The sequence below is a fragment of the Strigops habroptila genome, chromosome 7 (assembly GCF_004027225.2).
Source record: "Strigops habroptila isolate Jane chromosome 7, bStrHab1.2.pri, whole genome shotgun sequence".
Classification (NCBI taxonomy): Eukaryota; Metazoa; Chordata; class Aves; order Psittaciformes; family Psittacidae; genus Strigops; species Strigops habroptila.
Genome location: NC_044283.2, coordinates 26,616,799 through 26,760,977, shown reverse-complemented (window position 1 = coordinate 26,760,977; position 144,179 = coordinate 26,616,799). Strand labels below are relative to the sequence as shown.

At 37.4% G+C, this 144,179-nt stretch overlaps 2 protein-coding genes across 6 annotated transcripts in view; both read left to right on the top strand.

Moving 5' to 3' along the window:
• Positions 1–49,713, top strand: part of GABRA2 (gamma-aminobutyric acid type A receptor subunit alpha2) — a 65,456-nt gene extending 15,743 nt beyond the window's left edge. For all 3 annotated transcript variants that reach the window (XM_030492092.1, XM_030492091.1, XM_030492090.1), the window contains exons 4-10: positions 11,801–11,868; positions 22,800–23,020; positions 25,379–25,461; positions 28,306–28,449; positions 29,252–29,404; positions 38,424–38,626; positions 42,576–49,713. In XM_030492092.1, coding sequence (XP_030347952.1) covers positions 11,801–11,868; positions 22,800–23,020; positions 25,379–25,461; positions 28,306–28,449; positions 29,252–29,404; positions 38,424–38,626; positions 42,576–42,884 — 1,181 coding nt within the window. In that variant the 3' untranslated portion in view covers positions 42,885–49,713. The remainder of the gene's footprint in view (positions 1–11,800; positions 11,869–22,799; positions 23,021–25,378; positions 25,462–28,305; positions 28,450–29,251; positions 29,405–38,423; positions 38,627–42,575) is intronic.
• A 25,554-nt stretch (positions 49,714–75,267) lies between these two features.
• GABRG1 (gamma-aminobutyric acid type A receptor subunit gamma1) lies at positions 75,268–135,856 on the top strand. Of its 3 annotated transcripts, XM_030492087.1 has the most exons (10): positions 75,268–75,557; positions 91,735–91,883; positions 98,866–98,933; positions 114,573–114,793; positions 116,493–116,549; positions 117,409–117,491; positions 118,780–118,917; positions 119,039–119,191; positions 121,990–122,201; positions 127,180–135,856. In XM_030492087.1, exons 1-10 carry the CDS (start codon positions 75,466–75,468, stop codon positions 127,456–127,458), a joined length of 1,452 nt encoding a protein of 483 aa, XP_030347947.1. In that variant the 5' UTR covers positions 75,268–75,465; the 3' UTR covers positions 127,459–135,856. The 3 variants fall into 3 exon arrangements, with proteins under 3 accessions (XP_030347947.1, XP_030347949.1, XP_030347948.1); XM_030492089.1 differs by lacking the exons at positions 114,573–114,793; positions 116,493–116,549 and adding an exon at positions 116,933–116,988 and having other exon boundaries at positions 75,269–75,557; XM_030492088.1 differs by lacking the exon at positions 116,493–116,549 and having other exon boundaries at positions 75,270–75,557.
• Positions 135,857–144,179: the final 8,323 nt, after the last annotated feature.

Genomic DNA, 144,179 nt, shown 5'->3' with positions numbered 1-144,179 from the left:
TTCCCATGAACAGCCATAGGGGAATTCTCTTGTCACAGGCAACCATAAAAGACAAATTTGAGGCTGCTTAATCCAATCCCTAGGAGTATCCTGGGAGTATGTTTTAGAGGAAATTCTGGGAAACACTGCTATCTGTAAAGTAGCTTGGAGACATTCAAGTGACTCAGCTGTGGGACTTCTTGAGTGTTACAGTACACTTCTTGCAGGCACATTACACAGCCTTAATCTAAGACCTTTTTTTTTATTATTGACTAGATGACAGAAGAGTAACTGACAACTCTGGAACATGTAAAATGGGATTTAAAAAAAGATTGCCCCCTTACTGTCCATGTTACTATTTTTTGGCTCATTTGAGGGGTACTTGTTCGATTGAAGTATTAATATGATTCTCTGTTGGTTCAAGCCATGAACTTGTGGTTTGTCAGGGCTCCTGTTTAGCAAGAAACTTCTTATCCATGACCAGTCCATGGGTTGTCCCGCCAAACAAAAAGATGTAAAGAATAAAAAAAACCCAGGTAGCTTGGCAGCCAGTCTGATTTGTGCTATATCTGAAACCCTGTACCTCTATTCCTTCTTTCCCTGCATTTCAGCAACTGTGGGCATCAGGGAAGTGTAAAGAAAAAGTATGCTTAACTGTTCTTGTTCACCCTGGGTATTCGAGGTGTTAGCATACACACAACCTCCTGCTGATTTTAGTAAATCCATGCTAGCTTTTTTGGAGAATATTAGGGCAGTCTGGATAAACATTAGTTTCCTATACCTCATAGTTATTTCACCTGGTTTAAAATAAGAAATGGTGGCTGGTTGATAGAAGGATTAGAATGTTGTCTAGTTTTTTTGACAGTGTGTCACAATCTTCTGAATGCTATTACAGAATTTCATAAAGCATTACCTATTAAAAATATATTTGAGGCTCCTGCTGCAAAAAATGTATTAAGAGTACCCACTAATACACGCCTCTATTAAATAAAGGCACTACCTTTTTCTGCCATTGGTTCCTATAATGCTTGAATGCAAAGTACAAGGCTAGCAAAAGATAAAAGAACTGTAGCTCCATTTTTAATGACTCTACAATCCTGGACTGTAGTAACCAGGCACTATACATGGACAGTAAAATTAATCTGTCTGAAAGAATTATAATTTTTAACGCTTTCCTAAGTCTGTTGATCTCTAGAGGAACTCGATCAGCCTTTGGAACTTGGGAACATGTGAATTTCAGTATGCTCTGATAGCAGCAAGCCTTGGGAAGATGCTGACCTTTGGTGACAATGAATGTTTGCCACAGAACAAGCAAGACTGTTCTTCCCAGGACTTCATCCTGGTCTCTGTCAGCTCCAAGGTGCCAACACTCTTTGCCATGGCTGACCACAGAGACAGGTGTTCTCCAAAGACTTCCTCTGACGCTGACCATCACCAGGGGAAACCCTTTTCATTGACCTCAGTGGGTTCTGATGTGCTACCCAAATCTTCATTAAATAATTAGCAAGGGTAATAAGGACTGTGACAGTGCCTAATTTAGCTTAGAAAAAGTAGCGTTTAGCCAAAGGGTGAAATCCTGTATGTATTATGTATGTGTTACCACAGTTCCTTGATCATTCCAGTGTGAGCTCTGCAGCCGTTTCACATTTCCTTGGTGAAGAAGGACTTTGACTTCTGATGTTCTTCCAGGGAATGATGAGGATTTTTTTTTTTAATGTTTGGAGTATGGGAAGGTACGGGAGAAGAGTTGCCTTTCATAACCTGTACTTTCACCTGCAAGTTGACATGTTACCAGCCTAAGCCAAAGTGGTTCCTGAAATCTAACCTGAAGAAAACCTAGGCTCAGTGATCTTGGTTAAAAAACTCCTGGGCCTGTGTAAGAGGAGATGAACAAGCAAATAAGCTAGCAACTAAAATCGATTGAGTCAAGAGCCACTGTGCAATAATGGCCTATCTTAAGCAGCTCAGACTTGGCCATTTCATGACTGTAAAGAGAAACTAGAAGCTGCTGCTTTTTAAAAATGATACTGCTGTTATGGGGACACGTGTTTTGGAGTTCAGGAGGGGCTGGTAGAGTGAGTATATCAAATGGGATGATTTATAAATACTGTGACTTGGAGAGTAATGCAGCAGAATTTTACATAGTCTTGCATGAGTCTACATACCGAGGTCATAAAATTCAAACATTTTTTTACAAAAGAGAGAGAGACACTGAATAGAAGTTTCTAAAATCTGGAATATTTTGGGGAATTGTTCTGCCTTACCTGCATGTTATGGTTTCCTTTCTAATAGCACAAGTGTCTAAGCAGAGTAGATGGAAATACAGTTGCATGGGAATAATAACTTTGCCATCCCTACTTACGTGATGGCACTGAGCCAGGTTGGTCCAAATAATTACTGCTCCACTTGATCAAAGACTGCTCCCTTCCATTTCCAGACTTGAGTGCTCATTCTCTTTGTCTTCCTATCACATTCTTTAGACAATGCTGGGTCAGTCTGGTTCACTTTAGCTTTATCATGCTCATCCAGTTGATCTAAAGAATGCAGTAGTCCCATTTGTTACTTGGCCTAGTTATTATATACAATCTCTTTGCATCCTGTTGGAAGCTGTAATGTCTAGAGGGATAAGGTTTCGTGCTGATGTTTTCTTTTTCATTTGAATGCCATGCAGTTTTGGTTTGCTGCCAATGCGTTGTGTTAGCTAAGTTCATTTTACTTCAACCCTTTAAGTAATCCATTTCAGCAGGATCACTTCCAACCAAACTCAACTGTGTTTTCACTTTCATGTTTCTACTGAACATTTTGTGCAACTCCAACTGAAAATGACTCACATTTGTTGTTTATTTTAGAGCTGAATGCTTTTTAATTATTTTTCCTTTTTTTTTTTTTTTTTTCTCCTTGGTGTGGATCAGAAACAATGTCTCCCACTTTGCAACTCTGTTAACTAGACACAGGGCTTTTGATCATTCTGGTAGAGTGGTTTCTTCCACTGGAGATGTCTTACTTTATATGAAAGATCTACATATGTGTCAGAACATGAACTGAGACCTACTTTTTGTACTGCTGGACTCTAGAGCCATTCACAGTCTTTGGCCAGTCAGCCCCGTGCAGACTTAAGGCTTAGGTTTGGCAGTGCTTACATCTCCTGGAACCCACATATAGTGCAATTAATCGCTTCAAACAGTCAGGTGTCCTTTGTGAAACATGGAGAAAGCTAGTGATGTTGGCACACCTCAGAAATGGTATGGACAAAGCCTTAATGATCTGCAAAAGCAGTTCATAAAGTCAGTGAACTGAGTGTGAATTTGTCAAGCTAATTAAAAAGTGCTGTAGAGAGGCATGCAGCTGGAGCCTTTTCTTACCAACAGGAGTGAAACATCCAGGCTTGGGTGGGAAAACGTAACCAGCCTCCACTTCATCTGTTAACATGGTGTGCCTCCTCTAGAGCTCATGCCATTCCTCCTTTCCTGAAAAGAGCCAGGAGTGTAGCTGAGAGCCTGGAATGATGGAAACTTGTGAGAGAGCAACTCATGTTGAGTGCATGCTCTGATTTAAAGCAGAAATACGAACTTGTCCTGGGTTCAGCGCTCAAGTTACTGTGTGTCAGGGTCTTTCCTGGCCACAAAGGTGAATTTTCTAAGACACAGGGCATGCTTCATCAGTCTTTGGAAGGAATTGTTCTGCTTTGTGTAAATAATTAGATATTGAGCAGAGACTTCAATTTATGCCTACTACATCCCATGAGTACTGCTAGGCTGTGGAATCAGTCGCTTGCTTGTTGTCTTGCTTTCTCTCTCAAAGTCTTTCTGGCTCAGTAAATTTGTAATTATTTATAGTTTGAAGAACTCGTTGGGATTTGGTTGAGAGCCAGTTCTTTAAGCTGTTTGGCAGTATCAGAGTATTTTTCTCTAAAGGTAGAAATAGAAGTGGCCAGGGAATTTTAGGTACTGATAGTGTTAGGAATTTGGAAGTAAAGGGGGATTCAGACATATATAAGTGCAAAACGGAGCCATTATCATCTGGACCACAGCGACATTCAGATTAACTTTTATCGATTTAAGTGGAAACTTGGAGCTTAAATAACTTTTTGGAGCTTGTCCAGTATACTTAAGGAGATAATTGGGCACCAAAATCAGTCTGTAGCCCTACCCTTGAGTGACTGTCTCAAACCCATGGAGGAAGCCTATAATAAAGTTAAAACTGCACTTCAAATGTCACTTGTATCCAAAGCACTTAATTTATAGGACTCTTTGGAAATGTATTTGATTTTGTTACCTGAAGTAATAAGGTTTGCAAATCAAAGGTTTCTTGGTAGAGAGAGAAGAAGAAGTAGTAAAGATAGTGTTTGAGTGTGTGAGCTGCACTCTCCTTTTCTGAGTGAGAGTTAAACCCCAAGTCTGTCATATGGATGTGAAAATTATCTTAGTAACATGTAAATGTATCACTCGGCACAGAGAGAATGTTTTAATTTTCTGTTTGCTAGCTGGAAATAGTGCTTTTACAGGTTGCACCAATGTCTTTTAAATACACGACAAATCTCAGTACTCACCCTACTGTGGAGATATATCATGTTATCTGAGTTGCAGGTATGACTAAATTTCATTCTGTGCACATTTTGTGGGTAACCTACACCTAAAAAAGATGTTAGCTCAGCTAAAAACATATCTGACAATGTTTTAGCAAGTCATATTTTTTGCTACAGAAGAAAACTGTGTTGACAGTTAAGCTAAACATTTTTTCCAGGTTAATGTGTGTTTTTTTGATGGTCAAAAACTCTCTAAAGGTACACCTACTTTTAACTGAAATTTTGTATTACAGTAAATTCTTCCTCAAGTTTAGATTTTCCTGCTATTTCAGACTAGCTATATTAAATTCTGGAAAAATAAATATCACTTTTCTGAAATAAAAATTCCAATTCAAGAATGGGCTTATACTCAGAACCAGGTATTTAGTTAATCAAAATGACATAATGGTATTTGTTTCAGGAGTATGGTGTTGCTTTCCAGGGTTGCCCACCTCCTTGACTTCTGTGTAAGCCTTTGGGAGGGACTCTGATAGTCTTTGCATGGAGCTATTTAGTATATGGTGTAATGTCTGTTATTAGATATAAGATATTGATAGGGAAATCAGTTGGGGTCTGTTAGCCTACTGGCTTTCAATTCCTCTATCTTCCTTCAGAATATTTACTCCAGAATATATTCTTGTTTCAGTCAACACCATGAGAAGTCAAGTACAGCGCCTGATTCAGGTCACATTTACACCAAAATGACTCAAGAGAGCAACTGTTTGCAGTAACACTTACAGGTATTATTAGGTCTTACTGGTAAGCTTACTCTACATATGCTTCATTCATATGGAGATTTGAAAGGGAAGTCTACTTATGGTTCATATTAAGAAATTGTCTTGCTGATAGTTTGAGGGTAGAGTGAGGCTATTGGAAGTGAAGTGCTGATGTGAAGGAGGCAAGTGAATTTGTTTCTTCTCACAGCTGGCTTAAATTTACGAATTGGAAGTGTATTGTATAGGCACATATGGCTGGATAATGAATGAAGATGATGAGTAGTTGGACAGATAAAACTGTCACATGAAGCACCAAAACCAAGTATAAAGAAGGATTGGCAGAACACTGATTTGAAATATTTGCATTCCTATGGATTTTGCTGTTCTTGCAGCTTCACGTTACATGACATCCTCTGACCTCCATTCCCTGGCAGCCAGAGAGTGTCTTGAGCTGTCAACAGACACGCTAAGGAGCTTGTCACATAAGGGCAGCATGTTGAGTTGGAGCAGTATTTGATGGATTAAGACCCTCGCTATTTCACCTGTGCAATTTGTGACTTGTATTATGAATGACAATTTCAAAGCCTTTGGGCAATATTGCCAAGCATGCCCTTGGAGACCATATTACAGTGTCAGAACAATGTCAATTCCAGTTAAATAATTTTTTATAGCAAAATAATTAAAGTAACATCAAGCATTCCCACAAAGCCTCAGAAATCCTTAATTAAGGCTCCCACAGCACTGCGACTTCACCTTTTTTATTTTCTGTTGACATAATTAAAGAGCAGTAGTTTATTTTAAACTTTTTTTTTTCATGCTGTAGCAGCCCTTCAGTTACAGCCTTGCAGTGTTCTCCTGGGCAATAATTACTTCACATTTAAAATGATGTTTGTAAGATGTTGAACTCTGTATGTATTTTTTAAAAGCTCTGTCCCACCAAGAATACTTCTGGTGGTTTTGGATTACCTCAGACAGAATGTTTTTTTTGGTTTGGGTTTCTTTTTTTTTTTCTCTCCCTGCCTAAACCCTGCATTTACAGTTTTATGGACTGAAAATTCAAATGAAAAAAAGTCCAACCCAATCTGCTAGCCTGTTTTCTTGTGAAGATAACTTTGACACATTAATGGATAATATGGCTAGCTTCTTACAAATGAACATCTGGAACCTTGCTGATGGTCAACTCTGAAAACTCTGCAATGATCACCCTTCTTTCTTCTCTTCTTTTAAACATACCTGGAACAAGCCATTCATCTTTTGTCACTACTCTCTGCGAAGAAAGGATTGTCAATTATTTTGGCCAGAGGAGAGAAGGAATGAGCAAAACACAGGCCATTCTCAAATCTGAGAAATATTTGGAAAATTTATTTCAAGAAAGATAATCCTGCCTCAGAGTTCTTCAGGAAAGGGAGAGGTCTCAGGTGTCCCCAACCTTGCATGTTGAACCCAGGACAGGACCCCACATTGCAGACACTGAAACTGCTTCAGAGGTGCAGGTACCTGAGAAGGGACATTTGAAAGAAAGCAGGAGTTTTGAAAACTGCCTGGCAGACAGCAGTCCAAAGGAACTCATTCAAAATTTAATTGCCTCTATGGAAATTTCCAATTTTGACAAATTGGTAAATGCTGATGAGGAACCTTTTCATCCGACTTCTCTCACCACCTCCATCTTACTCAGTCTGTGATTGATTTAGACTTCAGCCACCTCAAATTCACTGCCAAGCAGCCTGCTTCAGCTGAGCCAGCTCTTTTACTGAGGAACAAGTCCTCAGGACTTCAGACCATCAGAATGGGTAGGCCAGCAGAAGAGTTGGCATAATGGAATGGGCAAAGGCACTGATACAAATTCTAATTAAGTTCTGAACTCCACTTCTGATTTTAGATGAGTCAATGACTTTGATGTTTTCCAGTTGGACAGCTGTAGCCAGATTTGGTAGACACCTCTACTCCATATTACTTACACTTCATTAAAGCCTTCTGCCTCAGCTTCCCAAGTATGGAAAAATGAAGATGATAAAATTATTATCTTCAGCAATAGGTTATTATAATTAATGTTTACAAAATCTTAAATGTCATTAAAGCACACAGTAAACCTTTCAGCTAAGGTAAGGATCTATAAATCTTCTAAAATTTGGGGTATTTATTGCTTTTTCTTACTTTTTGATTTTATTTCAATATTGATGTCATGACAGTTGAAGTAAGGAAAAGGAATCAGAAGAAACCAAATACTTGAGAACCACATGTAACATGATCTTAATTGTTACTGCTTTTACTACTTCCATAGGGTGTTTTTCTTCCTCTCTTTATTCCTAATTTTCTTGACATTTTTTGCGTCATTTTACCTTTGGCTTCCATCTTCTGAGAAATTGGCCTAAGCTAAGTCAGTTAAGGCTTCTCTTTTAACATTTATGACTAAGGCAAGTTAGAAATGGTGCTATAATAGCATTTCTTGAATTTCAGAGCATTTCATGTGATGATTGCATCTATATGCTATCTTCAAGATTTTTTTCCCCTAAAAGAAACATCAGAAATGGAAACTATATCCTTACCCTTTCCTGTTCGTATTTGTTCAACTTTCAAAGGCAGTGATTCAACATAACTTAAAAGCTCACAAATATAAATGAGTCAGCCTCCCTTTCTCCCAACAGAGGGTTCTTTAAAAACCAGACTTTTTCAAAAGCACTAGGCTTTCATTGATTTAAGCTGTTTTGAAAATCGGGCCTTTTAGATACATGTTTACATGTCAATTGAAAAAAAAGATTTTTAGAATTCAAGTGGAAAAAACTTGTCCTTAATTCTCCTCAAAAGAATAGACTCTAGATTGTTCATGAACACATGTTGCATTGAACATTTTTTAGCTGAGTACATTCCTTTGGCTTTTCCACAAGCACTGATTATCCAGAACTGCTTTAATCTCCAGTGGACTAAGTGTGATAACTTGTGTTGTTCTTGGCAGAACGTGAGTTATAAAAAGACTGTAACTGTGGTGCCTGCTGGGTGAATTCTGATTAGAGAGTCCATCTGAAACTGTTCTTTGTGCCTCTGAATTGTTTTCAGTGAGTTACTAGAGGGGCAAAGCAGTATGTTTTAATACAGGCTTTATTTGACAAGCATGTGTTCTTTCAATGCAGTAACTGCAATATTTGTTGTAAAAAAGGAGGATCGATTTTTTCTTTTTGTAGACACTGATTCTGAATCCTTCAAAATCTGTAATTCAGAGGAACCTTTGTTGTAACACTAAGTAAAGTAACAAAGAAGAAATGGGTACAAGGCTTAAGCTGCTAACACTAACAGATGGTAACAGGAATAATTCAAGATTTATTACATTTCAGCTTCTTTTCTCTTAAGGGCCAGTTTCTTTGTATGTAGGGTATGAATAGAAACTTATAAAATATGCAGCATTTTGAGAGAAAAGAGGAGGCAGAAATAAAAATCTACCAGTTCCTTCCTTACTTTCCTCTTAATTTTTTTTCCCTGTCTTAGAATCATAGAATCATAGAATAGTAAGGGTTGGAAAGGACCTTAAGATCATCTAGTTCCAACCCCCCTGCCATGGACAGGGACACCTTGCACTAAACCATGTGGTCCAAGGCTCTGTCCAACCTGGCCTTGAACACCACCAGGGATGGAGCATCCATCTTCTTTTGTTCTCTTTTCTTATCCTTCTTTTTCCCTCAGTCTTATAATTTCTTGTAGCTTTTCAGCTTCCCTCATCCCTTCATACCCTTTTTGAAGACATTCTGTCTGCTCCCTTCATTCTGCAGTGGTGTGGCTCTCTCCTGAGGATAAGCAGCTTGGTGGAGTGACAGCTGTCAAGATGAACCCTCAATCTGGGGGAGAGCAACTGGTTGCATTGAAAGTCACTGCTGTTACCATTGCCTGGAGCTACACTGGTTTAAGGCAGTTTTGGCAAAAAAAAGAAATGAAGGTGCATGAATACTTTGCATCCATTCCCATTCTTGAGGTTATCAGGGATGAATTTGCCCCAGGACTTTTTATATACATTGAAGAGCTTATCTTAATTATGTCATCCTGAAATCAAGCTCTTACAGCTGAGGATCTGTGGATAGCAAGTCTCCTCTTCTTCCCACCCATATCCTCTCCAATCCCCAAGTCGCGATCCTTCACTCCAAGGACTTGAAGTGATTTAATGCACACCACCAAGGGGAATCTACAGGCTGTTGTAATAGCATTCAATCATATATAGTGTTCAGTTTGTTTGTTCTCAGCTCTATCTTCTCTGCTCATCTCTGATGGGAGGATGGATCCTGAAACATGTAGAAGTAATAGGATAGAATATGGGATGATTTCTTAATTAAAACTTAAAATACAAATCAAGCCTGAAGATTCCATCTCCTGTAGTTTATTGTATGCAAATTGGTTATAGAAAATATGCAATATAGTAAATATGCAATTTACACGTGTCAACATGTCAGATGCGAACAACTGATAGCAATAGGGTGAGGTTACAAGAGGACCATGCTCCCAACCATTTGGGGTGTGTGTGTGCAGGTTCCGGTTTTCCAAGTGACTTTGCTGCCTATAGTAGGGTTCCATCAGATTATCATTATTATACCAGTACAATTGAAATTAGCCTTCGTTCTGTGCTGTGGGGATACTTGACTGTCAGTCATATTTTTGTAACAACAGTGTTTTTCATGGAATTGTAATTAAGATTTTGTGTTGTCTTCATAGCACAGGCCAAATTTCACAATTAGTCCCTGCAGCACTGTTTTACCCCCTGAAGAGTAGCTCTCTTGTCACTTTTCCATTTCATGTCAGCTGTGCCAGGTATCCATTTGGAGAGAATAACCTGTTTTTCTGGAAAGTCTCCCACAGGCAATATGCAGTCACTGGTATTCTGGACTGCACCTGTGGTTTCTGTATGATATTTCAGCCAGACCCATACTTATCCTTGTTGAATACTAAGAACAGTGCAGACTCAGCTCCTCTTGTTGTCCACTGTCTTAAAATTAATTTGTAAAAGATTTGGAATAGAAATCAACTCAGCTTGTGTATGGATGCTGCATATGGGATTGCAGAAGTCTCTATCACACAAATGAACATCTCTGTAGACATGTAGGGGAAGTATGATTATGAACTTTGAGTGGCACATAGTAAGAGTCAGCCTTTAGTTATTGGCTTAAAAGCAGAGATGACCCTGGAAAGAAGATTTTTTTTGATAGGAGATGCTTTACAACGTCCTTTGTTCTAATAAGCGCATCTAGTGTTCGGCTGGAGAAGGAAATTCAAGTTTCCTTAAAGTTGAGAGTGCAGGAATGTGCCTCCCCAATCTCAAGAAGATTTCTCAAAGTACTCTGTCACCCCATCTCTGCTTTGGGTGCAGCTACATCCCTTTCAAAATACACTGCTCTCCATGCAGCTGCTCATGGAACAGCCTTGCCTTTGGCTGGTGGCTGTTAGAGCATCTGCTGTCATGGGTGAGCACTTCTGATTTCTCCCAGTAGAGGGCAGTGATTAAACTGTTGGCCTCAATAAAATGAAAAGAAAAATCTGCCTGTGCCACATATTTGTGAACAGGTAGCTCTTGGGAATATAGAAATTATTAGCTATCCATATTAAATAATGATTAAATATGGAAATCATTATATAGCAGCAGGATCACTCATATAACAGGCAGCTGTATTTTTAGGAATGGGAAATTCTGGGGTGAATCAACTTGTATCTTGCAGCTACTTGTATTTGAATTTTTATTTTCCAGCCAGCAACTAGCTTTAAGGCAGAGAATTCCTCGTGTTGACTCTCTTGAACGCAGACAGTAGTTGGCAACTGCTGTAAGAAATTTCCTGTGTGTGCTATCCCTCTTAGTGAATATCATTCCATTTTGAGCCTAATTGAAAACTGAAGATAGAAAACTCAGCAATTATTTGTCCTTGCGGTACAATATATCATATTCTGATTTCATGGCTGTCTGACTACAATGATTAGGAAGAACATTTTCTTACAGTATTTACATATTTCTTACAGTACTACAGCAATTTATCAGGAGCATTGTGTATCAAGAGAAGGAACTATTATGTTAAAATATGTGCCACTTGAAAACATACTCAATTAAAAAGTAGGATGCTGTTGAATGTTACATTTGGTGTAGTCAATAATTGCTTTTTAAGCTTTTTCATGTCTTTGGCTTTGAAAAAGCTATTCAGGATGAAGAAAACAGCCTTGAACTAGGCTGCAACAACAGAGCGAACCTCTGCAACAAAGGCATTTCATGTTTAGAACTGTACTACTGTGTTAAGTCCAAAACAGTGTGGTTATTTTTTCTGGTGGAGAAATGGGAAATATGTGTGTAGTTGCTGATGGTTGTATAGTCCTTTAACTGAAACAAACTACTCAGTGGGACAAACTATCACCTGGTAACCTCTGTGTAAGTGGGGTAGAGACCCTCAGTACTTACAACAGTATACTGGTTAGGAGAAGTAAATAAGACAGAAAATTGTTCAAAATGTCCCTTAATTTTGCATAGAGAGCTTGAAGAAGTACTATAAATTTAATGTTTGCTTGTTTTTTCTTTTTATAACAGATAGTATTACTGAAGTCTTCACTAATATCTATGTGACCAGTTTTGGACCAGTTTCAGATACTGATATGGTGAGTTTCTGAATCTTTTTCACATATGTTAAATGATGTAAGATATATACTATTAACTTCCTTTAAACTTGTATTCTGCTTTTACTTACTTTCCACATATTGAGAATAATTTCGCTGAAGTCGGGAAGTGCCAAATCCCAGTAGTTCTGGAGATTGAATTTGGTCTTCGTGATAAGTACGCTTGTGTTAGCTGTTTATTTTGGACTTGTGAATCTTGTGGTTGACCCCACTGACTATACTTTTGCTTATATTCTGGAGCAATCGTGAGATGGGTGAACTGGATTCCTCTTGGATGAAACTGGAGTGGAGGGTACACTGTAGGAGCACACTTCATGCTGCCAGCAGACTGAGAGATATGACTGGAGTCACTCTAAACTAAACTTCTAGAAAGACATGGCTTGGGAGTTGGGTCACCAGCATGTTTGTGTTATTCTACAGACCTGTCCTTTATAATTTGCACAATTTAAAGGAAGTCAGTGGCATTAAAAAGACAGAAACTGTCAGAATACTGCTCTGGATTACAGTTTTTCATTAAAACAGAAATGGAAAAAACTCTTAGGGGTCTTTTGTAGGCTCACTGCAAATTGTACACAGATTAGGGAGAATGTGTCACACCAGGAAGAAAGATCTTCATGGATATAACATCTCTCAAATGAAAGAAGGGAAGGACAATCTGAGTTACTTTAGCTGCTCTTGCCATTTCTGCAAGAAATTATTTCCTGCTTGAAATTATTTTTTAGGTGTTTTCGATGTTCGTAATTAGATATGAGACATATGAAATGCTACTTATGTGTATCTGTAGGTATTAAAAATTGAGTGTTTTTAAAAATGGGCAAATATGGAAACTTTCAGGTTACACATCATACAAACCAGGAAGCATCTTGATGTTAACAGCTAGGTTTCAACAAAACTAAATATTTCATGGTACAGTGTACATTTTAGAAGTTATTTGCCCACTGACTAACAGGTAGTAATAGCTTTGGAGTATATATCCTGGGCTTTTATGTTTGGGTTTTGTGTGTGATAGTTTCAGTTTTCAAGCTTTGTTTTGATTCTGATGAATACAACACTAAGGCTTCATATGAAAAGTCGTTTCGTAGGATAAATAGACATTTATTTTCTTCTCATCACTGTATTTGTTACTGATTCTCTTGTGGTGTTTTTTCATAATAGAGTTAAGTTTCCAAAATTATTTTACTACTAATTATAAAAAATAAGTATCCACAAAGGTGGTATGAACATCTTGACCTTGTTAGTCTAGTATCTCATGACTTCACAGTGTTTACAGTATTTGCATGAAATGGGGAGATGATATTAATTCAGTTTTAAAGATGAGGTACTGAGGCACAAGTACTGAGACTTACCCAAGGTTGTGCAAGTCATCCGTTCTTCAATGGAAATTTAATGAAAAGCTCCGTAAGCATAATCCCTGGCTCCTGAAACACTTTTGGCATCAGTGCATAAATGTGTTGAGAACTCTGGGTGTCCATTTGCACAGACAGATACCGCCACACAGTAAGGGGTCAGGCTGGTTCATGCTACAGCTCTGGCAGCTCTGTGCAGGGGTGTTAATCGAAACAGAGTGCAGTTCATCAGAGTGGCAGCTGTTACTGTAATGAGTAGGTCTATTTAGAGATAAGTAGATAGGTAAGTAAGAGCAGTTTAATACTACAAGTTTCAGGGTTAATTTAGCTTGTTCAGTTGATAATTAAAAAATCATTTTGAAATGTATGAGCAGTCAATTAGAAAATTTCAACATGTGAGTTTGGAAATACTAGCTTTCAGACTATCATATATTCCCTCGAACATGAAGGTGACATTAGAGTTTTTACCATGAATACTTTCTTCTTTAGGTGTTGCATTACTGGCTTGATAATGTAAGCTACTATATAGAGGGTTAATTGGTATTTTCTTCTGTAAGTGTTGAAAGCACTGGAATATTCTCATTTTATAACCTTCCTTCTTAAAAGGCTTGGAAGAATAAGTTTGACTCTTGCCCATGACCTCCTAAATCTTCATAGGACCCTAAACTGAATCTCAGATCTTTTCAGGTCCCAGCCCTTCAGGTTCTCTGCATTCACGGTGTGAATGGGGAAGCCCTCAGTCACATCAGGTTTTTAGGCTGGACACTTCTGTTGCCCAAAACTGTCATAGTCATTGCTGCCAGTAGGATTCTTTCCCCTGACATTTTTCATATCAACAAGTCAGTAGATGGATGATTTTGTCCCTTTGCATTATCTGTTTGCCAGTTTGGGTTTTTTTCCCCCTTGGTTAGCATCTTGTGAAGAATAACAGTGCTTAGGGGAAAAACGTGTTGGAAATGGGAGGGGGCTCACTACCATTGGAGATGATTAATAGGTGTTTCTAGTGTTGAAGAAGGAGGTGGCACACTGAAAATCATGGGTGGATTGGAGCTAAGGACACAATTGTTGCATGGCAGTGTTGCTTCACAAAGTTAATAAAATGTCATTCTAAGCTTTGTTGTTGGATTGATAGCAATTTGCAGCATTTCTGTTTTCCTCACTAAATATAGTAGTTCCCATTAATGATAATACAGTATCATGTGCAATCTGTGACTCAGTATGATTGCTGGAATGTAGGTTTTTATTCATATTCCCTGTATTTTTCCAATATCACAATTTTGCCAAAAAAATAATTAAATCCAGGAAAATTTGGTCTTTGATTTTAGACTGGCTGAAGTTGTCATTGACAAATTTAGGAGGTAAAATCTGAGTGCTAAAGAGTCAAAAATTTGTTGTGGTTTAATATTTTGGCTAAGTTAAAAAGATGTTACTCTCTATTCTGCTTCAAAAGAGTCAGCTACCAAATCTGTTGACTCTTGGCCAGAATTCTGTTGCAAACTGCCCTTAAAATGAACTGCCATAACTAAAATATTGGTGTATCTATATTAGCTGTGTCATAAAAATGTTATTGTAGGTCACCCACCACATTTAATGTCAAAGGAAATGCCAGTACATAACAGGAATTTTCAACTTCATTTTGCAAACTAATGGGAATCAAGTAAGGCAAACCAAAACATAGGATTAAACAGATTTTGCTTTTACTTTTCTGTCTTTTTGAGTTGTTATTTCTCTGAAATGTTTAAGTTCAGTATGGTGATGCTATGCCTCATAGGCTTCCAACTAGATCAGTGATACAAATTTATTTTGACATTAGCCTTAGAGAAGAGCTGCATTGTTTAGAAAAACAAATAAACTGAAATTTGAACAGAACAATTGAAAAACAAAGCATATCTGAGTCTTCTAAAGAGTTAGAAGAGTAAATGATGATTAAAGAAGCTAATTAAAAATTTGTAATTAATTTTAAATATTTAATATTTGAAAATTCTGAGGTGAAGACTAATTTTGGTTGCATTATGATTTGTAGGATAACAAGTTGGAAATAATTTATTTAAACATTATAACTAATTATTGCTCTGTTGGGTTTAATTAATTATTTGAAGTCTGGTAGAATGATGTCTATTTATATATGCTGGTAACTCTGATGTTAGCACTGCAAACAAGCTACTTTACAGCTTTTCCTGATACTTGCTTTTGGGCTTCTAAAATTTCCTTCTAAAATGTAATACCCTTAAGTGCTGATGTCCTTGATAAAAAAAAAAAAAAAAAAAAAAAAAGAGAAACATATTTACTCCTCAAACAATATTGCATCATGCAAGACAGAACATAGACATTGAGAGCCTCTATGTGAGGTCTACTGTGAAGAAAACTTTGCCAAGATTTTGCCAAATTTTGCCTCAGAGCAGTCTTTCTATTTGTCACTGGGAACAGTCTTTCCTGCTTTCCTACAACACAAAGTTTCCTACAACAGGTGGAAGGACCTGAATCAGTTTTGATTGAATATTAAAACTAGCAACCTTTCTGAAAGTTTTGTGTTTCAACTTTCAACCCTAGCTTTTCATAATCTTTGGGGAGTTTTGTTTACTGTGGTTACATCTTCGTTTTTCCCTATATGTTTGTATACAGATTTTTTTCCTAGTTTCTTGATGATAGACCTCTATTTTTTTACTCTTGAGTCAAGAAATATGAACATTCTCTGTAGAGACAGTCATACCCAGCTGGTTCATCACTACACACACTTCTGTCTTCTTAGCTTTCAATTAACCTTTCAGTAAGTGTTTCTGATTTTTCAAATATAGCTAGAACTGAAATTCTTAATGAAGGCTGTAGGTCAAATACAGAAATGACCTAAAGGATTGTTACGACATGTCTCAGTAAAACCGAAGGTGGTTCTTTAGAGACAGTTGCTGAACTGGGAACTGCATTTCTTTTTTTGTGTCCTTTTTTCAGATTCCCTCATTCCCTTTTTTTCCCTACAAAACTTGTTTTTTAACTATTTCAAGGTCTAATTATTAGCTATGGTTCCTTAGCTGGAGAAGAGCTTTATAGGGGTTATATGATAGGTAAGTTGGGAAGAATAAGGGAATGCACCAAGGTCACTTTTTTCACCACAAAGATTAAAAGCATTGCAATAATCTTACTGTAGCTTTTATTTTAACAGAAGACTAAAGTGTAAGAGGCAAAAAGAAATTATAGATACACTTGGCTTTCTTGGGTGTTGGGGAGCATGTAGATCGTCCTTCCATCATTCAGATGTTTCTGAAAAGTCAATAAATTGGTTGCTCTATTCCCTTTTATTATAGGCTCAGGTCGTTGGCTTTGAAAGTTAAATGCATAGGCTGAAATTTTGATGAGGATATCTCATGTGATCTCTTGCAGAATTTCTGTCCTTTTATTCTGTTGGGATGGCTTGTTCCCCTGTGCAGCATCCTGCCAAGTGGGTCAGTATTGGAGCTTGATTTGTCAGAGGCTGTGTCCAAGCCCTTCACTGACAGTTGTCAATGTACCTCTTGTTTGGATTCCTGTCCCTGGCACCAGGCATCCGTTGTGTTTCAGGGTTGCTCTTTCTCCAAGTCTGAATAAAAAAGGGTAATGAAAAGTGTTTATATTTTCAGTGACAACACTGTGAATGATATCCTGCAGTCTCTTTTCTAAGTAATCCCTATTTGTATCTATCTTTTGTATTCCTCTCGTATCCCTCCTCAGTTCTTACTTTAGACTCAGAGTTCATTCTGCATCAGGTCTGTGGAAAGAAAGAGAAAGAAAATTGTTCAGAGAAGGTCCTTTTTCATAAATGAACATGAATAGGAAGACATTCTCTTCCCTAGACACTATCATTCAAACTGGTTAAACACATTTTTTGCAGATTTTTTAAAATACTTCATGTTTAGATTAAATGCTTAGACAAAAATGACTGAAGTTGGCAGATGAAGCAGAAAGGCTTGAAGTGAGTTCTTCAAATAGAGGAAAGTCATGCAACAATTCCCTAGGAATATACCAGACATTCTTATAGTATTAGAGGTTGTATACATCTGGAAGACATTACTTATGTATTAAAAAATGAATACATGTTCCTTTGAAGTGCAGTGGTGGTATGGCATTTAGGTTTTTAAGAGGGCTATTAAGGATTTTGGTAAAAAATAACCAACAGTGCAGTTTGAAACCACGACCCATCTTCTAAGGGAGTTTATTCAGAATATTTTCAAGAATTCTATTCACTGGTGTATAAGATTCATACCTCTCAAAGACCTAAAAGGAATTTCTGGCCATCTGCTATTTCCTTCTATGTTCTGTGTTTTATACACATCAGAAGGTGAGTTTTGGTAAAGAGCAAATAGACACAGTTTATACATCTGTGGTGTGAGATTTGATGTTAGATACGCTGCTAGTGAAGTACTTCTACACAGTTTGAGCAGTCAGTGTTTGTGACATTGAGGGGTTTTGGAGGAGAGGAGAATTGCATCCTGAACTCTTTCAGTTCTAATATTGTTAGACAATTCATTTTTTTTAGAGAAAAGTGAGATGGAAATGGCAGAAACGTTGTTTGTCCGATCTGGTAGACAGGCCTAGGTAAAGCCAAGCAGTGTACTTCAAGAACTATGGGGTTTTGCAGACTGTTGTAGTGTGTTAGCCCTTGCGTATGCCATTTACACCATGTATAAATCTATTCCACAGCGAATGAAATGACCAAGATAAGAAACCAATGATTTGATCCTCCCACTGGCGGGAGCTAATTTCATCATTCACTCAAAAGCTAGATCCAAATGCTTACTAAGGAAGTTTAGTAAATTAATTTGCAGAAGTTCAGTCACAAACTTGCACTCATCAAACCCACAGATATCAGATGATAACAAGAATGCATATACTTGGCATATTATTTTGCTTTGAATAACTGCATTTTTTTTGAGTCTCCTGTATAAAACTCATTCTTGGTTTTCTTGGAAGTGGTTTTGGTACTTACTTGCATACCAACCATGTTAGTATTCAGCAGTACTAGTTGTGTACTAATATTATTAATGTTTTTAAGCTAAACTGAAAGAAAAATTACACATTGCCTTAAGGTAGATATGACACCAAGAATGATCTTTTTAAGAACTAAAATTAAGGAATTATACTAATGTAAAAATAAATATTAATATGAAGCCCCTATATTATGTAGGTGAGATTTAGGTCCATGAATCTTATGTGTTTATCTTGTCAATGTATAAGCCACAGTATTTTCGACTGTCTTGGAAGAATCAATAAAAAGATATGTGTGCCATTTACCCTTTCCTTTTTTTTTTTTTAATTTTTTTCAATATTTGCCTTTTTAAAGTTTCATATTTTACAATACTTAAAATTTGCTTTCATTGTTATATATGTGTGTCAGTTAATGGCTTTAACAGTGGTTAAAGAAAAAGCCAAACTTTCTTTAGAGAATTGACTGAGTAAAATCTTTACAAGTAGGGAATGAGGAACCTTGGCCAGAGCCATTCACTAAACAAAATGCTGTGTTCCAGAGCATGCTTAATAAAGTGTTCAGTCTACTCCAAGACAGTACTGCTTGTTAATGGACACTAGCAATTTTTGAGGTGTTTGGAACGCTTTCATCTTTAGTCCGGATGGAAAAACTGTCAAAATCTGCCAACCATTAGGAGAGGGTGAGAGTACATTTTTTGTTGTTTGAACTTTTCCCATACAAATCTGGCCTTAGCAAAAAAGAAGACGGCCATGTAGTGAGAGGGATTGCTTATAATTGGGTCAGTTAAATCTTTTCCCAGAGATACTAGTATCTTCTTTTTACTGTTGTCATGGTTTAGACCTAGCCAATAACTCAGCACCATGCAGCCATTCACTCACCCACCTCTTTCCCCCCTTTCCCCAGGGCAGGATGGGGACGAGAATCAAAAGAATGTAAACCCTATAGGTTGACATAAGAACAGTCCAATAACTAAAATAAAGTAACATATAGTGATAACAGAAAGAATATCAATACTACCAATAAAAACAATAATAGGAAACAACAAAAGAAGAAATGAAAGCTCAGAAAACACAAGTGGTGCGCAATACAATTGTTCACCACCTACCAAATGATACCCAGTCCGACCTGAGCAGTGATCGGTCCCTTCAGTATATAAACTCCTCTCAGTTTATATACTGGACATGATGTGCTGTGGTATGGAATGTAAGCTGTTACAAAACATATTTGAAAGATTATATTTAATTGTACTGTATTCCGGTCCAGCTGTGAAAGCACCATTTGAGACACAAATCAGTAAGAAGCATTCACTTGTTTAGAAATGAGCACAGGAGTCCTTTGCAGCCCTGGAAGTATGCTTTGTGATTTTGCGGAGATACTGCACTATATACTGAGTGAGTGGTGGGTAATGTCCAAAGACAGCACAGATTTTTTCATATAGGAAAATATCTGCAGATTGTATGAAATGAGTATCGGGTATTAAATTTAGGGTTTTTTCCTAGAGTCCAGATTTGTTTCTAATACGATGTTAGTGTTGCTTGGAAAGTAAACATTACACAACATTTACCACAAAGTGGTACATATATGGAATAAGAAATAATTATGAAATCTTTATGTAGCATCTTTTGATAAATGCTGGCTTTTTATCGCATTGGTTTTATTTAAAATACTTTAATAGTTGCCTGTGTTTTAATTTGTTTTGTACGTTAATCATCATAGAGATATTCATGATCATAAGCAGAATAGATTTGGTTGTGGAGGGGACATAGGATCAATTAATATAGCACTGGGATGCAGAAGGCATGCATTGTATTTTACTTTTCATAATCACTCTGTAAATGGACTGGGACAAGTTAATTTCATCTCTGTGCCTTGGTTTCTCTTCATATAAAATTGAGATCCCAGTACTTTCTTTGAAAAATGCACTGAGGTCTATAGAAAGATAAATTATTTAAGAACTATGTGAGATTTTATTGCTATTATGGTAAATGGGAGGAGAAGGTGTTCATTGACACCAAACCTTGGTTTATTCCCTGCTTCCATCTTCTAAATGAGTTATTCAGCAAATAAAGATTTTCAGCATGGATTGGATGGAGAGATTAGAATTACCTGTGGATCAGTCAGAGATTTATCAGTGAGATCTTTCAGTTGCTGCAGTTCCAATTCTCTCCTGCTTATTCCACTTCCTAAGCAGTTGCCATGCATCAGATATGGTTTTCTGAAATGTTGCCGTTTTGATTTAGTGGCGTTACATGTCTGCTTTCTTTTTTTTTTTCCTATTTTATATGCCTTGTAATTCTTTTTATATATGGTGGAAGGCAGTGAAGAAGTTGGACCTTTGAAATTCTTTATTGATGGAAACATTACCAAAACTTCAGATTTATATCCTAATAATGTATGTGTAGGGGTATTTGTCAAAGGAACCTGTAGGACTTATCACTCACTTCTGTTGAATTTCAGTGGGATTTCAAAGTCTTACTCCCTCAGGCTCTTCTTTCCACTTCTTTATACCTCAAACATCAATCTTACCATATATAGCAATGATTTTTTGGTAAAGCTCCCCAGACAGAAACAACAAGGAGGCTTTCAGGGCAACTGTTTTCCTTGAATTACCTAGTATTTCTAGCCAGATTTCATATATTCCCCCTGCTTCAAGCACACTGTCCCTTCTGCTCCTTATCCTCTGGGATTTTATGCATTTTTTGATTTTGCATGGTTTACAACTGAATTGATAGATAACCTGGAGTTTGTAAATGTGATTTTTAAGTCACATGATGTTTAGCAAATAAACCAACATATAAATCAGCAAATAAAACAGAATACTTGAATGTGACCTATTGTAGAGAAATGGCAGAATATTTGTCACATGAGGCAGTGTCTCTGGCAGTGATGAGACACAGTAAAAGATCAGTATAATGTCAAAGAAATTCATGTTTTAGAAGTCATAACTTTGTATTTCACAGACATATTTGCTGAAATATTATTAGAAGTAATAGTAACTAGCATTAAAGAAATGAAAGCAAATTAATTTTCAGTCTACTGTAGTGTTGGTTTTATTTAGTATTTATTTGAGTAACTATAATTTTAATTATAAAAATGGAAAAATTGTAGTAATGTAAGACCACTTGATATAGCTAAAAGTTGTGCTTGTGGTTTTGTCAGATTAGTTTATAAGTATCCCATTACCTCATTCCAAAAAGATCTCCCCAAGCACCTGTCACAGTTCCTAATGACAACTGCTTTCTCTCCTGCCCCCGCCATGCTCCTTCAGGTATCAGAATTATCTTTTCTTTACTCCATACGCTCATCTTAGCCCCTGGCCCTGACCTGGAAAATGGAACTTACAGCTCCTTGGCTCACAGACCAAAGGAGCTGAAAAGGGCTGTCGCCTCTGTCTATTCAGCACTCCTTTTATACAGCCATATGATTTACTGAGAAAGAACTTAAGCCTTGTTAATCAGCACACAAGGGAGCCATCAGAAAGTGATGGGCACTGATAAGTTCCTTGAAATCACTTGAATGTTTTATATTGGTTGAATTTTATCAGGACTTTTCCATTCAAAGATAATTTACTCGAAAATGGTTTGTATAAACTGTAGCATTTTCAGAGTAATTGCAATACTACAGACTGTTGTAACATACTAATATTTTGAAACCATTTTGCACCTGTCCAACAAAACTGAAATTGCACCAAGGTTGCATTTGCCAATACACAGAATACAGTTTGCTTTCAATAAAGTTTTTAAGCTCTTCCAATTTGTATGCTGTGCTGACAGTGGCAAACTACTAAATGCATTTACAGGTCCAATTTGAAGTTAGTTGATGAATTTACATTATCAATGTTTAAACTATCTTTTTTTTTTTTTTTGCTTGTTTGTTTAGAAAAGCTACAAAATTCAGCAGATGGGATACCCGGCATCTGGTCTAGGTCATCAGTCTATTTTTGCTTGCATCCTTTTCTCCTGACTCTACTTCCTTCCCAATATTAGGCATCAGAGTAAAGTTCAGCAGACAGGGTCACCTGTTAATCATCAGCTATTGTTCCATACTTATGTACTCCTATTAATAAAATCCATACCACTACAGAGCCTTGCTTTCCTGTTTGGAAGAATCTTGCTTATATCAGTCTGCTTTGATATATTGTGCACTTTACGGGTAGCCTTGTTTCCTTCCTTCCTTCCTTCCAGTCTCAGCCATTCTCCTGTGCTCTTGAAATGCTGGGTTACTCTCCTTCAGGTGCATCTGCTGCAGGAACTATTTAATATTCTTCTATTTACTATTCTTTTGTGTATTTTTTTCTTACCTCTTAATGTAAAATAGCTGTGTTTTTTGAAATTACACTTGTCACACATACTATCTGCATCAGGTACATAAAGATAGGAATGGTGCAATATACAAACAAGAGCTAACAATCATGAAGAAGAATGTCATACCCTTAATAATTGTCTTCCTATTTATTATTCTCAGAATTATACAATTTTATGTGATGGACATTCTCCCTTGACAATTTTACCAAAGGATTTTTTGCAAGTAGAGCTTTTCTGCTTTGGCCTTCAAAAAGCAAATTAATGTTTCATTGCATCGAAACCAAGCATATCTTTATTCCATTACAGGAATACACAATAGATGTTTTCTTCCGTCAGAGATGGAAGGATGAGAGATTAAAGTTTAAGGGCCCAATGAATATTCTTCGATTGAACAACTTAATGGCCAGCAAAATCTGGACTCCAGATACATTTTTTCACAATGGGAAGAAGTCAGTGGCTCATAACATGACAATGCCAAACAAGCTTCTACGAATCCAAGATGATGGGACTCTCTTGTACACCATGAGGTAAGTCTTTTCATCTATTGTCTACTTAAGCTATTTCTTGTTGTGATTATTCAAGATAACCACTTGGTTCCACTAGTACTCTCCTTTGTTTAATTTCTCTCCCAGCAGAAGGAAAGCTGGGAAAACACGTTTTGTTTCCAGTTTTGTTACAAGTCTGTTGGCTTGATTATGAGTTGTCAGTTTTCCTACATGTTTCTCAGATTTCACATCTCTGTAATGTATTAGAAGATACTGACCACCTGCATAAAGCGCTTTGAGACCTTCAGATGGAAATCACGGTGTAAGAATTGTTAAGAATACTCAAAGTTTACCAACTCCATCTTAGAACAATTAAAATAGTGTATTTTAATTGCTTGCTACTGCACCTATTGTACCAAACACGAGCTCTTAAGCAAATTTATTATTAAGATCAGTGGCAATAAAAAATAAAGAAGAAGAAAGGGTTAAAAAGGCCTCGAATTCTTTCCAGCAAGAACTACAGGGAAAATATGTCTTACTCTGTAATAAATCTTTGTTTATATCTAATTACAATATTTTACATAGAGTTTTAATTTTTGCGTCCTGTGCATGATTAGCAGCTAAGGTAAACATTTAGATGGTAAAATGTGTTAAATTTGCTTATAAAATAATTTTTGAAAAATGATATCATGTTTGCATAAGCATAAGTAACAGTTTTGTAAGACTGATTTATTCTGTGATTACTCTTCTTGCAATGATGTTACCTATATGAGTTTTCTGGAAAATTTTTATCCAAACTTCCAGAAATGTTTGACTTAGTTTCTTTCTTTTTCTTTGAGAATATTTAATAAATTGAATTTGTTGTAAATGTAGGCTTAAAATTCCCAGGCTAAGGAAGATATAAAATGTGAGCTGTAAAGCAAGCATGAACTGTGCATTTTTTTCCATGCAGCAATAACATCATCTCTTAAGCCTGATTTACTACACAACACTCTTATAGTATTGAGTGTTGATGGGTAGACTGCTAATAATGTTGAATGATGTGGTGGTTGGAGACGTTCAGAAAGGTTTGCTGGAAATAAACAGAGACCCCCATTTATAGTATTTTTGCTTGGCTCAAATCAATATTTGCACTTGTATTTGTATAAATTGACTGAAATTCTCTTCCTCCAGAAGGCATTATAATCATATGCAATAAATAATAAGAAATACTGTTTGAAAACATTATGAAGATTTTTTTAGAAAACATAAGATGGGTCATGTCAGCTAGAATTAACTAAGCATTTTCCTGACTTTTAAGTATGTTGCTTCTGAGGTTATGAGATTAATGTGTAAACTGTTGTCATTGCCTAGATTTTTAACAGCCATTTTAATCTGTATATTTAAAATCATAGTGTGATTTATATCGGGGGCTCATGCAGTTCTTTCACCTTCAGCTGTTTGCTGACTCATCTCTCTCTCTGCCCCTTGACTTCACTCTTCTGTGAAGCGGGGGAATAGTAATATGTAATATTTTGGGGTGGAAGGGTGGGAAAACATAGTGGGGAATACAGTGACTGTGAACCACTGGGAGTACAGGAGGATGTAGCTGATTTTTGAGGCTGGATGAAGAGGAATGAAGACATCCAGAAAAAAAATCTCTAGCCAGAGAAGATTTACAAGATAGGAAGGAGAAACAGAGTTTTGTTACGTTTGTTTGTTTGTTTGAATTAAAAATAATAAGAAAGAAAAGTCTGTCAAAACCCTTCTTCAAACTTTTAATTTTTTTTTTTCTTAACCCTATATTTGATACTGGGATATTGGTGGGATTTTTTCACAAAATAAGCAAAAGTGAGTGGATTATTAACATACTGTCATGATTATATATACATAAAAATAATAATAGCAAGTAACATAGAGAATGAGTAATATTGGCAATCTTTTGAAAGAACACAAATGGGGTTTTGTCTATGTCTTCCACATCTTCAATTCAAACAAAAAAAAAAAAAAGCCCCAGGAAACTATAGAGCACAGTCCTTTGGCAAATTAACTGCATTTATGTGCTTTTGTGATGAGTCTTTGAGAGCCATATAATCACACATGTACCTCAGAATATTGTGAGAAGAAAATGACTGTTCTTGGCAACCTGCAGTTACGTGGTTACATAACTTATATTTTCATTTAAATGGCCTTTGCTCTTGGTTTTGAGGTCAGCTCTTTCAAGTTTTTGATGTGATAAGTCAATGCCTTCCAAAGGAACACATAAAAGGGAAGAAGCAAGAGCTGATTTAAATTTTAATTAGTTTAATGTAACATTTCAATTTCATCTCCTAAACCAGCATGAACTCTGTTCATTTCTGTTGAAGTGATTTTCTTGTGCTGTTAACTGACTTAAATGCATAGTGGTCTTTTGCCTTTTAGGCTTACAGTCCAAGCTGAATGTCCAATGCACTTGGAGGACTTCCCTATGGATGCTCACTCATGCCCATTGAAATTTGGCAGCTGTAAGTATATAATAAGTATAGCCCTTGGTTAATGAACATCTAACATTGCTTACCGTCACTTTGTTTCAGCAAGTTGTTATATGAGAGGTTTAAACACAAAATGGTACTTTTTAAAAGGTTTGTAACCTGATATATCAAAATCTCTTCATGTGGTGTCTTCTAATGTATTTTAAAGCTTTCTTGACTCCGGTTAACAATAACCTAGTTCAGCTCAGCACTGCAGTGATCTACTTTATTCCAGTGTTGAAACCATACCAATGAATGCAGACCTGCATGCATGTAGCCCATGTAGTATTAGTGAAGAGCAGATTAAAGACTTCAAATAATGGGTTGGGTTTGGTGGTTTTTTGGTTGGGTTTTTTTTTCATTTATTGAAACACTTACTTTCTCTATATTCTTGGTGATACTTGTTTTTACATTCTTCGTTAATGAAGACAACAACAACTGGCTTCTTGTGATAGAAAATTTCACTCATTAGCATATCTGCATGTTATAGATAGGTGAACTTTGATCTCAGTAGTATTACTTTAACAGCAGCCTAACTCCATTTACCTACACTACAGCCTTTCTTCTACTTCTTCATGAATTAGAATCACATTATATTTATTTCCTGGATTTTGTACACTGGAAGGTTTTCTTTTTTTCTTTGACTGCAGTCTACATTCTCTGCTGGGCCCAGGAAAGCGAATGTTTTTTTTAGGAAACCAGTTAATACCTTTAAATTCTGGCTCATTTTACATCACAGGTTACAAAACAGGTGGTAAACTGCCACTAAGGACATCATTAACCAGATGAACATTGTCAGAGCGCTATGCACACTCTCTCCATAATCCTGGCATACTTCTTTTCCTTGGAGTTTGGAGCAAATTAAACTAAGCCTGTGTTTCTGATGATGCTTCCACACTAGAGGGAAAGCTTAGCTATGGAGATAAAAGATCATTAGTACTACTAATATTTGTATCATGGAGTCTTACCCACCCCTAAATATTTTATGTATAATACATAATACAGCTTAACTAACTAATACCAGAGATGTTAGCTGAAATCATCTACTATCTAATACTATTTATATATATGTGCACAGCAAAGTATTTTTGATTTATAAGGTATGGTAAGAAAAAAGACTAATATGTAGCCTTATTTGGTTGGGTCTTTTTTGCTTACTAATTTGTTTTGTTCTGTGCCCATGGTTTCTGGTTTTCTAGTAAGAAGGAAAATTAAAACTGTGAGAAATGTGATTTTAGAAAATCTGTCTTTCATTTCCCTCATAGTCACTTGTGCTCCAGTCTGTTGGCACATTCAGGGGACTCATTTCTGTTCGTTTAGAATGGCTTCACACTCATTTCTTTACTGAGAACTCATTTCTAGACTACTATGCATTTTTCAGCTTTTATTCTGGGCTAGAATTTGACTGATGAATAGTGGTAAAAATAAGCAGGAATCCTGAGGATTTTGGTTTAGCTGTGACAAATTTGCCAGTGATGTATATTTGTCGCAGCTCTTCATATGCTGCTACTCTTACATTGCTAGGAGGATCACCAGCCTGTATGAATGCCTGCTTGGTTTTTGGGGTTTTTTTTAATACATAGGAGAAAAGCCAAACAAACTGAACATATTGGAGAAACTGTAGCTTAATAGATTGCCTTTCTTTATCCTTATCACAAAGTCTAGCTAACAGTGGGGAGAATGGGGACAAATCAGCAGTTGGCAATACTGCTGGTTTGCATTAAAGCAGAGGTCTTCTTGCAGGAAGCTGGAAAGATGGAATTGAAGTGTTAAAAATCTCTATACGCTACCCACCTGCTAGATTTTGTTAGTCATGCAATTTATGGCTACTTGCATGAAGAAGCTTCTTTCTGGGCCTCCAGAGATTTCTCAAGCGAAAATGTTTGCAGCCCAACAGAAATGAAATGTTGCCCTTCCCTTCCCTTCCTTTCCCTTTCTTTTTCCTTTCTTTTTATTTTCTTCTCCCCCCCCAATACAGTTATAGTATAAGACTTAAAATGTACTTGTGTCAGTCAATCAAGCTGAACACAAAGTTTCTTCCATCAGTGGTTTACCACTTTCCTTTCATTTTCCATTTGTTAGTAGGGTATTAGACTGGAAAAACTAGCAGCACATACTTAATTATTTTCTTTCTTACTTACGGGAGAGGCATTGATGCTATTTAAAATACAGTGTTGATTTACTTTCATTCTAGTTTATTTTGACAGACCACAGGCTAAATGCATGCACTGAGACAGTCTGCTGAATGTTAGTGTGTCCCACAAAAAGATGTCAAAGAGTAAAATTTAAGAGGGTACATAGGGCAAGGCACAGAGCAATTACAAGTTTGATAAGAGCGTTATTACTGAACCTGGCTTCCCATGTTTAGGTATGAATTTCAGCTGATAATAAAATGCTTGTGTTACACTCCCAAAGTGGAGAGTGGGGACAATAGAAAGTCAGAACAGTGTAGGAATGAATTTTCAGAAATGTGCATCCTAAATCTTGCACACGGATGCTTTTTTCATCTGGTTTACAGGAGTTTTAGGATACAGATAATATCTAATCTCTGACAAGTTTTTTAATAGTGTAGAAGATATGTTGTTTGTAATTTAATAGCAGTAAATTGTGGTTGATAAGATCACAAATGAGTGCCCTGTTTCCATGCTTCAATAGGCATTTACCCTACAGTAAAGCTATTTTAAATGACAAAACATATTTTTCCCATATAATTTTAAGTTTCTGGTGTTGGCTTTTTTTTTTTTTTTTTTTAGAGAAAAGCTCTTCTAATTCTATGAGTTTTTATGGAAACTGTTTAATTTAAATTTCTGACAAAATATTTTGTCTTATTTCTCACAGATGCATACACAACTTCAGAGGTGACGTACATTTGGACTTATAATGCTTCAGATTCAGTGCAGGTGGCACCAGATGGCTCAAGATTGAACCAGTATGATCTTTTAGGCCAAACAATTGGAAAAGAGACAGTTAAATCTAGTACAGGTTAGTAAGAGAGATTTTGAAGAAAAAAGCACTCAACTTGGCTGTGAAGAACATAGGCATTGCTGGTGGTGTTGGAAGGCTACTGAAAAAAACTTGCAAAATGTGCGATATTAGGCAAAGCCTACTAATGTGTGGTACAAGCAACATATAGCAGCACTTTACTGACTTTTTCAAGTTAATAAGTTAATGGTGATAGCAGAGGTGAACTTGTCTCCAGTAACTGTTTTTTAAGGCTGTATCTGGAGCTTAGCCTTGAATCCTAACTTTTTTAACTCAAGACTGGGATAATGATTTAATTTCATATGGTAAATGACACTTTTTGTCTATTAAATGGTGAAGCATGCAAATTTCAACCATTTTTCCCTTCCATGATGTTTTTGGCTTTAAACACTGGGTTGTGCTACCAGACTCTAGACTGTGTTCCTGCATGAGTCAGGCTGTGATGGACGCCCATGATTGCCTTCTGACTGAGATTAAGTTCTCAGGGTGCCTTTTTGTGAACACGGAATGTTGCTCATGTGCAGAAGCCTGGAAGACTGAATCTCTTGTCAGGGCATACAGAGTTCCTGTAAGTTCCTGAACACTAATATCCCCTAGAGCTCAGTGGGAATAAGATGTAGTTGTGCTCAAAATCTTTCTTATATTCTGTAGGACATTTCCTACTACAAAATATGTTCTGTGCAATTTGACCCTAGCACGTTTGGTTCACATAAATGTACCATACTCTTTTTACCAAAGAAATGGACTTCCTTAAGATGATAACCTTTTGTTTCATTGTATTTTGTTTGTTTGTGGCTCCTAGGTGAATATACAGTAATGACGGCTCATTTTCACTTGAAGAGAAAAATTGGTTATTTTGTCATTCAGACTTACTTGCCCTGTATCATGACTGTGATTCTCTCTCAAGTGTCATTCTGGCTGAACAGAGAATCTGTACCTGCCAGGACAGTTTTCGGTGAGTATACTGAGTAGCATTAGCTGTGTTTGCAACAGATGAAGCTGTTAGGAAGCATTTCAGAAGTATGCTTGGTAAAGGCCTTTTTCATTCAAGCTGGTGTGACTGTAGAGAGTGATACTCTTTCTAGTCCAAATAGGTTTCAACTACAGCTCACAGATCTCCTAAGAATCCCAAAGTTTTTCGAAATTAGTGCATATGAGAGAACTGCCCATATATCCGTGACTCTTTTGAGAGGAAAAAGTTTTCACAGAATAGAAAAAGACAATAACGTTTCTATTTAAAAAGTGAATTTAGATTATTTTCTGAAATGTCTTTCTTACCTTGATATTATCCAAATAATATTTTGGTTCTTGGTGGATAAGCACATTTCTAAATATATTTTTTAAATTAAGCAATTTAAGTTTGAATTTCTTGAATTATTTGAATGTGTTAAACTTCGCAAGCTGCAGTTGTTTAAAATTAACCCTATTCTGGGGGTCTGGGCAAAAACCTTCCCACTAATTCAAATTGGATTGTACTACAAGGCAATGAACAGCATCAGCAGTGCAAAATAATGTTGTTTCTTTTACAGTAAGGTTTTGCTTTCTTCTTTATTAAAGCAAAGTAGCAAATGTTTTTCTTATTTGCATAACCTAAAGTTATTTTAATTTGTTTGCTTTTAAGGAAAAAGAGAGAAAGCACAGTGAAAGAGAGAAAGCAATGTCTGTGTGAAATCTGCCATCAGAAATGCTGCATAAATCATATGATTTGTCATCAGTAAACACTATGTATTCTTCAAAAAATAGGTCAAACTCCCTGTCTCTCCTGGTAGAGAAAATGCCACACAAAGCATTGTGAAAATTGTAGGTTTGAATATGAGCCTTATTGAAGTCAAGTGAAATGGATCATTGGTTTTAATGGGACCAGAATTCTACCACATTTTCTGAGGCAGTTATCAGGCAGATTTTTTTTTTTCTTTCTTTTTTCAAAATCTTCTCTGAATGTGTCCATTTCTTCTTATCAAAATTCACATTCCTATTTTCCAGCCTTGCAAGTATACTGTCAAATCCTTCTTTATCTCTGACTTTGCCCCTTGTACTCCCTCCTGTACATTTAAGACAGTGTAACTGGTCTGTCCAAAAAAAGTCTCACATCTTCTTTTCCTAAAATGCACTTTCTGTTACTGTGTCATCAGTAACAAGGCACTACATCAGTAACAAGGCATTAGGATAGTTTATCTGGAATGTTGTGTCCCTTCCTGCACACCTTTCTTCCTGATTTTTTTTTTTTTAATTTATGGTGTTTTCTTTGGAAATAAGTAATATCTGCATGGCAGCCTGCTGCTTTACTCTCCTGGGGGTTTAGCATAATATGGATAATAAACTGTGTCCTGGTTCAGGATGTCTTGAGGGAACTGGGTAGGATGGCTGCAAGAAGAGAATGACACCACCCAGTGACATAAAATCTAAAATATGTATACTAAGCACAATGGGTATATTGAGGAGATAGTAATTTCTATGCTAGTATTTTATTTCTGCCACACAAACATGCCCCTCATGCACCAGTCAGGGTTCCATCCCATCCAGGCCAGCTTAGACTGGCACCCTGCACCTAGGGAGCAAGACGTCCAGGCTCTGTCTGATGGAGCAGACTAGCCCCTGCATGCAGCATTTCCACCTTGGGCTTAGCCTTTGGCATTTGGTTGGATGTCCCCTGAGGAGCTATTTCTTAATGTTCTTTTACATTCTAGATGAAATTGTCAGGCTAAGATGCTGGTGGCTTCTCTAATCACATAGCCCCAGGCGAATCTCCTAGTCTTTCTCCATACCTACTGGAAGCAATTGTCACTGCACCACTGCACTTCGACCAGCAGGTCGAAGGAGGTGATCCTTCCCCTCTACTCTGCTCTCGTGAGACCTTACAGGGAGTACTGTGTGCAGTTCTGGTGTCCTCAACATAAGAAGGACATGGAGCTGTTGGAGTGAGTCCAGAGGAGGGCCACAAGGATGGCGAGGGGACTGGAGCACCTCCTGTATGAAGACAGGCTGGGAAAGTTGGGGCTGTTCAGCCTGGAGAAGAGAAGGCTGCGTGGAGACCTCATAGCAGCCTTCCAGTATCTGAAGCGGGCCTACGAGGATGCTGGAGAGGGACTCTTCATCAGGGACTGTAGTGATAGGACACGGAGTAACGGGTTTAAACCAAAACAGGGGAAGTTCAGGTTAGATACAAGGAAGAAGTTCTTCACTGTGAGGGTGGCGAGGCACTGGAACAGGTTGCCCAAAGAAGTGGTGAATGCTCCATCCCTGGCAGTGTTCAAGGACAGGTTGGACAGAGCCTTGGGCAACATGGTCTAGTGTGAGGTGTCCCTGCCCATGGTAGGGGGGTTGGAACTAAATGATCTTAAGGTCCTTTCCAACCCAAACCATTCTATGATTCTATATTTTCTGATACTCTTCTGGTCTCCTGCCTAAATGTCTTAACAAAAGTGTGAAGTTAGCTACAGTTTCATAGCAAAGTTCATCTATTGCTTCTTACTGTTTTCTGCCTCTTACTGAATTAATCTTGGCAATTAAAGTTGGGCAGGTATACTCAAGATCTCATTTGGGTGGTACTTTCAGGTGTACTCCACCAGTGACACATGAAGCCCATACTACAGCTAAATTAATAAAATAAGCTACTTTCAGCAGGAAACATAAAACTTGCAGGAGATTTTACTTTACATTTTTATTGATCATACTTAATTTTTAGTTTTTATATGGAGTTGTTGCTAGATATTCATCTTTGCATTGTATAATAAATGTATAGATATAACAATAATATATTCTACATAATATATAAATATAATAATTTCCTGGGTATATGGATATAATAGTATAGCAATAATTAATGTATAAATATTAAATTATGATTAAGTGGAAAGTATTAGTTTTGATAAAGTGTTTTTCAGAATAAATGAGAAATTTATTTCAAGTATCTTCTTGAGCGCTACCAAGTCCTGGAAAGGACTAACTTCTGGAGTACTGTTCCTTTCAAAGAAACATAACTCCCAGATATTCAAAGCAGCACTTAGCATTTATTATTTAATGTTTGAAAGAAGTTATTTTTCTTTCCCCTTTCTATTCTCTTGCAATGTAGTTTCAAGTTCTAGGGTACCATTAAGGGCTTGGTAGAATGAGGCTATTTTTGTAATTGAGCTCCTTAATCCCTTTCCTTTATGGCATCTATTTAATATTGTTGACCTAAGCTATCCCAAATGAATTATGGACTGATGTTACATTGTTTCAACTTTGCTTTAAATTATTGGAAGAAAAAAGTTTTATCATCATTAATTAAGTCTTGAATGTGTTTTCTCTAGCAGATAAATTTGAAAAGCATTTGATTGCATTTTTAACGAAGAGGAATGAGCCTGGTTCATAATGCCTTCATTTGTTGCAAGATTACAATCTGTTTCATTTAGTAATGTGTTTATTGTTACGCATTTAGTGTCAGCAATATTAGCAAAACTAATCTTGTGCAGCTTATTGAATTCTCCATTTTTAATGGTCATAACATTTAAAAGCATCACATGTATTTGAATAGCAGCACTAAAGGCAGGTGACAGAAAAATCAGAAATTAGTTTTCTTAGTGCTATAATTATCTATGTGGTTTAACTCACGCAGAGTAGGAATGAGAATGTTAAAAGGAATGTAGTTAGAGATATATATGTATATATTCTTTGATACCCAAAGCAGGCAAGAACAAAAATTAGGAGTTGTATTATTTTCTAGTACATTATCCAAGATGCAGAATATTAAATTCACATAGCTATGTTCTTTTGTCAGAACTGTGTTCTCTGTGATCATTTTATTTTTATGCTGCATTCCTGTCTCCGTGTTTTGCTTGTTCTTGGTTTATCTTTTCTGAACCTGTATTAATTACTGTACATTTTGAAGCAAAAAGCCATTTAGACCTGAAATAGGCAGACTATGTACAAGTACAGTAAGCGGAACCTAAGAAAAGTACAGATTTGCTCTCTGGTTATTTTTACATGGTAATTGAATAACGTAGACCTTTCATTTTGAACAATTCTATATAGACAAATTATATTTTCCTGTTCTGTTGAAAAAAAATCTCAACTCTCCTTATTTGCTTCTCCTTTTACATGTTGCTGATGATCATTTGTGCCTTTAGAGTTATCCCAGCACTCAAAACTGTCAGTCTATAATTTCTTAATTGAGAATTTCTGCCAACTGTAGGTGTAATACTAGTGGTAGGCAGTGGGCAAGCATACCTGGAAAACTGTAGACCTTAGAGACTGAGGTGGCTGCAAACAAACTAATATGTCTTCTCACCTCAGTGGTGTGTCAAGACAGTAGCTCATGTTCCAGTAGTGGCATAATGATATGTAATTTTTACTGGAGTTAGAGTAAATAGCGCTTACTGTTCGGCTTTGGTTATTGTCTTGGTTTAAGCCCAGCTGGTAACTCAGAACCACGCAGCCAATCACTCACCCGCCCCCTTCTCCCCAGCAAGATGGGATGGGGAGGCGAATCGACAGAATGTAAACCCCATGGTTGAGATAAGAACAGTCCAGTAACTAAACTAGAATACAAAACTAATACTGCTACCACTAATAATGATAAGGGAAATAACAAGGGGAGAGAATACAGTTGCTCACCACCCACCAACCGATAGCAGCCTGACCCGAGCAGTGACCTGGGCCTTCCAGGTAACTCCCTCCAGTTTATATACCGGGCATGACGTGCAGTGGTATGGAATACCCCTTTGGCTAGTTTGGGTCAGGTGTTCTGCTTCTACTTCTTCCCGGCTTCCTGTGCCCCTCCTCACTGGCAGAGCGTGAGACTGATAAGTCCTTGATCGGGGTAAGCATTACTTAGCAACAACTAAAACACTGGTGCTTTATCGACATTGTTCTCAGACTAAAGACAAAACACAGCACTGCACCAGCTACTCGGAAGAAGAAAAAGAACTGTTACAGCTGAACCCAGGACAATTCAGACTTATTTGCCAGTGTCTAAGCAGAATCAATCAACTCCCTTTGTATTCTATTCTCAAGTAATACATATACATTACATAAATAAAAAAGAAACAGTATGGTGTGTAGCCACAGTTATAGTATAATACTTCGAAATTACACTGTCTCCAGAATTTTTAAGCTTTTGTTTAGACCTCCAGCTGTTTACTCTTGGTGTGATAAAATGAGGCAGCAATCTGTATCTTTCAAAAAGGTACAACGATCTTTTCTTTCTGCTATGTTATTTGTATTTATAAATCCATTCAGGGTTTGGACCAGGTTGAGTGATCTAATTACCTAACAAAATTTGCAATTACTGTTCAGAAAAAAGAAAGAGTGAAATAATAGAGCAATGGAATTACTCTCCTCATAGAAAAAGAGCAATTTATCAATCATTTTATATGTTCTTCAGCCACTATGTGTATCTTTGCAAAGTGTTCTGATGAAAAGATAAAATTGTGGGAAGAGTAGCATGATATTATAAGAAATGGAACACATTTTAGGCATTTTATACAAATTATTTGCGAAGCTGAAGTACCGCTTTTGTTACAGAAACGTCCTTTAGTAACTCATTATTTAGGCCTTTGGCTTTCATTTTCAAAGGAAGTGTCTGCATTCTAACATGAGAAGGCTAGGACATGATATAGTTAACTAAAATCTGTTCAAATTACAAAACTCCGTTGATACACAAGAGGTAAAATTACGGTCTAAAAGAACTTGTTCCTGTCAAGAAGTAGCCTGACTTTTTGCACGCAAATGTGGGCATAAACTAGTCATCATTACAAGATTTTAATATTTATGTGATAGCTCCTTCAATTTCCACTGAACGTTTTTAGTTAACAATTTCTAGTTTTTCGGTTTACCTCTTCTGCTGTTGTGTGGCAGTGCGCTAGACTGCTGAGTGACAGAAATTGTTTGCCCAAAGGTGGCTGTCTGACTTTAAACATATGTTGGATGGTATCCATCTGTCCTGGAATCAAAAATATGACAGAGCTGGTATTTTCCACATATATAAGTTTAGTGTCAGTTGAAAGTGTTGAATTTGGAGCCCTGGAGATGGATATCTTTTCTCCACTGAACAGATGCCACTTCAAAAGTGGCACCATAAAAAAATCCTAGGCAATCAAATAGCTCCAGAATGGATAAACCTGTAGTGATAGAAGATACTTAGCATTTATAAGCATGCACTGCTGAGAAAAAAAGTTGTATGATGTTGGGGTATATCTGTTGTCAAGTATAAAATGCTTGGTCCTCTTTGGAGAAAAGATATATCAACGGTTTATGTTTTGGATCCTTTCTAAAGACAAATTGATGGCTGGACGTGGTCTCTTACAAGGTGATACGTGGCCATGTCCTTCTGGCACATGTTAAGTGCCACATCTGCTACAGAAGATAGTTCTGGACATGATTATAAACTGGTCTTTCTACATCAGAGGGAGATATCATGCAGTCTTTAGATAGCCTGTTTAATTATTTAGGCTCTTCGGAGTAGTATATGATTTAGGGGAGAAGATTGTTTTTCTCTAATTGTTTGGCTACCTCATTGTAGGAGGTCAATCTACTCGCTGGGTTTTATACCGATTTTAGTTCACCAGTATTATGAATTAGATAGTGGAAAGAGGAATGTTTTTGATCTGGTCCGTGTATGGGGTTTAAGTTAAATCTTTGTGAAATAAATGTGTTTTGTTTTAAAAGTTGACCATATTCTTCCACATTAATAATTTTTCAGTCCTATTGGGTTTAGCAGTGACAAGGAGGCAGGTTATTCCATTCAGTCCATTTTTGTAAAGAAGACTTCATAATACTGATTTTTAAAATTAACTATACTGTGCAAAATCATCTGTCTTTTGACTGAAGAAAACCAGCAAGTATAAAAATACTAGAGATTCCTAAACTGACAGGTTTCACAAGTGAAATTTTCTGTCCAATTTTTTTCCCACTCTGATGTTCAAGGTGCCACAGGTTAAATCACTGTGGTAGATTGAACATGACTGAATTTATAGAGTGAAAGAGGAAATGAAAGTGCATTGGCAATTGTCTGACAATGGGCTGTTTGATTAACATTTGGTTTGCAAAGTGGTGTGGTTTGCTGAACTTTTTAGAGAAATTGTCAACTGGTAGCAAGATACAACATGTAAATTCATGATGTTTTAATTGAGACTAGAAAAGGCCAGCAGTTAGTCTTAAATTAGATTTCTGAAGAAGCCAATGGGGCTTCCAGAAGATTAGTTTATTCTAAAAGGTAGGACTTAAACAGAACATTACCTTAACAACCATATATATTTACATGTGGATAAGGTCACCTTATCTCAGAGAAACAATCACTTTACTGATACTTCTATGTAATTAAAATGATTTATTTGCAGCTCAGGACCAGTGTTAAAATTTGCATGTGATAATTTCAAATGTAAGATAGAGTGCCTTTCCCTGAGGTGCTGAAAATAATTAAGCCATATGTTGTGTAAGTGTTAGGAGAGAATAAGTTCTTTACAAAATATATTGTCTGCACATTTGCATACAATATAGTGTGATAGCTGCTTCCTTTTCATTGTATAGGGCAGTAGATCCTAACAGTGTCATGGCTGATTCCAGATTAAATCCACTTCTTTAATTTATGGAGGTTGAAAAATGGCAATTAGAGAATTATGTTTGCTAAGGTGTCTGGATACTGTGTGACTCAGCAGGTTGTTTCTGTGCCTTGTTTTCCCTGCTGCACAGGCCTTTGGAAGTGTTATCAAGGGAGAGTAATGCTGAGGCTGAGTCCACTTAGCTTTGTTCTGTCATCCTGTGTAGCACCTTCAGAGATAGAGATTCTGCACAGGAGGGAAGGAAATTGCAAAGCCTAAAGAGTTCTGAGTAGGCGTAATTGCTGCCTCTCTTCCCTCTCACACAGCAGTTTAAAAATGCTTCTCTTGAAGCAGAAGGAAAATCTGAGCTAGGTCAATCCTGCAGAACCCAGGTGACAGGTTACTGACAGTGAAGGATCTGGCTTAGGAAGAGTGGCTTTACTTTCTCTTGGGAATCTTTTTACAACAATTTTATGAGTGTATAGTTGTTGAAGCTGTGATGTGCTGTTACTAATATTTCTGCCATGGCATCTGCTTTTCCTGTCATAATGGAGTGTAGGTTTGTTGATCTGTGCTAAGTATATTGCTTCATGTTGCTTTTAATTCTGGAGATGTATTTAATGGCTTGACACAAAGGAAGTAGTTCAGCTTGTCTAAGTGCGATTCAGTCTGAGGTGGGAGAACTGATTTACTTAAGGAATGGAGACTGTGTTTGTGGCTGTGCGTTTCTGCTTGCTAAAACTTGATTCAGAAAAATGTTCTTCTCTTCCTTTCCTCCTGTCTATCTTTTTCTGATTTTTTTGAGTATAATTCCTGGCTTCCTACTGGGTCCTCATTATGTACAAAATACTGTGAAGTGCTTTTAATAACTGCCACAGTGAAAAACCAATCTTCCTGGATCATCAAGTCTTGTTTTCTGACACAATACACATTTATTATAATCTAGCATTTCAAAACAATATGCTGTTCTAGAAAAAAAAATCCATGTTACCTGAATGAAAACTTTAACTATTTTATGTCTTCAACTATGTCACTGGATGGTTAGTGAGACAGGGTGCCAGACCTGCAGTTACTGCAGTGAAGCCATCCACGAAACATTAACATATTAATCATTATTACTTTAATGCTGCAAAATATTATGATTCCATTAAGGAATTGCTAATTTTTTCCCTTACCTGTCCTGATAGCTAAAAAAAAATATATATTTTCTATATCTTCTATAAGTAAAATCTTAACCTGATTAAAAAAGGGAAGTTTAGACAACAAAATTGAACGAAAGTACATCAAAGGAAACCCAAGATGCAGCTTTTGATAAGGTTCTGGCATTGCCACCAACCTAGTTAAGAAAATTTTCCACTATGTTTCACTAACATGCCATAATAATTTTTTGTTTGTTTTTTTGTTGACATTAATCCAAGTAAAATTGTTGCTGTTCTGGTTTTCCCCCCCTTGCAGGAGTCACAACTGTGTTGACAATGACAACACTGAGCATCAGTGCTCGAAATTCACTCCCCAAAGTAGCATATGCAACAGCTATGGATTGGTTTATTGCTGTTTGTTACGCATTTGTATTCTCTGCATTAATTGAATTTGCAACTGTAAATTACTTCACAAAGCGAGGATGGGCCTGGGATGGAAAAAGTGTAGTGAATGATAAGGTAAGTCCTAAGGAAATTGCCCTATTTCCAGTCAATTGCACTAAAGCAGCTGTAATACACAGTTTTGATAAAATTGGCTATATAAAAACAAATAATACATGATGTTTTAAATCAAAAGAATGTAGATGCATTTTTGGTCCTGAACAAAAATATATCTGCCCTGATGTAGCTAATCTTACTTGGTCTCAGAATTCCAGATTTATATATCAAGCACATTGTTTTTTTACATTGGGAACTGACTTGTTTCTTGACTCCTTAGGTACAACTGTTTATCTGGTTATTCAGAAAATTTAATCTAGATTGTATTGGTTGATCACTTTTTTATTATTTAATCCATTTGAGTTGGAAATAAGAAAAATATTAGAGAGACATATAATGTATATTCATTTTCCTGGTAATTAAGGATCAGAAAAAGAACTGAATGCCCATATATGTAAAAACTATTAATAACAAAATCCAGAGATTTTGAACATTTTCAGTATTCTGAATCTTATCCTTAGTAATATATGGACATTGATTTTTAAACTATTTTAAATAGCAATTTTACAAAATTCTCAGTACTTCTTCATCTATGACGCATTGATGCTCTAAGTGCGCAGAAACACAGTCATGCCTTAATTTTCTGGTATTGATAGTAGTGTAGGTGTGATAGCATGAAAAAATTTTCACCTGATAGATTTTCTCATTTCATGAACAAAATGAACTGGCGATATGCTTAAATTTGTGACAAGCTTTACAGTTGTAATTTTAATAACACATAACAACTGTTAAAGCTGACTTCTTGTTTTGACTGACTTACTATAATTTTTCCTATCCCAGTCTCTGATTCTACCAATGGAAAAGGATTTCTTCTGATAAAGTATACTCTGATTTCTGTTCTCCTTAAATTAGGTAGAATATTATTTGCTTCCTAGATGATAATATTAGATGTAAAGCAATGTTTAACTGACTGGTGGCTTCTCAGCACTTTGAATGCATAATGCACAATGCATAAAGAAGCAAAATGTTCAATTAATGGTAAAGGAGAATTAGAGGGAAAAGTACATTGTTTATAATTTCCTGTGGCTTCCATTAAGACATGAACTGTCCATAGCTTCAGGGTCTGTTCTCTCATGCTAGAAGTAGGTACAGAATCACTACAAGTTTATCAGCATGTCACAAGTCAAGCTTTTCAGATAGGCATATTACCCTGGCATTGTAATAATGTAGGGAGCCCTTATAAAATCTCTGATCATACTTTGGCTGTTCCTTCAAATTGATATAACAGTGTTGTCTCCTGATCTTAGGTGTGGCAGCTGTTTAACAGCAAGATAGCATTCCTTCCCCAGGAATGGTAAAATTATCTATTCCATGTGAAGATTTACATACAATTCACACGTCCAGTTCTCTATTTTCTTCAAACTGTCTTAACAAAGAGCTGAACTTTTAACATATTCATAGTTTCTCATACAAAAATATGGTTCATCTTTATTATGTAGGTCTCATTAATGGTTTTACAGATACCTTTTAAAAACACACTAAGTGTGTCTGAAAGCAAGGAATTATAGATCAGTTAGAGTGTTCCTCTTGTAATTTGATTTGGTAATTATTTTTGCCGAATGCATCTGTGCATCTAAAGCCAGGCTTACTCTTCACCAAATGGAGTGAAATATGCTTCCTCAGTGACAGTCATCTGTGTTCACGTTATATAGAAATTCGCATCTAAGTACTGTCAACATGGAATTTGTCTCACAGGAAAGCAGGTGCAAGGACAAGCTACAAATTTGATCAGCCTTTTTTCACACTGCAGTCAATAAGGAACAATGCTGAATTCCCACCCGATCCCAGATTTTCTTTTTATGTGACACCATCTCCTGAGACATGGTATTAAGGGCACAACATCTAACCATGAAGATCTTCTAAAGATTTGTAGATGTCCCTAATAAACATCATATTAGAGCTAATTTAAAACCAAAATTGGAAATTGGGTAGATGCCTGCCAGTGGAAGTAAAAAATTGGAATGCACCTATAGGAGAAAAGTCACAAGGATTCCCTCACTTGTGCCACTTTAATTAGATCAAAAAATCAAACCAAACCAATACAACAGCCAGAAATTAACTATTTCTTCATCTGTTTAATTCTGTATTTTGTGGAAGAGATGGACTGAATCTAATATTTATTTACCTATTTCTAAATTCTATATGGAGAGCCTTGCTTCCCGATAAGCTTCCCTTCCATTCTTTCCTGTCAGTTATTGGAAATTCCTTAGTTTGGAATTGCTGTAAAATGGTGAATCAATTTATAGCATTACAGTCTTGTTGCAGAACTAGTCTGTGTACTATACGTATGTTTAAAAACTCAAGCCTATACTCTTTACCTTTACACCCCTGTATCTATCTATAGACAGTGTCTCCATTGGACTGGCATTGGCTGAACTTTAGCCATCTGAAAGCATACACAATCCCGTAAAAACACAGAATTGCTGATGTTGGAAAGGACCTCTGGATGTCATCGAATTTAATTATCCTACCCCAAGCAGGGACAGTTGCTTAGGGTCGTATTCAGACTTTTTTAGTATCTCCAAGGATGGAGACTCCACAACCTCTCTGGGTGACCTGTTCCAGTGCTCAGTCATGCTCACAGTAAAACAGGTATTTTTGTATGTTTAAGTAGAACATTCTGTATTTCAATTTGCGCCCATCGTCTCTTGTCCTTCCACTGGATATCACTGAGAAGAGTCTGATCTGGTCTTCTTTACTCTCTCCCACCAGATACTTATATACATTGATAAAACTCCCCCCTGAGCCTGCTCTTCTCCAGGCTGAACAGTCACAGCTTTCAGCCTTTCATATTTCAGATGGTTCAGGCCTTAAATGATCTTTGTAATCTATGGACTTGCTCTCTATGTCTCTCTTGAACCGGGTAGCCCAGAATTGGATCCATCACTCTGGATGTGTCTTATTAGGGCTGAGTTGATGGGAATGTTCACCTCTGTTGGCCTGCTGACAACACTCTGTAATGCAGTCAGGGCACATTTCTGGCTTGTGTTCAACTTGGTGTCCACCCTGGGCCTTTTCTGCATAGTTGCTTTTCAGTCCATTAGTCCCGACCTCTACCAGTGCATGGTGTTATTCCTCCCGAGGTGCAGGACTTTAACTTCCCTTCGCTAAACTTCATTAAATTCTTCTAATTCCATCCTAGTTTTCCTATATTCTGTTACTTTTAAGATTCTAATCCCCATATTCATCACTCTTACACATTTTTTAAACAATAATTTCTGAAGAACAGAAATAGTGCTTGGGCTAATTCTCAGCTTGCTTCTGCAACTACTAGGCTAGAGTCCTTTCTCTCAATTGCAATCTCTTTCTGACATCAGTGTGTGTGTCTATGTATATATACATGTAAACACACACATATTTCTCCAGCATCTCTTAAAAACATAGACTATTGCTGAAATTTCATTATTTATTAGTGGTATGTTATGAGAGGTTCAGTTAATAGTGATGCTAGACTTATATGGAAAAGATGGCCTAATTTTCCTTTTATTACAGTGCCAGGTAATCTTTTTTTTTTTCAGTCCACCCATTCGTTCCTTATCGTTCTTTTAACAGAGAACATTTTAAACATCTTGCAATTATGTTGTGAGGAGCCAGATACAAAGCAGCTAGAGAAAAACCAACTCTTTTCCAGTTATGCTTACAATTGCAGTAGTAGATCCTTCCTCATAGAACTTCAGTAGGGCATTTGATTATGCAAGACTCTATGTTTTTAGAGCATTCTTACGTTACCTGTACCTTCTTTTTGGATAGACTGGACATGTCTTTCTATATATTTGAATTTATCCGTGTTGTATTGCTGATATTTATTTTGACATACTCATTTGTTTCTTTTACATTTGAAATGATGTTTTATTAAGTCTATTCTGGCAAATACACATTAAATATTTAACTTCATGCTGTCTTCCAATAGAAAAAAGAAAAAGCGTCTGTCATTAAGAAAAACAATGCCTATGCAGTGGCTGTTGCCAACTATGCTCCAAATATTACCAAGGACTCAGTGCTACCAACTATCTCCAAGAGTGCTACAACTGCAGAACCCAACAAGGCAAAACCAGAAGTGAAACCCCAGGAAGCAAAGAAAACATTCAACAGTGTTAGCAAAATTGACAGAATGTCTAGGATAGTGTTTCCAGTCTTATTTGGTACTTTCAATTTAGTGTATTGGGCTACATATTTAAACAGAGAGCCTGTCTTACTTGGCTTTGCACCATCAACCTAAAAGCTGAATTACACTGAGGACTTAGAGTCATTCTAATCAGATAGGTTGTTTGCTATGTACAGTCCGACTAATAACTGCTAATCTGTGAACCATTATGTACAGAGTGTATATAGATGTCTTATCTGTGTATCTCCAAAGGAGGGACACACTGTTATTTCATGGGTCTGTAAACAGATAGCACCCATGGCAAATATAGCCAGCTGTTTAAAAGTTATACCCAGGGGAGTTCTATTAAACTAGGATTCAAATATACAGAATTATATTCTCTCCGTACAATGAAATGAAGATACGATCCTACATAATTATTTAGGAACAGTATTTTTTTAATTTAAAGTTAAAATATTTTTCTATAAAGTAATTCTACTTTAATGAAAGAAACTGTCATTTAAAAAAGTGATTTTTTTAAAAAGGTGTAATCGTTTCATACAATAGCAGTACCCATGTACATAACAAAGTATGGAGCTCATACAGTTCTACTGTTCACAAACATTCTGGATACTAGTTAGGCTGAAGAGGTAGTAAAGACTACTATGTGGCAAAACCCACAAGTTTCTTTCTTCTGTCCTGTTTGAAGTTGTTATTAAACACTTCTAATTGATTTCAGGGAAAAGCAAGTGTTAATCAAATTTCCAATTTCAACCAACTTCTGCTAGTGAAAATCTTATTCTTTTCACTGTTTTATTTATTTGATGTTGCTAAGCCAGGTTTGTCTGGTTCAGCAAAGTTGGATTTTTTTTTTTGTTTGTTTTTTGACTTTGTTCTTAATTAGATTATTATCAGGTTCATAAAAGCACTCAGAAATTTTTCAGGGTTAAGTATATCAGTAATATAACACACTCTTTTTTCTTGCTTAATGTTAACCTAAAACCTGCCATTAAAATATTTACCTGTATTTGTCCCAGAAAGAATTCTTTTCAAGGGAAACAAGAATCATGATTTAAGTTCAGGAAATTGTCCATATAATAAAATTTACTGCTGCTTTTGTAAATTGCAACTTTGCATTTCGCTGACATAACTTTACAACAACTTTGTATACTAGAAATGGTTTTGCTAAGATTTGAATGTTATTTTTTTAATAAAAGGTCATGCATCTTCAGTAGGTATCAACGGTATTTCATATACACAAATATAACAAAATTGGAGCTGCCACTTGCAATTTTATATGAACATTTAATACTGATCAGTAAAATTGTTTTTCATCGGAGCCTTTGCAAAGATTCTTTATGCCCCTAAAGGCCTGATAAATCATGGCATAAGTAATAATTGTGTACTGTATTTAGTTTTTAGTATACTTGGCCAATCAAAAATACTTTGATTCACACATACATTAGCAGTTATTAGTTGACCTTTACAAAAAGATACACCTTTATGATAATGTCTTCTAGTAGAGACATATGTAGTCGTATAGTGTCATTTATTGCAGTTCTGTACAGTACTTGAGTATAGTGCATAAAATAGATATGTTCAGAGTTTAACAAAGTTGTACAAATATTTCTAAAATCAAATAAAAGAGTATCTTAAGACATGGAAATGTGCTACAAACAACAAAGAGAAACACTGCTTTCATTTGCTGATTTATTTTCTTGCTTTTTCTTTGTTTTGTGATTCTGTTTTGTACTTTGTGTGACAGTATAGATGCCAAGGTCACAAATGCATATTATGAATAGAATTAATAGTTAAGACAGAGTTGACATCAGGAAAATGTAAGTTATAAATGAAATGGAGAAGCATGGACAAGGTGTGTTTCCCTTGAAGCCCCTCTAATTAAACTGTCAGATTAAACCTTTCTCATCAACAGTAGTTAAAAAATGAGCACTTTACTCAGAACATTAAAATTAAAATATCCTTATTTTCATATATATTTATATATAAATGTAGATTTTCCATGTAACATGGAGATGTGTGCAATAGTGAGAATATGAGCATAAGGCTGGAAGGCAAGCAATAAACAAAGGTTTATTTCATGGTATAATTATACATTTTTAAAATGTTTCATGTGTAAATTATAAATGATCCCTTTAATGTCACATTGTCCAAGTATGAATAAGTATATATATGTACATATGTACAAACAATTGTAAATATTAGAACTATAGAAAAATCCCTTCACTTTTAACTCTGTTTTTGGCAAAGGGCTCTAACTGTATAGTTTAATGGAGGCCCATGCTAAACTGCTCTTGAACTTGAGTAGCTCGATTATGTTTTTTTATGGCAGAGGTCTCCTTCCTGTGACCTAGTGAGAGTTCTTACCTTCTGTTTGCATCAGCAAGATGTAGGGATTCTCCGACCCTCGCTGAACTGGGGTATGAGAAACAGAGGTTTGTGTTTCACCCTTGGCCACTCCCAGGTACTCCAAACTCTTCAAAATATTTAAACAATGTTGGTATTGCTCCGTGCATGACACTGTATAGTCAGAACTCTCCCCATTACAAACATGAGTGTGCTTAGGAGGCATATTGGATTAGCTGATAAGGAAGGATTTTGCATCCTAATCCAAGAACGGGACCTCTCAAAGGTTTTTAACAGTACAGATCTTCTGCAACAAGACGACTTCTCTGAAAAATAACAGCTGTGTAATTCAGAGCTGCATGCAAAAAGCGTATCTTCGGTCTGCACAAGAAGCCTGATGCTGTCTCATGTTAGTCAGCGTTGCTGCTATTGCTTTTTTTTTGGGTAAAATTATGTTTTTGCTCACTGACCATTTTCTCCATGCTTGTGTTATGCTTAGGAGTCAGGCAGGCAAAAATCCAGGTGTTTATCACATGCTAAAGATACATTTATTGCACATTAATATAGAAGAATAAGTATAATATATAAATTCAGTCAGTGAATGAGAATACATTTTAAATACACACATACAGTTATTGTGGGCATCAGCAGGGCTTTTGAGTGTGTATGCGCCACAAAAACTTCACTTTTACATTTAGTTCAGCTGGTCTGGGTTAAAGCAAACACCTTCTGCGGGAGGAAGAAGTCTGCTTTATTGTTTCACTACTGAAGCATTTATAGTGAATAAAATGACTACACATAAGTTGCAAATTTGTAAGAAAGACTAACGATTGCGTAAGTAAATTTGAATGTAAAGATTTAAGTGAATGCAAGCATCATGCAAGCAACACTGGAATACAAGAGTTAGACCTTCCTTCCATTTAGTGGCATAGAATTTGTGTCTGGGATTTGAAAACTGGTGTCACAAATTTATAAGTCAAATACCTAGAAGTTTCATTTAATCTAAGTAAAACTTGCTGATCTTAAATACTTAAAAGTGGGGAGAGAGTGTAAGTGAGCAAATGCAAGTCATTTTGCTGTCAAAGACTTGCACATGGAATCTACCAGTGAAATTTTTGATTGACATGATAATATAATTTATTTTTCCCATTATTCTGGCATCAAGATGTTAATATTTTATGTGAGTTAATAAATGAACACAAAAAATACAGTGATATAACACTCTGATAAACTTGGATTGGAATTACCATAATTATGAACAAGGTTTCATTTGTGAAACAGGTTTCCAAGATAGTACTGGGGCACGCACTGCTGGATGCACATGGTCAGTACTTTAACAGTAATTTATAAGTCAGCATGAAGAATATACAGATCAGCAGGGTTTATCAGCCAGAGTTGTCTGCTGGAAACTTCTTAACAGTTTGCTTTTAAAAGAGTGGCTTCCAACTTTCTCAATTATGTTGTAGCCAATGAAATTGCCTTCACCTTCCGTATCTGGTTCATTCAACTTTTAACTGCTGCATTGTTGATCATCTTTTAAAAAAATATTATGGTAGATGTTCCGAGATACAAACTGTAGCTTGGGAAACTACTCATACAACTGAGCATTATGCTAGGTTAAGAAGCATGAAAGAGCTTCACCAGACGCCAAACAGGAGCCTTACTGAATTACTCTCCCTTCCCAGTGATTATAGATAACATATGATGTGGTGAGACTTTTCAGAAGTGAGGTGGCCATAAATTATCTGTATGAAAGCAACTAGAAGGAGATGGGAAGAGGTAGGGACGTATGGGAGAGGAAAGGAGGAAAGCAAAGGAGCAAATGTATTTGTTACTCTTAGTAGATTGTGAGATGATTGAGGAAGAAGCCCTTGAGGGAGGTAATGTGTATTTTTGTATCAGCTTCAGTTCTGAGCTTTCATTACCATGAGCTGTGGGAAAGTAACTTTTAGAACATAGGAGATTTAAATACTACTTGTATAATTCTGCTGAACTTGAGGGACATGAGTTGTGCCTTTGAAACTGAGAGGCTTCTGCTGACTGCATTCTGAAAACCATGCAGTGTTGTGTGCCTCCTGCCATAAGGGACATCTAGGGTGGAGAGGGGAAAGAAGCTTCAGTAATTAAATAGAACTTTGTTAATTCTACTTTTTTCTCAAGAGCTGTGACTTTCACTTAAGCACAGATAATCAGCATCTTCCCTCCACACCTCTCATTCTTATTCTGAAAGCTAAGTTGTGTGCAAGTTTTTGCCTTGGCCTTTCACAAAATAGAGGAAGCCTATGCTTCTGAACATTTCCATTCCCAACAAATATTCGCGGAAAATGATTTCAGTATGGATATGAAGCTATCATCAGTCTATGCCCAATTATGGGTAAACATATAATGCTAAAATTTAGAAAGCAATTTGATGGGTTTTAAGGAGATGAAGAAGACATTTTAAAATTAGCTCAGAAAGTTAAATAGCCTCATTTAAAAAACACAGAGCATGGTAAATGTACAAATGTCTAAACACATCTAAATAGAATCTCTGAGTGTGGTATAATTTTATGTCATATATAAAGTTTTTATCTTGAAGACTTTGAAGCATTAAAGTAGGTAAGTGATTTTATATGAAAGTTGGCTCACACTTCAGCCTCCAGTACAGGGAGTGGTTCTTTAGAAAGCAGAGTTTTAGGATTACTTCCACCTCTTCCCAGTGACAATGTACCTTCTGCTAGAATGTTGTCAGTTTGCAATATAACTCTAAGTTGTATCCCTTTAACATTATCTTCTCTTCGTTTTTAGATTTTTTTAGTCTAGGAGACCTCCTCCACCACATTTCTGTAGATAACCCAAAATCCCTAACAATCAGAACTTCTAATTCTGTTCTGAAATCAGCCACGTGAGACTCGGTGAAGGACTTTATCACTTTAGACCTTTAGTAGTAGCAGCTAAAGGCTCAAAAGTTTGTTTCAATGAATGGCAGATGTTAATCACATAAAAAGTTTTAAAATATTTTAAACCCATTTAATTTTCTAGATTCACATCTGTCCTGGTGAATCCTTGAACTCCTGTTTTGGAGTCTGTGATTACATCTGACTGGAAGAGGCTAAACATTGCGGGCTGGACTGAGATCAGGGCAAAATTTGCACTGAATTTAAACTAACAGTGATTAACATCCTGACAATATTTATCTACGTCACTGAAGTCAGTAAGGATTTTTCACAGAAGGGGAGTACACCTGAGACTATGCCAGGGTTCTCCTTTGGATAGAGGTGGTTTAGTTCTTTAACCTATGAAAATAAGCCCTTAAAAGAAGAGCCACCCATACTGAAATACAGGACTTAATGTCTGTTTCATTCCTAGTATATATTAATGCCTTTTAAGAATATTGCGAAAGTGCCATGAGTTAGGAGTAGGTGATAACACAAAAAGAAATTTAGAGGATGTTTTAAAATATGCAAGATGATGTATACTTTTCCTCTAGTGTTGGTGTCTACATAAATATATATGAATATATTTTTATTGTTGGGTGTTTTAGAAGTTATATTTTTCTTTCAAATTTTAATTCCTTACATAATGTTGTGAATACTTCACTTGATCAGGTGGCCTGGAGAGTGTCTTTATGCATTCAAGATTTTTAATGATTACACTGAGTGATTTCATTCATCTGATATTCAAAAAGATGAGCTTCAACAGGTTGAAGTGTTATATTTGTTTTCGAGTACTTCATCCATCTATCTATGTTCTTGAGGATGGATGGAAAAACAGAATGGAACAAGGTATTGCTTTGATCAACTGCTTTTGATATTCTTTATTAAATATTTATTTTGGCTGAATTTATCAGTTTATAGGCTACTGTAGCCTACAATTAGCACTGAATGCAATGTAGTACTTTACATCTATTAGCATACATATGCACCGTATCTATAAACTGTTAAACATCAGTTCCTATACAGCATCCAGTCACCCTCTCCCTTACAAATAGTCACTTTATTAGGAAACATTTGAAGGCACTTTAATTTTAATGGAAGTGATTACACTAAATATTGTTACATACTTGACTTAAAAACTAGTGAAAGTAACATGGAGTCTGATTCAGACATTGTTAGCAATTTCTCAGCTGGGCTGGAGTCAGAGAGCATTTATTAATTCTATGACAAATCTACTTTAGTGAGTCACTTAGGTGTGAAAATGTATAGGAGTTTGAAAATACATGCTTCTGGTATATTAACAAGAAATAAGCAAATGGGAAGAACGGAACCAATAATTTTAAAGGAAATTAAACACCAATCAAATATGCACAGTAAGAAACTGCATGATAAATGTAAGTATACTTAACCTTGAACATCAATGTCATATAAAATCTTCTGGGTGACAGTTCACTTATTTAGTAGGTTTCATAGTTATAAATAATTAAAGAGGATGATAATGTGCTGTAATTTGTGACCTTGTTTTAACTGGAAAAAAGTTATTACTTTTCTAAAATGTAAAAGAAATAACTGGATTTAAGTTTGAATGTGTCACTGCTTGCTGTTGAAGAATATTTATTAACCACATGCAAAATATTGCTTAACATTATCTTTTTGTACTTCTTATTAAAGTTAATTTAAATATAGCACATTTTGTATTTTTGTTTTTAATGCATTGACAGCACAAATGTTTAATTTCCCTCATGGCTTTTCTCTCAGGATTTGTGGGGGGGGGGGGGTTATTTGTTTGGTTTTGTTTGCTTGTTTTTAAGCAACCCATTACAGCATCTATGAAGGTGCTTTTTTATTAAGGGTAGAATTTCCCAAAGGAAGCAAGCAATATATTGGAAACAAAATACTGGTGAGAGTTTAACAGGGTTTTCCATTTATATAATGAGAATGTCCTCATGTATCCATATTACACGTGACAATATTTCAGGTTTCCAGAAGGTTCTAAAACATAGTGCTGCAGGGTATACACTATTCACCAGATAATGTGGAACACAAGAAACCTCCTACTAGACAGCTCAGTTCATCAAAGGAAGTAGATGGGGTAACAAACCTTACTCAGAAATTACATACTCTTCGTAAGATGTGGGGTTTGGGTTTTTTTTTTTTGTTTGTTTGTTTGTTTTAAAATGAGTGTTCTGAGTTTCAAGTCTTTCAGTGGAAAGGCTATAAATATTTCAGGCATGGCCCTTTCTTTTCCTGTATAGCTGCATCTTCTTATGACAAACACATAAATGTTCTTCATGGAAGATGGAAGTAATTTTGCTCATTGGAAGGGATTTGGGGCTCCTTGTATCTGGGCTGGGACTATGTAATGCCCTCCAGGAATACCTGGGAATGCCAGGACAGAGTGTGAGAAATCTATTTTGTGAATATATAAATATAGCAGAGTTGCTATAATTTACACTTGAAAGGATCTCTGCAGGTCATCTTGTCAAATCCCACACTCAAAGCACAGCCACATTATATGAAGTTACATGAAACCTTGTCCAGTCAAGTGTTGAGCCATCACCAAAAATGGAGATCGCACAACTTCCTTGGGCCCTTTTTCCTCTGTCACCACCCTCATGACATAAAACCACTTCTTTGTATTTATATATACACACTCCATCTGCAGATTGGTACAGGCTGAGTGAGGGCATTGCATCTCTCTTACTGGATTTGCTTTTTTCTGGATTGCTTTGTGATTGCTCAGAAGTGTTGGTTTTCTTTCTGTTTTGTTTGTTTGGGGTTTTTTTTGTAGCACAGCTTACACAATTAATCTAGTCTTGATCCCAAAGTCCTAGAGAGCCTGTTTTACTGTGTTAGAGACTGTCATTGAAGAACAACACTATCAGTGAACTCCAGTCCTACTACAACACTGTCACCAACACTGTTGTCAGGGAAAAGCCTATGAATAGCACATACACTGCACATTGGGAAATATACTGGGCAACATGTGGGCTTGATTCTTTTCACCACTTCATAGCTTGCCATTTCTTTAATAATGCTCCAAACAAATCACCCTCCCTGGAAATGGTGCTGAGTGTTTGGCCGACCTGTGAATCATGAGATTTACACTGAGATGCTGCTGGCAAGAGACTGGATGTGGTTGTGCAAACACACTGATAGATATGTACGTGTGTTACCTGGTCATTGCTCCCTGCTCTTCGTTAGAACTGCATATCAGTAGCTTTTGAATGTGTACCGACAGGGTCCTATCTCAGTTGTGTGACCAGTACATTTCTTATGTATCTGTTCAGGGTATTTGCTATTAAAAGTTTTGCTGATTTATTAGGAGACTGCAAATAACAACTCCTGGAGCCACTGAATGAATTTTACTTCCTTTTCATTTCTTCCCCTTCAGAGAGAATGTTGTAATATAAAGCAAAACAACATCCTAATGCCAAGATAAAAATCAGGATGAAGTTATTGGTGAAGAAGCAATTTGTTTTGCTTGTATCTTTATACCTTTCCTTCATGGATGTAAATATGTTTGCACATACATAAAATATGCTTGGGGGCAAAATATGCTTGTAATGCTCTCTTTTTAGCAATTGTTCAAACACAGCTATTGTTCCATTGGAAGGTGTGTTTCTTTAGTTAGATTTTTTTTCTGAATATTTCACCAGTATCAAAGAGTATTTTTATGCTTTTGTGGAATGCTGAGGGATTAATAGCAATGCAATAAATGGTCTGTAATATATTATATTTTTTCAGGAAACTTTTAATCCAATAATCAGATTGTAATGAATGAGTATTTCTTATCAACAGTATGCTTTATGTACAGATACAAAGTAAACAGGGGGCTGGAGTAATATTTGCAGAGTTGACAAATAATAGAATCATAAAATCATAGAATAGTTAGGGTTGGAAAGGAACTTAAGATCATCTAGTTCCAACCCCCCTGCCATGGGGGAGAAGAGAAGCATTTAACTAGATCCAGCATGGAAAACATTTTGAACAGTTGTCCTTTGCGTTCGTGGTGGATTGGAGCCACAGTGAAAGTGAAAGATGAAAATTCATATCATTTTAAACATTGAGAGTCAACTCTGCTTTCAATTTCTTTGCAGCTTTTTTAACACCCTAGTATAAATTATTAAAGAGTAAAGAATTTAATGTCTCTTCCTCTTTACGTAGACTGGCATCATTTTTGCTAATACTGGACATGAGTGGCAAGTGTAAAGAATGTGACTTAGTTTTATGAAGATTACTCTTTTACTGCAGAGCAACTTATTTAACTGCTGCACTCCTCTCCCCCGCAAGTCAATTGTTAATATTTTGAGATAGTCTGAACTGACAATGAAAATTCCCCTAAATTGTGGCTTGCCATATTGCTCTTAAACCTTTCTGATGGAACACGTTTTCCTTCAAACTCCTTTTCTGTTCTTCCTTTCTACCAGGGCCACCTGACACTAAACTCATTAGTGTTTGCAGAAATGACAGTGATGGGAGTTTAGAGTCAAACCATGCTTCAAGCTGCATTATAGGTAGAGTTTAACTGCTTTACTATAGGCTGTGCATGGTGGTCCATGTTTCTATTTAAAAAATAAAGAAGTCTGACAGCATTAATACACTAGAAAAAGACTTCTTGCTGGAGTGGACTGTGGGTCAACCTGATACCAGCAATAGCATTTGCTATAACACATGGCTGCAAATTAATGTGTTGTTCCCCTCTTCACTTTCAAATCCAAAATCTGTAGGTATAGCTGCCAGGTTTTCTTCAGATCCTACTACCAACATAGGCTACATAAAGAAAGTGTGAGTAAGTTAGAAGTCACAATGATAGCCCTTTAACTCTAGAAATAGATTGACTTGTATATAAATCTATTACAGAAGAAAGGAATACCTACCTTTTTTAAAAGGAGCCTATAGATACATTAAGAACTTAAATTATTTAAGTCCCAAGGACTTAACCTTACAATCGAGCCTGAGGCATTATATGACTGATCTTGCTTTCTGTTACCTCTTCCTAGCTAATGTGAAAAGTTCAGAATTTGGTTTTTCACGAATTACATGGTATGTTAACAACAGTCTTGATTTAAGAGGGAAAAAAAACCCCAAACGGCCCAAAACCAGAACACAAAACAAACAAGCCCAAGCAAACAACCGAAAAATCAAAGGTAGGAAGGCTTATGTGGGTATACATAAATGCAAGTATGCATGCATATATGTAAATCTTTCCATTCTAAAACACTGTAAGAAATGGTTGTGCACAACACAGGAAATACAGTCTGTTTCTGTATGGGAACAAACACAGATGATTATACTTCAGCCACTGATTTGCTTTCTCCTTTAGAAAATGAGGAGCCTTATAAGAGGGAAACATTGAGAGTGACTGGAGACAAAGGATTCAGTACAGCTGTAGTTAACACATGCACCTTGCTATTTTGCCAAACTTTACCAAATTGATAGTCTTCCATAGCCTTTGGTTAGTGCTTGCTTTCTGATCTCATGTCACACTACACTACAAACAAAGCATATGCAATGTAAATTGGCTCAGAAGACACACTGCTACAGCTGTAATTCAGTGTAGATCCATATTTGTTTCATTAGAACAGTTACACTTTAGAAATATGACACAGCCTGGATTTTGTAATGCAAATTTGTGCTTTTATGCAAGTCATAAGTAAGTCATGGTAAAATGTATTCTAACAAAAAACCTGAATCACACTGAACAGGGGATGTGAGTGATATTAATGAACCATAGATTATTAGAGAAATATCTGCATAAGATATGGGGCTAAGCCATGGCATTATGGCAATTATATTTGTGTTATAATTTGTGAATAACTAAAAGCTATTGCTTGCATCACTTTTTAAAACACCGAAATGAGAACAGCTAACGCCTCTTGAACCAAACTGTTTTATATCAATGAGGAAGATTCCTAATCTGGATAGATAAAATAATACAAAATATTGAAACACTACTACTGATAGTGGTGCTAAATGCTGACTTCTATTGATTGATTGATTGATTTTTTGCAAGATTATCTCCTTAATTTAACCAGTTGAGCTAAAACAGAGAACAAGTGCTAGCCAAAAGGAAGGAATGGGAATAAGCATCCAGAGGTGAGGGAAGGGCTTAGCGTATCTGTGAATCCACGTCTTTCAGTTTTGCCTGCTCTGTTGTACTTCAAATCCTTGGGTGAAATGCTGGCTTGATTTCTGCAAGTTGTGAAGCCCCTTTTGGCTCCAGGGATGGTCCTCCACCTTGTTACTAGCACATACTTTTTTTTTTTTTTTTTTTTTTTTTTTATTTAGCCTTTTGGTAAATGTCAAACTTGCATGATATTTTTCATAGGAGGCATCTTTCCTGTCTATCAGCAGCTTCTTTATCATCTGAGTTCGCTTTATGATCAGTATCATGCTCCCATAGCCTGCTTGGTTAGCCAGCCAGAAAAGCAGAGTTTGGCTGTCTAAACTCCATGGCACATATCCTGTTAAAGGGAGGAATAACTTCACCTATGCTAGCAGATCCACTGAACTCCAGGGACAATTTGTGTGTGTGTGACATTACACATCAAAACATGGCATCAAGAAGTGCATCTTTTGCAGCATTAGCTGTATGTAGTAGTTAAGAGTGTTAGGATTTTTTGCTAATTCTGCAAATATTTGTTTCCTACATTGAGGGAATTTAGGATGTCTTCTATGCCCACCACAGTAGGTAACCCATCACTATTGCCCTGTTTCTTCTCTTGTGTGCTGATGTCTCATTTTTCCTTACAAAAACAGCTTTTATTGCTTGCAGTTGCAAAGAAAGCCTCTGAGTTATATACTCAACATCAAAAGTTACAGCACACCCTGAATCTGCAAGGCAATCTGACAGATCTCAACAGATCTTTTCTGAGAAGTGTCATTTTAGTGTGTTGTGGACTAATCAGTTAATCATTTAATTCATACTCCAATTAAGATAATTTCAGTAATTTGAGCAAGGAAGAGGTTTGTTTCCTCTTCTAGGCTACAAATACATGTTTTTAACTGTCTATAGAGGTTAGGAGATGTGAAAGAGGAAATCACAAAAGAAGAGCAAATGGAGATTTATGCAGTGCTACACTATTATGAATGTAACAGAACTAAGTGTTGCAGGTTGTAAGATAGGGAAGAACTCCTTTAAAAGTACCTACAAAAGTTACTAGAAAGCTATAGATCCTACTAACAATACAAACACTCTCCCTCTAATGAGGACTATTTCCCATGGTGGAACACAGACTAGAATTGCATCTATGTCTCATTTTGGTGATGGTAGGGAGAATTCTTTTGGCCACCACAGAAAAGCCAGTGTGTGAGAAAGCTTTTCACATGTTTCATGCTGTCAGCAGTTCATTCTTCGTTGCATGACTAGATGTCTCATAACACTTTGATATCTAATGTTTATTAATCTAAAGATGCATGAAATTGTCCTTTTTATGTTAAGATCCTGAAACTGAAGCAATTTTTTTGTCTGCTATTCATTCTCCATTTTCACAAAGAAAATTTCTTAATTGTCCATTCACTCTTGCAGAGTACTAATGACAATCAGATTGTTTCAATTTATTCTGAGCTTACCACAATGTCATAAAGATCGGACTAGTTGAAACTGTTGCCTTTCTCACTACTCACACATTACACTTGTTGCTAAAGCGCAAGTATTTATGTCTGAAGTGTAGTTACTTTGTTGCCAAGTTATAATAATGGCAACACATTAACCTTCAAGGCCAGCAGGCATGATGCACATCTCAATAGTGTTTTAGTTATTTCACTGTTGATGAAATAGTGATCTTCGATGCTAAAGGAATAATCACAATTAAATGAGAATTGCAGTGAGTGATATTTTGTAAATATTAGCAGTGTATTTGCATTCTGACAAGAAGTATGTCTCAGCTATTACTTCCCCCACTAACTCGCATTGCAGATCTTGATCTTTGCTGTTCAGAGTTTCTACCTGTTTTTATTAACTGAGGGGTTTTTATGTTTGGAGAAACTATTCCCTTTCCACATACGAGAATTACTTCTGACATTTATTTTTTTATGGATGTTGGCATTTGATTTCTCATGGTAGTAATTATATCTGAATCTCTTACACCTGCTCAAGTGCCAACTGACTATTATATCCTTGCATCCAATTACATTTTCCAGTAACAATTTATTTTTTTTTCATTGTGGTATATGATGCACTCACAGATTGAATACTGCTGCTCAGAACATTTGTAAGTCTCCAAGAGAATTTTATTTTGATCAATGGTGAAGGAATCTTATAAGGTTTGAATCTCTAATTAATACATGATACATATATTATTCACATTGTTTAATGGTTTAATTTGCAAGTTCACTTTTTGATTGCAATTTCTGAAATGTAGACCGTATATAAAATGTGAAACAAAAGGCTTAATCCACCTACATATTTCTTCATTGGGGTAATGGGCCACTGCATATCAGAATTACATATCTGTATTAGAAGAAACTGTGATTCAGACAGCAAAGTCTGAATTTTCATATCTATTTTACAGATATGAAAGTTTCATATCTATTCCTTGAGAAAAACTACAACATTTGATTTTGGAATTAAGTACAGCATTATACGGCAAACATCCAAGAAGGCTGGAGTTACACAGGCAAGTAGACATTTTTGACCTGGTGAGCACTTGGCTTTATGATCTATGAGATGTTCTCATATGTAATTGTCTACATATTAAATTTAATTTAAGGAAAAGGTCAAATCAAACATTATTAAGTACTCGTCCTTCACCTTGTGCCTCACCAGCTCAGACTTCTGCTTGAATTGCAGAGCAAACCCTGCTAGGTCACATCTGAAGAAGGCTGGTGTTGGTTGCATTCCCACTTTGCTGAACTTCAAAGGCTTCCTGTCTTGCAGTCATTTGAGCCTCTGACATCAGTGACCAGAATATTATCCTGAGGAAGGTACAAGGTAGGCCTACATTTAAGGGAAACTCATAGTGACTCAAAGTGCAGGATTCTGTTGAGGCAAACCCCTTCAGTACTCATATCAGGCCTGATTTGCTCAAGCGGTGATGAATTTCCTCAAGTAATCCCATTTAAATTAATGGAGCTCCTCACAAAGTACTTTCCTGCCCAGGTGGGCTGCAAGAACAGCTCTGGACTGCGTGACTTTGGTTCCCTTCAAGACCTCAGAGAACCACTGTAGGAAAGCAGAGCTTAATGGCTCTCTGTCCTGGTGATCTGTGACAGTATACTTGGTTTGGTACACAGTAAGTGAGCCACTGAACTGGCTAAGGAAGATAAGCACCCTGCCAATCACCCTTTTATGGTGCAGGTGTACAGAAGGAAGGGAAGGTCCGCGGTTGTCTTTCTGCTATCTGACCTGCTCATTTGTAAGCTTAATTGCAGCCCCAAAGGAAGCAAGATGGCATGCAGTGAGGATGAGGCCATTGCTCTGTCCTCCCATTGCAGTCGTCCATAGTGCGGTCTTGTTGCAGGAAAAATGACAACTTTTTTCATAGGAGTTGTACTGAGAATCGTCTTCGACCTACCTAATCAAGGAGCGATGTTAACAGTTAAGCCTGAAGGCATCATCTAGACTTCAGCGACAATTAATTATTGTTCATATTTTGCCATTTTGCATAAAAACTTTTAAAATATGTAATGTTGAGGCTGTAAAATAACCTGGGTGTCTGTTTAGCATCCCACTGAAACGATATCTTAGTGAATTCCCTACAAAAAAAGGAAATGGTTTGAATGAAAGAGGAAAAAGCTATGGAAACCACATCTGTTGTATGGCACAGTACCATAGGGAATCAAAGAACAGGAAAATGTGCAGAGTGTCTAAGAAAAGAGTTACTTTAATTAGGAAATAATTTGAAGGGGGAAATAATCCAAGAAGAATACTTTGGAACATGACTCACACTATATTCATAGCAAGTTAGAAACTAGTTGCTTAGAAATTTGGTATATTATTTGTATATTTAAATATGTGGAATGGATTTTAAAGATAAAATCTTAGATAATGTTCTTTTTTCTAACCTAGACTGCTTCCCAGCCTGACCTATCTTTAAAGAATTAATGCTTTTCATTTTCTTTTGCACTTCAGAAATCTGACTACATAAAGGAACATGATTTATTTGTACATTTGTTTTAAAGTGTAATTCAATAAAAAGCACAACAGACATTTTTCTTGCCAAGCCAGAAATATGACCATTTCAGGAAAGTGTTAAATTAGGGTTAAAAATGGACAAACCACATTTTATAAACAAGCATGAAAACAAAGTTTCTTATTCACAGGAAGCACCTAAAAGCAAACTGAAAAAGTCTTCTATGAGAGAGATCACTGATGCTTTAAGGATTATTTGTAAAGTAATCATCATTGATGTTCAGGAAAAAAAAGTATAAGTTTTCCATTCTCCCTGCTCATGCAACTGTATAATACTCCTTAAAGCATAAAAATATCCAACAGCCACCTGAATTTCAGTAAATTTAATATGGGATGAGAGTTGTATTTTCATTTCATGGTGTATTTCCCTCATTTCATTGTGAATCAGCAACTCAGTCTAGGGAATTATCATTAGTTAGATAATTAGGGAGTAACTCAGAACCATCTCACACCCAATGCAGCAGAATATGAAGATCAGTACCTGTATTATTTGTGAATAATCTAAAATAAGTATTTAAGTGTTTAGGAAAATGTATTGCTAACTTCTATGGCAACTCACATCCTGTTGAAATCTCTGAATAGATGCACCCTTGATTTCATTTCTTCCCCCAGGCAGATGACGGGGCAGAGGTGTAGCTCTCACCTGGGCATGTTTCCCTCCAATATAGGCATGCATGAGGAAAGAGTAATGCGGATTCCTTAAAATTCATGCAAAAATATGCATCGGGTTTTGTGAGCTGCTTTTTCTTCAGTATCTTTTTCTTCCCCCAAGGATTAATCCTTAGATGTGCTTTCACAGAAGCCATGCCACTGAGGTTTTGGAAGAAGGGGCTGTGCTGAATTGGACTTTGTATTTAACGGGGAGCTCTTGTTGCAGTTGACTTTTAGAAAACCTTCCTCTACTTAAAGTGCCTCCCTTTTTGTTTTTGCAGCCTTCTATCAGGTTACAAGAGGCTATATAACAAAGGGGAGCTTATGTGATAATGTATCACTTCAACTAAAACATGTTTCATATTCATTCTTCAGTACTATATATCCCTTTCATAGTCATACTTGATAGACACCATAAATTAATTCAGGGTTAGATTGTACCTCTCAAGGTGACTTGTGCAGGATAAAGGCAGTTGTTCTTGTGCTTCAGCTCTTTGTAATGCATGTAGAAGGCAAGGAGAGTTTTATCAAGAGAAAAATATTTCAGTTTCATGCTTTTTTTTTTCATAGCAGAAAGTCAGACAAACAGAGAACTATTGAGCTTGCACTTTCTCAAAGAAAACTTGCCGAGCAATTGAAGGGGAATAGCTTTTTACAAAATCAGTTTGTTTAAATTCCATTTGGCTACCAGCTTTTTGTTTGATTTTGTTTTTTCCTAGTACATTTCACCCTAGTGAATTTTTCCTTAGATTACTGAAAAGAATTATTCCTTAGAGTCAGTTTTTTCCAGATCTTTTCTAATCTTTTACAGCTTCAAGCTTTTCCAAAATTTATTTATTTAAATTCCATTTGTTTGGGGGCTTAAGTGTTGGTGGGTTTTGGTTGTTTTCCTAATATGTTTCATTCTAGCGAATTCCTTCGTAGCTTAGCGAAATGAATTTTTCCTTGGCTTCAATACTTAACATCATATTTCATTCTATAAAAGGGTGAGAGCTCACAAGAGTATTTCTGACTCCTCTATCTCCCTACAAAGCCAAGGAAGATTAGATTCAATGCACCTCTTACTTCTGAGGCACAGAACTCTGAGAAGAAACACTTTTATTTTCAGAAACTTCTGCATACATTGGAGAGAAGTCAATAACAGGCAAACCTCAACTACATAACATCCTTTGCAGTTACTTTGGAGGTATGAAAGTGTAAGCATTTGCAATGTATGTAAAGCCATAATCCTTTCCTTAGCTTTTCTGAATTATCTGGGAAATTCTGGCTGGGTCAGCCACTGGTTCAGGGAGGAGATAAGGCAGTGGTTTTTGGGGGTGCAGATGGGTGCAAAAGGTGCAGTGAGCCCCCTGCTCCTGCAGGGCGGCAAGGGCAGGTGGGGCCAACAGTGCTTCTGCTGAACCTAAGCAGCCAAGCTATTTGCTGTCCCCTCTTCCTCCTTTCCAAACTGACTTCAGACTGTGCAGGGCAGGATGCAGGTTAGTGTGTCTCATCCTTCTGCAGCAGAAGAGAAGGCTCGAGTAAGATGAAACAGCAGTAATGGAAGTTATTCCAAAAGTCTGTGGTAGAGAATGACAGTGAGTTTCCCGAGAGAGTGGGAGAACTTACCAAGGCATAAAAGAGAACATGCATTTAAGTCAATTAGAGGATTCATATCATTAGATCATTTTTTTTTTCTACAGAAACCAAAATTCGCCCAGAAAAGACCTAGAGATGATTCAAACCCTTATTAATTCCTAGCAAATCCCATGTTAGTAGTCTATAATGAAAATGATGGAGTACGTTTGTTCTGATAGCAAGATAGTAGGTGCCTTAGAAGTTTCTTTGAGAATAAAAATCCCTCTACATGTATGAGATGTGAGCGATCATTTTATCTGATATATTTTGGCGATGTAGCTTGCTATATTTTTCCATTTAGAAGCAACTGTGATTGTTTAAATATTTGAATAATGTGGGAGACAATTAGAAATTCTAACAAGTATTAAATAGTCCTAAAGGAGCTTCTTGGCTCATAAGACTCACAATATTCTGATAAGGCATATTTAACTTAAATTTATTTAAGATATTTTCTACCTCCTCCAACTTGCCTGTTGTCTCAAATTATTTCTGAAATTTAGAGTGAGAGAGTATATTAATTCTTGCATTTGAATGCCTTGAACTGATCTTCAGGGTATTCTCTTGAAACAAAAGCTACCACATTGTAGCTTTTGATAAAATACACTCAGACTTCTACAATTTCTTTTTCTTCAACATTTTCATTCCAAATTCAGTTAGTCTGAATTACATGAAAAAAATATTTTTATTTTGCTTGTCCTTTAACTTGCCTCACAAGAATTCTTCACTTACTTCGCTTGCTTAAAGCACCCATCTGTACTTTCTTTTTCTGCCTGGGCATGAAGAGTGTAATCGTCCTGTCATTTCCTTCTCTAGAAATGATAACAAAGATGGTTTATCTTCAAAATCTCCTCCTCTCAGGTATCTCTTCTTAAGTTTGATTCTGATGTTTATGAGGTTTTTGCTAATCCGTGAGGCTCTTCCCTCCAACACTATAAAGCTCCTAGGAGTCTGCCTACAGGCAGTGCCTTGCTGCTTGCACTTCACCCCTGGAAAAGTAGTTGTTGGGGTAATGTGTGACAAAATGTCATTCCTCAGTTCTGTTATGGATTTCTATTACTAGTAAATTTACCTACACAACTTGCTTACATTTTACTTGGCACGAGTATTTTACGTTTATTGGCAAAAGAATGTTTGTAACTCATTGTCTGTGAGGAGACAGAGTTTTGTCAGGGTGTTAGAGCTGCTACGCAATATCCAGTCACAATGGCATCTTCCAGGGTCTATGTTTAAAGCTCATCTGGTAACTTTGCAATTAATTTTAAGTGGGAATGGTTTGTTTTCTATTACAGCAGCCTTTACACAGCAACAGGTACAGTTGGGACATGACTAAGCAGTATCCAAGTTCAGCACTGAATAGTGTAAATGATGAGGGAGAACAAGCAGCCTTTTCTTATCCCACATACTTCCATTTAGAGTGTATGAAAAATTACTTGAGACAGAAAATAACACCCAAGTAGCCATTGTGCTCTGCAAGAGATGTCTTTTAAAAAACTTGTTTGTGTACCATAGCATCCAACAGGTTGTTTTGTTTGGTTTTGGGGTTTTTTTTCCTAAAATGAGTTTTCCACACTTAGATGTCTTTTCAGTCTTGAAGAACTGGTACTTTAATCTGCTGAATGCTGGATGGTCCCTAAGGGATTTTAGGGCACCACTTGAAGTCAGCTTTTATAGTTCTTTTATGCTTTATGACTGAGACTGCTATTGTGAAGTGGAAAGAATGCCTACAAAGTAGATAGAGGGCAAAACAGATAAAATAATTATGTCTAGGCAATTCAGAATAGGAAAAGGAACAAACACATTAATAATTTGCTATATTTAATCACAAGTTACTATATTACTCTTTTAGAGGGAAATTTCCCCAAGATATTCTCCTTGAGGATTATTGACTTATGTTAGGATGACAGATTATTGAAGAACTTCTGTGAACTGAAGGAACCAGACATATCAGGGAGGTAAAAAGACACTGATTCCCTGGAAAGGACTTTGGGGGGTGGATGTGTGTGTATGTATTCAGGGGGCTGCTATATTTAAAGACACATTACAAAAAATGTGCTGTGATATACAAAGTGATTTGTTGTTCTTCAGTAACTGTGTCTTGGTCTGACTGGTTGTGATTTTTATCAAGGGCTCCGGCAGCTCATTTCATAAGTATTTACTACTATTTTATAAACATTCGTTTTCTTCAAATTGCCCCTACTAGTGAAAACCTGTAATTATCCCCTAATAAAGATCAAAGACATAAGGAACTTTTTGTCTGACTTTCTCACTTCTGTCTCAAAAAATTTATAATTTCAGATAGAAGTCTTTGCAGTCAGGCAGAAGTAGGGCTTTCTGTACAAAAGGAAGAGTTTGACCTCTTCAGCTGCTCTACGGGAGCATCAGAAGAGGAATTGTGCCTAGACAAGTCATAGATAAACAAACTCTCCAGCCAGCCTGCATCAAGATAGGATTACCTGGCTATCTGCATTTGCAGCCACAAGAGCATGCAGGCATTTCAGAGATGGCCAGGAGGTCAAATGGTGGCTGTATGGATGAAGTGAGGGTACAGTTAACTTGCTTGTGTATGACATGGAGCTCCTTATTTGTGTGATTTAGGAAGCACTGCTCAGTGACCGTAGCTAGCTAATGCTATGAAGGCTTGTGCTTTTAGCTCTTGTTATCCCCATTTGTTTCCAGAGCATCAGGGGCTAGGGGACAACCAGGACAGTCTTTTCACCAAATTGCCACTATTCTTATTTTTATTGGCATGGCATTAATATGATGAAACGCACCTACTTACTAGGCACTCATATTTGCACAGTACTCCATTAAAAGAAAAATTATCCTATTAATCTGTTTATGATTACATTGGAATTATGTGTTAAGAAGCAAAAGAATAAAAGAGACTGGAGATATGTTATATATCTTTAAGGAGCAATTTATCCAAATTATGATCATACCTCTTGGATGTGGTACCAGACCAAATGCCCTGTGCAGTGTATGCGGGGTAAGGAAACACACTTTATGCAAAGTCAGGAATTTACTGTTAGTCCAAGTATTAGAAATCTAATCAAAAACTTATTACTGATCTAGTTGCAATGATGCTAACACATACAGTTGAAATTTTCCAGTTACAGTTTTTTCATTGCATGTTATCATTGGATTTTAGTATATATATACTCTGTTTTTCATGTGTTGGCTACTCGTCTTTTGCTGTATTTGTTACCCCTAAATCCAGTACTACCCTGGTCTGCAGCCCTAAGGCTTCTGGTGTCATCCAGTTCTTGCACCTTCAAGGCCCATTCTGTCCTTTCATGCTTGAATTTTTGGAGGCCTCGGTTTTTCTTAAAAAGCTTGGGAGTTGTTTTTTCTCAGTAATGTAATTAATTAATACCCATTATTTATGGCAGTGTCACTATTATCAAAATTGTTTTACAAGAGATGGGATTTCAGTCACTAAAATTGGAGCAGCTATTTTAAAAAGTTTAGTGTGTTACTTTTGGTGACTGTCCTGATGCATGTTTATAACTTGTCAGTGTGAGTTAGTGGCTCCTAGAGCTCAGAGCAGACTTGAACAGTTGAACTCAAATCGTTATTGTACTTTGCACATTGTCAAAAGCTGTGTAGGATTAACGGCTGAGTAATTTTCTTTGAGTGCAACGCATATGCAAAATTCATTGAGTAGCACTGGGATGCAATTCCTAACTCATTGTTTCCAGCTCATTGTTATTACAAACATGATTTAATTCTGGTCACAAACTTAACAGTTGTTTAAAATCCATTTATGTTTTGCACAGATAATGACACCACCTTAAGCAGGTTAGTAACACAGAACAAGGCCAGTCTGATATGCTTATTACCAAATCCTCTCCCATTCAAGAACTTTAGTGTCCCTTCCAACTCAAACCATTCTATGTTTTTTCTAGTTGCTTACTAAACTGGCATTGTAGTTGTTCAATTCCCAAGTGTTTAACTGTTTATAGCTATAACGTTATAAATATATCTGATTTCATGGACACAAACATAGGAGAAATATTGGAATATTTTTATACTGGGTAGACCAAAGCAGAATTGCAAATCAGAGAACTGGACATAGGTATACAACACCAAGCTTTCTAAATGTGGTCATCTGCTTAATTGCTGGTAGAGTGAGGGTAACCAGAAGTTATTTTTGCTGGTTTGAGATGATAGTTTTTCAGTATGAAGAATGACTTTATGTTAGTTGATGTATTTATCAGCTTCAGAGACAGCATGAACGTCTAGACTAGAAGAGTGAGCTAGGTTTTCACTCTCTCCCATTCCACAGGTAGGAAGATAATATACAATAGGATTATATATGTTGCACCTATTTTGCAGGTAAATAGAAGTCCACAAGGCTGACAGTTCAGCTGTTATCATTATCTGTATGCCTGTACCAAATACGTTGGATCTATATCTACAGCACAATACTCACTGCTTCTTGCCTTTTCTTTCTTTCTTAAAACCTCTATGAAGGTAAAGAAAAATGCCACTAGCTTAACTAGTTAATCTGTATAAAAGAGCAGATATAAAATAACAGGAGGTTCAGCAGTATGATTTCTCTTATTCTGATAGGAAAATTGCTATTAAAAGCTACCATCACAATTTGCAATGTGAGAGTAGTGCTTGTGTGTACAATAGTTACTTTTATGTTTCTGACCTGTTCATCCCAGAAGCACTATAGCTTTGCAGTCACAATGCCATTCTTACAGCTGAGAGGAAAGGTCCTCTGCAATTACTCTACTCCTAAGGCATATGTGCTACTGAAGAAATGTGGTAGCTTAAACAGTTTAGGCTAATAAATCTGTTTGTTTAGTTTTAGCTTAGCACTTGGCTACTGACATAATTTTTCCTATTCTCAGGAGTGTCTTTCCATTTGTAGACACCGATATTAATGTTATCAAGTTGTGCCTTCGTGAAGTAAAGCTGTAACTTGGACATAATCACCTTGCTTTCCAAACACACACACTAGTAAACCATACAGATGACTTTTAAACACTTTAGGTTTTGTTTGGTTTCTTTTTTCCTCTGGGTAGATAAAAAAGTAAGATTGTTTCAGTATAGTGATTCTTTTTTCCTTAAATTACTTCTCCAAGGAACATTTGACGATATTTCAGGGACCATTCTTATCAGGGAGCATTCTTACAGGATAAAAGCTTATCCTGCTATCTTGAAATGGCTCTAAACAAGAACAAAAGGCAACCACCACAACATATATTAGGTAAGATTACATTAGGTACATATAGTAAGATGTCCAACCACTTTATATTATGTAAACCCTATGCTGCAATTTAGTATATGGATTTATTTTCAATACATTTTTAATCATCAAAGGCTTGAATAGGATTAATGAATTCATATGTTCTCAACAGATGCCGGGTGTAAAGTTACCAAGTTGTCACAAGTCTTGAAGACGCAGAGCTTGTGAATAGGCAGCTTACTCTGAGTCCAAACAAGAAATAGGTGCTCCTGGCTAGGACATTCACATAAGGCTCCAGCAAAAATACTTGCTGCTAGCAACAATCTCCGCCATCCCAAGAAGGCAAGCAGCTTTACTTTTTAAAGACAGGTTTTGGTGTTTACTCACCCTGACGAAAATATTCTGTGATATCTATTTGGCAGGGGAATACACCAACTACAGAATATTTCTGAATAGCAGTGGTGTATTCCTCCTGCTATAGAATCAGTCTGTGGAGCTACAACAAAGTCTGGGACTGGCTAAAAGCAAAGTATCTCTGATTCTTGTCATGATTCACCTAGTGAGTGCAGCTGGACTTCAGGTAATGCTCACAACCCAGGTTATAAATGGCAAAACCTGGAGGCAGGATTTTATGAGAAGATGACGTAGCAATTTACTGGAAGAAATCTGTAGAATGAGCAAAGGCAAGCAGGTTTCATGTCGAATGCAAGGCTCTGCAGAAAAACAACACTGAAAAGAGTGCCTGCTTTTATAACTTTCTTTCTTTACCTTTCCATAAGATTTTCCACTCAAACCCTACGCTTTTAACTGTGTGTGTGCAGCTACCACTAAAATCTAATGAGGGAATTTAAGAAATTATACAAAGTCATTGATATTACAGTAGATACTTTGAAGAAATTCTGGGGTGAGAAAGATACAATTTCGAAAAATGGAAGTAAGGGTATGGTCCTCTTAATCTTTTCTTAGCAGAGACAGTGTGATCCAGGAGAAGCTGCAAACTCCGTTGTAAACAAGACATTAGGTCCTGGTTTTGATCTGGAAGGAAGTGGGAACTATGACAAAGAGCTGTGGAAGATGGATGGTGGAAATTCCTTAGTTATGGGGGACAATGTAAAATTCGGCATGAATGGCAGCTTCTACTTGACATCTGTCATAAGCCTGGAACACACTGAGACTGGCAGCTGAAAGACAACATACTGTAGTCTTTGTGGTACTACCTGAAGAGGTAGGTTAGCCTCTGGGTGGACAACATTTTGCCAGGAGTTAATGAGTATTTAATGGGGGAAAGGATTAGTAGTTTAGAAGAAATATTTTAAAGTAAAGGAAGTATGGGAAAAAAAAAAAAGATTAGAAAATTGATTTTAAATTAAATTCTGTTTTATTAAATCAGATTTAATTATAATAATATTTTTCAGACTAGATAAAGAATATGTTTTACATAGTTAATACAGCATGGTGACTGAGGTGAAGCTTCACAAAAACATACAATGCTTGTAACAGCTATTAAGGAAATCAAAGACTAACATCCAGAGTATCGTTTGCAACACAGCTGAAGCAGAAGTTAATGAGTATCTCCAATCTTGTCAGTGGAATTATTTTAGGAGATACTTTCAAGAGAATGGTTGAATTACTCCAGGGAAGGCTCATACTCAAGAATAATAGCCTCATCAATGATACAAACTGAAGCAGCTGTTTCATTAGTACCCAATCAAAAGGGTGAATTGGTATTGATAATCGTAACTGATAATGACCTTCCTGAGAGCATAGGATAAACCATAAGATAATTCTTCCACCTTTAAAAATAGTTGATTTCTATGTCATTCACTAGAATTATCTCTGCACAGCAACAGTTTTTGACATGTTAGAAAGAAGAATTTCATCATATGCAGATGCTAGAATATGCAAGTCAGTGATTAAAGACAACTGCAGAAATGAATTTGTCTAGGAGCAAAAGATCTCACACTAAGGGTCTTCTACTTTATGGTACTGTTTGTGAGAGAAAAATACTCTTCTCTGGGACATGTTAAAAACCAAAATCAAAGCATTTTTTATACTGATGATGAATGGAGTAGTTTTGAAAACATACCATGAAATACATCATTAAAAGATTATCATTTTGACACAGTAGCATATCCACTTATTCTTTAAGCTCTGCACTATCTCAATGCTGCTTAATGTTGACACTTTTGATATCATCAGCAAATGATTAATGGTAATTAACAGTATTTTCTTTACACAATCTTACGAGGACCTGTCATGACACACTACTGGCGAAGGTTGGGGGTTTTTAATTTTTTCTCTAAATATTTAAGCTTGGAAGCAATGCTGGTTTTACATGACGTATTTTGAACTTTTCCTGCCACCGCAAACAAATCTATTGACTTGAGACTGAGTTTACACCAAGCTGTATTGTAGGACAGTTCTGTTTGGTACTCTATATTAATAAAAATAATCTGAAGCTCAGCCAGATCTCTGCTTATTTTCCTAGTAAGCACAGGAGATACTGATGATTGTGATGTACTCAAAATGGAAATTAAACTTTTGGTTTTAAAAGGTGTCCTGTAGTAACCACAGAAATATGAAAAAAAGAACCTTAAGAAGAAAAATGGAGATGCACAAATAAAGGTGAAAATTGGTGCAAATTCAGAGAATGTATATCCTTTAACAGACAGCAAAATACAATCTTACATACCAAAAACCAATCCTTAAGTATCTCAGGCTTTTGTTACAATTGAGAAGTCTAGAGGTCAGTTAATAATAAGTATGGAAGTTCAGTGAGTGACACGATAAATTGCAGAGAGTGTGTTACTGTTCTGGACAGCATTATATCACCATTTAGATTTGCTGTGGGATTCTGTTACCAAGAGTTTAAATCAGCATCCTGAAGAAAATGTTTTTCATTGATCAGACAGACCAGTTTTATGAAGAGACCTATTTTATGTCTTGGGCTTTGGAGATTAAAAAAATTTTATACTCTAAGGAGGGTTGGTCAGGATAGGGTATTCTCAAAAGCCACTTCAACTTTCAACAAAGGCAGAGCCAAGTACCAGCTGAATTTTTTTGAAACTGGAAAAAGTACAGACCACAGTCTTTTGCCTGCCCCATTATTTTTCATTTTCACATGTCTTTGTCCTCCTGATCTGGCTGGAACAGTAAGTGCTCACAGTAGTCAGGTGTAACAGCTGCCCTGTTAGCCTCTAACAAAATAAAATCAGACAAATAATCAAACATTTGTCTCCTGAGAGCATCCTATAAGCCATGAAACAATTCTTATTCTTACCATTTGCAGGGAATGTCCATTCTACCTGGAGTCAAGAGGAATCAGGAAAAAGAAAAGAGTTATTTGCTGTATGATTTCAAAGTATGGGAGCACTTCAACTGACAGCCTGATTTGCCATGATTCAGGCCAGGGTCCCATTCTTCTAAGAATTCACTGTGGCTGAGGCTACGTTGACAAATACATTGGGTGCTGAGAACCCAATACCCACAGTGTGTTTTGGGGATCGGGTTTCTTTAGGCTGGCACTAATCTAGTCCCATAGACTGAAGACCCATTAAAGCTGGAGCACAGTAGGTTCCTGGAAAGCAGCTCCAAAAAGACGCTGCAAGCATTTTCATGTGCTCTCTGTTATGCTGGCCCATCTCCAGTGCTTCTCTGTTATGCTAGGTAAAGCTCAGTGTAGAGATGGTTGGGAGGCTCACTTTGAACGCATGCTCCTCATTTGAACTGAAGTGCCAATGTGTATAATGGACCTCTGTGGTTCACGGAGTTGAACTATATCACTTCCTTGCTGAGGAAAATAGAGCATATTGTGCAGAAGAGTTTGAACCAGTCCCCACCTCCTGCCCGTGACACTGAGGTAGTCCCAGCTGGACTTAACTTCCTAAATGAATTAGAGTGCATCTAGGTGCCCCAGTGACCTGTAAGACTTCTGGCCTTATCTGCAGCATACTCATGCCTCACACTTGCAAGTATCCTTCTTCTCATTGGCCACACATTCCCTAGCAAAGTCTGCTGTCTTCAAAGATGTGCCTTGGCAGATGGGAAATCCAGGGCCCTAAGAAATCCAGGGTCCTGGCCTCTGTTTTCTGGGAGATTGTCTAAAAGGAGAGGGAAAGGCAAAGATAAAATAGTACTCAGGTAAAAGAAGAGGGAGGAATTGTGGATTTATGCCCTGTAAAACAGTAAGGATCAAAATGTATTTATTTACTGTTTTCTGATTTATGTTGAAAATACTTGGAGGTCTGATGAAAGGCAATGACAGTAGTCACAGACCAAGAGAATACTTGTGCTTTGAAGTTACCTTTCTGTGGCCAAGCACCTCAGCCTAGTCACCATAGATCTGCCCACACTTCAACTTGTTTTCATTTCATCATATCTTAAATGGAGATGAAGGGTAACATGCTAAATGTAAAAAATTACAATTTTACATGCTTTAATCCTCCTCCTTTCCCTTGGATGCAAAGATGTATGCAGTCTCCTCCTTTCCTACATCCGTTGTTCTCTACTTGAAAGTACTTCTCTCATTTAAATTTAAGTGCCGCTTCAGTTGTACTGTTAGTAATTATTTTAATGAACAACATAAGTGACTGAGCAGCTAAATCAATGTATCAGAGATGAAATCTTAATTAAAATAGTATTTAGCCATGGGAAGTGAGAGTTTTATAATTGATTTTCGATTAAGATGTTGACTGTCACTGAATGCAATTATTTTGTGGTTTTAATCACAATATGAAAGCCACACAAGAAGTTACATTTCTGCATCTTTCTGCTTTCCTCCCATGGATATCCACCATTCTCATATTTAAAGGCCCATTTTAAAAGGCTAGTGCCAAAATGCTTGCACTAATTTTCTTTGTTCTTGAGATGTTTTTTGTATCTGTTGCAGTGCAGGCTGCAACGTGCTGTTTAGGGTACGTTTCTTGAATTTTACTAAGGAGTAAACATTCAGGTAGGATTAAGGATGATTACGCATATTTAAAATCACTTTTTCTGAATTGCCCTAAGAAGAGTGGAACTGTTTTCATTTGGGCTGCAGACTTAAAAATCTGTGCTTGTGACTCTGCACTTAAATTTGTGCTTACTCAAATGCAAGCACATAAATCATGTACAATACTTTCTGAAGATGTCCCTGACCATTGCAGGGTGTGTGTGTATGTGTGTGTGAACTAGATAACCTTTAAAGGTCATTTCTAACCCCAACTATTCTATGATTATACGAATCTAGGGGGCAATGGCATCAGGAAATGGCTTTGTACATCCACGGTTAAGGTCTACATATGTAAACACACAAAAAGTGTTATGTAAATTTGAATTTATTCTTCTGAAGACATGGCTGTAATTGTCCCTGAGCTCTTGCTGTTGTACATGCTTTTTTTTGGTGGAGGACAGAACACCACAATAGTTTTCTTTTCCCTCTCCACCCACTGGATGATTTTTCTATCAGCAGAGTAAGTGCTTCTTACAGAATGACGTGAGTGAAGACCATTAACCTCCCTCAAGAACAGTGGATGAACATGAGCCACCCACTAGATTTTCAAAGCTCTTTATGCACTCAAACTGGTGTGCAGGCACACAAAGCTACCATCAAGTTTCCCATGTTCCTGTAAGGAAAGTAGTTAGCCCAAGAGAAATACAGCAGATGTGTGATGTCAGCTATGGAAAGTTACATATGAGTGTTTTTAAGTTCCTCTGTGGTCTTGACCAATTAAATTTTGAAGAATCAAAATGCTTTTCAATACTAGGTATGAAGTCTCACAGGTGAAAAATACAGTGGTTATTAGCTAGTTTCACTTTTTTATTTGTTTGTTTTTCCCTCCTTCTATTTGGACTATACCAGCTATTCTATTTTATTATATTCTATATAATTCTATTTCAGCTTTAAGCATGAAAATTCTTTCTCATGTCATTTTGGATGCATTACAGATTGTAGATAACTTGAAGTTGAACAGGTGGCTTCCAGACTGGAAATCACAAACTTGTTCTAAGTGCCTTCACTCCTCTTACAGTGCCTGAGGGTTAAGCGTATTTGTATAGAATCCAAATAAATTCCTACACTTCTGAGAAGTTAGAAACGAGGCGATCTACCCTGCCTGTGTTTTAGAGGACTTTTGCACTGGATTATCTTGTTATTTTGCACTCCTCAAAGCTGGAGAGTAGAGAAAGGTTTCAGATGAGCTTGGGCAGAATTTAGATGTTGAGCTGCTCAAACTTGTGCTCTTCTGGATGTTCATATGGGTGCTGCTTTAGAGACCTGGAGAAATGTCACACTTAAATATAAATGCTTTCTCTGGATCTTCCACTATTAGTTAGCAGCAGACCTGAGAGTTGAGATGTGATTTTTACATTTAGGTACTTAAAAGCCTTACCAAATTCAGCCCTTGAATAAGTTTTCTTTTTTCGTTTGCCAACATACCATCACTGCACATCTCATAATTAATTTTCTATAGTCTGATGAATTAATCGGTATTCTCAATTTTTTTCTATAAACTTAACCAAACTGAAACTTTCATCCGTAAAGTTTTCTATTTCTTGTCTTTAAAACCATTACTTTAGTAAGGAACTGATTAAATAAAATAATCTCAAGAGCAGATGTGTAAGAACTCATAATTCATCTTTTTAACATGGAAAGTTAACCACTCTGACAGTAGTCTCAAGCAGTTTCTGAAAGATGGCATTACTGTCCTACTCACCCCATAACTATGCAGCTCCTTTAACACATAACTGATAGGTTTAAAAAGGGTTTGAAAAACAGTGAATTATGTAGCCCTGTTCTTCTATTCACAGACTCATTAAATATGACTGAAGAAGTTAGAGGCAGTGGTTTTCTCTGCAGAAGCAGTTCTGGTTTGGGCCCCTTTAATAACAGCAGTTTAAATCCTACAGCTTTGCTTGTACATTAACATTGTTTAATACGCTCTTCCTGAGGTGATGCCTAGCAGGCCCAGAATGCCGCTGTTGACCCCTATCTTCACCTCTGACCTTTTTTTTTTTAAAGACACCCCTCCTACTCTCAGCAGGAGAAGATGATTTTAACTGATAATTTAAATATTGGTGTTAGGTCAGCTGCGTTAGTACCAAGTGGCTGATGAGTATCAGCAGGCCTTGGTAACTAATTGTCCTTTACTTTATTATCCTGGATCAGCATCTCCTTCTTTTGACACTCATTTAGGTAATTTCCTCAGTTTTTCTTCAATATCCTCTTTTCCATTTTGCAGTTTTCCTGTATTGCTTCTTTTGTTCCTTTGAAATGCAGACAATTTGAGATTATTTATTGTCCTTCAAGTTTTCTTCTGGTAGTTAAAGAATTTTTACTATTTTTGTTTCTTGTTTGCTTTTCAACACTTTAATTTTCATCAAGTATTTTACTACTAATGGAAAAAATCCTTCTCTAGTTTTGTAAGGGGTGGAATTCTATTGTTTACATTAAAGTAAAAGGAAAATTCAGATTTAGGACTATCTGAAACCAGCTTGTCCTGATATAATCTTGTGTCACTTGAGAAATCTCATAGATGCCAATTTTATTTTAAATTATTTTTAGTGGCACTTTAATGTGCCTTAGCATTCTAAACCCAGAAAATCAAACAAAAAAATGTATTTTCTCAGTATTCATGTTACGTGCTACTTTAGTTGTAATTCTCCAGTTCTTTCAGTGCTAGCAAGCTGCTGGACCTACACAGGGGTGAAATTAAGTGTTTATAAATGAATGCTCCAAACTGCTCATGTAGAAATAAGATGCCTTGTAATCCTGTAAGTACCCTTAAACTTCTTGCACCAAACTTTCTAAGTATTCACATTAATTACAGAATTTATTTTAGTGACAGGATGAATTTTTATAGACTAGTAAAGAGTTTTAATGGCTCCATAAACATCAGAATGCAAAGGCATATTAAGTGTTCATTTCACATTTTGCAAAATGCAGTCAATTTGACAGATCAATTCATAATAAACCTGAGGACCGTGGCTATTTTCAGGGCAGAAGGACTTCTGGAGAGGAAGGGACTTGGGGACAGGCTGTGCTTGTTTTCTTGCTGAGAGGGACAGCAGTCATATTCCTTGGAGCCAGGGTCACCGGCTGCAGCAGGGGAGCTGCTTCTGCGCTTACTCTGTAATAAATGTGTATTCTCTCCTCTGAGCTCATGTCTCTGCCATCATGCTAGGACGCTACCTGCAGTGTTAATCCACCAATAAAGAGACCTCAGGTCATACACTAATATGTGCCTTTACCTTCTGCCAGCACCCCCAGGACTGGCTATTAATTTTCAAGTCGTTGAACTTTCACTTAATGCACTGCAGCTCTGAGGTGTGGTGAGTTCCTTTAACCATTAAAGCAGCTATAAACTGTATATATAAAGTAATAACCAGATGATGATGTGTAAAGAAGCAGGAAAACCCAAACCAAATCACTGCCTTTCATCGGAATAACCACTGAATGGTGGATTATTTACATTTCTGTGCAGGTACATTGCGACTCAGAGGATGATGATGATGAGGATGACTATAAAACGTTTTGCTCCTTACGCTAAGAATCACTCAGCACAGGTTACTCTGGGAGTACCCCAATAGAGAGCTGCAGGCGGGACATCTCCGGCACCGGGGAATTGGGCTGGGGAGAGATTCAGGGGCCGTACGAGCATGAAGCCGTGCAAGGACATAGCCTCTATTTACTCTTTAGTCCCGCCAGGAGGTTACTGCCGGTCCCCACCGCCGCGGGAGACGGCTGCAAGCGCGGCACCTCGGCGCCTCTCCGCCACCGCGGATGCTTTTAGTGCCTCGGGTTTGGTTTTGGTGTAGGGTTTAGGGTGTGGGGGTTTTTTGGCTATTTTCCCCCGTCAGTCTCCAGAAACAGGCAGGAGGACGGAGCAGCAAAGAGGGAGATGAGAAGAGAAGAGAGGAAAGGGGGAAAAAAAAAAATAAAGGTGGGGGGAAGGGAAAAAAAAGAAAAAATCTCTTTTCATGTTGTAGCAAGCCCCGGCGCTCTTCGCTTCATAGCGCAGCACCTTGCACCGACCGCTTTCCTCCCCCTTCCCCCCCGGGGGCGCTCCGCGGCCGCGCAGAGCCGGCTGCAGCCTCCGGGTTTGCGCGACTTTCGTTTCTTGAGTGCGAGGAAATCCCGCGGTCGCACTTGCGCACCGAGCGTGCCGCCTGCTTTCAGCATGGCTTTGGGGACCGCAGCTGGAGGGGTGGGCCCCTTCTCCTGGGGACGGACGAGGGGCCCGAGGGTGCCCCCTTCCCCGCGGCTGGTGCCGCCGTCCTCAGAATCGCGGTCGTCCCGGACGCGGGGCCGCGCAGTCCCCGCGGGTGTCCGCGCACATCCCGCGGCGCTTCTCCTCCCGGCTGCGGGTCTCCGTTTTTCAGGGTCGAGGGGTTGCTTCTCAGACCGCAAGCCACCCTCTGAGTAGCTTTAAAAATAAATGGATGCAAATACATATATATGTAGATTTAAATACATATTTAATATTTTATATATATTTTTATATATATATACAAGATTTATCTCCCTCTTTGGAGAAAATAGCAAATCAATGCCATCCTTTCTCTCAAGCATGTTTCCCTTCTAGTAAAAGAGGCTCCACCTCTGCTAAGGATTGATTCGCCCAGCAGTTTTTAGGATAATTTATGGAGCAACCTGATGAGCCTATTGGGCGAGTTGCTCGGTCCTTGTAGAGTGGCTTCCTACCTGTTTGGGTGCTTGATTTTTTATTTAATTTTCCCCTTCCCCTCCCCTCCCTTTGCCTGCTGTGTGCCGGTGGGGGGGAAGAACGGTGGGATTGGCAGGGTCGCTATTCCCCAGCCTCTCCGGAGAAAACTCGGGGACGGGAGAGCGCCTTCCTGCTCATGGATGCGTGGGGGGGGGCCGCGCCCCTCTGGAGCCGCCGCCGCGGGGCCCGGCTGCTACTGCTGCTGCTGACTGTACGGCTGGGGAGCGGGTGAGTACGGCTGCGACCCCCGCAACGGCACCACCCGCACGCTCCCGCCAGGTCTCCGCTACCTGCGCATCGTGCCCCGGGCTGAGGAAAGGAGAAAGGGACGGGGACGTGCTACGCGGCAGCCAAACTTAAAAAACCCCTAACAAGGCGCCGGTGCTCCGACGCCGGCTCCCGCGGGCGGCCGCGGGGGAAGCCGGCACCGGCAAAGTAAAAGTTCAGCCGCACCCCACTTGTTCGCTGAGCGAGTTGGTGAGCCCGAGCTCTGCTCGGCGCGGGGCGGGGGAAGGCTGGAGCTTCGCTGGAGAGCGGCTGCGGCGCTGCTGGCTTCTCGGTAGGGCCTGGCACAGCAGCCGGTGGTGGCGGGGGGGGGGGGGACGGGACATTGCTGCCGGCGCGGGGCGTCCTGCATGGCACCGCCTTGAACCTCCGCAGCCCTCGGGAGGGGGACGGTGCCGGGCAGCTGAGGAAGTCCCAGAAGTTGGAAACGGCGTTTTAAGGGAGATTTGTAAAATTCATCCGGGGAGCTCTGAAGAAACAACAGTTTGGAACCGCTGTGTAAATGTGTTATCAGTACCCATAATAACTTAACGAAGAGCAATGTGATAATTCAACTCCACTAATAATTCAGAGCTAATGTGAACAATTCCACAGGTTATACTGTCATAAAAATCACAAAGCAGCACTGAAAGAGCATTTGACTGTTGCTCAGTGTGTCTTTTTAATGGTAGACTAAATCATCATTCTAAGAGGGCATACAAATATGTAGTAAAAAGGCTGGCAAAAAACTCCCCCATAAAATCCATTATAACATTTTTCTTTGAGTCCCTCGCACTCTAGACCCCTTCCCCATACTGAATGACGATTTATCAGTCTGTGTGTATGTGCTGATTTCACCTCATTTCTCATCTTCAGAAGGCTGCTGTGTTAACCTAGTCGGGAACACCACTGATTATACTTTTCTTAATCTGTCTTATAAAAGCTTGGTGTGTTATGGAAATATTTTTCAAAAGCACTGATGGAAACTATACCAGTGCAGCTGTGCATCTTCAGAATGCTTCTTAATGAACATATTGTACCTCAGGTATGAAAGAAATTATCAAGTGGGTTGAGAGAAAAGAATATAAATGCTAATTTGTCCACCCAAAGATTTAGTTACAAAGCAGGAGGACTAGCTAAAAAAAATAATTGTAATTTTTCTTTGTTGAAGTGTGGTTGTGATTACAGGACTGGGTGTAAGTTATTGTGTATACATCTCATTAACAGTAGCATTCATACATAAATTGATAAGTCTTCAGTAAAAAAGAGGTAACTTACTCGCATTATTTTATTGTGTATTCCAGAACAGCTCAGATAAAATGGAATCTTTGGTATAAACATTTGTGTATCTGAATCAACTGTTTTCAGGCTTGCCTTTCGTTCAGAGGCTACATGGGAAAATGGTGGTTGAGAGATTTTTCTCTTTTGCTGTTTTTTTCTTTTTAAGTGACCGCAAATGGGCATGTTTTTCAGATGCTGCTTCTCTGGTATATAGTGCATTCCAACTCAGGGGTGTTCACAGAGAGCTCAAGAGCTCTAGCGCCCTTTAGCAGCCGGCCACAAAGTAGGATAGAAATGCTATTTTTCTGCTTTTTGAATGCCTTTCTGTAGTTTCAGCCCAAACTTTTCCTTGATGTTCAAACTAAAACACAGAAGTAATGCTTTTCTCAAGAATAGACCATATTGCACCAATTCTATGGTTTTGGTTTTGTTTTTTCTCTGAAAACATCTTACAGGAGCCAACCCACTTTTTCAACACATACTTTTGAAAGGTTGCAAATTGCTAGTATGCGTTTATACACAAAGTACCTTGTGCAAAGTGTGAGTAAAGTTACTTCAGTTGTAACAAATGGAGCTAAAGCCTAAGCAAGGACATTGGAAGTTGAGTCCAACCAAGAGTTTATCTTTTTAATATACTGCCCCCAAACCTGTAGTGTGACATTAGACTGAACTTCCTTCACCAGAGGCATTCATTGCAGTTGAACTCTGTCCCATAAACCAGTTGTTTTCCCCAGTTGTGCACATGCAGCACAAACAGACCAGAACAGCCAATGCACTTGATGTCACTTTGTCAGTCAGTATTTTGAAGGACTGTTTTTTGGTTTTGTCCATAGTTGACATCTTTTCTGTAGCAGAAACTGGGCTGTGAGCCTTTCTATAAGGTATGTGCAGGAAAAGAGTAGTTCTTGAGCAGTCACTGCAGTCCTAAATGTTCAGCAAACCCATTATTCTTGTTTAACTTCAATAAATAGATAATTCATAGGGAGAGCATAAGAGCTGACAATATAATTAATATTATTTCCTTAATTCTAACCATACAGGTGCAGCATAACTATAGCATTTCTTCTAATTTATACTGCTTTAAATGGTATGTGCTGGTCAGCATCCCTAGTATATTGTAAGCTTAACTTAATTTTGGCCATATCTTCCCTTTAGTTTTGTAACCTGATGTTCTAAAAAGCAATTATAAATGCTCCATTGCAATGTAACTGTCAGCAGGTGCAAGTGTCAACTCATATTTTCTTTTTCATTTCAAAGTATCTCTTAGGTAAATACTTACATAATATGGCCTATGTTTTCTTCTCATATGAATTCCTGGATCAGAGTTAAGCCTGTCATAACAACATGGGTTTCTTCGTGCTTGATAATAGTGATTTACTGTTTCATTTGAACATCTGTGATGTTTATTCATTATTATCCTCTCTCTTATGTGCTTTGTTCATGATGTAACAGTGAATAACTTGTTATTTAGCAGTGCCAGTGGTTTAAAATACACTTTATTTTTTAAAGTTTATTAATATTTTCTTTTGTTACTATAAAGTTTAATGAGACATAAATATTGAGAAATACTTATATTCTTTGCACATAATAACTTTCAAGCCATGATAATCCATTAGAAAAAGGGCTCTTATAGCAAATTGAACTACATTTCAACTACTTTTAACTTTATGCTTGTTAAATATGCCTGATATTTAACAAGAGGTATTGGTATCAAGGGTGCTTGCTACCAATTCAAGCCTTTCTGAGCTAGATAGAAAAGGTTACAGGTGAGCACTTGTTGACTTTGGTCAGCTTTTTTCTGGATACATAAGTCTGGCCACAGTGTAAGTTACCAGGGGATTGGGGGATGTATGTTTTTTTTCAAAGCTGTACAGGAATTGTGATAATCTGGTTCAAATATAACACCTAGATTCTATGGCCGGTAGGTAGGACTATTTAAATGGATGTGTCATATGCACTTTTTGAAGGTGAGCTACCTTGGTTTTTACGTCAGATACATATATACACACTAAAAAAGTCATGAATGTTGAACTTGCAGAAGATCAAAGGTGAGCATCTCCCAAGATGGGCAAAGAGCCATTTTAGTAGTAACATTTATGAAAGAAGAGTACTAGAACTTTTTTAACTACCTGCGTAGCCCTTTCTTGCACTGCATACTAAATTGAGCGTGTACTTTGGTAAAATAACAATATCATAACTTATTTGGTAAAAAGCAGCAGAGAGAAGTGGTAATTATAAATGACAGTATAAATGTCAGCACACTGACAGGAACCTTTCAAAGGATGGTGGATGACAGTAACACTAACTTTTATTCCTTAACCATTTCTCTGAACGGTAATATTTTGTAAGGAGAAATTCAGATGCAATTGAATTAACCTGGAGATTACATGGAAGTCCCAAATTTGCATTTTTCACACATGCAAATGTTTTTAATAACACTGAAAATAGTGTGGTGAGTTCAATGGCCTACTGGCCTGTGTGAAAACTTGATCTACGTATCTAAACTTAGAATGGTAAATCATGCAACAATCCTGAGCTGTTGGAAGTAACTGGAGAGACTAGAAAGGTCATCTGGAGTTGACCAGAACAGAACTTGCTTCAAAGAAGAGGAAAATCTTAGTGTTATGACAAAGATGGAAAGAAATGGTTTCTAAAACATGCTTTCATGGGTGGATGTTCAAGTCAGTAAGATCTGTTGTGATCATCAGTCTATGACCAGAACAAACAAAATTGGAGAATTTACCCTGGCTTGTGCATCAGGTTTGTTGCTTCAGTATAACTGTTTTAAGTCCCTACATAGAAGTATTGTACAGTATTTCTAGTCTGAGGTTTCTTCGACTTCTAGCCGGTGGATCTCCTGCCTTCTGCTAGCTGAAAAAGCCTGATTTTTTTCCCCAGTACCACCTGCTACAGCTGGCTCAGCCTCTGGATCCCATGTCCATCTCTTCATTGGGAAATCCAAGTCTTGTTTTGTATCTCTGATTGTGTAGGGCAGTCTTAGGGTGCAGATCATGGCTGCTGCTGCTTTTCAGGAGTGGAGCGTGGTCTGTAGCCATCTGCTCTTTAGCAGGGCAGGTGTTATCAGAACTCTTCCTTGTCCTTATGTGCCTCATTCATCTCTGGTAAGGTGTGAATGGCTAATTCTGTGTTTCTAAGTTTATATGCAGTTATTTTTCTCATTTTCAGGAAGACAGACAGACTTAGTAAATAGGAAAGATGTAAGGTAACATGAGATACGTCCCTTTGGATTAAATTATTTGAGGTCTTAAACAGATTATTAGTTCTTTCATTTAATATGGTTTTCTTCTTATTTAAGGCAGTGTACCATGAGGGATTAAGTAGTAGTATTATTCTTATAATGTAATATTATGGTCCAGTTTATCTTTCAGAATAAAGTTTGGCTTGATGAAATTTACATTAGGAAAAAGTTGTAGTATTAAGTATTAATTTAGGTGGCTAACTCTGTCACTGTAAGTCATGGCAGGGGGGTTGGAACTAGATGATCTTCAGGTCCTTTCCAACACTAACTATTCTATGATTCTATGACAATTTTTTTTCTTCATTGTCTGATGCCATAGTTACATGGCAGAACAAGGTATATAGTTGCTTTAAAAATAAAGTAGCCTCAGTGTTTTCCCTAGGCAAGAAAGGTACTTGACCTCAACATCATGCAGCCGTTGAATACATACTGGATTGCATGGGACCTGCTGCAGATGAGCTGTGGATCTTCTTTGTCAATGAGGGCCATGCAGCTGATGGCCTGCAGATTGCATCCAGCAGGGAACAACTTTGACAGCCATAAATTTTAGTCATCATCTGACAAGAGGTAGAATACTCCTGTTGTAAAAGATATATATTATATTTAATACACAATAAATTACAGTGGAGAAGACAGATTTTGCTTGCAGACAGAGCGAGCAACCTTTTTGTTACGTGGTTCAGGTATTAGCCCTTACAGAGTATATTCACCTCTTTGTACAATTATTCATTAATTTCATTGACATTTAGATTAATCCATAATGGCTTAATGACAGCTAGACTAGAATTTCAGCAGAACCCATTCACGATACTTCGCTTGTTTTCATTGCCTTATTACTGTAGTTGAATGGGGTTTTTTTACGATTTTAAGCCAGATGCACCTGTATGTCACAATTATGGTGCACAGTTCAGTGCAGGACTCTGGTTACATTCCTACTTCAGTCTATACATCCTTCTTTACCTCCTGCTTACATGTGTACCAGAAGCTGGAAGTATTTCAAATAAGCTTGTTTTTATGAAGGGCTGTAGTAGATTCCTATTTACCTGAAGATTTTGCAGGAAATATGCAATGAATTGTGTTAGAACAAATGTTCACATGAATATGTTGAAATACCAGCAGCTTAAATAACCACAAATGTCTTATTAAGGAGAGCTCATTTTATATATTTCTTGAGATGCTGGTAGAAATCTAATAAAGTTGAAAGTTGACTTTGCAGTTTGATGAATATTATAGTGGCTGTGGGATGGCATTTAATTAGGGTAGCTGCTTTTTATTGAGGTTATGGTTCTCAGCATTCATTTATGTTAGATCTGTTTTAAGTCTAGTTCCACTATGGAGAGTGTTTCTTGGATCAAAGCACTTAACCCATCAACAATATTTCAGCTCATTCTGAACTTGATGACAATTAACCTTTCATCAGTCGAGTGTAGATAGAGATCTGCAGTCTCTGGAAAGGGGTGCTGACGTGTGGCACATGGATTTATGTGTGTCTGTGTGATGACCCTAGTCTGAAACTCCCAGGACATCTGATACTACCATGGTGGTTAGCACATGTTTCAGATATCCAGAGAGGTGATACCTTTTCATCATCATGTCCTTCCTTAGGAGTTTGGGAATATTTGTGTTCTTTATTTAATACCATTTATCCCTTTTCAGTTATATCTACTTAGGCCTATAAATTGCTATAATTATTTTTTTCTTTATTTTCTTCTCTGAATCTTCATCTATTTGCTGCTGTTTGGTCTGGATGAACAGTGGAATATGGCTGTTTAATAATTAATTGCATTTTAATTATTTGATTGCATGGTCTGGCCAGAGCCCAGGGAGAAGGTAAACTGAGGAGAGAAGATTTACCAATTTACATTTCTAGGTTTCATTCAAAATCTATCTGAAATAAATCTCCCTAAGAACTTTAGTAGGTTTATACTTCAGTTTTAGTCAAGGCAATACAGATTATGCTAAGGCTTACTTTATCTTCCTGATAAATTTGGGTTTGTTTTTTTTTGTTACATGCAATAGCTGGAAGGCTTTCCTGGGAAGATATTTTGTAGAGGAAGATATATTTGTCTAAAAATTTTACAATGACAAAATGCTCTCGATCTCTTAAGATTAAAACATAGTTGGCATAAGGGCCCCTACTAATTTTTCAGCTAGAATTAGAAATGTTTGTACTGGAAAAAAGGAAGGACATACTTACTGAAGATAATGGTGACTTTCAGGTACTTTCCTAGGCAAAGATGTTTTAAGATATTGTAGTAATGATTTTCTTGGAACAGAGGGAGAGGTATACTTACACTGTGAATGTGGGTGTTATGATCAATACGGTACCCAGTTCTTGTAAGCCAAAACAAATACACACCACATATTCTGCTAGTTTGTAATCAGAATGTGAAATAATTGATGTGGAGAAAGAGGAGTGAGAAGTGGTCATATTTCCTTACTCATCTGCGGTGGAGCAAGAACTGCTCAGAGCACCAGGAATAATGATATTAGTATAGCTTTTCCTGAAGACAATACATTTTTTTCCATGTTGAAAGATTGTTTTTACCAAGTTCGTATGTTTGCAGGCAGGTCTGCTATTCAGAGGGGACTGGGGAGGCTGTGGGGATGGGTTGACAGGGGTGTTATAAAATGCATCAAGCATGAGTGCTATGTCCTGCAGCTGGATGGGAAGGCCCCCTCAGCAGGACAGGCTGGGGTCAAGCTGGCTGAGGAGCAGCTCTGCCAGAAAAGACCTGGAGTTCCTGGTGGACAGTATGGCATCTGGGCAGCAAAGAGGGCCAGCAGTCTCCTGGTCCGTGTGACCAGGTGCACACTCAGGAGGTTTAGGGAAGTGATTGCCTCCTTCTGCTTAGCACTTGTGAAATTGCATCTAGATACTGCATTCAGTTTTGGGTTTAAACCGGAGGCAGCTCAGCAGATGGCTACCAGACTGGTCAGGCTGTAGCACTGCCCTGTGAGGAGAGGGCTGTTCAGCCTGGAGAAGAAATGGCTTTGGAGGGGAACCAACAGTAGCCCCCAGCACTTAAGGGGAGGTGATCAAGAAGAGAGAGGTAGGCTTTTCGCAGTGGTGCATAGTAAGAGGATGATGAATAATGGTAATGAACTGCAACAGAGGAAATCCCAACTAGGTATAAAGAAAAAAATTCACCATGAGGAAAATTAAACAGTGGAAAAAGTTGTCCAGTGAGGTTGTGGGATCCTTGTCCATGGAATTTTCAAAGATGAGATGGGAGGAAGCTCTAAGCATCCTGGTCTGAATTCTGTATTGCCCATGGCCCTCCTTTGAGCAGAAGTCGACTTCCCAAGATCCCTTCTAAATTGTATGATTCTGATGATTCTGTGGAAAACTTTAGGAATCAGCTTGTTTGTTTGTTCCCCCCCCCCCCTTTTTTTTTTAGTTGAATTTGCTATCTTGTGCAAGGTTCTTGGTTTCTATTGTGTAGCATAAAAGAGAGAGATGTGGAAACAGGTAGTTGTCTCCATCAGGTCTATAAAACTGGAAGAATATTTTTGTGACCACGTATGAATGTAAAGAGTTATTTTTACTAAGATGGTCAAAATAAGATCACTATACTAATCGAGGTGAATACGTTTGAGAATCCAGCAGCTCTGAACTGGCACAAAGTATTACCTGTACTTAGAGAGATAAGAGGAAAATTTTCAATTGACTTCTGGACTGCAACTTGATAGGAGTAGAGGCAGCAGTTATATTGGTCAGAGCATATCAATATTTCGATGAACTTTCAAGGAGAGAAACTGAACTCTGTATTATATGAGAAGACTGATGGATAAAGAATATCTGATGCTTTGAGTCCAGATGATAATTTTTTTGAGATCTTTAAAAACCATCTGAATTAATGACAAATTTGACCAGTGTCTTTCAAATCATACGTGGCGTTATCTGAAAGTTGACTTGGAGAAGAGCAATTTGTGTGGCTCTCAGAACAAAATTATTGTACTGGAATACCTGTTGCTCTTAACATTAAAAAATCACATTTCTGTAGATGTTCTTTGCAGGTTGTGCCTTTATTAAGTATTCAGGGTTCTATTGTTGTATATGGTTATATTGTTCAGCAGTTTGGATTAGTTTTTATTGTATTAGTACCACAGAGATGTTGAAGATCATTTTATAAGAAATGTGATAATGCTTTTAAGTGAAGGTCTTGCTGGGACTAAAATTAATTGTACTGAAGTCATTGTGTGTGGGAGAAAATGTTTCATATCTTTCAGAGATGTACTTCAAAGCTGTAATGACTCAAAGGGTCTTGAACACCTGATGCTTGTGATATGTATTAAGATACCACGATTTTGATAGTCTAAACACTCAACTATGTAGGAAATATTTTGTTGCAGGGAATGAACAGCAGGGGTACCTGCTTTAATTCTGTTAGTGCTCTAATTGTTCTTTTTTTTCTTTTAACAAAGCTTTACTTGTTAAATACTAAATGAACTTCTTTATGTAACTTACCCTAAAAATCTGATGTTTCTTTCTGCATAAGAACTTCTAATTTTTTTCCACACTTTTCCCTGCTAACTTTACTGCTGACTTAAGGTCCAGGTTCATCTGTTCAGTAAAAACTCCAGACAGAGAAGGGAAAGAGGAAACAGGGCAGAAAATTATAAATAGCCAGACAAATATAAGTTCATAGCAAGCGAAGAGCACAAGACAAAATGTATTCAGAAGAAGAATCAACCTAACAGTATGTGGTAGGTATGATGGAAAAAAGATGCAGGGAATATGTAAAACATACTTCAGTGGGAGAGATACATTTTGGCACACAAGAGAATATGCCAAAGTCCGGCAAGGCAGAAGGGGAGGGAAATAGATTGGTAAAACCATCTGAGGTGGAATGGGTGGGGTGGAAGAGAAAAGAGATTTTTGTCAAGAGTGTCTAAACTAGTTTAGGAAGGATGAAGATGAAGGAATACAACATGAGTGACTCTATATCCCACAGGATTCAGAAGAGCAAGTAATGCTTTCTGAAGGCAGATTTTCAGTAGCAGCATTTCTTTGCTTGCAGTTACACTTATTTTCCCATGATTTTTTGAGATGAATAAAGCATATCAGTGAATAAGCTGATGATGAAATGCAAAAGAGAGTTCATTCTGCAGAAATGTAATAGAATTGATGAGTATAAAATCAGCCATCAAGTTTGGAAGATAATCTTGAGAGCTACTGACAGCTAGCAGTGGAAGTAAGCTTTCAAGAAAATCTTTTTAAGAAAAATGTAATTGTGTCATATTCTAGCAGTCATGACTAATGTAGTCCTGCTACTATTGCTGCTACTGGAAAGAAGTAATATTTGAGTTATGTGCAGAGGTCCCAATCCTTTTTTCAGCTTCTGAAGGATACTACAGTCTGCCTGATGCCCTTGTTTTATCCCAGGAAGATCTAAGGAAATATATAAATGTTTTAAATTGCTGACATAAGAGTAATTACTTATTCCTAACATGTTGAAGCTGCATTTATCTCTCTCTGTAAGAAAGTTTCTTTTGTTCCAGGCACTGCCTAACTCACCATCCTTCTAGAGTTCAGATTTTCATCTATGCCTGGCCCTATGCCTTGTGATTCAAGTAACTAAGTACTTGCCTAAGTACTTTCTTTTTTAGCTTCTCAATTGGAATCATCACCAGCCTCTGTAAAAAGGTCTGACTCTGGATGTTGGGATGTCAGTGACCTTGTTTTGGTTTTCAGCAATGCTTTAAGGTCTTTTTTTCATGAGTGAAATTTGTCTAGGTCAGATGACCTCTGAACTCTTATTGATGGAGCCATGAAGTATAGTTCTTTACCACATAAAAGCATATCATGGTTGGTGTTCTGGAGTAAGCTAGTCACTGGTTAGATGTCTGATTGGTTGGAAACCTTCCCTGGAAACCATGTCTGTCTCGACTGACTTCTTACGAAGCATTGGTTAAATGCAGTATTTTGACAAACCTCTGAAACTGTATTGTTGCTAACAGAGTGATCTCCTGTTTATAATTTGGGAAACATTAACATTCTGTCTGAAATTTGAGAGAAATAGTTTGTGTTGTTATTTAAGTACTGGAAAGTAAAGGTTAAATTGTATCACGCTTAGGCAAATAACATAAATACAGCATGCTGGGAAGCACAGCCAGTGAGAGTAAGAGCTGTCTTCAGGTATGTTTCATGATTTAGGTAAGTGTCTCTGTGCCCTACCCCTGTATCAGTAGAACTCTCAAAGCCACTGCTTTTGGCTGTTGTTGGAGAAGATGCTCAGCTAAATGAACTAACACAACAAGTATTATTTTCATTTGCTTGTGTAAGGTAAAAAGGAATATGCAGGGGAAGTTAAGGTTAGATATAAGGAAGAAGTTCTTTACTGTGAGGGTCGTGAGGCACTGGAACAGGTTGCCCAAGGAAATTGCGAATGCTCCATCCCTGGCAGTGTTCAAGGCCAGGTTGGACAGAGCATTGGGCGATATGGTCTAGTGTGAGGCATCCTTGCCCATGGCAGGGGGGTTGGAACTAGGTGGTCTTAAGGTCTTTTCCAACCCTAACTATTCTATGATTCTGTGTTCCTTTCAGCTCTTTCAGCATAGAAATTATCTGAAGCACTGACTTTCCTTCTTATATATTTATTAAATGATCATTAGAGTATTCCGTGCACGGAAGGATAACTTAGTTTCTGGACACACAAGGCTGCTGTGCAGAGTCGTTTATACCTCATGGCCACTCAGGGCTTGACTGAGTTGCTTGTGCACAGGCATAAAGTGTCAGTGGAGATAACGAAGGTTCACTGCCCAGTCTCTACTGCTTCTCCATAAGTCTATGTTTCCCCATAAATCAACTCCATTTGGAGGACTGGGTACCCTTGGGTGTGTTGGGTGGGAATAGGAGCCTGGGAATAGTCAATTAAGTTGATTATTAGCTGTGTTTAAGTACTCCCACCTATGCTATATCATGTACTTTTGTGTGTAATACTTTGATATGCATGGTGCAGATAGAGCTCTTACTGTATCCTTTTTTTTTTTCCAATTCATTACATAACCTGACTGATGTTAATTGCAACTTAAAGCTCATCTGATTGGTTTTTCTCATAGGTAAAGGAAAAACAACTACCTGTGATATTAATGTCTGAAGATGAGCATGTTGCCTGATGTTGAAAAGACTTATTTAGTCATTAGTCACTTGTGCTCAGGGATTTATTAGTCATGGTAATGTCTCCATTAGTTGAAGGACAGAGAGCATAATTAGGGCACTTTTTGCCCAATTACTGTTAACTGTATACATGGAGTTTACTGTTGGGTTTAGGAGGCTAGCTGAAGTGTTACAATAACAAGTGTGTTAAGAAGTGAGGTCTCCTTCCTATTTATAAAATCATTAAAATCAGGATTAACACCCACAGTAATAGATGCAAAATAGCATTGTGCCGTGGAACAAAAATGGCTTCACGGTTTATGTCATATTTTTGTTCTAAATCATCCTATCTCAAGACATTCTGAAAAAGACCTACGGAGTGAACTTTGTTGGGAAAAACCCCCATATTTTATGGTAGGTAGAGAGAGTGTATAATGATATAACCTTTACAAAAACTTGGAAAGGAAAAGAATTCCTCTTTAATTAAGTTTATTTTTCTTCCTGGGGTTGTAGGAGAGAGAGGGGAAAGTGCTATTGTTAAAGTGAGGATAGAGTTAATTGACATTAATCTTCATGGGTTTTTAGATTTATTTTAACTCCAAAGAAGTAAAAAGCTGCTCAGCCAGAGTAAACTTGTCACTAAATATTTGAAAAACATACCTGAATTTAACATTATCTGGTTTGCAATGAAGTTTGTTCTTTTCTGCCTTTCCTTCTACCCTATTCCAAGTTCTGGAGATAAAGCTGTACTTTGCAATGTGAGACACACAGAAACTTAGGTAAAAGGTCAAAAATTTTGAACCATCTTGTTTTCCAACGTGTATGTCTCTTAAAGAGTATGGTCTAGCAACCTTGATTAGATCTTGATAACACCATCTCAACTGATCTTGCTGACGGTGTAAATCTGCAGGGATTTCTACCTTTGAAACAGTAGTTCAAACCTATTTACTGTGACAAAGATTAGTAGTTTAGATTCCAAGAAATTAGTGTGTCCACAGTGTGTCTTCCGTGGTCTTTGTGAGTCTAGGTAGTCTTTTTGGGCGTCTTTATGCAACTCCCTCAAAAACATTTGGATTGAAAATTCAAGCTGGCAGGTGGTGTGTGCTCAATCTCACTGGACGGCGTACAGAGGACTTTCTATATATTCTTGTCACGTCGTTTTTCCAGCCAGCATCATTCCTTTCTTACTTCAGCACTGTGGCTGCGTGTCGGTGATGATGGCTTAGGCATCAAAAGTGTATAACTGGGTGCCATCAGCACTGCAGAGACGGATGCTCAGTGGTCTTGGGCACATTTTAAAGAAGAGTTAAAAAGATGGTATTCTGCTGGTGAGATGGGTTAATCACAGTCAATCATCTCTGAAATGGCCAGTAAGAGGAATAGAGAGAGTAAGAATAGCTCCTTTCACTGCGTAGAACAGTGATAGTCTGGTTCCTTTGCATTTGGTTACATTAATTTCTAATTTGTATTAGTTCCTTTGCTGGTTTATCTAATGGACTAGTGAGCCTCAAGCTCTTGTTAACCTAGTGTACTGGTGTGGAAGTCTAGTGTATTTCCTTTCTAGCAGTTGTCACATTTTTGTGTATGATATTTTCTAGATAAAACCAGATAGTTCCATGTAAATATGAAATGGATGTTTTAAGACTGTTGTCAGACACTAAGAAATGTTGCCTCTAATAGAAGTACTCCTTAAATGGATTTACCTAGTTGTGGCTGGAAAAGCAGTTGGATGTTGAGATGGATTTTTTCATTCTCTCCCTGGAACTGCATTATTAATAGCTTTCTGCAACCTGAGACCAGATTGCTCAGAGAGGTTGTGCATTTCCATCCTTGCAGCTCTGCAAGACCCAACCTGGTCACACCCTGAGAAACCTGCTCTGACCTCAGAGCTGGACTTCCTTTGAGCAGGAGACTGGACTTTGCGCATGGAGACTTGCCATGATCCATTCCCACCTGAGTTGCCCTGTGAATCTATAAATAAAATTAAGAACTCCCCAAAAAGTCAAGATCCTTGAGTAACTGTGAGTGGAGGTATCATGGTTTTAAGTCCTCTTGGGTTTAGGTGGGAATGACATGACCTCTTGTACTTTTCATTTTTGCTAAATCTGTGCTGTTCTTACTAGCGGTGTGGAAAGAACATTGAAGCAGGAGAAAGTTGTGTCACCATCACTTAAAGTTCTCTGCAAATAATTGGTCTGATCCTGAGAGTCAGGTACCCTGGTTCTGTACAGAGCTCTGGTAGTTTCACTGTATTTTCTGCTGTTTGTGGAAGGGAAGACAAAAAGAGAAGAAAAGGTCAGTTTTGTAGTGTGTCTTTCCTCAGAGAGCTGCTTATAAATTAAGTTTTACTTATCATCGTCTTGGTGCCCCTGGGGAAAAACTGGGATTGTCTCTGCACTCTTAGCAACTGTAAGCTAATTTATGTAGTAATTAGATGACATAAAGTGCAAGCAGACCAAATATATATATATATATATATATATAAAAAGCTTTATGGTAACAAAACATGAAAGAGAGAGCAGTAAGTAGCTGTGAGGAAAAAAGGGTGCATATTTAAAAAACTTAGCTTCCTGCTTCTTTTAGTGCTCCCGTTAGTGGGATCCTGCTAATAGGAAATGTTAAATACTTAATATCTGACATTTCTATAATGTCTACTTAGTGCAGTAAAGATTTAAGTATTTTACAGTGAATTTCAACTTTAAAGAATGAAAGCGCTTTTCAGACTTATTGGGAAAGCTGTCAGTGAACCTTGTATTTAAACTGCATATCACTTTCAGCTATAATAGACTCTTGCAACTGGTTTGCAGCAAGCTAGGTATGGAGGTCCAGATATCTGAGCAGTGCCTTTTGTTCATCTGGAACAAACTGGTTCTCTGGGAACCTGTTGAGCTGTGTCAACCTCACTGTTGCACTTCCCAAATTAAGCAGGTGTGCCAAAACCATTGAGCAGTTTCCACAGCCTTGGTAGTCTTCATTTTCAGTGAGACTTGCTAATGTTATCTGAGGTGATGTGAGGTGTTATGAAGACAGACTGTTTTCGTACATTGCCTCAAACGAGTGCAATTAAAGCCAGGTGTGCCTCCTCTATCTCTGTCCTTTCCTTACTTTTTCTGTCCTTTCTCCCTGAACATGTAATATTGTTTCCAAATTACACATGTTCCATAGTGGAACATACTGGTAATCTTCATTCCTGTAGGAAATTTACTGAAAGATTCCATGCCTAGTTTTGAGGGCAGCATGAGTCTGTGTAATTTAGAAAGCCTTAAATCCGTTTCTAACAATATAACAGTAAAATTTTTAGTTTTGGTGCACAATACAAATTGGTACAAGGACAATAATTTAATTCCTTTCTTTTACTGGAATGTTAGCTTATGCTAACATTGGAAGTGATTTATATGGATTGGATACGTTCTGTAATAATTGCTAGCCAGTGTCCATTTGTGAAGATACGTTGTGTGACTGTCAGAGTTACTGCTATCAGTCTAATGAGCTTTTCTTGACTTGAAGCCCTTAGCAGTTCACTGAAATAGGCTGGATGAGTAATACAGATTGCAAACCTTAGCACTGGAGGGATACGTAAGTCCACACTCATTTGATTCAAATAGAAAGAAAACTACTGCCAGGCATTCTTTGACCTTTTGGTGATATCTCGGTGAATCTGAAGATGCAACCAAGGTACTGCAAGCTTTTTTCTAATGACTTAATGATTAACTATATATTGCTGCTTATCTAATTTAAAGATACGCAGTAAATAAATGTGTAGGTGTTCTCCTTGTACACTTGTTTCATCTTGATAAAATAGGCAGCTAACAAATAATATTACTGACTGAAAGGAATGGAACAGCATTTTAACTATACTGCGTATACATGCAGGTACGTAATTGACACGTGCCGTAAATGTTTACTTAAAGCACATGGATGTTATATTTGTTTGCTTTCTTAAAATTTGAATGGGGTTGAAAAAGTTAAACAAGTCTTACTTTTTTATATCATAGCTAGAACGGAGGCTACTAGGAAGGAAGTTCTTTTAATGTTCTTGACACCACGATGTATCTATTACCATGATTATGTATGTCTTAGGAATATTATCACCATGATTTGAAAATGAAATACATGTAAGGAGAAGCTTGTGAATTACATTTTGTGTTTTAAAACAGGAACAGGCTGATAGGAAGGGTATGCCTACTGCTGCTTTTATGGGTTTGACTCATGGCTTGATTTTTTCTGAATGGTTGATGTTTTAATGCCTCCCTTGACATGTTTATTTGCTTACACTCTCTACTGCCATAAAAGAAAATGTTGGTGTTTTAAATAGGCAGCCTGCCTCTTTCTGTTGGCACCAGAATGCATTTATATTTTTACACAGTACTGTAAACATTGTTCAATTTTTTATCAGTTTCTTCTTCGCGTCTTGTGTATTTAGTTTCACTGTGGTTTTTGTTTCTTTGTTTTTGTTTGTTTTTTCCTTAACCCTATTTTTTTAAATTCATTTACTATAGAGCTGATAAAGCAGATGATGAAGATGATGAAGATCTAACAGTGAATAAAACATGGGTCCTTGCACCAAAGATTCACGGAGGGGATGTAACTCACATACTGGACTCTTTACTTCAAGGATACGACAATAAGCTTCGGCCAGATATTGGGGGTAAGCAATAAAGTAACTCAGTAAATAGAGAATGTGAACCTGAGAAGGTGTGCGTTTTGTCAAAGATGGTAAAGATCCATTTAATACAATTTTTAAAACTTAATATAGCAAGCTAAATATAATAGCAATAAAATGCAGTGTTTTCCTGGAGCTGGTAAAAATAATGTTCTAAGCAAGAGTAGATTTCTTTAAATGTTCTGTTTACAATCTCTTCTTCTTATGTAAAGTATTGCTTTTTGTGGACAGTAGGCAATCTATAATAAATCATTCAAAGGCAATTATAGTTTGCTTTGTTTAACTAAGATCTTCTGGCAGAAAGAATTGTAGATGTAAGACAGCCATGATTATTTAAAAAAATGGTCTTGAGTCTGTAGGAGTTTATTAAAGATTATTTCTAGATATTTTTACTCTTGCTGTAGAAAATGCATTGTAAGAGTGTATTCTGAGCAAAATTAACTCAACCCAGTTCTTCCCTTCACTCAGATTTTGAAAAACTTCATAAGAATCTGAAAACATAACTTTGGACTATATCTTTTCTGGGGAAATACAGAAAGGAAGACTGCATTACTATAGGTCAGACTTTACAGCTAGCAGGAAAGCAGTTTTTTTTTCAATAGTCAGAGCATCAATTTGCATATAACTATTAAGTATAAATATTTGGAAGAATCTTATTTTGAAAACATGGAATACATGAAACCTTGCCAGCTCTTGTCTACCGTGTGCATGCTGGATCAAACTAGGAAAAATAATTTATTTTCTGAGTTTGTTTCCTGAACTGTGAAGGGAGAGGTGGAGGACATAATTTTTTGTTAAATACTTGGCATTCCCTATCAAAGGAATGCCATGTAAGTCTGTAAGCTGCTTATACGATAAACAATACAACAATCTAGACTTGTTTCATTTATGTAGGAGAACAGAAATTCAATCTCAAACTAAGTGTTTTCTTTAGAAAGCTTCTGACAAATTGTTTTCTTCCCCAAATTTCTTAGTTCTGTTTTATTGTTGACTGTTACCCTGAAGATCTTGAATGGCAATTTTTCTCTTGCTGTCATAATATAACCACATATGAATCTCATGAAGTTCTTTGTAAGTCTTTGCTTTCACATTCATTTAATTGAATTACTGCAAACATTTAGACAACAGGAAAGGTCTTCCAGCATATTTTTCCTTACATTCTCAATGTGTGATAGCTATACAGCATTATTTTTTTTTCTTTTTTTTTTGCCTTGACTGCTTGATGCAAGAGACAGCAAAGACATTATGAGGGAATAAACTGTCTCCTCTAGGATCCCTTCTAACGATTAGGTGGTAGGTGGGGATGAAAGAAAAGAAAATCCTATTTCTCTTCTTTCCCCCTAAAACTAAGAAATAAATAGAGAGAAAATAGAAGAAGAAGTGTTTATTCTGACTTGTCGAGAAGATTTGGCAGTCACAGAAGAATTATGGTGTAATCCTTATCTTCACTTTTCTGATTATGTACTGAGTCTTGATAGGGCAAGAACTCTGCCTTTTTGTGAGTAAGTTAATGTACAGCTCTTTGGATTCCAAATATCAGTTCCTGAAGGAAGACAGTGGTTCTGGCTTCTCTCACATAAATGTTCCCTTTGTTTTCCTTCTTCACTTTCTTGATGTAAAACAAAACTCAGTTCATTCAGCTTAGTCTGCTTTGGATAAAATCTGGTGTCAGATTCCACATCTTCAGGGTATATGTCAGTACTTGTACAACAAGGTTATTGAAGTGGAATTCTAATTATCTTTCAAAGCAATAATATCCCACAGAACATTTTTACTATTGAATTACGAAGCTCAGTTACAATAGTTACAAAAACACTTTTTTTTTTGTTTTGTTTTGTTTTGTTTTGAACCTGAACTTTCTGGGTTTGCATACCAGGGCAGAATTCTGTTTTCTTCCTGGTGTTGACATAGAATTTCAGCATCTCAGATTAAGATAAGGTGTTGCATTGTTAAACATCCATTTAGTTGATGGAGGTAGAATCATGGAATGGTTAGGGTTGGAATGGACCTTAAGATCATCTAGTTCCAACCCCCCTGCCATGGGTAGGATGCCTCACACTAGACCATGTGGACCAAGGCTCTGTCCAACCTGGCCTTGAACACTGCCAGGGAGGGAGCATTCACAACTTCCTTGGACAAGCTGTTCCAGTGCCTCACAACCCTCACAGTAAAAAACTTCTTCCTTATATCTAATCTAAACTTCCCCTATTAAAGTTTGAACCTGTTACACCTGGTCCTATCGCTACAGTCCCTAGTGAAGAGCCCCTCTCCAGCATCTTTGTAGGCCCCCTTCAGATACTGGAAGTCTGCTATGAGGTCTCCACGGAGCTTCTCTTCTCCAGGCTGAACAGCTCCAACTTTCTCAGCCTGTCTTCATACAGGAGGTGCTCCAGCCCCCTTATCCTCATGGCCCTCCTCTGAGCTTGTTCCAGCAGCTCCACGTCCTTATGTTGAGGACACCAGAACCGTACACAGGACGCCAAGTGAGGTCTCAAGAAAGCAGATGATAAAGGAGAGCCAAATAAAAATTGAAACATCAGGGGCAATACTGAAATTCAATAGAAGAAAACTACACTTTATCATTTTCTCTTTATCTTATTCAAATATCTTCTGAGATGAAGAATATTTAGCAAGATTTGAAGGAAATTGAAATACAGGAGCAAGATGTGTGACAGTACATGCAGTGAATTCTAAAGGTACTGGATGTGTGCACTGCATAGGAAATGATGGAAATAATAAAAGTGGTGGGGCAGGAGTATTTGCTAAAGATGGGTTTCTTTTAAAGAAAAAGGTAAAAGAAGTGTGGAGAATAAGGCTCTGACTTCATCAAAATCTCTTTGAAAAAAATCTTCAGAGTTGGAGCTGGAATCCTGCTGTAGACGCTTGAGGATGAATTTTCAATATAGATAACCATGTAAGTTATACTCTTAGAAAACTGGTTGTGAAAATTGTGTTATTCCATTAAAAACTATCACAAACTGATGGTCTGTTATTTCTAAATATCATAGTTGCCTGATATATTTGCTGAATAACTGCTTTATCACGAAGAAGAGATGCTTCTTTAGGCAATTAATGAGGAGTTATAGAAAACATGTTCATATAAAAAATAAGCCTGGATAAAATTATAAAAAGTCTTAGTTTAAATCAAACAGCATGAGAAGTAATAATAAACAAAAGGGGATGTATCTTAGACCTTCATTCTAAAGTGAGGAATTGTGGTAAATTATGGGAGCTGGTTAGTGAATTTAGATGGACTGACATGCTATTTGGCAATACTGAGGATGTGGAGGGATGGGGGGAAGGTGTTGTAAGATCTGTTTTTATTTTCTCATTATCCTACTCTGATTTGAGTAGCAATAAATTAAACTGATTTTCCCAAGTCAAGTCCGTTTTGCCCATGACAGTAATTGTTGAGGGATCATCCCTTCCTTATCTTGACCCATCAGCCTTTTGCTACATTTTCTTTCCCCCTGTCCAGCTGAGGAGGGGAGTGATAGAGCAGCTTTGGTCACCATGTGGCATCCAGCCAGGGTCAACCCACCACAGCCTGGGTGTTATGCAGCATCATTTCTTACTAGAAGGATAGTAGTACATGCCTACTGAGAGAGACTTCTTTCCAATTCTTGTTGCTTGTTGGGAAGTTCATTCTTGCTCTTGAATTCCAGGCCTAAGAGTATTTTATTTACTGTATTTGTTTCTTGGGACAAGCCTGTCCTTAGCTATGTGCTTGTGTTAGGTGATGTCAACACCTGTCAAACCTATTAAACCAGAATAGGAGTCACTTAGTCTAGTGAAGAAAAGGTGTCAAACCAGGAAATCAGAAAATGTGAACAGATCTCTCTAGACCGGGCTTAGGGAACTGGTTCCCTGTGTACTTACCGATGTTATGAGCTGATGAACAATCCGTTGGGGACAAGCTGCCCCTTAGTGCTCTCTCTCTCCATTGAGTATGCAATCTGCTGTCCTCTCACCTTCTTTCTTTACTCTAGCCTATCTCATGTTGTCTTTCAGTATAAATATTCAAAGTGTGCAAGCCTTTTCTCCCCTTCTTTAGAAGCTTCTGTAAGTTTACAGTGCTGTTCTGCCCTTAACTTGGGATGTGTTAAATAGCCGCCTTTCTACTCATAGTATTTTCAAGGTTGATACAAAACTTTTAAAATAAAACAAGAAGCATTCACAGTAGAAAAGTCTCAAACCATCTTTCAGTTAGCTCTTTGTGAAGTGTAAATGAACAATAGTAATTATATGGATGTCAGGAATGTATTTTCCTCCAGCATTTGTTGTTTTCATGGACTCTTAGCGCTTCTAGATCAAGAACACAAGAAGAATGAATTCTTTCTTCTAATTCACAGAAGTACTTTGCTCTGTACCATACAGAAGAACTGAGTTAGCAGAACAGCCTGTTCCAGTCTTCTTGAATTGGATCATTTGGGTCAATTAAAATAATTTCAACTGGGGCAGATTTTCAGACTCTTCATTGGCTCTTAATAGCTCTACTAGTCTTACTCAGAGCAGTATGGAAAAGGCAAATTGAACTCCATGGCACATTACAGGAGAGCCCTTGCGGCAGATCAGGTGCTGCTCACTGCAAGCTGAAATTTCATAAAATTGACAAAGTCCCCATTAAAAACTGGCTTGATGAAAGACATAAAAATTTAGTTGTTAATACGGAAATATCAGTGGGCTGTCTATAATGGGGTCTCACAGGAAAGTCTTGATCAAGAATAATGATATTTTGAATGATTTCAGCAATTAATTTTTGTACTAAAGTTGGCAGATGACAGACTGTTGGAAAGGAAGAGGCTGTATCTGCAGAGTAATCAGCTCCTTCAGTAAAACTGGAAATACAAAAATTGAGGGGGGGTGGGATGGTGGGGGAGACAGAAGCAGCCTGTGCGTCATACTTCCAGGCAAGAGATTCTGTGTAATACAACAGTGACAGCGAAGGCAAGTTTCAGAGGTGACCTAAATCACTGTGTGTAGGTACTTGCATCTGAAGAAGAGGTTTGATATGGCTAGGCAGTGCTGAAAGTCTGAGTAAAAGACTTGAACCTCAGAACAAACCAAGATGTCCTAACAATAAAGAGAATTAAACATTTCCTATTAATATGGGGGAAAAGTTGTGGACAGTGAGGCAGGATGCACTTTGATCCACCTCCTTGTTTCCTACTCTAGCAGTCGGGTTGCTGTTATATAGATAAATAGGGTCACAGAATTAAAGGAAGAGGATATCTGCCAGATGTGATGTAAGTAAATTATGTTACATTATACATATGTGTATAAATGCACATGCATTACATACTACTTTTTACTCTGATTTTTCAGACTGTGGATATGAGTTCTTGTGCCGCCCCCCTTCCTATATGAGCACTGCAGATAGTGAAAACATTTGCAGCTCAGGAAGTACTTATTTCCACACACCCCCAGCCCCCCTGGAAATAAATTGGTTTCTAGAGTCTGTTTAAACTTTATGTGAAGCATGCTGGGAACAGGATGGTGACCAAGTGACTGTGCTCTGTGGTCGTATAGAAAATCTTTTGTGCAGCCTCAATGGTGTGTCTTGCTGTCATGCTCAGTGGCTGGATTTGGGATAGGGGAGAATTTCCTCCCAAATGAGACTGGTGGGACAAAGGAATCTTAGGTTATTTAGGAAATGTATCTTGCTTGTCATTGTAACTGGCAAGGATATTAATGATACCCTATTTCTTTCTGCTTGTCTGTTTGATTTTTAGATTTCTGAGATTTGAAAAATCCTCTTAAGGTTTTAGGTTTGTTATAGAGCACTTACGTGATCTTTGATAGTGTGCAGTATAAAGAAATCAAATCTGAAGACATATGGTCCCTTTCTTAGGAAATCAAAGTACCTTTTTTTTGCACCTTACACCTTTTCCACCTGCAGATGGACAGAGATGCTTCATTTTAACATGCCACATCATGAAATAAAAACCAGAATAGCTTTGTTAATAACCCTCTTAATTCCTCTGGGACTAGGACACACGTGCTTTTGTGTCCTCATTTTGGCTCTCCAGTACAAGCTGGTACTTGGAAGAAAATGCTTGGTAAATTGATGAAGTTGAAATGCATCCTGACCTCTTCTCCGCGTACCATTTTCCCCCTGTAAACCAGTTTGGAGGAAAAAACTGAATTATCTATGCAACCTGTACTTCAGATGTGACTTTCATGGGAAGTCACTTAGACTTTTTGCCCTCCTCTAAGTGCACAAAGTAAGAAAGTATATTCTTTAAGAGAATATATTTTTTTTGGTTAATTTTTGTCTGCCCAGTGAGAGTGGTTGTAAAGAAAAATACATTTTGAAATGTTTAACTTCTAAATGACTTTCACTTCAGGAGCCTTAGTTTAGTGTTTGAAGGAGTGTATTAAGCCAAATAAAGGACATTAGTAATCCTTGGGTGTGCTGTAGTTGCATGAATTGAAGAAATCTGTGGTGAAAAGTTGGTTGGGTATTGTTTGTTTGTTTGGTTTTTTATTATTATTACATATTTTCAGTAAGAATCAACAGAAAGCACTGCACATTGATTCCTTACAGCTGATAAACATATCTTCTCCCAGACCTTATGATTTTTTGTATGAGCAATTTTTCCCAAACACTTTTTTCTGTTTCTGATTAAATTTTTATGTTGGAAGACAGATTTTGGTTTTGTTTTCTTTTTTTTTTTCTTTTAATTGTTTTACCTTTTATGCGTTTTATATCTATTTGTTCAAAAAGCACAGGTGGTGATTGCATTATGAAGTCAAAAATTCACATTGATAATTCTGACAACTTGTATGGAAGAAGGAGCCAAGTCATATATGATCCTTCACAGAATGAACAAATTAGAGATTTAATTATTCTGAATCTAATAAAAGAATATCAGATTTGTTGCTGTTTTAATAAATAGGTTAAATGATACTAACAATGTACATAGTTAATGAAATATGTAATTATTATGCTGATTGTTTTGTTTAGTGAGAACTACAGTGATTGAAACAGATGTCTATGTTAACAGCATTGGCCCAGTTGACCCAATCAATATGGTAAGTTCTGATTATCACCAGGAAATATTATCTGAATGATGCTATGGATTAATATGATGAAATAATTATAATCTTATTCAAAAAAGTTTATTTTTTACTGCATATTCTTATGATGTTGGATATGATTATGATTATTGCAGAAACATGTTTAGACTCTATTTGAAATTGTTGTAATTTAAAAAATATATATCTACTTAAAAAAATGAGGCCACACGGAGGACATTGCATCAGCTCCTCATTTGGGTTTGTGTTGAACGTTTTCACTGTGTTTGCTTATAACTGTTTTATCTGTAGCCCAGTATAACTTCTTGGAGCTGCTCTTCAAAGGTTAAGAAAAATAACAATTGAACCAGCATTGTGAATAAAACTATTTTCAGTGCAGTGATTTATTATTACTTTTTCAAATTCACAGAAAAATCTGAAATTAACACTTTTTTTGCCAAGAAATGTTAGACCAAATGATCCTTGAAGTCCCCTTCCATCCTGGTATTCTGTGATTCTATGATTGATTCCTTTGCCCTCCTTTTTCCATGTGTATTTAGTCTTATGGGCCCTTTTTGTGGGGGGTGTGTATACACATAGCTCGTTTCTTCAGAAGTTAAGTAACCTGTCTCATCTAGTTTCTTGTAGAAACTTGATCTTGAGATCTGACCTATCTATCTATTTGGTAACAGCAGTTATGAGGTAGTTGAGTCTGTGACCTTTTTTCAAATCACTTAGCTTTTCTATCACGATGTGCGTTGTATGAAATGGTAGTATTGGAGGCTTTAGAAAGGACTTGTTGCATGACTTCCTCTGGGGACTGCTGTCCAGGACTAAGACTGGGACTGGTCTTCAGGAACTGGAGTTCAGCCCCCTCCCAAATTTTTGTTTTCCTCGTCTCTACAGAATTGTTGACAGTACTGAATTTGTACAGCAGAGAAGCCTTATGTTCAGTCTAAGGCTGGAGTATGCCAGTGCTGAGGGCTTCGGAGTATTTGGTGAAAGCACAGTAATTCTAGATTATTATTAAAGATCTTGTGGTTTACGTGTATGTCATCATGCTTCAGTGGGGAATATCGACTTTCAGTGATGGAAAGCAAGGCAGGAAAAAACAGTAGTACTTACATACTATGGATAAAGGTGCCAGACGTAGATGATGCAGATCCGTTGCAAAGGATATCCATTCCAACATAACAGTCTAAGAAGCTTAGAGTTGTCATTACCTGGGGCTATGGCAGGGAAGTCCATGTCTCAGACCATGCTGCATGTAAAGAAATGCATGAAAGTGCAGAAGAGTGATGGGGTAGGGGAAACTTTTTGATTTCCATGTCTGGTATAAGTGGTGTCTTTAGTTTTGGCTGTCTTCCTGTTGCAGTCTTTCTCTTTTTTTCTCTCCATCCTATCCCATCCTATCCTATCTTGAAGGAATGTATTGTGGGAGCAAAATGTGTGGACAGGCAATTACCTGTAAGGAGATATAGCAAATTGTAGAGGCTTCCTTTTCCAGCAAATTGTATTTCCAGAAATAGAAGTTCTTCAGCCGATGGCCAGTGCATACACTGGAACTGAAACAGCTTCAGTGTTCCCGTTTTAAAGAACCAGCGTGTGACTGGCGCTGCAAGGTAGCCCTGCCCCATCTTCCATGCCCTCTTCCTGTCTCTGCAGCCCCTGACAATCTCCCTACTGCTGTGTACTGTGGCCTCTCCTGTGCCCACAGCTATCTTCTGCTTGCTGAGCCCAGAGCCTATGAGGCAGTGTTATCATGCACTGCACTTGCAGTAATGACAGTATCGTAGAATCATAGAATAGTAAAGGTTGGAAAGGACCTTAAGATCATCTAGTCCCAACCCTCCCTGACATGGGCAGAAACACCTCACACTAGACCATGTCACCCAAGGCTCTGTCCAACCTGGCCTTGAACACCGCCAGAGATGGACCATCCACAACCTCCTTGGGCAACCCATTCCAGTGCTTCACCACCCTCACTGTAAAGAACTTCTTCCTTATATCTAATCTAAACTTCCCCTGTTTAAGTTTGAAGCCATTACCCCTTGTCCTACCACTACAGTCCCTAAGGAAGAGTCCCTCCCCAGCATCCTTATAGACCCCCTTCAGATACTGGAAGGCTGCTATGAGGTCACCACGCAGCCTTCTCTTCTCCACGCTGAACAGCCCCAACTCTCAGCCTGTCTTCATACGGGAGGTGCTCCAGCCCTCTTTTCATCCTCGTGGCCCTCCTCTGGACTCACTCCAACAGCTCCATGTCCTTTTTATGTTGAGGACGCCAGAACTGTACACAGTACTCCAAGTGAGGTCTCACAAGAGCAGAGGAGAGGGGCAGGATCACCTCCTTTGACCTGCTGGTCATGCTTCTTTTGATGCAGCCCAGGATACGGTTGGCTCTCTGGGCTGCAAGCGCACACTGCTGGCTCATGTTAAGCTTCTCATCAACCAACACCCCCAAGTCCTTCTCCACAGGGCTGCTCTGAGTCTCTTCTCCACCCAGCCTGTAGCAGTGCCTGGGATTGCCCTGACCCAGGTGCAGGACAGGCATGGGACTACTTCATGTCACTCATTTTGAGGTCTCCACACATCTGCTAGAGCTGTCATAGAGCTGGGTATGGTACTTGCCTGGTACTAATAAAAACCAGTCCAAGGTAACGATAGCACCATATTGAAAAGGCAAATTACTTCATTAGAAAGCATGATCCTAATAGTTATAATGTATGTCAGCTGAATGTTTATCCCCTTAACCCTGATACGTGTAAAAAAAAAAAAATTGCAAAGAAGCATGCCACCAAAGGGTAGTAAGGTAAATGTCATTAAGACATAAAGCTTCAAAAACTATTTTATGGTTTTAAAAATGAGCAGAGAACTACACAGAAATTGAAATTATAGTTTAAGGACACTGTTGCCTTCAGAAAAGAGCAATTGCTTTCACTGGGCTTGGACTCCAGGAACCTGGATCATCTAAGCATCTAACATCACTAAAAAAATGTAATGTTTGTGGAAAATAAATAAAACCATATATATGCAAATAATTTGATTAAGGGTTCCTAAAAAGATGTTTCTAATCTGGGAAACAACATTCTCAGCAAAAAAGTGATTACAGATTTGACCCTGTAAGCTCTCTCTATGTGAGCTCTTGGTTTCATTAGGAAGTCACTTTCCCTGGAGTCAATATTGTTTGAGATTGTTAACCAATAATCCCAAAATTGCTTCCATTTCAAAGGCTGTCCTTAGTCCTTAATTTGATTGCTTGATGTGAGAACACATATCTGTGATTCCCCATTGGATTACTCATTTGCCAAATATGTTAATTCACTGTGGCAAATGATGTCCTTTAACTATTTAGTCTGGATACAATATGGCATCACGTAGAAAGCATTTTTTTCTAACAGTGATGCTGAAGCAGCGTATCAAGGGAGTATGTTTGTCTGAGAGCTTCAGAGGACACATATTATGAGAGGAAATGGATTTATTTTTGTAATTCAGTCTAAATTCCTCTTGCTTGTGATAGATTTCCACTTTTATGAAAGGGATGCTTTGGGTGTACGTATGACATTCATTAGAATTTGTTTTTGAAGGCTGTTGTGTTTTGGCGTTCACTATTTAACAAAGATCTACTGAAAATTTGAGACAATAAAAACACCCCATGTTTAAGAGATATTTTTCTGCAGCATGTGGTCTCTTTAGGCAACCACAACCTGAGTAAACATTTTTAAGAAAGTGTCTGGATCAGCAGCATATTTATGCTTCTAATACACATTAAGTCTAAAGATTTTTGAATCTGCCTTTTAGTGCTAAACTGGGCTATGCGTTGTGCAACAATCATGTAAAATGCAGCTAAGTGCATTTTTATGGCCAAAGTCTGCAGAGTCAGAGCTCTGCAGTGGTCTAGGGATTTCTTAGAATTTAGACATGCGATGAATATTTAGAGCTTGATTTGCTTTTATGTAGAGGCTCATTCATAGAAGCATAGAATGGGTTGGAAGGGCCGTTAAAGCTCATTTAGTTCCAACCCCCCTGCCATGGACAGGGATACCTTCCTCTAGAGGCTTCTAGAGGCAAGTGTGCAATTCAGTGGGTTGGGGGAGGCATGGCGGTGCTTCAGGGCATTTTCACCTTCCTTTAACTAAGAGAATACCTTGCAATTTCTGTTTGACCAAAACTTATGACAATAAAAGACTGCTACCCCAAATGAGAGAAATTTTTGGAGACGGAATACAGGAGCAGTTTCTTAAGTAAGAAGCAGTAATGCATCATTGTGTCAAAAATTAAGAGCAAACAGAAAAGTTTCTACTTTCCCTGTCCTTAATGTCAGTTTAATCAAGTTTCATATAGGAAATAGTGGAGCAATGCTCAAGTAACAAGAAGGGCAAGAGGGTTAGAAAGAGTCAGATCAGTTCTATAGAGACACAGAGACATCATGCCTGATAGATTAAAAATGAGCCAGAAGAAAATTCTCTACCTATCTGTCTATATCTATCTCTGTGTAAGTGTATACTTACATAAATCTGTATGTTTACAGAAAAAAAAGTTTCAAAATTCCTTTTCTTTTTCATGTGTTTCTGAGTCATGATTTAACATTTTGAAACATTATGGTATCATTGCCATTTTAGTGTCTTTGAGGACTATGTGGTTTTTTTCTTCCCTTGCTGTGGGTGCAGATGATGCTCTCTATTCAGTTTTTGTATTTATTAATAGAACTTGGTATTAGAATATCCAGACTGAAAATTCCAGGATTAATTCTGGAATTAATTCTGCATTTCACTGAATCAGTTCAGTTTCTTTGTTATTTTCCAACATTTCTGTCTCTTCTGTAGATGATTTATCTTTTGTTGCATGATTTTTTGCTACTTATCTGTTGAAGGCTACTGTGACCGCAAGCTGAAGGCCATACTTTGAAGCCCAGCACTCTTGTTTTTAACAAGAGAGTAAACCACTGAACAAACCAGATATGTACAGATTACACAATATGCTACTTTGGTACACAGACTGCAAAGCCTGGGCACTGTTACGATACAATTTTTTCTGTGATATTGTCCCATTTGTGGCTTCGTGTAGAATGTGCTGATGGTGAATTTTAAGTATCTTTTGACTTCTAAATTCCATTTCATTCTAAAGTTGCAGCAACTAACAGCAGATTTTTAATTTATTGTTTTTTTATGTATTCAACTATCAATGTGTTCAGTATCCTAATACAGATTGTTCAATGTTATTGTACTTGCAGAGGATGCTTTGTGATCAGGAATGTCACTGCACTTACTCTACTAGTCATTGAATTTGTGTATAAGGTTTAAAGGTTTTGTACTCTTGCTTTACAGTGCCAGGAAATTTACATTAAGCATGCTAGAGTATAAGTAATCATGTCCCAAAGATAAATTATCTGAAGCTATCCTGAAATCCTGTACTTCAAGATGTGCACTCTTTGAGTGCATTATTCCGTAAATTAATGTATTTTTAACTCTGTTTTTGAATTATATTAAATGTTTTGTTACTGAATGAATAGTATCTAGCATAAAGGAAAGGTGAGGTTTAGAAAAAGACAGAAATAGATACTGGAATTAGAAAAGCCCTGATCCTGCTTACCTAGGCATGTACTTCAGTTGACATGTGTGAACCATGTCGTGTTGACTTAAGGATTTAACAAACACAATAGGAAAAAAACCTAAGTAGGGAGTGTATAACAGGAATGGTATGAACTCTCTCCCCTTCCTGGTCTGCCTGTTACAGAGAACTGTGTGTCAAGGCAAACATAGTCCCATACAAGAAACAGAAACATAATAAATCACAGTGCTGTTGAAATGCTGCCGTACACAGTAGTATTTCAGAACTAGGTGAACACTGCTTTATAGGGCTTGTCATGGTTTATGAACTGCATTTGAAGCTTTTCCTGGTGGTTGGAATTTGAAGAAGACTGTTTTGAGGAGAACCATTGTCTCTATGAGCTTTATGATGACAGACTGAAAGAAAGAGCATAAGGGATGCACTTCTGCCCATATCTGAGAAATGATGAGGTTTCCTAAGGCTGTGTTGGTTCAGCATGCAAGCACTGCAAATTTTCTGAAAGCCCAGTGTGTACATTTTGCTAAAATTCATTCCGTTCTCTTTCAAATGGCAGGAATATCTGTTCATAGATGAGGACAGAAGTACCAACAAGTCCTTAAATATTACCTGTCTCTTATTATACAGCATCTTTGAAGTAAGGTAGAATAATAATTATTTTTTTTTCCCCAACTTACCCTTTTATTTTGATTAGGTAAGATAGATTCCTATCATTTCGGTGCCTGTCAGCACTGCAAGTGATTGGAGTTAATTGACTGTTACTCAGATGAGTGTCTGAGATTGATGGACACTGTTCATTTACAGCAGCTGAGCAAATAGTCCTTCAGTAGGCTTGAGCATTGTTTTTTCTTTATTATGAAATATATTTAAGTGTCAAAAACCATATGTCTGTTAGTATTTCTTATTTTACCAGCTCTAAGAACTTGAGTGATATTTCACAAATACAATTTCATGAATATTTTCTCTTGGTTTTTTTTTGAGGGGAGCGGGGTGGGGGGCAGGAGAAGCTTGAATTGATTAGTCTGGCTCTTACAGGCAGCTAGTTTGCCTACTGCTATTGCAAGGTAGCTTTTAAGCTTGCCCTGTTTAGTTTCAGGGGAATTGGCCAAGGACAGGCAATATTCTGCTTATACTGGCTCAGCACAGCAGTTCCTGTGTCACTCCCAGTTTCTGTGATCATTTTGGAGGGAATGGCGAGGGGTGAGGGAAAAGGCAGCTGTGGTACAACAGACAAATATTCCAATAGCTTTCTGAAACCAAGCCAGAATACAGGCGTCTTTTTATCCCCCCCTTTAAACAGCATACAGTACTTGTCCCGTTTTCAGCTGCAGTTTACCAGTTAACAGTTAGGAAGTCAGGAGAAGTAGTTAAGGTTCTACACAAGACACCAGAAAAAAACTATACTTTTTGCTGTAAAATATGGCCTGATTTCTGTGTGTCATTTAGCAGTGCTATCATCTGAGGCTGTAGTCTTTTTGTGCTGTGGTTTATTCTTAAGTCTTATGTTAGCCTAGTTCATGCTTTAGGAAATACTAGTTTTGTATAGTACCGTTGTATCACTTAAGCCACAGTTGGCATGTTTTTGGTATTAATAGTAATAATTTACTTCACTCTTCTGACTTCAGTAGATGGCTTACTGGTAGAAATCCAGTTTATATCATCTCAGATTCTGGTTACAGCCAGAGCAGTAACCAGACTACCTTCTAAGTATCTGAGAGTTCAGATGCTAGTGCTCTCTATTTGCAGAAGGCTAATTTGTTAAAGACATAGCAGAAGTGCTGAGTTGTTGATATGGTTGGGAGTAGAAGAAGTTCTGAAAAACTTCCTTTTTATCTGTGGTCAGTTTGTCAGTGTGTTGTGAGTTAGTCCCTTAATTTCTTGTGTTCCCAGTGCTTGATCTATTTAGGTGTTGACATGAACATACTTCTTAATGCTCTTTCTTTGGCACTTCTGTGCAGGATATCTTCCATGGTCACCTTCTTTTTCCTGCTTTCAACTACTTTTCATGCCCAAATTCAGCACTCTCTCTCTGCCAGTTGCCTGCTCCTTTGTGTGTCTGCTTTTGTCCAATTTGAAATATTGCCTTGTGTCACTCATATCTGTTCATAGATGCTTAGTTAGCTGAGTATGGCTAAATCGTATTTTTAGATCTTCCCACTTTTCACCCCTTCCACAGAGTTGCTGCGGATGATCTCTAGTCTATATGTCATCGAGGCCTGAAATCTAAAAATTTTCTATATGACAGATCTTAGAACCATGGCTTGTGGTGCTGCAAATTCTGAGTGCAGAGGGCTTTTATCTGTATTTCTTTTTTAATCCATCACATGGAATTCCTTGTCCAGACTCCCATTGTTATGCTACCATTTTTGTAACCTTTCCAGTTGCAGCCTTGCTCCATTTATACTGTGTAGTGATGTCCTACAGAGAGAATCTTCCACTGTTTCACCTGAGCAATTTCTTGCTCAGGTGGTTCTTCAGTCTCCTCTTTCACTGGACCTTACACATAAACAGTTTCCTTTCACTTTCAAGGCACTTCAAAGCCTATCCTCAACCATTTATTCCCCCCCACCCCCACCTGCCAGGAGGCCATTTCCTACCTCGGATCTCATTAGTTTCCGCTTACATTCTTTTAACTTTCATATGACTTTCTCCCAAGCCACCCTTTATGCTTGAAAGAAACTTTCTATAAATGTCTGTAAAGCTGTTTCATTGTTTCTCATCACTTCCCCCCCCCCCCCCTTTTTTTTTTTCTTTTTCTTTTTTTCTTCTTTCTGTGGAGGTTACAAAATATCACAAACAATTAAGCTTTTGTTGTGCTAAAATCCCTACCTGTAATTCTGACTGGGTTCTTTGTTTCATATTTCTTATGCCTCTGTTGTCTTTCTGAATCTTGTCTTTTATGTTAAATTCAAACCTCCTTGAGAGGATGTGTATCCTGCATAAGCAGTATGGAGTGCCTGCACAATTCAGTGTGATCTGAGATGATCTAAACGAACAATGATGTTAATAGAACTACCACACAGCACTTCACTGAGAAGGTAAAGGTATTGACTAGTGCTAAAGCTAACTCATCCAGTGCTTCACTCCTGCTTTTTCCCTGCAAACTGCACAGACTGCTTGACGGCTCTGTCATAGAGTTTATTGTTACTTCTGATGCCTTAATATCCTATCCAAATACTTTGTCTGCTTCTACTGTGGTTGTCTCCCTTGTATCTGCAGCTGAGAAAAGCTACACTTAGTTCTTTGTCTTGTACCTCTTTATGTCGAATAGATTATAACTATTTTGAGGAACATTACACACCTGTTCTTTGTTATTAATTCCTAGTCTGTCTGTCTATATGGAAATTTGTGATGCTGCATTCCAGTTGCAGGAACAATTCTGTTGCCCTAGATTTGGACTGGCTTTCGGGAAAAAAGGCAGGGAATGTACTTTAATTGTTATGATAACTTTTAACAGCTTATTGTGATAGAAACTGTCCTTGGCAATGGCTCCTAGCATATGGGTTTTCATTGCCTCCTTTGCTGCTGTGCTCCAGAGGAAAGCAGCTGTTGTTCACTGGCCTTTATGATGGCTGGTGCCAGGATCTGTGCTAACACTGCAAAATGTCATCCTCTGACAAAAGCTGGACTACAGGAATAGGATTTTTCTCTTCACAGTGCATGCTGTGGGAAGTTCACTTTACAAAGCAGGGTTTCTGGATGCCCTTTTTGCAGCAGCACCTCCAAGCTGTTTAGCAAAGAAGCAGACCTACTCCTGGAAAAGTGTTGCCCTTACTCCCTTTTAATAGGGATTACAGCACTGACAAAATAGCTATTAAGAAAAGCCATGTGCTTTTGCTAGTAAGTGAGTGTAACTTCCCTGCCTGTTGATTTTGGCCTTCATTATTTTTATACTGTTGTTTTATGATTTTAAATATCATCTAGTCTTACACAGTTTGGGTGGTTATTTCAACCACTGTGGAGAATGCACATCTAAACCACTTTTTTTTGGACTGTTTTGGAGTGTCATTCACGCAGTAAGTACTGCAGAAGATTTCACCTTTTTGAGTAACAATAGTGTATCTGTTGTAGAGGGTTACCCCCACAAAGGGTGACACCCTTGAGGCCAGTAAGTAAATAGAAGCTCTTTTAGGAAGTTCTTAACAGTTGTGGATGCTCTTACATCTTCAGTGTAGCAGATGATTGATATTTGGAGTTGTATGACTGCCTCACCAGAAAGCTAAACTGATAGGTGTGCTGTTTTTCATGTAGGATCGTGTATCTTACAGGAGTTGCAGGGTAGAAACCAAACCCAGATAAGTCTCCTTGCTGTCAGTGTTGAGGTTTGGAAGCATAGCAGGAAAACCATGGAAATGAGACCAAACAGTAACTATGCAGTTAACCTTTCTTTAAAAACTGTTGCACCATACTGAAATAGGTGAGGTATTGTATTTGAGACTTGATAGCTTAGTTATAAAAGGAAATTGTAGAAAACCATGTATGCTTGAGTAATATGCAGCTTTGTCACTGAAGTTGTGGAGCAATTTTGACTGCCTGAGTCTCTCTAGTTACAAGAAAGTAGATGTAGCTGCTTGAATTTAGAAAGTACACTTAAATCATGATAAATCACTATTGACAATCTCAAAGCCAAACCCTTAATCCACACCAGTATTCACTCCTGGGTTTTCAGTATATGTGTAGGTATTTATGCCTGATTTTTTTTCTTTTGTTCTGAGTTCTCTTTTCTGGTTCTTTCTGTAGTTCAGTGTTTGTTTATGAGTGGCAGTAGCTTAAATGGTCAATTTTCAGTTGAAAAGCAAACCAAAACTTTTTGTATAATTTTCGCTGTGGGAAGGTATATAGATTTTATATATATATATATCTACTTCCTCTCCTGATGTTCATTTCAAATGGCCAAAATCTATGCTGATGAAATAAAAGCAGAGATTTTGCTGAAGTGCTTCACTTACTTTTCTAGCTAATCTTTTCACTATTGGCAAGATTTTAATTATGGTTTGTAATCTACAAAGCATTGAGATAAATCTTGTCTTTTATTCATATTGTTGTTTGCATCTGTCGCTTTGCATGTTCAAAATAAGGACTGGATAAGCACAGATGCCAAATTATGATGTGAAGAGTGATAGGTTTTTTTCTGTATTGTGACTGTGTAGGTCTTGCTGTACTCCCTCACCTTCTGTAGATATGATTTGCCATATTTCCACTTACCCTGTGCATACGTTTTTACAGCATCCTCCAGTGTGATTATCTGTACGATTATAAAAATCTGACTGGTTAAAAGGCTCTGGGAGTAGGTGCTGTTCACTTCTGTTCAGTTTATTTCCTTCAGCCCCCTCTTCCACAGCTGCAGTATCAATAATGCAGTATTACACTGAGTTCCAGTTTGAGGAATTAAAAAGCTGGATAGAATGAAGAAGCATGGGGAAAATATCTTGAAGCTGAATAAGATGAAATCATGCCACACTTGGTAATTTTGAGTTCACGGGTTCCCTGTGAAACAGATTTCTGAATTAGCTTGTTGCACTCTAGAAAATTCTGTGTGCCCTTCAGGTGAAATTTTGAATCTGGGAGAAAAGCTGGGGTGGGTTTCTGAGTAAAGATAAAATGACAGGAGTAAGTTTTTATTAATTTTTCTCTGAAATTCACTGGCAATCAACTGTATTGCAGGCCTGTAGTTTGCAAACACTATTTTTGAGTTCTGAGTCTGGTCTTGGGACTTCTCATTGCTTATATGTTTGGCCCCAGGAAACTGGGCCACTTTTTTCCTGTTCTCAAACAAAATGTGTTGTAGTTAATGTAATCCAGCCAACAATTTAGCTATGTATTGCTTGACTTCTCCACACTTTTTACTATGGAATATCAAATCAGTTGTGAGACTGCCAGGCAAAAATATCCAAGTAAAATGTTTTTTTCTGCTTTGTGAGATTTTTTCCATCTTTATTGATATTATGTTGGTATTTGAGGGAGATGGATTGCACTGAGAAACAATCATGTAGGAGGGTATCTGCCTCCCTTTCTTTAATAGCTTGCCGATAAACCTAATCCACTGACCCATTTTTGTGTCTAATTGAACTGTGCATGACAATGAAACTGATATTGAGGATTCCATTTATTCCCATACAGTAGCTGTTTCTACTTTATTTGAAGTAATTGCTTTTATTTATTAAATGGTTTTCACTCAGACCATGCACTTGCTTGTCAATACTCAGTTTGTTCACTGCCTGGCCCTTTAATGGCAATCTCTGATTAGGCAGTGTGTTCCCAGTCTTTGGAGTTTGTTATGATCTTTTAGAGGGGAGAGGGATGGAAGAGGATTGCAGTTATCTGTAAATAATTAGGCAGGTGGTCTCTTTATGCCAGCTGTGCAAGAAAGAGTTCAGTGATCTAGTCAAATGCCAAATATGAGCTAACGTGTGCCATGATCATTGAACTCTGTGAGGCTAAATATGAAAAAGTGTGCATTTTGCTGTTACTGTGACTAATACAGCCATAGACTGATTACATTTTATTCTGCATGGCTATTTTCTTATTAGTTTCATTTGAAAGAAAGAATAGTAAACCAATTTTTATGGTTACACAGTGACATTATATTATGGTTACACAGTGAGTTTTATGAAAAACTAACAGAAGTACTGATAAGTGTGTTAATTTTGACTTTTTTTTTTTTTTTGTAAGCAGGGAAAACAAAATAATTGCTCAGAAAGATTTGTTACACTAAAAGAATATTGTCTAAATCTGGCTGGTGGTGTGCTTGCTCATACGGTGTCTAAACAAAGATAGGGCTTTTATTAATCTAGTTTTGGAAACAAAGTACTCCTAGAAAAGACAGTTATAGTGATTTTTTTCTAACCTAATTTTCAACAAATTTTAGGGATCTAGATTTCCCCTTCTTAAAGTGAAATGTGAAATATTTTTCAGGAGATGCAAATTTAAGGGAATACAGTGTATGAATCCATAAAATCTGAACATTTCAGACCCATTCAAAACTGGATTTTCAGAAAGAATCCAACTTTCTTGATCATCCCTCTACTATAGTTTCCTTTTCAGGTTATTGCTCTCAAGCTTCTTTACTGTCACAGCTGCATGCTGCCAGACTCTTAGTTGTCTGATCATCCTATATATTTGCTTGTGCTTGGTGACTTATAGGGACCTATGCTACCTGGCCTTTTCTGCAGGGAAACTAGTGTTCAGAAAGGAGGCTAATATACATTTGAGTTCCCTTTTCACATGCCTTGCACTTCTACAATATGACTGCATGTATGTGCTTGGACATTATGCTAAAGTTCACTTGAGTGGAAGATAGTATAGATACAATGTGTTGAAAATGTGATCCTGTGTAAGATGTGTTGTATGAAGAATATATGCAGCCTCAAGATGTATTATGGACCTGCAAACTCAGAGGGGCCTCTGGGAGGCATAGGACAAATAGATCTGCTGAAGAAGTAGGTAGTAATGTCCACCAAGACAGATATTACAAGTGAATAAAGTGTTCTCGGGAGAAATCAGAGATCACTGACTCTGGGTCCTGCTGAAGTTCGGGGTGAGCTGCTGCTACCACCCATCGCCAGGCTGCAAGTTTGCATCTTTCAGGTGAGATGAGTAGTAGGATTATGCCTTTGGTTGGCTGACTCCTGAGGAAGAGGAAGATGGCTGGGTGCTGAAGTGTAAGCTTACAAATGGAGGACCACCCTCTGCAGGTATGTGACAAGAGGCTAGCAATTGGATCTGTTGTTATACATGTACCAAGATACTTGGAAACAGGTAGTTACTAATTCTATGATATTATGTGTTAGATTATTTTTTAACAGTTATAGATGTATCTTGAAGGATTTTAACACAGTTTCTTTTTCTTTTTTTGTCTTTTCCAAAAAGTTCTTTAAACAACTCCTGTAATACATGTTACGATAAAAACTTGCACATTTAATACTGAAAGGTAAGAGAATAGAAGCATCTGGGTCTGCTGAGACTATTCCTTTGCTTTGTGTTCAAAATAATCTATGAGCTCCTCTTCCTTTTTTTATCTTAATTTGTTAGGGTGGTTGGTATTCTATGACAACCTGAGTTTTCTTGCTCTGGGTGGAATTGACTATAATGATACTTTGATAAATTTCTTCTCACACAATGCAGTGCTACTGCGAAGTGGTTGCCTAGAGTAGCACCTTCAAACTCAGACAGTCTGCACTTTTAATGCATTTGGTCTTGTCTGCTGATTTCATTCACTAGCTTCTTTTTTTTCTCCTATTTGTACTGTAAAGGCAACACATAAATCTTTGTTCATTCTGTTCCATTTAAGCCCATTAAAACACTTCTCTGATGCACTGCCTCAGGCTCTCCTTTACACTACAGCAAGGCAGGTTTTGTTTCCAGTTATAACCACTATAGAAGAGCACAGAAAGCTGAGTTTTAAAGTTAAATAGGCCCTGGGTTTTCAAGGTGTCTTGAACATCATTTACAGAAGTAAAATAATAAAGGACTTGTTTTGGCTTGCAGAATCTTCCCCTGATAACAGTACCTCTCAAGAAATAAGCAGAGTTTTAGAGTGAAGTCATCTCTACAATGCATTTTTTATTAGTCCGTTTGTTCCTTCTGTACCTTCACAGTTTGCCTCATATACTAGTTATTCATAACCTTTGAGAGTCACTGAGTTATCACAGTCCAGATGGTAATTCAACTCCCATACACCGCAGAGCAAGGGCAAGCCTCTCTCTTGCATATCTGTTTCCTGAACCTTCCTGTTCTTCTCCCACCCGGAGAGGTGGGAGAATTGAGAGATATTCAGGTAGCCCTAAAATATCTGCCTTTGGCACTTCTCAAGGGTGAAGTGCCAAATTTCACACACTTTCCTGCAAGATGGGTGGTATCAGCTGCAGAAACAAGCGAGGAGCCTGTAACTCACACAGCTGGCTGCTTTGAAAATAAAATGAACAAAACCCAACAATCCAAGCAGCAAAGCCTTCCACTTTTATTTTGTTTGAAAACAGAATTGACTGTCTGCACTGCACATTTTTATTGATCAAGTAAACTAGTAGTGACTCCATTGGCTCAAGCAGGAGTTTGAACCACTGCCTCCTTCTCTGTTCCCTCTGTCCACTCCCGTAACTGAGAGGTGAACAACCAACACCAAGTGTCTAAGTCTGGTCTCTAGCTCTTTTTTCCCCTGCAGAAGAGCTGCTGAGTTGCTCATTGGAGCCCTCATGGGACAACCATAAAGGAAAGATCACATCTGCCATCAACTAGAGAGACTTGCCCTTAAGATCAGAGTCTTGATTTGGAGCTGTGACAAATACAAGAGAAGAGGCTGCAGCTTTGCTCATTTGTCTGGAGTGCAGGAACTGGATTGTTTGAAAAACAGTATTTCATTGCATCTGTAATAGTTATCTCACTCAAGTTTTACTGTGTCAAGTATTGTCTCAAAAGGCTGTGGGTTTTCCATTTATTTATTTATTTATTCATTTGCCTTTCTTTTCTGGCCATAAGTCTACTGAGGAAATGCAAAAAAAAAAAAAGTTTTCTTCAGGCTTTAATAAGTGTAATTGCTTTAGAAATTTCCTTCCTGATTATGATGATGTATACTTGTGTGTGTATGTAGGTAGATATATGAGACAGATGGTAACAGATAGTTCTGCAAACTGTGATGTTTACCTCCTGCACATTCATGAATTTTTCAAAATCTGAAACTTCTTGAAGGATCTTAAATTCCATGTTGTACAGTTTGGGGGAAAAATATAGTTTATTTGGTTTGCTTCTTAGAGTTGTAGAATCACTGTCTTAACAAACGTAGTCTAGCCCTGAAGTATTATGGATGCCCTTACGTTTATGTCTAGGGCTCCCAGAGGTAGTTGCACTGTGCAGGGATCAAGCTACAGCAAGCTCCCATCATACCTCCTCTTTCTTAACTAATCAGTGTGTGTCTGGGCACAGAAGGCTGTGTCTTTTGTCAGCCTTTAATTTCTCAGTTTGGGGTTACCAGCTAAGCAAATGGTAATACAAAAGAGAATAGAAGTAGCCTCAGATTTACATATGAATTAAAAATTGTTGTCTTGCAGACTTTGATAAATGTATACATAGATATGGTTGTTTCTCTGTTTTTAGGAATACACTATAGATATAATTTTTGCCCAGACTTGGTATGACAGTCGTCTAAAATTTAACAGCTCAATGAAGGTGCTTATGCTTAATAGCAATATGGTTGGAAAAATTTGGATTCCAGACACTTTCTTCCGGAACTCAAGGAAATCTGATGCTCACTGGATTACAACTCCAAATCGTTTACTTCGAATCTGGAGTGATGGAAGAGTATTATACACTCTAAGGTGGGTTTTTACTAACTGAGCAGAAAAAAAATGAAACTGTTATGACCAAGAATATGAAAATAATGAATATGAATCAAATCCTTGGTATCTGTTTTGTTATGGACTGCAGGAATTTGCAAGGAGTTTACTAAAGGAGAAAAAAAATTACTTGATTGTGAAAAACATGAAATTTATAGTATTGAAATATATTGCCTAGGTAATCAGGTAAAGAGAATTGAAGAGGTTAGCAAATTTTGATCTCATTTAGGCAAGACTGAAAAAAGATGTTACATAGCATATAGCACCGAGGTGGTCTGTCGCTAACATGTTACACACCTAGTAATAAATGGTTTTGCAGACTTTCTATTCTAAATAGTTCAATATCTGATTTTCACCAAAATATATTCTGTAAGCAAAATATGAAATGCTTCAGGTAATAAAACTATCCTGCATATACTTTTTAATATGTTTTCCCTTGCAAGCTATCGAAAACAACAGATCTGTTCATCTAAATTAGGCATAAGCAAAGACGATGATAATTCTTCCCGGTAAATGGGAGATCTTGGGCTGGCTTTAGGTTTTGTGTCACTTTTCGAACAGTTTTTGAAAGGCTGTAGTCTATAGAAAGCATTTTAGGGGTCATGTCTCAATTTTGAGTATGCCTAAAAAATCTTGTGGTAGATTAGGAGCTGATCAAGAAGCAGTCCATGCAGAGGATGCCCTAAATCTAATTCTGCCCTTGAGAGATTATTTAAAACAAAAAGTAGCACATTTTAACTAATTACTTTTCAGTCATTTATGCTGTTTTCATATGCAAGCTAGTTGTGTTCTATGAACAATTTATAAATGTCTTCTGTATCAGAAGTAAAAAGAAAAAGAATGTTTTAAAAGGGTTCTACTCACTGATTTTTTTTCTTAGTGTGCTTCATTTCAGCGTATACATATATGTCTGAAGAGCACTTTTTAAGCAGTTTATTATACTGGTGTTTATAAAAATCTCTAGAGAGCCTCTCTATCAACATGCTAATGTGTTTTTTTGCTTTTGTAGCTGACATACTTGGACTTTACTCTTCCATTGCCCATTCAGTTTCAATGTACAATTTCTTTCAAACAGGGTCTAAGTAACACAAAGAAACAAATGCAACCAAAAACCCCCTCCCTTGTGAGCTTTCCCAGAGCAATAGGTTAGAATTAATGTGCTAGAGTGTGAGCTATGAAGTGCAGTGAGTGAGTAATCAGCCAGCAGAACGGGTATTCACCCAGTACTGCAGCATGCAAACATCTGTATACGTGAGAATATGGGCTGAATTTGGCCTAAAGTAGAATAAAGTTGAGAGGTTCATATGTTCTTAATTGAAGGAACAATAATAGGATCTGACAGTGCTCCAGGTTCACGAGCTTCCCTGTACCATGGTCTGTCCATTGCATCCACCAGTGATTCCAAATCTAGTTGTGTTGCTTTTAATAAAAGTCTGGTTTTGTTTTCTTTAAGCATTTGACTGTCCAAGAGTTGGAAATGGAAAGCTAAGGCAATAAATGAATATACTGTAGTTTGAAAAACATCTTCAGAGGCATGCAATGCTTTTACCTAGAAAGGGGGGGATGTTTACACCGCACCCTTCACCTCCCCTAAACCCCCATATAAACCTCTCCCTTGGTCAAGACAAATTTCTAGGAAGGTCCAGTGACACTTTGTGTAGAATAACTACTTTGTTCACAGAGCTTTCTGGCACCACGTGGCAGAATCTTCCTCTCCCCATCCCTTTTTGTCTAGTATGTAAGTATTGCATATAGTCAAGTATGTAAGTATGTTAATTTTCAAAGTTGATTTTAGAAGACATTCTGACTTTCTTCATAGTGTTACCAACAGAGGAGGTATTTTAAATGCAAAGAAAGAAGCTTGGAGTCTAGCCCCTTACTCTAATTTCCTAGTGAAAGTTAGCAGAACTGGGTTTTGCATTGATTGCTTGGAAGCTCTTCAGAAATCTGCGATAGTATTTTCAAAAGCAGCAAGTGATTCAGTTGATACCATTGCAGTCCTAAATTACTTCTAAAATATACATTAGTTGCATGAATGCAACTAATTACTTGATGCCTTAGACATTAAAAGTGTGGAAATACCAACTCTGCTCTCTCATATCCATGCTACTGTCTTCCCAGAGCTGCTTCCATGAATACAGAGCAAGGCCAAGAGTGTCCTCACTCTCCTTTCATGTGTATGTATCTACCTGACACAATGATGCCAAATGCAGTTTGACTTGACAAATGTATTCTTCAGAAAATTCCTGTATTTGCTATCATAAACTTCCTCTCCTTGCCCTGCCTTCAATCCCTCCCTGTTTTATACCCTATTTCTGGTAGACAGCTGAAAGATTCCCCCTAAATGAGTTGTAATTTTTGAAATGGCTTGAAATGCCAATTGAAAAAACGCAGGTCCTCAGGTTGTATATGGTGATAGTTTTTGTTCTTTGGCATTGATGCTGGATGCTTTTGCACATACACAGTTGGCTATGCATAACATTCATTAATTGGCAAACTTGATTTCTGTGCATGTTCTTTACTATCTAGTCTGGAGTGTCTGGATGCTTGAATGTAATCGTTTTTCTTTTTTTTTTCCCCCTTCCTTTTCTAATTAGGCTGACAATTAATGCTGAATGTTATCTTCAGCTTCATAACTTTCCTATGGATGAACACTCCTGTCCACTGGAGTTTTCAAGCTGTAGGTGGTAAAATACGTCTTTGTTGGGTTTGTTTTGTTTTTTTTTTCCCCTATACATTCAGACGTTACATTTCTTAAATCTCAGCAGCAAGAGAGCAAGCGTTAACTTTTTAAAGCCTTGTAGTGAAGAAAAGAACTGACCTATTTATTTTTTTATTAGATTTATTGCATTATTTAATGCATTATTAAATGCAGTAATGAATGAGTTGTATTTCATGCATTTAATTCAGGTGCAACTTTAAAAAATCTTATTGTTTAAGAGTCTGATGCAATGCCCATTCCACTTAATGGAAATCTATTGCCCTGGAAGAACTTTATTTTTTATGCCTGCCAGACTTGCCAGCTTTGAATTAGTTCCATGTTGTATACTTAAAAGGAAAAATAAGATCTGCCTTCTTCAACTTGTTCCTGTAAATGCTTAATCACTGTAAGAAGTCCTTCTCCCTTCAGTGGGACTGACTTATGTGAGCAAGAAAGACAACTTTCAGGCTTAATTTCTTTAATATAAACTATATTAAAAAAAAAATTCCTAAGGAATCGTGCTATTACTGGCAAAAGAAACCCAAACCATCTGAACACAGCTAAATGACTTATTCTTAAATGTGAAACCAATGAAATCAAATGCCAATGTTTCTTTTTAAATTAGTGTTTTCATGTAATACTTCCTTCTTGAGTGCTTCCAGCTAAATGAGCTTTGATAGTTCCATTGATTAAGTAGTTGTGCAACACAAGCAAGTCTCCCTTAATTTCATTTCTGTCTTTCTGCAAGATAATGTGGGGCAACATGTGAGGCACATGAAAATCAAGAAAGTTGCACTTCCTTAAAGTTGAAGTACTGGACAGTGAATCAGACCACTTGATTCATTGAAAATCCATTCTGAGAGTAAGAGACAAAGAATAAACATCAGTAGGAATTTTATAAATTTCTGTACTCAAGCTCTTTGTGGTCTTTTAATGATAATGTATATTACATTTGTGTATTAATTCATAGTGGTGATTCTGAGCCAGTTTTTCTATCTATCTGAGTTCTAGAATATTGTGTAGATACTTACTAAAAGTTTGTATTTACACAGTTTTTGATCGATTATATATTCCTAGCTAGGCTTAATACTGAGGCTAGATGTTTTGTGGTTAAATTTTACATGTGCCAGGTGGACTGTATATTGGCTTTATGTCTGATCCACTTTATGTATAGCCCTGGTTTAGTTTATAAACAGCTTCAGAGATTACAAAATATGTTTTGGTATACACTGTGGCTGAATGCTTGATTTGCTCTGTTTTATCCTAGATGGATATCCCAGAAATGAAATTGAATACAAATGGAAGAAAACATCTGTTGAAGTGGCGGATCCAAAATACTGGAGATTGTATCAGTTTGCATTTGTAGGGTTACGAAATACAACTGAAATTTCTCATACCTTGTCTGGTAAGGTAAAGTGTTAAATATTATTCCGTGTAGTATCTGTGTAAAACAAGACTAACAGATGAAGATAGAACTGAAAACCATTCTCAATGTCATGTTTGGTTTTTTTCTTTTTAATTTATAGGTGATTATATTATTATGACAATCTTCTTTGATCTCAGCAGGCGTATGGGGTATTTTACTATTCAGACATACATTCCTTGTATACTCACAGTTGTTCTTTCATGGGTGTCATTTTGGATCAATAAGGACGCAGTTCCTGCAAGGACTTCTCTCGGTAAGAATATCTTTTTTCAACCTTGAAGGGTCTGGCACCCCTCAGGAATACAAACCTGCAGCAGGGAGTAAATTGAACACCATTTATTCCCCTTCACATTGCGACCGTTGGTCACCCTTTCTCTTGAACTGCAGGATTAAGAGTAGAAGGATCCTGCTGTGGTTGCACCGTAGGGCTTAAGGAGGGAGTGTTGAGAATGGAAATATGGAAATCCTGAACCAAGCCTTGTGGATGTAGTGGTGTTCACACAAATACATTTTCTTCTCCTTTGTGTTCTTTTTGTCATCTCTAGGGACTTGCGATATGGCAATCATTAGTCTGACACAAGTATGATTAAACTTCTCTTAGCATCATGGAACAAAGGATTTCATTGCTACACAGGCAAAAACCATGAAGGTTTTGGGTTTTGGGTTTTTTTTGTGGTTGGGGTTATTTTGTTCTTGTTGCTGTTATTTTCTAATAACAGACAGGATTCATTTCTTTTAAGCCCAGGGTAGGGCAGAAAATTTGCAACCAAAGTTGCACTTCAAGCAGTTAAGCATATAACTCAAAAAAACCTGAATCACTGTACTGCTTTTGCTACAGATAGCAATGAAGTGTGTTGCAAGTTCTGCTACAGTGATAACTCCGTGTTAGTGTTGTCTGGCATGTTTAGCATGGTACCAGTCTCCTACATTTGACTGTTGAGGATTCATGCATTGCAGTGCTTGAAGTGCAAGGACACACAGTAGCAACTTTGAGATTAAAAGTGATAGGTGCTTTTAGGAAAACTGGTGATAGCAGTATGACCTATTCCAGGGGAAAGATCAAGAGCTGAGAGTGTATCTTAGAAAGTGAGAGATGTGAGTTACTTTTTCTCATCAGCTTATAGGATTGTGAACACACCATTCGCAACTTATTAGGAGTGTTTCCTATCAGAAGGGTGAGTCAAGGCTTTAACTCCCTGACTTTCCCACTGGAACTGGACCACTTGCAGTCAAGCTTGCAAGATTAATGAGTCAAGAAAGAAAGTAAGCAAAATAGCTCAGTAGCCTAATGAAAGGGTAAAGAAAGAAAATCCAAGTCTTGGTTCTTAACTTTATGCTATTTAAATGTACTGCAAAGTTTAGTGAAGAGAGCCTAAAACCTTGCCTAAATAAGTTGAAACTATCAAAAGATAGTTTCAGATCTTGATTTTGAAATTTGTTTGACTAATCATTGGACATCACTGTCTGTACTGTCTGGAAAGTCACTAGTTATAAGAGGAAAAACTGTTGTATTGGTATCCTGTGAGTTGGGTATCCAGACTGCTCTTTTTTTTTTTTTTATGCCACAAACCTTGCAAATTTGCCTTTAATCGCATGGTTAAGATAGACTTTTCATGCTCCCACTTCAGCAGTACTAACCTTCATCTATTTGAGATGTACTACAAATGTTCGCAATATTATATTTACAGCTCCCTGCAGTTAACTCTGAGCTCCTTTTGTATGAACATGCAGAAACCAGTTTGACAGATTGCAGGATGACTTTTCTTGCATGCATATCTTCTGGTGGAGAAGAAAGAGCATACCAGACAAAGCAATTTTATAGAAAGTAATGATAAATTAAGATAGGAAAACCAAAACTGAGCAAGGTCCGTCACGGCAAGCAGTTGTAATGCTGAGGTCTGTGTGACAGTGCTATGTATGCCTTTCGAATAGCAGAGAGGACTGGGAAAGCCCAGGTGTCCTTTTGTTGTCTCTGAACAGAGGTCAGTCAGGGGAATGCTGGGTGTGACTTCTTGCCTGGAGGCTGTGCTGGGGTCTGGTATCCTGAAAAGGCTTGGGCCTTTTTCTTCCATATATGTTGAAAGATCCTTGCAGACTGTGGTTTCCCAAAGCAAAAGATTTGAGGCAGTTAAAGGTATTTAAATCTGTAACTACACAGAGAAATGCCTAATTGATTTTCAAAAGCATCTAGTGAGAGCGAAACACTTCTATAAAACTGTTTGCCCTTTTAGGCACATGATTTCATTGAGAAATCTGTTGTAAAATCACCACTGCTTTCCTGCTGTGGGATCAGTCCACAGCGACCCCGATTCCATGTTTTGATTTAAAAGCCACAGACAGACTTAGACTGGTGTAACACGTTTTGCAGTAAGTCTGTGCATGTAAATAACAAATTATTTGTGTGTTCAAGTATTGCTTTCTGGAGGAAAGGTCACATCTTATTTTTGGGACTACTACGAAAAAGGCTTTGCTTCTCCCTGAAGCATCAAATATAAGAAGAAAGTGTTAACACCTTCTACATGTTAAGGCGGTGAAGAGTGGTATAATTGAGATTCTGAACACATCTCTATTGAGGCCAGCTTGTTCTTTTAGTTAACTTGTATGTAAGTGAATCAAGGGAAACGTTTTCTATTACTTCAGACACAGTATTGGAAAAATACCTAGTAACTCAGGCGATGAGACCAGAAAGGCCATGAAGGTCATCTAGTTTGATCTGCAACATGTCAGAAGCAAACAACTGAAAGTATTATTCCTTTTCCTTGTGTTTTCTGAAAGTTTAAAATCATTGATAAATAATACACCTTTTTTTTCTGAATGTGTCCTTTTGTACATTTTAATCTTTCAAGAACCAAAGGACTTTTTTATATTAATAAAATTTGTATGCTGATTTGTACCTGTTTGTCTATTGTATTTGTTTCGTGTGTGCATTCTTTAACAGATTTATGAAATTACACAAACTTTCTCAGTGTTATTGTTTATTGAGTGTAATTGGATCATTTATACACTTCCCTCTTCTGGTCTATTTTTTTTCTTTCTTTCTTTCTCAAACAGGCATTACAACAGTGCTAACCATGACAACATTGAGTACAATTGCAAGGAAGTCACTCCCAAAGGTTTCATATGTGACAGCAATGGACCTTTTTGTTTCAGTTTGCTTCATTTTTGTGTTTGCTGCCTTGATGGAATATGGCACATTGCATTATTTTACCAGTAACAGAAAAGGAGACAAAGGAAAAGAAAAGAAGACAAAACCTAAGCCATCAGTAAGTTTAAACAGACAAGAAGAAAAAAAAAAAAAAAAATTACAGAATGCTCTTTATTGTAGCATTAATTTTGAGGGACTGTTCTTAAGTAAAAGGGCTAATGTTCAAACATAATTAACACTAATATTTATTTTGTAATTTTTTTTACAGTTGGGAGGTTGTACTAATTTTGTGTAAATACTACCAACGAACAAAGGTTTTGGATCATTCTGCTCATAAGCCTAAGCTAGAGAGTGGTTTGCTATAATATTCTGTGCTTCCATGCCCAAGCCCCTATTAAGCTGCCCATGAGGTGTGTGCGTACGGAGACAGTTCTGTCAGGCACAGTGCTGCTGAGAACAGCACCTGAGAGAGAACCATAGATAAGACTGTAGCAGTAGAGATAATGTAAATGGACTGGAGGTATGAGAATTTGTTTGGATCCGCATCATGTAACTTGGTTCTTACCTAGCTAGCTTTTCAACATAAAAAGTGCTTATTACTGGTCAGTATTCTGACACCCTTCCACTTCAGAAATCTACCTTAACTCTTTTTTTTTTTTTTTTCCTTTCTTTTTCACTTCCATATTTCTTTCTGGCAAAATGAGCCTTCTGCTTTTACAGGTTGATGTTTGAATCCCTACATATCCCAGGAACAAGTATTATTACAAGTGTAATATATACAAGTATTTTAAGAAGCTTTCTGTTCATGTGATAAGAACACTGGAACTTCCAAAGAATCTATTGTTGGAAGCCAGTACAAATATTTAAAACTAATCTTTAAAATAATAAAATGTTGAGGTAAAAGTGTTAAATAGTTTATTCATTCAAACACTAGTCTTAATATCTGAGGCTTGATTGTAGTCATCTTTTGGAGAGAATAAGAGGAAGGACAATATTATAAAGCCCCCTTTCAGATCATTTCGTCAAAGGAAGCTGGAGCATAGCTGAATCATAATATCAGTTGTCTTTTCTGAGTGAAGGCTGTGTAAGATGAAAGAGAAATTGAAATGAAATTAGAGAGCCCAGATAGATACACAAATGCAGAAATCCTGTTGCAACCCATATCCCTTCTGCAACTAGCGTCAAAAAGCACAGGCGCACCAATTTTGAGCAGCACTGCTGGAGGAGACTATCTTATGGGGGCACTGCAGGGCTGCTATGGCTTAATATCAGGGAAATGAGAAACTTTGTGTTTCATATGGTGAGCTGGTCTGAGTGGATCAGCTGTGTCTTTACAGCAAGACTAGTGGTGAAGGGTTAATACTGCCCTGTGCTGCCTTGGTCAGACATCACTGTGATCCCCAGGGAATCCAGCACAGCTACAAAAACTGGAAAATGGAAACCTCAAACTTCCCTGTTTTTTAGTGGTAGAAGCAAATGTGGGCACAATGGAAGGCATAGAAAACTTAGGCTTTGGCAAGAGCCACAGTTGAGCAATGAAGGTAAAAGATAACAGAGGCTGTAGAATTTGGGGGACTTCCAATGTTAGCACAGCAGTTTCAATTTTAGGTTGATGTAGCAATGAGGTCTCAACAACACTTAGGGAACAGGAAGCCGGAAAAGGCCTGCTCTCAGCGTGCACAACAAGGAGAAAAGGAAGAGAGGAGAAAATACTACTTATTCAAACCAAGGAGCTATTAAAGATCACCTGCTGGCAGATCAAAAGCCATTGAAGTGGTTTGCAAGCATACTCTACTGAATGGGGTAACAAGACTTTCCAGAATCTGTTCGCACATCAGCCATTTATGCAATAATCTACCAAATGCTTTGAGATCTTCAGTGCATATCACAATTTAAAATGTATGAAAATAGGGAGATAGAAATTATGGCATCTGTTGAATAAGATTAAAATCAGAAGTATAATACTCCAAACACTGTTTGGTTGTGGTTTACTGTCTTCTTAAAGCATGCTTGTTGTTTCTAAGTAGTTGAAAACCAACTATATTTTCACATAGAATTCTTTAAACATGTTTCACCATGTTATAAGACCATACTAGGTAAGAGATTACTCTAAAAAACTAGGTAAGAGATTACTCTATAAATGGGGGAATTAAATTTAATATCCTTAGATGCAAGGATTCTCATTTTATAAAGAGGGATTTTTTTCGGTGATGTTTCATAAAAAGCTATAAAATTTCTTGTTCGAACTAGAACAATTAAAGAAGCCATCTGATTGATTAATGGGAAGTCATACAACTACAAATCTTTTTTTTTTTTTTTCTCCCTTCCCCTTCCCCCCTCCCCATCTTTGTCAAAGACTTCTATTCATTCTTTCTCTCTTGTAGTTATGGATATGTAACTCAAAAACCCAATTTAATTAAAATAGTCAGTTTAATTCCGTCTGAAAAGTTCTCATTTACAGGTGTTTTTTCCCTTGGAAAACTTGCCTTACATTGTTTGTCTATTGCTATTGCAAAATGCAATAAAGGCTTATTATTCCATGATCCTATGGCAATAAGATTGAATAAATGATCTTGTGAAAAAATGGTGAGATTTTACAAATGGCTACAGGAGTTTTATCTTACAAAATATGTGCTGGCATAATTCAAGAAAGGTGGTAGGAATTGGCGTATGTAAATCCACACTAGTAAGGATAATGAGTTTGGGCAGGAAAGATTAAACTTAATTAGTTGCGGATTTTCTTCTGATCATCATTTCACTTGAAGTGAATACATCACCTGTGCTATGATCTTAACAGATGATGACTTTCTTTTGTACATCTATTAGTGTTAACGCAGAATAATTTGGTTTTGGTCCTATCAGAATGTATTATAAATACTTCTCACTCTGGAATTTTATCTACAATATTAGTAGGCACGTACATGAACAATCAGCATGTACTACTGTATCTACATCTTTGTTGCTTTTCTTTTTTTAAGTCTCTGCAAATTGATACAAGGTCATTTTCTTGTGAGGTGTTGGTGTTTTTTCCCCTTTCTCCTCGTATTATCCCTTTCTTACACACATTTTATGTATTCCCTGGAGGTAGTTAGGCCTATAAGATGGCACTGTCTTTCTGCCTCTCTCAGGCCACCTCTTCAAACCTGTAATTCAGTAGCCAGCTTAGGTCTGTGCTGGTGATATGAGGAGTTAAAAGCAGTACTGTTATTTTTCCTCCTTTTATGGTGTTTCTGAGTTGGGGATTCCTGTTTTACCTCATTAGTAGAAATGAATCATGCCACAAATCTTATATTAGCAGAACCAACAGTCAGAAAATTATTGTAAAGCCAGAATAGGCTTTGCAATAATAAGCATCTTTTTCCCTACATATCTTCAACAAAATAATGATTTTTGTAAAAGTTAAGAAAAAAACTATTTGAACTTACTTTTCATGTTTTGTAAAAATAAGCCCTGTTTGTAATACCTCAAATTAGGATAGAAACATGTAACTGCTGTTATTGTTGTCGGTATTTTAGCGTAACTGAAAAGAATAATGAGGTTCTTTAGCATGATAATTAGCTCCCTAGGTCATCATGTCTAAAAAGTATTGAAACAGCAGTCTTTGTGAGACTTCCTCTGGTAAAGACACTTATTAAATAAAGCTATTAAAAAATGCTGTGCATACTGCACTGCTTTAAGACATCACCCATTGGGACGCAGGGTGAAATGTCCCTTCAGCAACAGAATGCCTCCTTAACAATGTATAGAGATCTGTGTGCTGGCCAGAGTAATTCCATGGAAGTGAAACAACAGGACTCTAAAATATAACAAGAATTGAAATTATGTGGCTTCCTGCTTTTCATATTTTTTCATATTTTTTCACTGCCTGTCATGTATAACTGTTTAAGATTCTTCTCTACACTTAAATATCCAGCTAGTTCTTCTGACTGCATCCTTTCCTGCTGCATTTATTCCTAACATGACAAAATATGGAGATGGTAGAAAAGAGAGAAGACAATGTAAGAGTAGTGTTGATGTAAATCCTATTTCCATCTGAAGATTTTGGAAGAGATGCCAAAGGTGGGGGGAGTTGAAAGAAAGGGGTTTATGGAGTAGTTTAAAAAGGCTATAAGATTTAGAAAGAGAAAGAGGACAGCTAGAGAAATAGAATGTATTTTGAAATATTCAGGAAAACAAGCATGAAGAGTGAAGAACTGCATGGAAACAAAATAAGAAAAGGGAAAAGATGGGCTGTGATTGTGCAAGTAAAAGGATGGTGAGAAGGTAAAAGTCGCAAAGAAGGGAATAGCAAACAATGTATGCAGTAGGCCGTAAGGCACCCGTATTTTTCCTATGAAAATTCTTTATGAACCTTAACATCTATTACACTGAGTTTTTACCAGATTGCAAGAAGAGTTATGTTTACAGAAAGTAAAAGTAAGATTTAAGGTGTAAATTTATCAGCTTAGTGACTTGAATGGTGTTCTCCTAAGGATTCTTATGTCTTAGTTTCTAAAGGTAGGGCATATTGCTTAGGGATTTAACATCAGAGGTTTTTATGATGTGGCCTGGCCTTGTGTGTCTCATTTTCTTAAACTTCACCAGTAATGCTGTACTAATCTTATTAGCTGCTTTTTGGTGAAAATGTATCTTCCAGAAATGCCTTCACTCTTGTTCTAGACTCCAAATGATGGGGAAACCATCATTCCTTTGGTAGTGATGCTTATAACCTGCTTGTGGACTTGCTTATGACCCAGTTGTCAAGCTGTGGCTGACTTCACAGTGTTTGTTTGTGTTGTGTAGATGGGATCAGCTAACCCCGTCTGTGTAACTAATTATCCACTATTCCCAAATCTCAGCACAACCCAGTTTTCACTGTGGCAGGTGAAAAATATTTCATGATCATTTGCCTGCATGAGCTAATTATATACAGCAGTTACTAATTCACAAAGCTCCCCAAACTGTTTAATATCAGAATTTCTGTATAATGTGCTGAAGGTGCTTATATTGGTCTTTGCTAATGGAAAACCTATGGAGGCTAAAAAATGAGGGGAAATAAAAAAAGAAATAAACCAACCACCTGCAAAATCATATTTTTCTTTTTTGTTTTTCTTAAGAAACCACCTGCAATTGCTGTTCGACCTGGATCAACACTAATTCCAATTAATAACATTAATCATCTCCCTGAACGTGATGATGATTATGGATATGAGTGCCTAGAAGGGAAAGACTGTGCTAGCTTCTTTTGTTGTTTTGAAGACTGCCGCACAGGATCTTGGAGAGAAGGAAGAATACACATCCGCATTGCAAAAATTGATTCCTATTCTCGAATCTTCTTTCCAACTGCCTTTGCATTGTTCAATCTCGTTTACTGGATTGGCTATCTTTATCTATAAGTTTCAGAGGTTTGACAAACTCAGAAAAAAATTGTGAATTAAACAGTCATTAACATTTTTCAGTGAGCAGCCAGAGATTAGAGCTGGTTCAAAACAACTCACATTGTTTGGATACTTAAAAAAAATTAGAAACAATGAGAGGAAATACGGTGATGTAGTCTCTTTCTTGTACTCAGCTATAGAACTGACGTTGGTATTTTGAAGAGAAAATATAAATATCCCTGAGATGTAACTTGCCTGAACACATACATATTTTGTCCAGCTCTAACAAAATGCAGAGTCAAGAGGCTATGTTATTTAACTGGACAGTTCTACGTAAGCTTTCAATTTTAATTCTAAATGATAATGCAGATGAATTTTGTAGCATCTCTTTACAAAGAAAGCCTTAACAAAATGGGATTAATTATTCTCATCCATTTCATCCATAAGGTGATGATTTTATTAGTCCTTGATTTAAAAAGTTGAAATGGAACATTTCTATTTTTTCAACCAGCCATTTGTTCTCTGCAGTATGTTAAAAAGAGTGATTAAGTCATAATTAATCATAGTCAGATTTATACAGAACACAGAGATTAGAGCAGTGAGAAATGGATATATCACTAAAACCCCAAGGGTAATTCTGAGCTTGTCTTATCCTGACTTTTGGCTTTCAACCTTAGATTACATTTATGTCTGTGTTCCATCTGCCGTTACTTCTCTGTTGTGGTTACCCCAAAGTTTTCCAAGAGGGCTACAACTTTCAAAAATTCCTACCTAGCTGCCATTTTTTCCTCATTTCATGGAAACCAGGATGATGCTGACTGAGATTCTGGCCGTTAAGCATAATGCTGTTCACATCTTCCCCGTTCCCTTCTTTGTCTGATTCATACTCAGGGCCAGAGAAAAAGTCATAACTCTACATGTGGTAGAAATCGTACCATCAGAGTTTGGAAAACCTGTATCACTGCTGTAGTCTCACAACAGTATTCAAAGCCACTATGTTAAATCTCTAGCCCTAGGAGTGTAGTGTGTGACTTACTTCACTTTGCATACAGTATGAATTTGTGGATTCTGCTTGTTACTGAATACGCTACTCACTGAGCCAAAGCCAAACGGTATGAATTTACTGAATCTGTGTTATGGATTGCCATGTAATTATCTCCTTGATAATTGTTTCTAGTGGAAAAGCCCTGTTGGGGTTGGGGGCAGTTAAATAATCCTTATGCATTGCTGACCCTTCTCTAAGATGGGACTTATTGCCCGCCCTAAAATTGTAGGACCAGTTCTCCAGCATTTCTGTGGTCAGAGCTTCTGTTCATTTCGGTAGCAGTTCTTCAGTAGTATCCTTTCTGGACTGACTTCTCTGTGTTGACTATTGCTGGCTGGCAGCATTTAGTATCTGATTTCTATTTTTAAATACATTGTCTTTATCTTGGAAAAGTGCAGTCTTTCCTCCATTCTCAAAAATAAATTGGTCTCAAGTGAGCTTGCAAGAATCATTGTAAAATTAAGATATGCATTAAGTAAGAGTCAGAATTACACAGAAGACCTTACAGATCTTTAAAGAGGATTAATGGGATTAGCATTTGGCTGTAGGTAAGGATGTTCAGTACTGGAAATAAAGACATGATTAATGGCTAATAATAGAAAATGATACGTGAAGGACCCCCTCAATATTTCCTTTGGATGTCCTCCCTCTGAATTTCTCAGAAAAGATTAATGTATATTTTTATTCAAGTTGGTACCAAACATAGTAAGATATTATATGCAATACACATTTCAGATGAAATGTTACTGCAGTGTTCAGTCCCAAAGTTTAATAGCGAATGCAAGACTATGTGCTGTGATTCTGGAAGAAAGCGTGGCAGAGAAGATCCCATTTTAACACAAACTTTATTTCAGTATTTAGCTGGTGAGATATGAAAGTGGTTGAGAATCTGAAATGCTGCTGTCAAGGTTTGCTGACATTATTTGTTGCATGACCTTTCTGAGCACTAACTTCTTCTGACTGTTAGACTGAGCACAGAAGTGCAGCATCATTAACAACACTGATTTACTGTAATTTATTGTTTCTTTAGAGCCTCATTTTCAGAAAATGTTCAGTACAAAGGAAATATATCAGTTTTAATTCCACAGTGCAGTTTGATGCTTTTTGACTGCACAGTAAACACATTTCTCTGTGGGAGCGATGAAGGTAGCTTCAGCAGCAGTATGTTGGATGTGTAGTTGAAAAACAGTCTACTCACTGTACAATACAAGGCACAGATATCGTGAGCTCCTGAGTTTCATTAATTCACCTTTAAACAAAAGGAACTTCAAAGAACTTGGCACCACACAAGAGGAAATACAAATTTCATAGCCTGCTCTCCTCTGGCAGATCTAGTTAGCTTTTTCTATTCATGTGGTTGTCAGTTGCCAATCAGCCTCCAGTGACTGAACTGGAGAACTGAAACCATCCAGAATTGGCAAGGGATGGATAAAAAGTCTTTCATCTCTCATTACTATGAAACAATGTAATGGAGTATTAAACCTATTGAATGTTACGGCTGTTTGGCTTATGGACACACTCGCTTCTGTCTGTTGACAAACTTTTCTGTGTACTTCATTTGTTTCTGATGAAATAATTTTAGTTTCCCATAGTACTGTGAGTGCAAATAGAAATGGGAATACAGTGAACTGTAACATGGCATGTAATAAATGTGTTATTTTAGTCCTCTGTGTTTTCTTTCTAATCTGCATGTGAACACTTCAAGAAATCCAAGTGATACTCAAAATAAATGACGAGAAACAGAGACTATAATTATTTGGACTAAGATATTGCAGTCTTTTTTCAAACTTACCTGGATAAAAGTTCATTTACTGATAGCTGGGATCACAGTAGCTGGAGTCATATTATTCTGACCATTACTGATTAAGCACATGCTTAAACCGATTCCTAATCAGTATTGTAATTAGACCAAAATTCAGAAAAGCATGTGCTTATGTACTGTCACAAAGAGTGATGCTACCCTGAATTGATACCATAAACACATATTTAATTTGAACTAATTTCAATAATGAGTGTTCAATAGCTCAAATGATTGAACACTAAGGATGATAGCAGGAGCCTCTTCAGTAACTTTTCTCAGAGGGACATAAGACAAGAAATTGCCATACAGGCAGAGAGGTGGAAAAGTCTGGGGAATCTGTTTTCTAGTGCACTTATATAGGCATCTCCTGAAGTTTATTTTTCCAAAAAGAGACTTTTCCTTGATATTTCTATATTAGTGTTCACCACTTGTCTGGTTTAGTAATGAGTACAAGCTCAGTGTGTTATTTTTTTGGTAAGGTTTTGTCTGTGATTGTACCTCACTGATCTTCAGTGCATGTCTTCTGTGTCTGAATGAATCTGTTTTATGGAGTGGCAGTGCAACCAAAGCATGAGCTCTGGGTAATGTATTTTATATTCACATGTAGATGTGCTTCAAAGGCTTTAACCTTATCTGGTTTTCTGACATTCAGAGACATAGGATTGTGTAAGACTTTGAAGGAGAATCACCTCCAATATGTTTTTTATAATTTTCTGTTGCTTATTTGCTATGGTAATAAAAGATTTGTTTAAAATTGGTGTATGAACTATGCTTTGTAATTTGTGAACACCTTTGACCTTTCAGTTGAAAGCCAGCAGGAGGAGTCTGGATTTAAATATCTGTCTGCCTGAAGTAGGGTATGCTGTGTTTACGTGCATCAGTTGTCATTTCAGTTTACTGTGTCCAAATACCTGAGAATTAGCGCAAATACACCTATTTTATTTTTAAATCATAGTCAGTATAATTATTTTTAATTTATTGTAGTTTCTCTCAATTATGCATTAAATGAGATCTTTAATGTTTGTGAAATAATGTATTTTTTAGTCATTGTAACAGGTACAGAAAATAGGAACTAACGTAGAGTTCCTCAGCTAAAGAATAAAAGGCCAAGAATTAGAATTAGAATTAGAACTAGAAAGAATTGCTGTGCTTCTGCTTAGTGAATGTCCACATGCCCTGATGAATGCGTATTTGGTATTAATTAGTACGATAGACAATGGGAAAGACCTAGTACCCTGGTGTCTACATTGCTTTTAGTCTCCTTGAGGGCTAAACAGTTTGGGAATGGAAACCTGACCCAGACTGCATTCAATCATTAAGTTCCTCTTTCCTCCTGGAGTGTGAAAGGTGGATCACACCAGGCATGAACTAGCATAGCTGGTGTACTCCAGGGAAGTTGATAGTAGTTTCTGGTTAAAAGGAAGGGTGATTTTTCCCTGCAAGACTGTAATTTGAATCAGGGTACCTGCTTCCCTTGAGAAGATGGATGTGTGTTGTGACTTCCAGAATGATGGAAAATCATCCCTGCACTTAATGTTTATTTATGCGCAGAAGCAGTTTCATTGAGTTGACTGTCCTGTTATGAGACACTGAGACATTCCCCATGTGGTATAGGGGGAGAGTTTTGGTTACACTCCTGGACAAAGTGTCTAAATCTTGTCACAAGGCTCAGTATTGTGGGTTCTGTGTTGTCTTTTGGATTTGTTATGATGCTAGTGAAAAGGCAGTAAATACGAATGTTTCGGTTTTAGTTACTAGTAAATCTCACTGGGGAAGCCAGAGTGTTAATGAAGGCTTTAGAGGAAATCTCAGACAGCTCGTGGAGATAGGAGATCAGCTAACACTGTAAAAGACTGAAAGATCTAGCCCTTTTTTCCACAGGTGGCTCTTGTTGCCCCTTAGCAATACCTTGTTTATAAAAAAAATAATTTAAAAGTCTCGTGGTATTTTAAGGAAAAAATAAATCTGTAAAATCCCTGGACAATCTCATTCCACTTCCCAGTGACAAATCTTGCTTTGCCTGCAAGTTTTGCTTATGGTAGATCGATGTTACTTCAGCTGTATGAGGAGAGCCACAGGGGATGTAAGTCAGAAGACGTGTAAACTGTTCTACCATGTTCTTCCTCTCACTTGCTTTTCTTAGTCAAGAAGATTGTTTCAGAAAAGTAGGTATATGGCATGTGTAAATTAGGACAATTTTGCTACAGATAGCAGGACCTGAATCCCACTAGATGACAGGATTAAAGACACATGAATCTGCTTGTAGTAATAAAGCTTCTTCTTTTGTAATTCTTTTCCATACATCTCTGCATGTCTACTTGAGACTCATTTATCAGGTTGGAAGCAATGTTTTTGTGTATTTCTGGCTTCACAGAGTGATCTTGTCAACAGGGTTTGAACTTTGCTGAATTCAAAAGAAAAGGTTTCCTCCTGCAGCTTCCCTCTCCAGGTATTGCAGGTAGGAGATGTCTTGCTGCCAAGCATTGGAAAAATGATTTTCAGTTGGTCCCACTGAGGAGGCAGACTGGCTCTATAGAGCAACATTAAGATCGCTTTGTCATTTACGCTTGAAAAGGTTGAGGACTGTTAACAACAATAACCAGTACTGCCCCGCAGATGGTATATTTATTTTGCCAATTCAATATTTAAAAAAAAAAACCCTAAACCCAGCCACTGTGGGTGGGAAGTGAGGATGAGTTATCAGTTCGCTGCAGATGTCTATTTCCCCTTGAATTGTTTTTATTCCTTAGGAAGATGGTCAATAGGAATTTTTTGGCTTGTGGAATCTGCAGAAAAGAGTTCATGGTTTTTTTAAACAGGTAAAGTTATGTTTGCCCCTCTGCCCACTGATGGCATAGGAGCAGGAACAATGAAGGTGCTTGCACTATGGCTCAAATTTTCCAAGACAGGTAAATGTGGATATTTGCATATTCATAGGCCCAGTGTAAATATACAATTTGTGTTCAAGCTTTATTTACTGAAAAAAATCTTAATGGCTTGTGTGATTTCACAGTACCTTTTTTATTTCCCACCATTGTCTGCTGTGGATGCTTCGACTTTATATGTGAATGTGAAGAGTTGTGTTATGATACTTACAGTTTAAATTGCTATAGAATATAAATACTTCCTTAAATGAAACTGAAGGATCACAATCTGGATCTCATGGTGATTACTATCTTGAAAGATCTGATAGTTGTTCTTAATTGCTTTTTCCAATTAAGTAAATGATATTGCTATAATTCATATTCCCCTTCACTGAAGTTTTATAAACAATTGCAATGTATGGTCTAAAAACTAAATTTCCAGAAATATCCTTCACTTGTTGATTTATTATGTATCTCGGTATATATTATTTTGAGGTTCCATTATTCAAATACAGTCTTCATGCAAGTCTCAGCATTTACACTTCACATAGTTTCAGTGATTCACAGTTTGCCCTTTTCTAATGCATCCTGGTTTTTTAAAGCTGTTTTTAAAAATGCTGATATTTTTAACTACCTAAGTGAACATTCATACCATGCATTTAATTTGATAGTGTTTTGGCTCCAGTGGACAATGTTATAATATTATGTTCCTTCTAAAATTATTTATTAAAGCCCTCATGAATAACTTACTGAAAAAAATATGGAACATTAAGATAAGTTTTGTAACTCTCGGGGTTGTATTTAAAATACATTATATTAATGCAAATTTATTTTTCTACTTCAGTTTTTCTTACCTAAGCCTCCTCAGTTAGGCTAATATTATAAGTGTGCCAATATTTACAGTTCTACTCAGTTATTTGGAACTTTTCCAATAGCCTTGGTATGCACTCGTCCATTATTATATTCAATTACCTAGAAACAGCCAGGTATCCTCATAAGCTTTTAATGTGATTAAGCCATGATTTTTTCAGCCTGTCTTAAAATACCATGGTCTTTTGTGTGCAATGCCAAAACTAAAGCATTTGCAAGTATTAAATTGATTGTTATTTGCTTCTCCATTTTGACAAACTCTCTCTGCTGGGTTAGAGTGAAACATTGATATAATCATTTTAATATTTGACAACATTATTAGTGAGCATGGCTGAACCAGAAGACTTCGGAGATGGAAAACTGATAATGCTTTTGCTAAATCCTATACAGCTGAGACTTTGTGAGTGTGCAGAATTTATATTAGTAATGGCAAAGACATATGTATATACATATGTATGTAGACTGGAAAGTAACCTATGAAAATTTTTACATATACATCAAGTTCTGATTGTTGTTTTAACAAGCTTATTTCCCCCATAAAATTTATGTTCTGAATGTGACCAAAAAGGTCCAAAAAAGCCCCATTTAGACTTGCACAGTTAAAATGTAGAAGTGGTTCAGAAGCTTAGAATTTGATGGGTCTTGTGGATTAGTTTTCGGTTGAACTCCTTTTTACTGAAGAAGAAAGGGAGAACACAAATGTTCTGGTTGAAGATAGGCATTGATATCACTGAAAGTAAACATCACAATTCCTTCTTTGATGAAAAGTTGATTTATAGATAAAGGTAGAAGCAAATATCTTCAGTGCTGAGGAAGTCGCTGTGATTGCATTTGTAAAGTGGATGGATTCAGCTTGTTTTTTAAGACTTGTTTTTCATGTTGTGAATGTTTAGGCTTTTCTAAAAATCATCTCTTAAAGTACTCCAAAAGTGAGTAACTGGGCATCACTGATAGCATTTTAAATGAATGTAAAGTTTAGATTGCTACAGAATATTGCAGAAAGATCAAATATGGTTCAAGGCTAGAGTTTTGTAGCCTTTTGTTCTCTTTTACCTGTGGGATTTTTGTTTGTTTGTGGTTTTGTTGTTGTTGGTGGTTTTAATTTTTCTCGAGGTCTGGGGAGAAATGAAAGCAAATGGAGGGATTTCACCCTATGGTTGTTCTCTGGTTTTTTTTACAACAGTACACCTCATGCTGAATAGTACATCAACTGCTAAAAGCTGATTTTGTTTGAGGACTCATGAGACTTTGAGAGTGATGACCAGGGTAATACTAACAAGTTCAGAAAGGAGATGCTTGTGGCTCTTATTATCAGAAGGGCTTTGGCTGCTCAAGGCCTTGAAAACAGAATTTCTGACATAAGATTATGGGAGAAAGCTGGGTTGTAAGGACTTCTAGAAAAAATAAAATCTTGGAAACCTCTTGCCAGGAGAAGGCTGGCAGTAGCTTGAAAGATAGGTTTTATAGCTCATGATTATACTGTGAATGTTAATGTCTATTGTATTTTCATATAAATGTTGCACTAGTCCTTGTGCATTGAATGGAAATGTGCCTGCACCCTGGTGCATGGTTCATACAGATGTTTCTGAGATGTAGCCTGTAATCTTCTAAATGTAAAACTGAAAGCCATAGTCTTAAAAATAAATTTAAAACCCCACCATTGAATACCATGTGTTCTGTGCAAAATGAACAAATTAGATGTTTGTGCTCTGATGTCTCTTAAACTGAGTTTCAACACTGAACTTTGTCAAGCAGTTGTAATGCATTGTTTTTACTGTATCTGCTGTGAAGTTGATTGGTTACACTGTGAAATAATAAATAGTGCCTGGCTACTTACTTTCTTATGTTATTTATTTTCTACATGCCATACATTCTTTTCTCTGTAGGACCATGATGTTAATAGTAATTCAAGTGAAAATAGCTTCATACACTGCTCTGACCAAGACCAATGCCTTCACCTGCTTAAAATTTTTCCTTCCTCCCTCCTTTCCTCTCCTCTTTCCCTCTCTTTCCTTCCTGAAATAATAATAATGTAAATAGAACATCAGTCATCTCACACAAGTAAAGATCTGGAGCTAAAATTCCACTTCATCAATTATTTTGGTTAAGACCAGTTTTATACCTACTGGGAGATGTCCTGCTTGTTACTGCCAAGAGGAGTGATCCTCTCCCTCAAAAGCCCTTCACTTCTGCTGCTTCTGGTGCTTGGCTAATCCCTATCTCCTTCCCCTTATAGGATCCCCCATGGCCACAATGTCTTCTTTGTAATTTTAGAAAAGGTTGTAACTTTCTATTAGATGCGCCACAGAGCAAGGAGCAGGACTCAAATTGAAAGCAAATATCCAGGAAAAAATCACTCCTCATGATTTTCATCAAATATGTTTTGTTCTCTGGCCTTGTTAGCCCATTGGAGGATCTACCTGTAAGTATCAGCTTCTTGTAAGTGGTCAGTCCCAGAAAGTGTTTCTAATTCATTCTAAACAGGGTGTGTAAAGGTGATGAAAGGGGGATGCAGTAAACATAAAAACTTTGGGAAAAGAGTCAAAGATGCTTTAAGCATTGCAGACTTCTGGAGAATGCCACAGATTTCTTTAGCATCTTATACATCCTTTTCAGATTAAAGTCAAAGATCCCAGCAATACCTACATTCCCTTTAGCATCATATGTTTTTTTCCCTGATAACTACTTCTGGTATTATGTCTTGCCAGCTGTTACTTAAATTATTAAGCTTACTCAAGGTATAGTAGAATCTGTTTTTCTTTCAGATTGCTGATGTCCCCTCTGTTGTATGAATGGTACAATGAACTGTGGTTTTCATAACACAATACCTCTGAGATCATAAAGTTTTGAATGGCTTTTTAGCTCAAAAAAATCAAACCTCTAGCTTCCACAGTATTGAAGTAACTGATGAATGAGGGAATTAGGCAAAGCCTTTATGTACAGCCTTCAAAGTAAAATCTGTCATCTATATTTTTAAGGTAAACATTTTTCATTATTACTGTCAATAGGGTGAATTTGAGCAATACGTGCCTGCGAGGAGCTAAAATGAATTAATTTCTCATTGACAGGCCCAAGTATATTATTTTCTACAAAGCTGAGACTGCTAAGACTTGGGGTAGGTACAAGCCTTGCTGACTGAACCAGAATAAGGCAGTAAATTTGTAAAACTTCTGAACTACTTTATCCTAGTAATATCTAATATTAGTTTTTACTTTGTAATAATAATTATATAAACAAAATTCTTAAGAAATAAATATTTTTAGTAATATCCAATATTATTTGCTAGTAATATCTGCAGTAGAAATTGAAGAGCTCTTAAAATGTGGATTAGGAGCTCCAAGTGTCCAAATGAAACCTGTGAATTTTTAAAAATCCTAGTCAAAAGGAGGAAGCTGCTGCTTTCCAAAGTACTAGGTAAAGCTGTCTCTGCACTCCCTCTCATTCCCTAAGGTCCTGTGCTGTGGATTCTTGTGAGGGATTAACCCAGTTCACATGCCCTGAGACTGCCAAAAGAACTGCACTTGGTAAGGGTGACTTCTGTAGTGCTCTCATGTCTCTTTTGGGAAGGGAAGCATTGAGCATTGAAGTTATTCCAAACAGACCAGCAATCATCATACGGTAACAGCTTTCAGACCTAACTAATGTCAGGTGCATGTTGGTAACTGAAAAATTTCATAATTAGTTACCAGGTTAGCTGCTGCTCTTCTGTCTTCTTGTCTATTCCCTCCTGTGAGAAACGCCATCTCAGGTTTACCCACCGCTTCTTGTTTAGAGCTATTTGCTACCACCTTCTCATAACTTTCCTCGGAAAATCTGATCCCTGGTTTTTTTGCTTGCATTAAAACCACTGTGTCTTCCTAAACTTCCACTGCACTGCCCAACCTTTTACCTATTTCTGCACCTTCATTTTCTCATTTTCTGTTTAGTCCTGGGTTATTTCACACATTCACAGATGAGAACTGCAGAAGGTGAGAGATGATTGCTGTGAAAGTGATGCTGACATAAGAAATGAGACCTTTCTTCCTTGCGCAGCACCAACAGTCTGATGATGCAGTATATCAACCTTCTGCTTTCTGAAGAACTCCTCAGGGACTTCTGTCTGGTGTGAAGTCATCTGACAAGAAATAGTAAATAAGCAGCAGATCTTTCCTAGTGCTCTCTTAAGGATGTCAAAAGACAAAAAAGGACAAAATGTCCTTGAGAATGATTTTTGTTTGGGACGTTCTTACATGGTCCTGCTGGTGAGATCACTGAGCTCTTAGCAGCAGTGTCTTCAAAGCAGGTTGGGTTCTTGAATGCATTTTCCCTGTGGCATGTTAAGATGGATAACCTGTCAAAAGTTCAGATACTTTACTAAGCTCCCTACCAGCAATGAGTAAACAAATAGGGACACTGATACCTTGATAATGAACTTATTTCCCTGCTCCTGATTGTGATAATGATAGTTGTGTGCCTGGAACTTTCCTACTAATACAAATATTTTTGATGCAAATGTTAAAAGGTAAATAAAACAGTCATTAATGAAGATAGATCCTCAGAAGATCTTAGTGATCAGGGTTCACCTTAAGAATTAACCAGGAGCAGAGCTAACTGGCCAGCATCCTCTGAATATGAAAACTCTCTGGAAAGTGGTGTGAAACTAAGTACAGTGATATCTTTCTGATTTTATTAATGATAATACACAAAAGCAATTTTATCCTGCTTATATGTAGCTTGTTTTGGGTGTGTTGCTGATAACAAGGTATGCTATTTAAATACTGGTTTTATCTGTAGTTTGTCCTACAGGCAGTATTGGAAGACTCTAGGACCTCCATAGTTGCAATAAATTAAGTTGTTGTCAGAAGCATAACACAGCACTGCCTAAGGTCTGAACAAGTGAAAAAAAAAAAAAATCTGTCAGAGAATAAATAAAGTTAATAGCAAAGTTTAGTCTGTGTAGCAGGTTTGCTGATCTAATTTTATTCAAAAGTTGACAGGACCAGAGTCTCAGTGTAAGGCAGTATCTCTCCTCTGAAATCAATAGAATTACATAGATTTACAGCTGCAACTGCATGACCAACATTATTTTATAACTAAGAACTGTATGTTCTGACATGGATGGGAAGTATCACTAGTGTTTTGCATCAAAGAAGTATTGCTTTTGGAATTACAGCCTTCTTAGCACATAGTAATCTCCTAGTGAGATCACACCATCATTGTTCAGATTTTAAATGAGCTACAATGAACAACAGCAATATTCTCATCAGTAGCTGTGGCTTAATGTATGCTGTCCCTTGGATTGAGTATACATGTTCATGACCTAACAGTAGAGTCATCTCTACTGAGAATTGCGTTTAATTCCCTGTATTTGGAATTTTATAGCAATGTTCAGAAGGGCTTTGAAATATTATTTGTTAAACTATCTTTATCCATATACCATTTGTTAGGCTAGAGGTTTGTTGCTGCTTTCTGATAACACATACTGCTTTAAAATCCTAATCTAATAATTTAACTAAATGGGAAAATTTTGTTACAGACAACATTCAAATTTCCCAGCAGCAATGATGAAGAAAGATGTGCGTGCGTTATGATCACACTATTCCAAAAACACGTTAAGGGAAGTTTTGCATAAAAAACGACTTGTCCTCCAGACTACTGAGGATTAGTGGTCAATAACTGGGCAGCAGAGTCAGAAGCATGCAGACAACCATTAATGGCACACATGCTATCAACTAAAATGTTCTATGATACAGGCAGCAGTCATGAGCTTGCAAAAACTTGTGAAGATATGTGGAAATAAATAGCATTTGACTATGTGACTGCCTAGTATGTGATTCAATCAGTGGGAATCATAAATTCATCAGTGTATGATTGTCTTTAAGACCTATCAGCTTTCTGTGCAGTGTGCAGCCTTTATGTTCTGAGGCATTTTAGTCTGCTCCTCTCCAGGAGCAAAACTTTACATATTTCTGTTAGCACGGAGCCAGTACCATCGTATTACTGATTTAGGAAAGAGGACAGGAACCATTTTGCTAGACATTAGTCTCAGAATTTGATCAAAAGCATCATTGTAATTTCCACTGAGAGACTGTAGTTCATAGAATCATAGAATGGTTAGGGTCGGAAAGGATCTTAAGATCATCTACTTCCAACTCCCTTCTATAGGCAGGGACGACTCACCCTAGACCATGTCACCCTAGGCTCTGTCCAACCTGGACTTGAACACTGCCAGGGATGGAGCATTTACCACCTCTTTGGGTAACCTGTTCCAGGGCTTTACCACCTTCACAGTGAAGAACTTCTTCCTTATTGATTATTGATTATTACAACTTATTGACTTGTAATGATTTAACTGTCGTAGAGGGAACACACAACAGAAATATCCTTAGCTACCTCTTTTAGATTTTAAGACAGGTTTGCTAATGCTGAATGCATATTTGCCCTCTGCACTGGAGCCATGTTTATTCTGTTACAAACCTGGTTTAGGGAATGATATTTTATACTGCTGTGTAGAACTAGCATGGATTGTCTTTGTTCACTAAAACAGTTCCCTTTTCTAAACAAGTTTCAGTGCCAGTTAGGCAATTAAACAATTAGAAGCCATAAAATAATTAATGAGTTTAAAACAGATGCAAGTGAATGAAAATTGCCACTATTGTAGAATAACCTATATATTTTTTTTCTCCAATGCTTTACATTTTGACTTTGTAAATGTTTTTCTCACCTCTCAATAATCCCTTGCGTTCCTTATCCCAACAGGGTCTAGCTTCTGGTGATTGGGATCCATCTCTTGCGTTAAAGATTTTCATGGTTTTGTTCTTTCTTGTCTCCTCTGCCCCTCACCACCACCACTTCTCTCTCGGGGAAACTCAGCTACGTCAGCTGAACTAATACTCAAAACCCCATCAAACTATAAAGTAATGTTTGCATTTTGATCTATCAGCCAGGCAGATGAACAGCTCAATATTTCAGGCACCCAAATAAAGTTCAAAGATAGAGAAACAGGCAGGACTGGACCAAGAAATTATAAACTATCACTGATATCAAATTAAAATCCTGGAACACTTGTTTTGTAATAGACTAAAAAGGCAGCTACATCCTTTGATCCTTGCTTGGTAAAACATTATAATGAAGGACAAAAAGGTGAAGTTTAGAAGAAAATTTTTGAGGGGCGAGAAGAATGGATGTGGGTTCCTGAGGACTCTGGCATTATGAAGAGCGATTTGCCCTGCTCCACTGAGATTTGCTTTCCTAAGTTTCCAAGATTCCAAGGATCACAGGATCCTTGGAATGGATATGCTACTACTTTTTCTTACCCAGAGCAGGGTGTAGTTACTCAGATCCAGACTCAGTAGTGGGATCAGACAGGCAAGGCAGACTGTGACAGGACCCAATAAAACCCTGCTGGTTGTGCAGTGAATTCTGTGGACAGGAAGCTCAGGTGGACCACCAGCACACTTTGGGCAGCTCCCTAGGTGTCCAGCCTTGGCCTGGCAGTGTGCTGCAGGCACATTTACCCTGTATTGCACACACGGCCTTAGTGATCAGCTGCTCTAGTCAGCACGAGTCTCTCCAGAATCTCTGCTTAATGCAGCAGGGAAACAGGTAGCTTTAAAACCCAGCAGGCAGACTTTCCACCATCACTTCAGTTTCCTGTCTTCTGGGAGAAAGGTGGTGATGCCTTCTGCTCAGAAACTAATTGCTCACAGAAAGGAAGGACGCTACTATCTTCCCCCCACACCAGCCAACTATAAGCAGTCCATACTGGCATTTTTTCAGGGCTGGTTGGTGCAGTACTTCGAAATGAAACTAGAATTCAATACCTATATTCTTCTTGCTTGGTGAAAAGTACTAGATTAACTTCATTAACTTCTGGAAAATATCTCCTGACCACTGCTATCAGCTAAACCAAAATCCTGTATTTTACTGTTCTCCTGGGCAAGTTGTGTTTTTCCTTATGACTTTGCCTCAGTTTTGCCAGCGCTGCTATTTCTGTGTCTTTCTGTTTTATCTTGCCTGTCACCATTTCACTTTTAGACTGCTGCCCTTAAAGTACCAATCATTCAGGTTTGCAACTGTACTTTTAAAATGGATTATAGCAGAGAGGAAAATGAAAATCTCTGATTCAAGGCCTTTCCAATTCCTTGAGGCTCTGGACTGCTTAGAGAAGGGAGAAAGCTTGCAACAAGCTGAGATTAACCTTTCTTTGCTTTGTATTTCTAAGCTCTGTGTTCTTGATTGCAAATATCTCCTTTGAAGGCTTTCCCTCATGAAAGAGGTTATTGCTTGCCTGAGAAATAATAATTAGCTGATAATTTAGACTGAAAATAAACCACTAGTCCATAAGTCCAGCAGAGAAATATTAGCCGTCTTTGCTGTAAACCAAAGCTGCATTATTCCCTTGGAAAATGCCATATGAAGGCAACATTTTACCTGGAGACACCTTCACTGGGAGATGAAAACTGAGGATGCCTCCTTGCTCCTCTTTGCTATCCAGAGAAAGCTTTCCAAGAATAGTCTCTTCACAGTTTCCTGCTACAGGGGTGTTTCCCTAGAAAGAAAAAGCAATAGAAAGCAGAAAGATTGAAGCATTGAAGGAGCTTTAAATGTCAGTGGAAGACACTGTACCTTTCAATGCATCACCAGATGTTTTAGTCTTCAAGGCATGAAAGTTTGAGAACACAATGATTAGCTGCTGGAGAATCTATCTACAGAGACTAATGTCAAAGAATGTTAGGATCATGGAAATACTGGATGAAGCCACTTCAAACTGTCTGAGATAAACTGCATCTTGACAACCTTAAATATTATGGGGAAAAGAATTATAGTCTACAACTTTTTTTCTTTTCCTGATTTAGCATGAAACCCAAATCATCTTAAATACTGTGATATCTCTAATGTGGGATCTATGTTACCAGAAAAATGTATTCTGAACATTTTACTCAGATTTTTTTTTTTTTGTTGTTGTTGCTAATCCCTTTGTGATCTGTGCATCCAGAACAGTCTTTGTGCAAGAGGCTACTTACAGAAGTATGTTTGACATAATAGTTGTCATAATGAAAGCTGGGAAAGTGTAAGATCTGTATGAGATGTGAACAGTTTTATTACAGGAAGTGAAGGAAAGGAAGAGTGAGACATTTTCCTGTTTTTTCTGTTTAAAGCACCTGAAGAATGGCAAAAAAAGGTAGAGACTGGTGTCTACACCTTCTCCTTCCCAGATATGAGTTTCTCAACAGGAAAAGTAGAAGCAGAAATGAGTTTTGCGTCTGTCTGCATGGACTTGAGAAAAGCTAAAGCAGTATAACCAGAAAGGTTTTATTAAGAAGTCTGTGAAATTTTACAAGGAGGGTAAGAAGGCTTTCTGAGACTATGCCAAGGAGGAACTTAGCCATGCTAAGAAAGATATGAGGTAAGAATTGGTTGTAGGAGAAAATGAGTACTTCAGAATCCAAATATTGGAACTCAGGGAAGATATTTTCTATATTTTTAGGGACTGTGAGTAGTTGCTTTGATTTGTTGGATAAAGGATATAAACTAAACCTGACAGCTGAACTGTTCAGATCTTCTCTGGGGAGAGGTGAAGGATTTTGTGGAGAAATATCATGGAAATGTTTCAAATGTTTACTTTCAGCTGCTGAGGAAGAAAGGGAAGGAAAAGGAGGAAAGGAATGAAGAGAAGGGAGGAAGGAAGGGAGTCAATCAGAATATCTTCAGAGCTACCTCATTAAAAAAACTAGTAAAAGCTAGTAAAACTAGTCTTAAATATTTCATTGTTGATGAATTTTATTATTTTGAATATAGGTATGTTTTGTTTAGAAATGTCACATGAAGTAAAAAAACCTGTCAAATATGAATTTTTGTCAGTTTTGATCTCAGTGTTTTATAAGAATCTCACTAAATACAGTTATAGATGGGACTACTAGGTCTACACAGCACACAGATGCTCAATTTACTGCTGACATAGCAAACACCAGAACTAGAAGTAGGATGGTTGCTCTGCATTAAACCTGATTAGACTGCAGCATTGTTGCAATGGGACTGTGATGTTCCTGGGACAGCAGCTCTTTGCTTTGCTCAGAGAAGTGGTACCCACTCATGCAGTCACCTGAGGGGTGTCTGCTTCCACAGTCCTGTGCAACATTTGGAGGCGCACATAGGCCCATGGAAAGGGTCATCTGAA

Coding starts and splice junctions, on each gene's coding strand:
- GABRG1 (XM_030492087.1), top strand. CDS start 75,466: ATGGATGCGTGGGGGGGGGCCGCGCCCCTCTGGAGCCGCCGCCGCGGG. Junction 75,558..91,734: donor ACTGTACGGCTGGGGAGCGG/GTGAGTACGGCT, acceptor CATTTACTATAG/AGCTGATAAAGCAGATGATG. Junction 98,934..114,572: donor CAGTTGACCCAATCAATATG/GTAAGTTCTGAT, acceptor CTCTGTTTTTAG/GAATACACTATAGATATAAT.